The sequence below is a fragment of the Mobula birostris genome, chromosome 5, assembly GCF_030028105.1.
Source record: "Mobula birostris isolate sMobBir1 chromosome 5, sMobBir1.hap1, whole genome shotgun sequence".
Classification (NCBI taxonomy): Eukaryota; Metazoa; Chordata; class Chondrichthyes; order Myliobatiformes; family Myliobatidae; genus Mobula; species Mobula birostris.
This window is the reverse complement of record NC_092374.1, coordinates 88800254-88944432: the sequence shown is the minus strand read 5'-3', so window position 1 is coordinate 88944432 and position 144179 is coordinate 88800254. Positions and strand designations below refer to the sequence as shown.

General features: G+C 45.4%; 3 protein-coding genes and 1 long non-coding RNA gene across 9 annotated transcripts; 1 reads left to right on the top strand and 3 right to left on the bottom strand.

Annotated features, from left to right (window-relative positions):
• Positions 1 to 6077: 6077 nt before the first annotated feature.
• Positions 6078 to 30379, bottom strand: LOC140197855 (BPTF-associated chromatin complex component 1-like). Of its 3 annotated transcripts, none has more exons than XM_072258375.1 (6): positions 29760 to 30379; positions 25799 to 25893; positions 23592 to 23693; positions 8143 to 8354; positions 7253 to 7357; positions 6078 to 6418 (listed from the first exon to the last, which is right to left on the bottom strand). In XM_072258375.1, the coding sequence occupies exons 1-6, from the start codon at positions 29778 to 29780 to the stop codon at positions 6354 to 6356; spliced, it is 600 nt and encodes a 199-aa protein (XP_072114476.1). In that variant the 5' UTR covers positions 29781 to 30379; the 3' UTR covers positions 6078 to 6353. The 3 variants fall into 3 exon arrangements, with proteins under 3 accessions (XP_072114476.1, XP_072114477.1, XP_072114478.1); XM_072258376.1 differs by having other exon boundaries at positions 6078 to 6414; XM_072258377.1 differs by lacking the exon at positions 23592 to 23693.
• Positions 30380 to 39023: 8644 nt separating this feature from the next.
• On the bottom strand, positions 39024 to 48303 carry rnaseka (ribonuclease, RNase K a). The gene is made up of 3 exons (XM_072258374.1): positions 48168 to 48303; positions 41665 to 41744; positions 39024 to 40838 (listed from the first exon to the last, which is right to left on the bottom strand). Exons 1-3 carry the CDS (start codon positions 48243 to 48245, stop codon positions 40697 to 40699), a joined length of 300 nt encoding a protein of 99 aa, XP_072114475.1. The 5' UTR covers positions 48246 to 48303; the 3' UTR covers positions 39024 to 40696.
• A 17864-nt stretch (positions 48304 to 66167) lies between these two features.
• On the bottom strand, positions 66168 to 126960 carry LOC140197852 (polyunsaturated fatty acid 5-lipoxygenase-like). 2 transcript variants are annotated; one of them, XM_072258371.1, is made up of 14 exons: positions 126521 to 126960; positions 116981 to 117179; positions 114105 to 114186; positions 111552 to 111674; positions 108759 to 108865; positions 104290 to 104459; positions 102516 to 102659; positions 94312 to 94515; positions 91886 to 91972; positions 82770 to 82939; positions 77505 to 77626; positions 74941 to 75047; positions 71750 to 71920; positions 66168 to 68901 (listed from the first exon to the last, which is right to left on the bottom strand). In XM_072258371.1, the coding sequence occupies exons 1-14, from the start codon at positions 126668 to 126670 to the stop codon at positions 68722 to 68724; spliced, it is 2016 nt and encodes a 671-aa protein (XP_072114472.1). In that variant the 5' UTR covers positions 126671 to 126960; the 3' UTR covers positions 66168 to 68721. The 2 variants fall into 2 exon arrangements, with proteins under 2 accessions (XP_072114472.1, XP_072114473.1); XM_072258372.1 differs by lacking the exon at positions 126521 to 126960 and adding an exon at positions 124705 to 124779.
• Positions 125393 to 128168, top strand: LOC140197853 (uncharacterized). Of its 3 annotated transcripts, none has more exons than XR_011886037.1 (3): positions 125393 to 125673; positions 126536 to 126979; positions 127639 to 128168. It is a non-coding gene; the product is annotated as an uncharacterized lncRNA (long non-coding RNA). The 3 variants fall into 3 exon arrangements; XR_011886039.1 differs by having other exon boundaries at positions 127605 to 128168; XR_011886038.1 differs by lacking the exon at positions 127639 to 128168 and adding an exon at positions 127535 to 127618.
• The last annotated feature ends 16011 nt before the right edge of the window (positions 128169 to 144179 follow it).

Sequence of the window (144179 nt, the reverse complement as noted above, 5' to 3'; positions counted from 1 at the left end):
CCCAAGCTGACAACATTCAGTCCTAGATGGAGAGTTTTGAAACAAAGTGACAAAAGTTCCTTCTCTCCCACAGATACTGGGTGGCACTGGGCAGCACAATAACGACATGGTCAGCACAACTCTTTATCACGCCAGCTGTAAGATCAGTGTTCAGTTCCTGCCACTGACAATGAATTTGTGTGTTCTCCCCATGACCATGTGGGTTTCCTTCAGCTGCTCTAGTTCCCTCCCACATTGTAGATATGTACAGTTAGGGTTAGTAAGTTGTGGGCATAAAATGCTGACACCAAAATTTGTGGTAACATTTGCGGACTGCCTCCGGAATATCCCAAGTGTTTTGGTCACTGACGCAAACAATGCATTTCACTGTGTTTCAATGTACATGTGACAAATAAAACTAATCTTAACTTTCCTTTTAACACGCAAACAACAGGAATTCTGCAGATGCTAGAAATTCAAGCAACACACATAAAAGTTGCTGGTGAACGCAGCAGGCCAGGCAGCATCTCTAGGAAGAGGTGCAGTCGACGTTTCAGGCCAAGACCCTTCGTCAGGACTAACTGAAGGAAGAGTGAGTAAGGGATTTGAAAGTTGGAGGGGGAGGGGGAGATCCAAAATGATAGGAGAAGACAGGAGGGGGAGGGATGGAGCCAAGAGCTGGACAGGTGATTGGCAAAAGGGATACGAGAGGATCGTGGGACAGGAGGTCCAGGAAGAAAGACAAAGGGGGGGGGGTCCAGAGGATAGGCAAGGGGTATAGTCAGAGGGACAGAGGGAGAAAAAGGAGAGTGAGAGAAAGAATGTATGTATAAAAATAAGTAACAGATGGGGTACGAGGGGGAGGTGGGGCATTAGCGGAAGTTAGAGAAGTCGATGTTCATGCCATCAGGTTGGAGGCGACCCAGACGGAATATAATGTGTTGTTCCTCCAACCTGAGCGTGGCTTCATCTTTACAGTAGAGGAGGCCGTGGATGGACATGTCAGAATGGGAATGGGATGTGGAATTAAAATGTGTGGCCACTGGGAGATCCTGCTTTCTCTGGCGGACAGACCGTAGGTGTTCAGCAAAGCGGTCTCCCAGTCTGCGTCGGGTCTCGCCAATATTTAAAAGGCCACATCGGGAGCACCGGACACAGCATATCACCCCAGCCGACTCACAGGTGAAGTGTTGCCTCACCTGGAAGGACTGTTTGGGGCCCTGAATGGTGGTAAGGGAGGAAGTGTAAGGGCATGTGTAGCACTTGTTCCGCTTACACGGATAAGTGCTAGGAGGGAGATCAGTGGGGAGGGATGGGGAGGACGAATGGACAAGGGAGTCGCATAGGGAGCGATCCCTGCAGAAAGGGGGGTGGTGGGGGAGGGAAAGATGTGCTTAGTGGTGGGATCCCGTTGGAGGTGGCAGAAGTTACGGAGAATAATATGTTGGACCCGGAGGCTGGTGGGGTGGTAGGTGAGGACCAGGGGAACCCTATTCCTAGTGGGGTGGCGGGAGGATGGAGTGAGAGCAGATGTACGTGAAATGGGGGAGATGCGTTTAAGAGCAGAGTTGATAGTGGAGGAAGGGAAGCCCCTTTCTTTAAAAAAGGAAGACATCTCCCTCGTCCAGGAATGAAAAGCCTCATCCTGAGAGCAGATGCGGCGGAGACGGAGGAATTGCGAGAAGGGGATGGCGTTTTTGCAAGAGACAGGGTGAGAAGAGGAATAGTCCAGATAGCTGTGAGAGTCAGTGGGCTTATAGTAGACATCAGTGGATAAGCTGTCTCCAGAGACAGAGACAGAAAGGTCTAGAAAGGGGAGGGAGGTGTCGGAAATGGACCAGGTAAACTTGAGGGCAGGGTGAAAGTTGGAGGCAAAGTTAATAAAGTCAACGAGCTCTGCATGCGTGCAGGAAGCAGCGCCAATGCAGTCGTCGATGTAGCGAAGGAAAAGTGGGGGACAAATACCAGAATAGGCACGGAACATAGATTGTTCCACAAAGCCAACAAAAGGGCAAGCATCAGGAATTCTGCAGATGCTGGAAATTCAAGCAACACGCATCAAAAAGGCAGGCATAGCTAGGACCCATACGGGTGCCCATAGCTACACCTTTAGTTTGGAGGAAGTGGGAGGAGCCAAAGGAGAAATTATTAAGAGTAAGGACTAATTCCGCTAGACAGAGCAGAGTGGTGGTAGAGGGGAACCTTCCCCCACCAATACTCTGCAATCCCATCTCCTTCAGATCCCACTGTCAGCTCCTGGGTCCTCAGAGGCTCCATCTTCCTCTCACCCCAACCCTCCCCTCTCCATTGACACCCCCAGCCTCCCCCCTCCCCCCTCTGATCCCAGCTCTCATCTGTGCCGGGCCTTTACCATCCCCTCCGACCTTCAAGTGTCGGAGGCAGAGCGCTCTGTCCTCAGTCAGGTCCTCACCTTTGTCCCCCTTCGCCCACACCTCAGCGAGTTCCGTGTTCGCCACGATTCTGAACTCTTCTTCTGCCGTCTCCGTCTCCGAGCCTACTTCTTCGGCAAGGACTCTTCCACCCCCATCGATGACCCCTTCTCCCGTCTTCTTCATGGACACCCCGCTCTGGTCTTCTGCCTGCTCTGGATCTCTTTATCGCTTACTGCCGACGGAACATCTACCGTCTCGACTTCACCTCACCTTGTCCCCATTCCAACCTCACTTCTTCGGAACGCTCTGCTCTCCACTCCCTCCGCACTAATCCTAACCTTATTATTAAACCCGCCGATAAGGGGGTGCTGTTGTAGTCTGGCGTACTGACCTCTACCTTACCGAGGCACTGCGACAACTCGCGGATACCTCCTCTTATTTACCCCTCGATCGTGACCCCACTAAGGAGCACCAGGCCATTGTCTCCCACACCATCACCGACTTTATCCACTCAGGGGATCTCCCATCCACTGCTACCAACCTTATAGTTCCCACACCTCGCACTTCCCGTTTCTACCTCCAACCCGAGATCCACAAACCTGCCTGTCCTGGCCGACCTATTGTCTTAGCTTGCTCCTGCCCCACCGAACTCGTTTCTGCATACCTCGACGCGGTTTTCTCCCCCCCTTGTTCAATCCCTTCCTACCTATGTTCGTGACACTTCTCACGCTTAAACTTTTCGATGATTTTAAGTTCCCTGGTCCCCACCGCTTTATTTTCACCATAGATGTCCAGTCCCTATATACTTCCATCCCCCATCAGGAAGGTCTCAAAGCTCTACGCTTCTTTTTGGATTCCAGACCTAATCAGTTCTCCTCTACCACCACTCTGCTCCGTCTAGCGGAATTAGTCCTTACTCTTAATAATTTCTCCTTTGGCTCCTCCCACTTCCTCCAAACTAAAGGTGTAGCTATGGGCACCCGTATGGGTCCCAGCTATACCTGCCTTTTTGTTGGCTTTGTGGAACAATCTATGTTCCGTGCCTATTCTGGTATCTGTCCCCCACTTTTCCTTCGCTACATCGACGACTGCATTGGCGCTGCTTCCTGCACGCATGCAGAGCTCGTTGACTTTATTAACTTTGCCTCCAACTTTCACCCTGCCCTCAAGTTTACCTGGTCCATTTCCGACACCTTCCTCCCCTTTCTAGATCTTTCCGTCTCTATCTCTGGAGACAGCTTATCTGCTGATGTCTACTATAAGCCTACTGACTCTCACAGCTATCTGGACTATTCCTCTTCTCACCCTGTCTCTTGCAAAAACGCCATCCCCTTCTCGCAATTCCTCCGTCTCCGCAGCATCTGCTCTCAGGATGAGGCTTTTCATTCCAGGACGAGGGAGATGTCTTCCTTTTTTAAAGAAAGGGGCTTCCCTTCCTCCACTATCAACTCTGCTCTTAAATGCATCTCCCCCATTTCACGTGCATCTGCTCTCACTCCATCCTCCCGCCACCCCACTAGGAATAGGGTTCCCCTGGTCCTCACCTACCACCCCACCAGCCTCCGGGTCCAACATATAATTCTCCGTAACTTCCGCCACCTCCAACAGGATCCCACCACTAAGCACATCTTTCCCTCCCCTCCTCTCTCTGCATTCCGCAGGGATCGCTCCCTACACAACTCCCTTGTCCATTCGTCCCCCCCATCCCTCCCCACTGATCTCCCTCCTGGCACTTATCCGTGTAAGCGGAACAAGTGCTACACATGCCCTTACACTTCCTCCCTTTACCACCATTCAGGGCCCCAAACAGTCCTTCCAGGTGAGGCAACACTTCACCTGTGAGTCGGCTGGGGTGATATACTGCGTCCGGTGCTCCCGATGTGGCCTTTTAAATATTGGCGAGACCCGACGCAGACTGGGAGACCGCTTTGCTGAACATCTACGCTCTGTCCGCCAGAGAAAGCAGGATCTCCCAGTGGCCACACATTTTAATTCCACATCCCATTCCCATTCTGACATGTCTATCCACGGCCTCCTCTACTGTAAAGATGAAGCCACGCTCAGGTTGGAGGAACAACACCTTATATTCCGTCTGGGTAGCCTCCAACCTGATGGCATGAACATCGACTTCTCTAACTTCCGCTAATGCCCCACCTCCCCCTCGTACCCCATCTGTTACTTATTTTTATACACACATTCTTTCTCTCACTCTCCTTTTTCTCCCTCTGTCCCTCTGACTATACCCCTTGCCTATCCTCTGGACCCCCCCCCCCCCTTTGTCTTTCTTCCTGGACCTCCTGTGCCATGATCCTCTCGTATCCCTTTTGCCTATCACCAGTCCAGCTCTTGGCTCCATCCCTCCCCCTCCTGTCTTCTCCTATCATTTCGGATCTCCCCCTCCCCCTCCCACTTTCAAATCCCTTACTCACTCTTCCTTCAGTTAGTCCTGACGAAGGGTCTCAGCCTGAAACGTCGACTGCACCTCTTCCTAGAGATGCTGCCTGGCCTGCTGCGTTCACCAGCAACTTTTATGTGTGTTGCTTTCCTTTTAACACTCCTACCTCGTCAGTGCTGCTACCATGAGTATTCCAGCAGGACAAGCAGTCTCCTTTATCCTCCCCACTGATACAGCCTGACTACTGAGTATTTCCTACACGTATTGTAAACCCTAAACCAAACAGCAAAAAAAAGGCAAATTTTGTCAATGGGACGCCTTTTAAATGCTACGATTGTAACATCGGCCACTGCAGCCTCTGGTAGCTCATCCCAGACGTCAACCATTCTGGGTCAAACTTTCTCCACTGTTGTCCTCTAAAGTTCCTCCCTCTCACTTATGCTCTTTTGTTTTAGATGCCCCCCCCCCCCACCCAGATTCTACAAAAGAAATGATTAGCTATAAGCCAGAAACAGAAAGCTGTAGAGTGGAAAGCATTCTGACTGGCATCACAGCCTAGTATAAAAATTCCAATACACAGGAATGTGAGAGGCTGCAGCGTGGTGGATCTCGGCCTGCTCCATCAGAGATACAGCTCTCCCCACTATTGAGGACATCTTCAAAAAGTGATTGCTCCGGAAGGTGACATCCATCATCAGGGACTTCCACTACCCGGGCCTTCCCCCTTTTATGCTGCCATCAGGCAAGAAGTACAGGAGACTGAACCCCACACCTCAAGGTCCAACAAACAACTGTCATCAGGTTTGTGAGCTGACTTGAAAAACACCCTCAAATGATATTTCCCTCAAATTGCACTAATGTCATTTTTGTTTATTTTGTTATATTAATTCTGTACAATGTTGTGTTAAGTCATTCAAGTTTATGTGATGTCACTCAAGCTTGTTATGCACTGTGCTGCTGCAGCATAAAGCTAATTTTCATGGCATTTATAACCGATGACAATAAACAATCAGAAAAAGGGGCCGGCTGGTGGCGCAACGACATCTGTGCTGGACCCGGGAGCGGAGGTTCCCAGGTTCAAAACTAGTCGGGTCCACTCCCGAGTATGCTTTCCATCCGTGCTGGGTTAAGTGTTTAGATTGCAACTCCACCTTGTAAAACAAAAGGGAAAAATACTGCGAAAGTGTCTGTGTGGGGAGTGGCGCACCACAGTCTCTTTCTCTCGCTCTGCGCCTTGTAAAAGCCATGAAAAAGACATCATAACGGACGCACGCAGGCACACGTCAAAATAAAACAATCTGACAAAGATCGTAAGTAGTTTTTGCTTTAATTGAAAAATCCGTCCATACACCTCTGAAATAAAATCCCATTGCAATGGTGGTCAAACAGTCATCAACGGTGCTCCTTGGAATTGAGCGACATGCAGCGTCAGTCGGAGTTGGTCAGCTCGGCTATGGTCTTTGCTGGCACTGGACTGAATTCTGCTGGCTGACCTCCTGGCTGACAGGAGGAGAGGGGCTCCCTCTGCGAGTGAGGGGGCCGGTAGAGCAGAGAGGAGGAGGAGAAGGTGGTGGGGGATGGGTAATTCAGCGAGACGGGAGTGGGGTGTCTGAGGTGCTCATGATGAGACTGGAATCGAGGCTCAGACTGTCTGGAACAGAGACGGGCAAAAACAAAAGTTAGGTTAGCAAAGCGACAGGAAACGGGCTCCCTTCCCCACTGCCCAAACAGCGAAACAGAGAAACATCAGCTGCATTGTCAGTCTTATGGTCTACATTTCAGACTGGTGCCAATGCAAAGACTTGACAAGCTGTGTCTAACTCCTCTTCAAATGTATGAACAGGATGCTGGGCTTTTTCATCCCTCCCCTTTTTATTCTCAATGGGTGCATGTTCACTGGTGTCATTACCACTTCAGATTCAAGACAACGGAAGAACTAATCTCCCACCAAACCAAACCTGTGACTCAAGGATCAAGGGGTTGGTAGGTCTCAGCCCACACTGGGTGGGGGGGGGGGGGGGAATGACCTCTGGCTACCTCCCAATCATGTGTGTGGGATTTTTTTGTCTGATTGAGGGTGATGGGGTAAGGGGTGGAACAGCGCCACAGAATTGGCACTGCAGCCTCAATCCTTCAGGAAGCTGGGCTCGATCCTGACCCCTGCTTGGAGTTTGCATGTACTCCCTGTGACTGCATGGGTTTCCTCTGCTTTCCTCCCACATCCCAAAGACTCACAGGGGCAGGTTCACTGATTACAGTAAGTTGTCCCCAATGCATTGGTCCACAGCAGGAGAACCAGGGGAGAGTGTGCGGATGGGTTTGGGAAAATATTGGTGGGCATTTGAGTGGGTTAATGGGAAGCCAAAGGGGTGGAATGCACTGAGAGCTAGCATCATTACAATGGGCTTAATTACCTCCTACGTTTCAAATACGAGGACAAACCGGGCATTAGGGAGATGCCCACCTACCACAGAGCAACACATACCCTGGTCAAAATTGAGCTTCTTAGCTGGCGAGCTGTCACCCAGGCCTTCAATGTCCACCAGGTCACTGTTGACATCAGAGTCATTCAGGGCACTGAGGGTCACATCTGCAGGAACAGGCAGAAACCATCATCCTCTCTGTAACAAGCACCCATTACCTCCCCCACCTCTAACCTATGATAGGCTAATCAATATCAAACATAGTCAGACTTTTACATTGAAAATCCCTACGTAAACATTACAAACATCACAGTACCACTACAGGCTCTGCCAACAGGTGGTGGCGTGGCACAAGCTGCTAAAATCTCTTCTCAAGAAAGGAGGCAAATATACAACTCAGTGGCCACGTTATTACGTGCCTCTTGTATCGAATAAAGTGGCCACTGAGTATACGTTCATGGTCTTCTGCTGCTGTAACTAATCCACTTTAAGGCTCAACATGTTGTGGTTCAGAGATACTCTTCTACCCACCACTGTGTGGTTATTTGAGTTACTGTCACTTTCCTGTCAGTTTGAACCAGTCTAGCCATTCTCCTCCGACCTCTCTCATTAACAAGGCGTTTTCGCCCAAAGAACTGCTGCTAACTGAAGGCTTTTTGTTTTTTTTGTTTATCATACCATTCTCTGTAAACTCTAAAGACTGTTGTGTGCGAAAATCCCAGGAGATCAGTAGTTTCTGAGGAGGGTGTATTTAAGGTAGAGATTCATAGGTTCGTGATTGGTTAGAGGGTTAAGTGTTAGAGGAAGAAGGTGGGAGAATAGGAAACAAAAACAAGAATCAGCCACGAATGAATGTTGGAGCAAACTCAATGGGTCTAGAAGCCTAACTCCCTTCTATGTCTAAGGGTAGGCATTTCCATGACAACAAGAACTGGAAGTTGAACCACTGCACCTGATGGCTTCTGCTTCTTCGCTCCTGTCGAGTCTGTGGAGGCCACATTCCCGGACCCCACTGTCGCTGTGGGCGGCGTAGTGCTTGTTGGAGCGCCAGTGGTTGCCGCAGGGGTTGCCACCTTCTTATGGGCCTTCTTGGGGGACTCCGAAGGGAGCGGCACGCTACTGTCCTCATAGACCTTCCTCTTCACTGTGGTCTTGATCTGAGCTCTAGGGTAAGAGTGGGGAGCAGTAGTATTACATTATTAGCACCCACGTATAAAGAAAACAGAACTGACAGCTCCAAAACCTCTCAGAACTTTTAAGATACACACACACAAAATGCAGGAGAAGCTCAGCAAGACAGGAGAAAAAAGGATGAGGAGCAAATCTAAAAGATGGTGGGAGGGGAGGGAGAAATACAGGGTGATAGGTGAAAGAGATACATGGCTGGAGAAAGGTGAAGGGGGCCATTACCAGAATGTTCATGCCATCAGGTTGGAGGCTACCCAGACAGAATTTAAGGTGTTGTTCTTCTAACCCGAGTGTGGCCTCATCGCAACAGTAGAGGACGAGGCAATGGATTGATAAATCCGAATGGGAATGAGAAGTGGAATTAAAATGGGTGGTCACTGGGAGATCCAGCTTCTTCTGGCAGACAGAGCTTAGGTGCTCAGCAAAGCGGTCTCCCAATCTACACTGGGTCTCAGCAATATACAGGAGGCCACACAAGGAGCACTGGACACAGTATATGACCCCAACAGACTCACAGGTGAAGTGTCGCCTCACCTGGAAGGACTGTTTGGGGCCCTGAATGGTAGTGAGGGAGGTGATGTAGAAACAGGTATAGCACTTGTTCCGCTTGCAAGGATAAGTACCAGGAGGGAGATCAGTGGGGAGTGACGAATGGACAAGGGAGGTTGGTGGCAGTGGATGGGAGAGTCCCAGAGCTAATAAGGCCGGTGATGGTGCGCAAGACAATGGCCTGGTGCTCCCTAGTACAGTCCTGTTGCCACCAACCTCATAGCTCTTATACCTCCTGTTTCTAGTTCCTACCGAAGATCCACAAGCCTTGTCCACATAGACCCTTTGCTTCAGCTTGTTCCTGCCCCACTAAATGCATTCTGCATACCTGGACTCTGTTTTACCCCCCCAGTTCAGTCCCTTCCTACCTATATCCGTGACACTTCACATGCTCTAGATCTTTTACATGACTTCAAGTTCCCCGGCCCCCATCATCTTATTTTCACTATCTCCATCCCCCACCAGAAAGGTCTTACAGCTCTGTTTCTTTCTGGGCGCCAGACTCAACCAGTTCCCCTCCACCACTCTGCTCTGTCTAGTGGAATTTGTCCTCACTCAATAATTTCTACTTTGTCTTCTCCTCCTCCTTCAAACAAAAGGCATAACCATGGGCACTTGCGTAGGTCCCAGCTATGGCTGTCTGCTTGTTGGCTATGTGCAACATTCTATGTTCCAAGCCTACACTGGTGACCAGCCTGCACTTATCCTACACTACATCGACGACTGCATTGGTGCTGCTTCCTGCACCCATGCGGAGCTCATCGACTTCATCAACTTTGCCTCTGGCTTCTCCCCTGCCCTCATATTTACCTGGTCCATTTCAGACGCTTCCTTTTGCTTTCTCGATCTTTCCGTCACTGGAGACAGCTTATCTACTGATGTCTATTATAAACCTACGAACTCTCTGAGCTACCTGGACTATACCTCTACCAACCCTGTAAAAAGGCCATCCCCTTCTCTCAATTCCTACGTCTCTGCCGCATCTGCTCTCAGGATGAGGCTCTTCATTCCGGAACGAAGGAGATTTTTAAAGAAATGGCCTTCCCTTCCTCCACCGTCAAGGCTGCCCTCAATTGCGTCTCTTCCATTTCACCCGTCTGTCCTGACCCTATCCTCCCGCCACCCGACTAGGGATACAGTTCCTCGCCATCACCTACCACCCCACCAGCCTCTGCGTCCAGCACATAATTTTCCAGAACTTCCGCCACCTCCAACAGGATCCCATCACCAAACACATCTTTCCCTCTGCACCCCCCATGCCACATCTTCTGCTTTCTGCAGAGATCACTCCCTACATGACTTCCTTGTCCCTCCCTACTGATCTCCCTCCTGGCACTTACCTTTGGATACGGAACAAGTGCTACACCTCCTCCCTCACCACCAATCAGGGCCCCAAACAATCCCTCCAGGTGAGGTGACCCTTCACCTGAGAGTCTGTTGGGGTCATGTACTGTGTTTGGTGTTCCCCGTGCAGCCTCCTGTATATCGGTGAGACTCAGTGTAGATTGGGAGACCGCTTCACCAAGCACCTATGCTCCATCTGCCAAAAAGAGCAGGATCTCCCAGTAGCCTCCCATTTTAATTCCAACTCCCATTCCAATTGGTAAATCCATGGCCTCCTCTACTGTCGCAATAAGGCCACACTCAGGTTGGAAGAACAACATCTTATGTTCTGTCTGGGTAGCTTCCAACCTGATGGCATGAACATTGATTTCTTGAACTTCTGATAATGCAACCCTCCCATCTTTCCTTCACCATTCCCATCCCCTTTTCTCTCTTTCACCTTATCTCCTTGCCTGCCATTGCCTCCCTCTAGTGTTCCTCCCTTTTCTCTCTCCCATGCCCTTCTGTCCTCTGTGTTTGATTCCCCCCTTTCTAGCCCTGTATCGCTTTCACCAGTCAGCTCTTTACTTCACCCCCTCCCTCCAGGTTTCACCTATCACCTTGTGTTTCTCCTTTCACCTCCACCAGCTTTTCTTTGTAATTGGAGCTACATGCAGTACTCCAGATACAGTGTAAGGAAAGTTCAATATGAACTGCAATAGCTTAAGATGGAGGCACAGTGGTGTGGCTGGTAGAGCTGCTGCCTGACGGCTCCAGAGACCCTGTTCGATCCCACCCAATCTCCATCAGAGTGTGTGTGTGTGTGTGTGTGTGTGTGTGGAAGTTTGCACGTTATTGGTGTAGCCACATGGGTAACCCCCACCCCCACCCCGGGGTGCTCTGGTCTCCTCCCACATCCCAGAGACGTGCAGGCTAGCAGGATAACTGGCTACAGTAACTTGTTCCTGCAGTGGTGATTGGTTTATTGTTCTCACATGTACTAAAATGCAGTAAACAAAAACTTCTGTTTGTGTGCTACCCACACACACACACATCATTCTACACTTGCGTATGCGCAGCAGCCACTTTATCCTGTACCTAATAAAGTGGCCACTGAGTATACGCTCATGGTCTTCTGCTGCTGTAGCCCTTCAAGGTTCCACATGTTGTGCATTCAGAGCTGCTCTTCTGCACACCACTGTTGTAACGTGTGGTTATTTGAGCTTGGGTCACCTTCCTGACAGCTTGAACCAGTCTGGCCGTTCTCCTTTGAACTCTCTCACTAGCAGGGCATTTATGCCCACAGAACTACCACTCACTGGATGTCTATTGTTTATTACAACATTCTCTGTAAACTCTAGAGACTGTTGTGCGTGAAAATCCCAGATCAACAGTTCAGATTTGAGATACTCAAACCACCCCCATCCAGCACCAACAATCATTCCACAGTCAGTCACTCAGATCACATTTCTTCCCCAGTCTGATGTTTGGTCAGAACAACAATTGAACCTCTTGACCATGTCTCAATCCCTTTATGTATTGAGATGCTGCCACATGATTGGCTGATTAGATATTTGCATCAAGGAGAAAGTATACAGCTGTATCTAATAATAAAGTGATCTCTGTATAGACAGGCAGACAGAAAAGGGTGACGTCAAGGTCAGATACGTCCATGAGATAGAAGCAGTCCTTGAACATGGTGATATACATATTCCTAAGTTTTTGTATCTTCTGACCAATAGAAGGGGGAGAAGCAACAGACATAAAAGTTGCTGGTGAACGCAGCAGGCCAGGCAGCATCTCTTGGAAGAGGTACAGTCGACGTTTCGGGCCGAGACCCTTCTTCAGGACTAACTGAAAGAAGAGCTAGTAAGAGATTTGAAAGTGGGAGGGGGAGGGGGAGATCCAAAATGATAGGAGAAGACAGGAGGGTGAGGGATGGAGCCAAGAGCTGGACAGTTGATTGGCAAAAGGGATATGAGAGGATCATGGGACAGGAGGCCTAAGGAGAAAGGGGGAGGGGGGAAAGCCCAGAGGATGAGCAAGGGGTATAGTGAGAGGGACAGAGGAAGAAAAAGAAGAGAGAGAAAAAGAATGTGTGTATATAAATAAATAAATAATGGATGGGGTACGAGGGGGAAGTGGGGCATTAGCGGAAGTTTGAGTAGTCGATGTTCATGCCATCAGGTTGGAGGCTACCCAGACAGAATATAAGGTGTTGTTCCTCCAACCTGAGTGTGGCTTCATCTTTACAGTAGAGGAGGCCGTGGATAGACATATCAGGATGGGAATGGGATGTGGAATTAAAATGTGTGGCCACTGGGAGGGGGAGAAGAGAGAATGATCGGTGTTGCAGGGGTCCTCGATTAAATTGGTTGCTTTCCTGAACCAAATGATAAAATTAAAGGGGGCAGGGAAACTGACAGGAATATGAGAACTAAATAAGTTAGGATGGGATTACTGCAAATGGTGACCTGTTTCTGCACTGGCTCTCTCATCAATTTATGACAAGCCCACTCTCACCTTCTCTACTTTGATACTGAGCCCACTAAAATGAGACTGAATCTCTTAAGACAGATGACAAAAGCTAAAGGTGGCGCCAGAGGTTTTTGTGGACCTGGGCAACTTCTTCCAGTTCACCGGCCAAAGTTTAGTTCTCCCCTTTTTCCTCTTCAAGGTGGCTGGGGTCCGATTGGAGACATGATCTATTGCTGCTCTCAAAGTACGTTCTTCACAGGCAGTGGGTTCTTACTCTTAGAACTCGCAGGGCGGCCTAGCATTTCAATATCTCCAGATGCAGCCTGGAAGACGTGTGCTTTCGGGGTGAGACCCTGGGGACAACCCGATTCCTCACCGACAGAAACATTACCGAGAGACTGAAACATTGAGGGAGCAGGCAGGTGGTGTACACTGCTATCAAAAGAAAAAAAAGATACATCTCCTGAGGGTCTGCTGGTCTTCATGTCGGGGGAATTCAGATAAGTGACGGGGCAGATTGTAAGATCAAAACAGTGAACTGTTGGCCTCCGCTCTCGTTGTGGTAGGAAACAGGGCGGGTTTAAAGAGAGACAGTCCCTCAGGAAGAGAGGCCGAGGTAGGAAAATACAGAGCTTGGGGTCCTGACAACTGAATGGCAATGTGATATTTTAGAGACACGAGAGACCACAGATGTTGGAAATCTGGAGTGACGCACACAAAATGCTGGAGGAACCTAGCAGGTCAGGCAGCATCTGTGGAGGGAAATGAAGAGTTGGTGTTTCAGGCCGAGGGCTTTCATCAGGGCTAGAAATAGCCAGTATAAAAAAGGTGGGGAGGAAGTGGTAAGAGCTGGTAGGTGATGGGTGGATCTAAGTGAGGGGAAACGATAAGCAGGTGAGAAAGGGTGGGAAGAGTGGAATCGATGCAAGAACTGGGAAGAGGTGGTTTCTTCCACCAGGCAGTTAATCTGATCAACTTTTCTAGTTAGCCCTCCTCCACTCCGTCTACCTACCTCCTCAGTTACTGCATCATATTGTAGACACTTTAAACCACTTTTTATAATGTTTACATTGTAAATACTTGTTGATATTTATGCACATTGCTTTCCATATCCACACTTTAACCTCCAACTTTATTTTTTATTTAATTCATTTTAACTTTGAAATTTGATGTTTATTGTTTCAAATCATGCCAACCTACCACAGCAAATTCCTAATATGTGTAAATATGTATGGTGAAGAAAGCTGATCCTTGGAAGATGGAAGAAAAGGAAGAAAGACAGTGGGGTCCAGGCCTCAGAGCGTACCGAAGCCACCGAACCTGATGTTTGGACAACAATTTAGGCATCGGGCCAGATTGAAAAGGTCAGGGAGTCTGACCTGAGATGAGGGACAGTCCGGTTCAGTTCGCTGCTCCGCAACATTTACTCAGCTCTGCACTGAACTATGGGTCTCGGACTCTCTTTGTGGACTTCAGTTCAGAACGCTGTTTACTTGCGGTTATTGTTTGCATCATTTGTTTTTTTTTCACTGCACACTGGGGTGTTTGAAGCTTTTTTTAAAAATTGGGTTCTTTTGGATTTCTTTGTTTTGTAGCTATCTGTTAGGAGACGAATCTCAAAGTTGTATAATGCCTACATATCTTGCATACATACTTTGAACTTTGAATTTGTTAAGAGGGAACTATGGACCATGAAATGAAGGAAAGTAGGCAAGGAGGGGAACTGAAAGAAGGGAATGTGTAGGTGACGGACATGTAGAGGGGACATGGGAAGAGGCAGAGAGGAGGTGGCGGGGCCAGTGAGATAAGGAAAAAGAGGAGACATTGGAGAATGGATAATGAAAATTAGGGGAATCAATTAAATTTTGAAATGATCAAAAGACATGAAGTGCATTTCAGGCCACTGTTTGCATCATAAACTACAAGCAAGCTTCAGCCAGCGGTTATCCAGAACGAGCAAGAAAAGGTCCTTTGGTAAATACAGGGTGTATCATATTCCTCCAATAAACATTCAAATGCAAGGGGCAGTAAATCACATGGCACTTCTCATCCACATTCAGTAACCACAGTCGGGAGGAGAAGTTGGTGGCGCGACGCAGCTTGCAGTGGCCACACCGGTGAATTATATCTGTTATCTGTCAAGTAGGGTGCCGTACGCAATCCTGATTTGATAGAGACGGACATGAGAGCACAGAGGAACATCTGGAGAAACTTCTGAAATGCCTGCTTCGCTGCTGCTGCTACTGTGTGATCCAGAATCTCCGGAAGAGAAGGCCCTGAGTCCTCGGCTTTACTTGTTGCTCGGTGGCCGGGGTGCGGTCAAAGCACTCGGCAGTGGATGGTGCTCGGTGCCGGAGGTTCGAAGTTTTCGGATGGACTCAGGGTCAGCTGCGGTCGGGTGCTTCCAATGGTGCTGCATTGGCAAGTTTGCAGCGCTTGGAGGCTCATGGCAGGGAGAGTTTCTCCCTTCTATCGTCTATGTGAGATGATGGGGCTATCGGGACCTGAGACTTTTTTTTACCGTACCCAAGGTCTGCCCTTTATCAAATTACGGTATTGCTTTGCACTGTTGTAACTATATGTTATAATTATGTGGTTTTTGTCAGTTTTAGTCTTGGTTTGTTCTGTGTTTCTGTGATATCTTTCTGGAAGATCATTGTATCATTTTTTAATGCATGCATTTCTAAATGACAATAAACGAGGACTGAGTGTCCTCATAATCTAATCTAATCTATTAGGTAACCTGTTCATTCATCAGCCAATCATGCAGCAGCAACTCAGTGCATAAAAGCATGCAGACATGGTCAAAAGGTTCAGTTGTACCACCGGCCAAACATCAGAATGGGGAAGAAATAAGACTGTGGAACGATTGCTGGTGCCAAATGGATAGTTTTGAGCAGGGGTCCCCAACCTTTATCGCACTGCGGACCAGTTTCATATTGACAATATCCTTGCGGACCGGCCGGCCAACCGGTGGGGGGGGGGGGGGGGGGGTGGTAGGGTTGCCAACAGCCAAGAGTAGCAGTCAAATACGCTGGGTTTACCCGAGAAAGACTACTATGACCATGAAGCCTTGCGCGGGCACCAGTGCACATGCGTGTACGATTTTTTTCTACAAATCGTTTTTGGCAATTCTGTTCGGGGGGGGGGGGGGCGGGGGTGTTAATCACGACCAGAATATAGGTGATAAATGGCTAATACACTCAATTTCCTTTCTGAAAGGGTTTATCTAACGAATTTAATATTAACTACACAGCACATATTTTCCTCCCATGAATATAGTGATAAGTCAATAATCAGGGGAGGACAGGGGAGCTTGAAGTAAGTGTTGAACGAACTTCCAGTAGGACTGGTAGAGGCAGGGTCGATATTATCATTTAAAGAAAAATTGGACAGCTATATGGACAGGAAAGGAATGGAGGGTTATGGGCTGAGTGCAGGTCGGTGGGACTAGGTGAGAGTAGCGTTCGGCACAGACTAGAAGGGCAAAGATGGCCTGTTTCCGTGCTGTAATCATTATAAGTCAATACAAGTCAATAGCACCATAACATTTTAAGTAACGTTTGGATATTAAGCACGCAGCACATATTTTCCCCATATGAACATATAAAATCATTGCAACGCACCAGTATCGCTGAATCAGTGGGAGCCCTGGACTTGTTTTCCTGCAACAAGACAGTGCCATCGAAGGGCGACGGGAGACAGCGATAGTCGAAGGGGGTTCCTTATGTCCAGTCTATTCCGCAATTTAGTTTTCGTTGCATTCATTGTAGAGGTATGTTGGAAATGGAAGCAACGTTTTCAGTGCCTTCATGGCTATCTCAGGATTTTTAGCCTTGACTTTGATCCAGAATGCCGGCAGAGATGTTATGTCAAACATACTTTTAAGCCCGCCGTCATTCGCAAGCTCGAGGAGTTGATCTCCTTCCCGCGCTGAAATGGATGACGCGTGGGTAATGACCTCGCGTGCGTTCAAGCTCAACAGAGGGCGTGACAGGGAATGAGGAAAGGTGCAGCTGACTCGTATCGCCAAATCATATCGCTTCCTCGCGGCCCGATACCGGTCCACGACCCGGTGGTTGGGGACCGCTGGTTTTGAGCATTTCAGAAATGGCTGATTTATCTATTAATTATGTTATTTATTTATTTATTCCCATTTAGCATGGAATACGCCCTTCGAGTCACACTGCCCAGCAACCCAATTTAACCCTAGCCTAATTGGGGGACAATTTACAATGACCAATTAACCAACCAACTGGCACATCTCTGGATTGTGGGAAGAAACCAGAGCACCTGGAGGAAACCCATGCAGCCATGGGGAGAACATGCAAGCTCCTTACAGACAGCTGCAGAAATTCTACCCAGGTTACTGGAACTGCAAAGCGTTGTGCTAACTACTGCATTACTGTGCCATCCACGATCCCCTGGCACTTTCATGCACAACAGTCTCTAGAGTTTACAGTGAATGCTGTGAGAAACAAAAAAAAACATCCAGTGAGCCAACAAAAACACCTTGTTAATGAGAGGTCAGAGGAGAATGACCAGACTTGTTCAAACTGACAGGAAGGCAACAGTAGCCCAAAACAACCACATTACAACAGAGGTGTGCAGATGATCATCTCTGAACGCACAACACGTCGAACCTTGAAGTGGATGGGCGACAGTAGCAGAAGATCACAACCATACTCAGTGGCCACTTTATTAGGTGTAGGAGATACCTAATAAAGTGACCACTGAATGAACAAGTAAGCTTTAGCCAGCAGTTATCCAGAATAAAGAAGACTAGGCCCTTTGGTAATTACAGGCAATATCGTACTCCTCAAATAAACATTCAAAAGCAAGTGGCAGTAATTCATATGGAACTTCATTTCATCTATTTCTGGCAAGGAATTAATTAGTTAGGAAAGGGATTTGGTGGGGTATTTCCTGATTGGCTGTCCATCATCCAAGAACAAGCCCATTGTCAGCTTTTCTATATGCCTATTAAACAGAGACCAAGTCACTTGCAAAATGAGATATTAACCCCTTCCTGAAGGGTCTCGGCCCAAAACAACAATGTTTATTTCTCTTCATCAGTGCTGCCTGACTTGTTGGGGGGGGAGGGGGGGGAGGGGGGAGTTTGTCATGTCTGGGTCTGGGTCTGTGTGGCTCAAAGAATCTCTTGTGGTTAAGGATTAATCCTAAACACACACACATCAGTGCTCAAAGTCAAACTAACTGCTAAGAGGAACCATGTTCATCAAGCCTGCTCACAATATATTGTGAAATAATCAGCTTTTTATTTCAAACTGAGTTAAAACACTGTTCCTTTGTACCAATGTTCCACCGTCTTTTAAAAATTACATGGTCTGATAACATTGCCAAACTGACAAGCCCTTCTCACAGTATTCCATTAAAAGATATGAGGAGTGTTTGATGGCTGTGGGTGTAGTCACTGGAGTTTATAGGTATGAGACAGGATCTCATTGAAACCTAGCAAATATTGAAGAAACTAAATCGAGTGAATGTGAAGAGAATGTTTCCTACAGTAGGTGGGGGGTGGGGGTGGGGGAGTCTAGAACCAGAGGGCACAGCCTCAGGATAGGACATCCCTTTAGAACAGACATGAGTTTCTTTACCCAGAGGGTCGTGAATTGGTGGAATTTTTTGCCACAGGCGGCTGCGGAGGCCAAATCATTGGATATATTTAAAGCAGAGGTTGATAGATTCTTCATTAGTCATCTCCCTGATGATTCTTCAATCATCAGGGAGAAAGCAGGAGAATGTGGTTGAGAGGTATGGTGAATTGAGAGGCATGATGGAATGGCAGAGCAGACTCAAAGGACTGAATTGCCTGATTCTGCTCCTATGCCTTTTGATATCAGTGTTTTCTGTAATTAACCAAAATTTGACAGGAATGTTTGGCTTTTTATATGTTCCTATGGGTGGCAGGGTGGAGATATGTCTTTATCAAAGGACCAAAGGAGGGGTAAGGCTCTCCTTCCCTCCGCTAGCGTACAGCTCACTCTTGGGCATGGTGTAGCAACTGCTTAGCATCCCCCTTGCCCCCGACCAGGGTCATGTGAAGTCATGGGAGCAGGTGTGGATGGTCATATGAGCAGCTGGTGCTCATCACAAGCCCTGGTTATGTGACCACTGATGCCAGGCAGACAATCTCTGAAGAGTATTGAAAATGGCTAGGGTCGCTTGCCTTGTAAAGACACTACCCAGGAGGCAATGGCCAACCACTTCTGCAAAAGAAAATTTACCAAGAACTGTCACAGCCAAAGGTCATGATTGCACACATCATACGACAAGTCACATGGTGATGGCAATTACATCTATTTCTCTTTATCCTCTATTTCCCCACAAAGTAAATTGATTATCAAAGTACATTCATATATGTCTCCACATACTACCCTGAGATTCACAGTAAATACAGAGCAACACAATAGTATCCATGAAAAACCACATATAACAAAGATAGACAAACAACCAATTTGCAAAAGACAACTGCAAACACACAAAGGCAAAGGAAGACAAAATAATATATTAAGTAATACACAGAATATAAGTTGTAGAGTCCTTGAAAGTGAGCAAGAACAAGTTGCCCTCATACAACTCATGGCTAGACAAACTTGGGTTGTCTTCTCTGGAGTGGCAGAGGCTGAGGGGAGATCTGACAGAGGTTTACTAGATTATGAAAGGCATTGATAGACAGGGAGTACCTGTTTCCCAGGGCAGAAATATCTAAAACTAGAGGGCATTCATTGAAGGTGAAAGGGGTTAGGTTCAAAAGGATATGAAGGGTAAGTTTTTTCACTCATAGACTGGTGGATGATGGAATGCGTTGCCGGTAATGGTGGCAGAGGCAAACACATTAGAGGCTTTGTGGAGATGTGTGGATAGGCACATGAATGGAGATGGAGGGATATGGACATAAGGAAGGATTAATGTTTGGATGTTTTTGATTTGCTTTTTAGCTCGTTCGATACAACACTGTGGGTGGAACGGCCTACACCTATACTGTACTCTCCTGTGTTTTATATTAGAATCAGAATCAGGTTTATTATCACCAGCATATGTTGTGAAATTTGTTAAATTAGCAGCAGCAGTACAATGCAATACATGATAAAATAGAAAGCAAAAAAATAAGTAAATTTCAGTAAGCATATGTTTATTAAATAGATTAAAAACAGAAATATATATTATAAAAAGTGAGGTAGAGTTCATGGGTTCAACGTCCATTCAGAAATCAGATGGCAGAGGAGAAGAAGCTGTTCTTCAATCGTTGAGTGTGTGCCTTCAGGCTCCTGTACCTCCTCCCTGATGAGAAGAGGACATGTCCTGGGTGATGGGGGTCCTTAATAATGGACGTTGCCTATATTAGCTCTATTCAACGTGCTTTCAATGTCTATTCATTTGAAATTCAATGGGATGAAATTCTATGAAACATCACTCTAAATCTTGCAGCAACTTTGAGATTTCACTTATAGCTTTTCTATGCAGAAATTCCAGCACTGTCTGCTATCTTTTCCAATGGAATCAAAGTAGGTTAGACAAATTGACCTAAATTTCTGGTTTTTAATGAACCAGTCCCAAAGTACAATAGCCTGCAATCTTACATTTTACATTCAGTGGCCACTAATTAGGTACAGGAGTGTCCCTATTAAAGTGGCCACAGGAGTGGAACCCAGTATGATCACCTGCTGCTACCCATCCACTTTGAAGTTTGACATGTTGTGCGTTCAGAGGTGCTCTCCTGCATACCAGTGTTGTAACGTGGTTACTGTCACCTTGTTCACTACTGTTTTATTTCTATTTTGCACTACTTATTCAACTATATATAAAACTTAAAGTAAATCTGTAATTTTTTTTCTGTTGTTATGTATTGCATCATGCTGCTGCTGTAAAGGCATTTGCTGGTGATATTAAACCCAGTTCTGATTTCGTCAGGTTGAACCAGTCTAGCCATTTTTCTCTGATCTCTCTCAGTAACAAGGCACTTTCACCCACAGAACTGCCACTCACTGGATGTTTGTTTTGTTTTTTCCACACCATTCTCTTTAAACTTTAGAGACTGCTGTGCATGAAAATCCCAGGAATTCAGCAATTTCTGAGATACTCATACCACCCTGTCTGGCACCAACAGTCAATGTCACTTAGATCACATTTCTTCCCCATTCTGACGTTTGGTCAGTACAACAACTGAACCTTTTGACCATGTCTGTATGGTTTTATGCACTGAGTTGCAGCCACGTGATTGGCTGATTAGATATTTGCATTAATGAGCAAGTGTACAGGTGTACCTAATAAAATAACCACTGAGTGTAATGAAATAGCAAGCATTGTGGGGAAAGAAATTTTACAAAAATATCTGAAACTGCAAAGGATTAATAAAAACATTTCATATTTAATATACTTCTTTTAAAGGAATGTTTCAATTTTTATTTGACATCTGTTTAATGTTTAACCACAGAGATTTACCAGGGTGCTGTCTGGACTGGAGGGCACGTCTATTGAAGACAGGCTGAACAAGCTATGAATTTTCCCTACGGAACAAAGGAAGGTGAGAGGTGTACAAGATGAGGCATAGATAAAATAGACAGACAGAGAATTTTCCACAGGGGCAGAAATAGCTAAAAGGGGGCATAATTTTAAGGGGATCAGAAAAACGTATAGGGGAGATGCCAGGGGTATGTTCTGGTGGGTGCGTGGAAAACCTACAAGGGGTGATGGTGGAGGCAGATACATTAGTGGCATTTAAGAAACTCTTAGGCACAAGGATGATAGAAAAATGTAAAGTTACGTAGAAGGGAAGGGTTAGATCGGTCTTAGAGTAGGTGTGCAGTTTTGGTCACCTACCTACAGGAAAGATGTAAATAAGGTTGAAAGAATGTTGCTCAATCTGAAGGAACTAAGTTATACAGAAACACTGACGAGGCTAGGACTTTATTCCTTTAAACAGAAGATTGAGAGGAGATTTGATAGAGGCGCACAAAATTATGAGGATATAGATATGGTAAATGCAAGCAGGCTTTTTCCACGGAGGTTGGGTGGGATTACGAGAGGTCACAGATTAAGGGTGAAAGGTGAAAAGTTTAAGGGGAACACAAGGGGAAACATCTTCACTCAGAGGGTTGTGAGAGTGTGGCATGAGCTACCAGCATGATTCATGCAAGTTCTATTTCACTGTTTAAGAGAAGTTTAGATAGGTACATGGTTGACCTATTTGCCTATCGCCACAATAGGTCAATGGCAGATACAATCTCAATGGCTCTTCACATGGCCTTAGACCACCTGGGCAATGCAAACACCTAGGTCAGGATGCTATTCATTGACTATAGCTCAGCATTTAACACCTCATTCCCACAATCCTGATTGAGAAGTTACAGAACCTGGGCCTCTTTACCTTCCTCCGCAATTGGATCCTCGACTTCCTAACCAGAAGACCACAATCTGTGCGGATTGGTGACAATATCTCCTCTTCACTGATGATCAAACCTGCTTAGCCCACTGCTCTACTCTCTGTATATACATGACTGTGTGGCTAGGCATAGCTCAAATACCATCTATAAATTTGCTGACAATACAATCACTGTTGGTAGAATTTCAGGTGGTGATGAGAGGGTGTACAGGAGTGAGATATGCCAACTAGTGGAGTGGTGTCGCAGCAACAACCTGGCACTCAACGTCAGTAAGATGAAAGAGCTGATTGTGGACTTCAGGAACGGCAAGACAAAGGAACACATACCAATCCTCAGAGGAATCAGAAGTAGAGAGAGTGAGCAGTTTCAAGTTCCTGGGTGTCAAAATCTCAGAGGACCTAACCTGGTCCCAACATATCAATGCAGTTATAAAGGTGGCAAGTCAGCAACTAACATTAGGAGTTTGAAGAGATTTGGTATGTCAACAAATACACTCAAAAACTTCTATAGATGTATCGAGAGCATTCTGACAGGCTGCATCACTGTCTGGTATGGGGAGGCTACTGCACAGGACCGAAAGAAGCTGCAGAGGGTTGTAAATTTAGTCGGCTCCATCTTGGGTACTAGCCCAAAAAGTACCCAGGACATCTTCAAGGAGTGGTGTCTCAGACAGGCAGCATCCATTATTAAAGACCCCAACACCCAGGACAGGCCCTTTTCTCACTGTTACCATCAGGTAGGAGGTACAGAAGCCTGAAGGCACACACTCAGCGATTCAGGAACAGCTTCTTCCTCTCCGCCATCCGATTCCTAAATGGACATTGAACCCTTGGACACTACCTCACTTTTTTTTTAGTATGTATTATTTCTGTACTTTTGCACAAATTTTAATCTATTCAATATACGTATACCATAATTGATTTACTTATTATTTTCTTCTTCTTCTGAATTATGTATTGCATTGAACTGCTGCTGCTAACAAATTTCACGACACATGCTGGTGATAATAAACCTGATTCGGGACGGTAGGTACATGGAGGGCTACGGTACTGGTGCAGGTCGATGGGAGTGGGCAGTTTAAATGGACTAGATGGGGCGAAGAGCCTGTTTCAGTGCTATACTTTTCTATGTTCTGATTAAAAAATAGTGCTGCTAGGTTGCTGTGAGATTTCTTTACGTGACTGGCCAGCTGACTGCCAAGAACTTCCTTATAAAAACAGAGCACACAGAAGGGCCCTTTGGGACACCATGCCCGGGTTGACCACTAACAGTGACCCCACTTCATGCCTTGACAATTCGAGTGCTTATTAGCCTTTTTCTTAAAGAGAGTACCTACTTCCATCATCCACTCAGCTTAAAGCCTACTAACCTAAGAAATGGTAAAGGGGAAGACGTGGGCTTCATACTTCCTTTGCTCCCCAGGAGATCACCCTCCACCCTTGCTCCCCAGGCTTACACTGTACGGTCTTTGATGACGGTGCTGATTTTGTTTAAATCCTCTCCGAAGCGCTTAACAGCCGAGCGCAGCATCTCAATCTCTGTGTCCGTCCACTTGGCACTAGCGAGGAGAGAAAGAGAGAGAAAAAAAAATGGAAAACAAAATGTGGGAGAGCTGGGAAGGCAAAATTAAATTCCACGAGGACCGAAACTCTGCATGGAAATGACCACTCGACCCACTAAGTCCGTACTAACCATCCAGCACCCATCTGTGCGAATCCTGTTTTATTTTCCCCGCATTCCCATCAACTCCCCCCATGTTTTGCTCCTCACCTACAGACCAGTGTCAATTTATGGTGGACAATTATCCTATCGCCCTGCCCATCTCTGGGATGCGGAGGAAACCTGAGCACTGGGAGGCCACAGTCACAGGGAGAACACGCAACTTCCACACAGAGATCAGGATCTAAGGAAGGTCACTGGAGCCACGAGGCAGCCGCCACACAGGCATGCATGTTCTTAGTGCTGATGAAAGGTCAATGAAAACAGCATGACTGAGGCGAAGGTCAAGCCCACATGGTGACTGAATCAGGCACCAGGATGAAGCAGTTTCCCGACAAATCTACCACCCCGTATACATGTCATGGGTTAGGTGCAAGCAGTCAAGACAATTCCTGTACTTGCACAGCTTCGACCACTGTATCCCGAGGAGCTGCATCACTGCCAAGTATGGGAATACCATTGCCCAGGAATGGAAAAGACTACAGAAAATGGTGGTTATAGCCCAGTCCGTCAAAGACAAAGCCCTCCCCACTGTTGAGCACATTTACAAGGAGTGCTCCCACAAGAAAGCAGCAACCCCAACCAACCAGGTTAGGCTCTTTTCTTACTACTACCATTGGGCAGAAGGTACAAGAGAATAGGTCCACACCACCAAGTTCAGGAACAGTTACCACTCTACAACCATCCAGCTCCTGAACCAGCATGGATAACTTCACTCACCTCAACTCTGAACTACAAAGTAAATCTACAACCTACAAACATTTTCAAGGACTCTACAATTCATGTTCTCAATTTTCTTTAATGTTTGCACAATGTGTTTTGTTTGCACGTTGTGTTGCAGCATATTCTGGACTTAGAGCAAAACATTAACTTCAGCCACCAATCTTCAAATCTGAATATAGACCTTCGATTAAATTTAAAATGCAGCTCTGGACAATAGGTTCCCAAGAGTCACGAACCACAGTTCATTGCAAGACCAGACAATGCTGATTTAAAATTCACTTTGGTGATGGAGTATGGGTGCAAAGTAGGTGTTAAAGTTATACATAATTCAAACAGAAGTATTCTAGATACATTGTAAATATAGAATTGTCCTTTGATCTTTAGCATATAGTATCATATAATATCATATAAATTTGGGTCAAGCAGGCCTCTTCCTCTGAAAGGGTCTCAATATGATGCCTGCTGTATCTCATTTTGTTGAATAAAGAGACCGTACCTACCAGCTGTCTCTCCAGTGACTCTGTTCAAGTGATAATTGGTCATTTGTCAGTCTTTGTTTATGCATAATAGTCTTCATAAATTTTATTGTACTTCTTTATTTTCCTGTATTTTCACTGTGAAAATCTTGCTGTGACATCTCTCTGTTCCTTGTTAGTGAGAGAGAGTGGCTGTGGCATGTCAAACTGTCGAGTAAACAATAGTTTTTGTTGACTGCAGATCATGGTTTCTCTTTAGGTGCTTTGCAGTTGCTTGGTGGGTAGTGGGCACTGACGCTTTTCGCCGAAATGGGTGGGGGGAGGGAGGGGCACTGCTGCTTGTATGGGGAGGGGAGAGGGGCTTTGGAGTTCTAACATTTTTCAATCGTTCATTCATTTTGGGGTTCTTCTGTTTTTCGTGGATGTCTGGGAAGAGTAAGAATTTCTGGTTGTGTACTGTATACATTCTCTGATAATAAATTGAACCACTTGAAATGCCAGCAAGAAAATAAATCTCAATAATGTATAGTAATCAATACTTTGATGATAAATTTACGTTGACTGTCCTTCTTTAATGGGATGAGTGGCACACTTTAGTCAACAACAGCTGGACCTTACCCCAGGGTGTGGTGGCCTGTAAGGTACTAGGGGCAAAGTTTTCAGAAGTGGGAGGTCAGGAATTGGGGGACAAAAATAGTCTTGAAACGTACCGCCTCATGCCAGACTCCTGTAGATAGCCACTTACCCAGCCGGCGAGGAATCGGCCACCGGGTGAAGCTGCATGGTCAACTCTCCCAGCTTGGTGAAGGCAGCACCGGCTGCAGAGAATATCTCGCCCACCTGCAAGGTCAGAGGGAAGGTGAGAGCTCTGCCGAGGGGTGATCTGATCTCTCCCTCTCCCTATATTTTATTTATACGATATATACTATTTATATATAAATAAACAATTCTAGGGTGACACTATTGATCAACTAATTTACTAATTCTAAAGTATTATTGGCCTACAATGAGGAGACTATTGGATTATTAAAACCTGTATTACTATAGTGTGATTGGAGAACCATCATATAAATAAGGAAAATGAACACGGCGGGCAGCATGGTAACGTAGTGGTTAGCATCAGTGGCCAGTACCAGTGACCTGGGTTCAATTCCCACCGCTGTCAGTCAGGGCTCTGTACGTTCTCCCCGTGACTGCACAGGTTTCCTCTGGGTGATCTGGTTTCCTACTACAGTCCAAAGACATACCAGTCAGTAGGTTAATTGGTCATTGTAAATTGGGCCAGGGTTAAATCAGCGGGGTTGCTGGGTAGAGCGGCTCGAAGGGCCGATTCCATGCTGTATCTCAATAACAAGACTTTAAACAAACATACACAAGGTTACTAATTGGTCAGTATCGGTATCCAACTAATCAAGAACACAAAATATTCCGCAGACATTGGAAATCCAGAGCAACACGCACACAAACTGCTGGAGAAACTCGGCAGGTCAGGCAGCATCTATGGTGTGGAAAAGGATGCTCTTGGCAGCAAGAACATAAAAATACTGTAATTATTAATAAATTACAAAGATGAATAAATGAATGAATGAAGACTACAAACAAGGCAGTCATCATGGGTTCATGGACCATGGATAACAGGGGGGAAGAAGCTGATCCTAAAACTTTGAGTGCGGGTCTTCAGACCCTGGTACCTCCTCCATGATGGTAGTAATGGGAAGAGGAAATGTCCCAGGTGGTAAAGGTCCCTAATGATAGACACTTGAGATGCCACCTTTTGAAGGTGGTGGGGAAAGTTGTGCCCATGATGGCAATGGTTGAATTTACAAATCTATGCTTCTGATCCTGCGCATTGAACCTGCATCCCAAATTCTACCTCGCAGGTACATACTCAGAGCACTTTACTGTGGCCAATCAACCTACCAACCCACTTGTCTCTAGCTGGAGGAAGGGAACAACGGTCCCGGAGGAAATCCGTAAAATCTGAATGCAAACTGGAGACTGTGTGTACCAATGTGCTGGAGGAGCTCTGCAGGTCAGTCAGCATCCATGGATGGCAATAAACAGTCTATGTTTCGGGCTCAGACTCGTCATCAGGATTGGAAAGGAAGGGGGAAGAAGTCAGATTAATGTGGTGGGGGGAGGGGAGTAAGAAATACAAGCTGCAAAGAGCTGGGAAACTGATTGGTAAGGGCTGGAGAAGGTGGGGGGGAATCTGATAGGAAAGGATAGAAGACCATGGAAGAAAGGGAAGGGGGAGGAGCACCAGAGGGAGGTGATGGGCAGGTAAGGAGAGAAGGTGAGAGGGAAATGGGAATGAGGAACGGTGAAGGAGAGAAGGGGGGCAATTACCACAAGTTCGAGAAACTGATATTCATGTTACCAGTTTTGAGGCTACCCAGACGGAATACAAGGTGTTGCTCCTCCAACCTGAGTGTGGCCTCATCACGGCAGTGGAGGTGCCCGTGGACCGACATGTTGGAAGGGGAATGGGAAGTAGAACTGAAATAGGAGGTCACTGGGAAATCCCGCTTTTTGCTGCAGATGGACTGAAGGTGCTCGACAAAGCGGTCTCCCAATCTAAACTGGGTCTCACAGCAGACTGGAATTGACTTCAGGCAACTGAAGAAAAGGCACTTCCTTCTGCACCAATTAACCTACCAACCAGTACCGTACATCTTTGGACCGTGGGAGAAAACCAGAGCACTCAGAGGAAACTCATGCAGTCACAGGGAGAATGTACAAACTCCTTACAGGCAGCGGCGGGAAATGAACCCGCTTGACTAGTACCGAAAGCATTGTGCCAAGCACTACGCTACCGTGCCACCCCAATGAATCTGAAATTTGACACTGTTGTCTTTACCAAGTCTAACCCTACAAATGCCATCTTAATTCAGGGACAATTGGAGAAAAAAAACAATAAATGCCAATCCCAGAGGGGAGGCGGGAGAGGGGCGGAGGCATATGTTTCAGGTCGAGACCCTGCATCAGAACTAGTAATTTTTAAAAATAGTCTGATTGATGAAATGTTTTATGCCTCCAGAGTTAATGACCATTTGGCTCAGATTTAAATGCTTACTGAAAGCAGTGTTAGAGATTACAATAATAAACATAAATAAGTTTCTAGATGCTGGAAATCCAAAGCAACACACAGTAAACGCTGGAGAAACTCAATAGGTCAGGCACCATCCATGGAAATGAGTAAATAACCAATATTTCCGACTGAGACCCTTCCTCAGGACTGAAAATGAAGGGGGAAGAAATCTGGCATATCCCCCTTTCCTTCTCAGTCCTGAAGGGTCTCAGCCTGAAGGTTAGCTGCTTATTCATTTTCATAGATGCTGCCTGAGCTGCTGAGTCGCTCCAGCATTTTGTGTGTGTTGCTTTAGAGTTTGCAACAAGCATCTCATTCTATTCTCTCCCATTCTGAGGATGTGACTAAACAGACTGATGATGGTAGAGCAGAGGATGTAGTGTATATCAGTAAGGATTTCAGTAACGCATTTGACAAGATACCCCATGCGAAAAAAAAGGAGACATGGGATCCAAGGGGAAATTGCTTTGTGGATCTAGAACTGGCTTGCCCACAGAAGGCAAAGAGTGGTTGTAGACAGGGCATATTCTGCATGGAGGTCAGTCATCAGTGGTGTGCCTCAGGAATCTGTTCTGGGACCACTACTCTTCGTGATTTTTATAAATTACCTGGATAAAGAAGTGGAGGGACAGGTTAGTAAATTTGCTGATGACACAAAGGTTGGGGGTGTTGTGGATAGTGTGGAGGGCTGTCAGAGGTTACAGCAGGACATTGAAAGGAAGCAAAACTGGGCTGAGAAGTGGTAGATGGAGTTCAACTCAGATAAGTGTGAGGTGGTTCATTCTGGTAGGTCAAATATGACAGAATATAGTATTAATGGTAAGACTCTTGGCAGTGTGGCAGATGAGAGGGATCTTGGGGTCCGAGTCCACAGGACACTCAAAGCTGCTGCGCAGGTTGACTCTGTGGTTAAGAAAGCATACGGTGCATTAGCCTTCAACAATTGTGGGATTGAGTTTAGGACCCGAAACATAATGTTGCAGCTATATGACCCTGGTCAGACCCCACTTGGAGTACTGTGCTCAGTTCTGGTTGCCTCACCATATGAAGAATACGGAAACCATAGAAAGAGTGCAGAGGAGATTTACAAGGATGTTGCCTGGATTGGGGAGCATGCCTTACGAGAATAGGTTGAGTGAACTCGGCCTTTTCTCCTTGGAGCAATGGAGGATGAGAGGTGACCTGACAGAGCTGTATAAGATGATGAGAGGCATTGATCGTGTGGATAGTCGGAGGCTTTTCCCAGGGCTGAAATGGCTAGCACGGGAGGGCATAGTTCTAAGGTACAGAGGAAATGGAAGTAGATACAAAGGAGATATCGGGTATTTTTTTACGCAGAGAGTGGTGAGTGGGCTGCCGGCGACGGTTGTGGAAGCGGATACGATAGGGTCTTTTAAGAGACTCCTGGACAGGTACATGGAGCTCAGAAAAATAAAGCGCTATGGGTAACCCTAGGTAATTTCTCAGGTAAGGACATGTTTGGCACAGCTTTGTGGGCTGAAGGGCCTGTATTGTGCTGTAGGGGTTCTATGTTTCTCCCTGTTCTCATTATTAGTGTATATTTAAGAGCTTATTCAATATTTACAATTTGACTTTTAAAAATGACACTGCTTACCTTTGTAGATGCAGAGGTCATTCTGATGGAACAGTCTACTTTCCCTTGACCGAATCAGAACCAGCGAGCAAGCAAACGCCACAAGATAGATACGTAGATGGTGCCAAATCAAAGTCTTTGGATAGCTGCAGAATTCTGCTCGCCTGCTATTGGAAATTTTAAACTCAAAAAGGCAAAATACGTTTCAATCTACGCAAAATATTTCAAAGCAATACCCCGGAAGGCAGAGCAATGCAAGGGTCTCTGCTAAATGTTACCCAGTGCAATGCAGTGGATTCCAATGCAATACAGTACTGTCTCAGTACAGTAAGCGGAGACGCAGCCAAAAGCAGCGTACCACTCGCTATCTCCCAATGCAGCCAGTCGCCCTTTCAATTTGCAGTATGAGTTAACGCCCGGGGATCCCAGGCCTGCTTCCACCCTGCAGGCCGGGGATCGGTTCCAGGCCGCTGCCCCGCAGAAGGCCCGTCACCCGCTCTGATCCTCGGACTCAATTGGCGCTCCAAAGCCAAATGCCCAGCTCCCTAATTTCCCCAACAATTGTATCCCGCGCGATGCTAGGCCGATCTCCCCGCGTCTCCCGGAGCAACCTCTGCCTTGCTCTCATTGGATTGTGTCTTTACGATCTGCGTCTCGATTGGTCAACATACACGTCCGTTAACATTGAATTCGGCCTCTTTCCATAAAGCCAACATGCGTATTGGATGTTTTCTCAGCATTTTTATTGGCTAATATCTACAGCAATCAAAAAATAAACGGCACTGCGTCCGATCAGTCGACGATTCTTACTGACTACATGAAAAGTCAATCAACAATGAATCCGCCCCCTCCCCGTATCTCTCCATCCGGAGCTCGTTTACGTGCAATCTTTTGAACACGGCAATAAATCAAAAAGCCCAATGCAGTTCAGTTTTCCACATTGAGTGAACACTATAAAATCCCTGTTTTGATTGGGTATAAATGAAACGCCCCTTCGTCTAAAATCGTATCTATTGGATTAGCTTCCTTTTTAGGGGGTGAAGGGGAATAAGAGGGTGGATGAGTTGGCAACGAGGGCGTTAAAGAAAGAAAATGTAGAAATGCACATTAGTATCAGTAAAGCAGAGGTTAAGTGTGTAATCTGGGGAAAAAGTCAACCGAATGTGGCAAGAAAGATGGGACAGGGAGGGGAAAGGGAGGCATTTATATCAAATACAAAAGAATGTTGCAGTTACTAGGGTAGGTAATGGAAACAGAAGAGAGGAAATTGTGTGGACTAGGTTAAGGCTGGGGCATTGTGCATTAAACAAAACATTGAAAATGATAGGGAAACACCAGACAGGATTGTGTGAGGAATGTCAGGAAGAGGAGTCAGTAGAACATGTAGTTCTGAGTTGCAGGAAGTATGGGATACAGAGAGAAATGATGAGAAATAAATTAAGGGAGTTGGGGATGCAGGAATTCACATTAAAAAGGTTGCTGGGCATGGGTGAGAGCACAAGTCCGGGTATTTTTAGCATTTTTAAGGGGTACAGGGTTTTTTTATAGAATATGATGAATAAACAGGAATAGGATACTAGGATGGTCAAAGATGGGAGGGTGAAGTGTAGGTTTGTGTGTGTGTGTGTCTGTGTGTGTGCGCGCGCAATTGGGTGAAGGGATTTAGAATGTATGTCTAGTGCACATTCTGGAGCAGAGGGTGGCGGTAATGCACCATTAAGCTGGATGCCAACCGCCGTAAAACAAGATACAGACAGACAGATAGCTTCCTTTTATTCTTCGCATTCAGTAGTGTAACTTCAGTAGTATAGTTAAGAATAGTTATATATATTTATTATGAATAAAGTTTCGTAAAATATTAAAAATTCTCGCCCAGACGTCTTTCAACCATTCGCTAATCGTGTTTGACCTTGATGATTAAAGTCCTGCCTTTATCTCAATCTCAGTGGGAGTTTCCCATTGATTCGTCCGTTTTCTACCTTTTCCCCCAATGGAAAACAGATATGGGTGATTGACAAACAGGCTTTCGATGTTAATTAGCTAGCTGACGTTGCCCGTCAGAGACACTTCCCGCCTTCACTGGTGGTGCTGCAGCACCATCTGTCGCTGGGAGGTCAGCAGAAGCGCACAGAGGCTCAGAGGCCTCAGTGTCAAGTTTAACATCAACGAATCATAATCAAGATTATTATCACTGACGTGTCATGCAGTTTGTTTTCTTTTTGTGGGAGCATAGTGTAAAACATACAAATCACTATAATTTACAAAGCAACACACACAAAGGGTCTCCTGACGAAGGGTCTCGGCCTGATACGTTGACTGTACCTCTTCCTAGAGATGCTGCCTGGCCTGCTGCGTTCACCAGCAACTTTGATGTGTGTTGCTTGAATTTCCAGCATCTGCAGAATTCCTGTTGTTTGCGTTTTTAAAACACACAAAATGCTGGAGGCTCTATCATGGGTACAGTACCAGCCTCTATAATATCCAAGATATCTTCAACGGAGCTGTAGTGGAGCATGTGTCAAGCTTCAAATTCTCCCTTGGAGGGTCAGACACCCTGAGCCAATAGGCTGGTCCTGGACTTATTTCCTGGCATAATTTACATATTACTATTTAATTATTTATGGTGCAACTGTAGCGAAAACCAATTTCCCCCGGGATCAATAAAGTATGACTATGACTATGACTATGACTACTAAATTCCTTGGTGTCCACATTTCCGAGGATTTCACCTGGTCCCTGAACTCCTCCATCCTGATCAAAAAGGTGCAACAGCACCTTTATTTCCTGCAGAGCATCTGGAAAGCTCACCTCTGTCCCAGGATACTGACTGACTTTTACCATTGTACCATTGAGAGCATACTCACCAACTGCATCTCAGTGCGGTATGGCAATTGTCCCGTATCGGACCGCAAAGCACTCCAGTGTGTGGTGAAAACTGCCCAGTGGATTATCGGCACCCAATTGCCCACCATTGAGAACATCTACCATAAACGCTGCCTGGGCAGGGCGAAAAGCATTATCAAGGATGCATCTCACCCTAACTGTGGACTTTTTACTCTCCTCCCATCCAGTAGGCACTACAGGAGCCTCCGCTCCCGCACCGGCAGGCACAGGAAGAGCTTCTTCCCTGAGGCTGTGACACTGCTGAACCTCTCATCACAGCGCTAAGCAGTATTGCGTCCGTATTGTACTGTCTCAGTACTTTTATATTTGTGTGCTGTAGCACTTGTTTTATTCGCAGTTATTTTGTAAATAACACTATTCTTTGCATTTCTGGTCAGATGCTAACTGCATTTCATTGGCTTTATATCTGTGCTTGGCACAATGACAATAAAGTTGAATCTAATCTAATCTTAGAGGAGCAGTGCTTCAGAAAGGCGACGTCTATCATCAAGGACCCCCATCATCCAGGTGATCCCTTTTCTTATTGGAAAGAGGTACAGAGCCTGAAGGCACATACTCGGCAATTCAGGAAAAGCTCCTTCTCCTCTATCATCCGATTTCTGAATGGACTGAACCCATGAACACTACCTCACTACCATTTTTTTAAATTTGTGGTTTTGCACTACTTATCTTAATTCAACTAATTAATATATAATATTAATACAGGCATCCATTAGTTTCATGAGACCATGGATTTGCACATTGGAAGGTTTCCAGGGCACACGCCTGGCCAAGGTTGTATGGAAGACCAGCTGTTGCCCATACTGCAAGTCTCCCCAGTCCATTCCACCGATGTTGTCCAAGGGAAGGGCATTAGGACCCATACAGCTTGGCACTGGTGTTGTCGCAGAGCAATGTGTGGTTAAGTGCTTTGCTCAAGGGCCCACATGCTACCTCAGCCAAGGCTCGAACTAGCAACCTTTGAATCACTAGAGGAACGCCTTAACCCCTTGGCCACGCACCAACACGCTTTATATATATATATATATATATATATATATATATTTACTGTAATTCATTTTTCTTTCTATACTTATCATGCTTTTGCATTGTACTGCTGCCGCAAAATTAACAAATTTCACAACATATGCCGGTGATATTAAACCTGATTCTGATTCTGAGAAACACAGCTGATCAGGCAGCATCCACGGAAATGAACAGACAGTCAACGTTTTGGGCCAAGACCCTTTTACAGGAAGGGGAACATGCCAGAATAAAAAGGTGGGTGGGAGGGGAAGAAGAACAGCTAGAGGTGATAAGTGAAGTTAGGTGAGTGGGAACAGTCAAGGGCTGGAGAGGAAGGAATCTGATTGGAGAGAAGAGTGGATTATCGAAGAAAGGGAAGGAGGAGGAGAGAAGCCAGGGGTAGTAGTACGCAGGTGAGAAGAGGTAAAAGTCAGAGTGGGGAATGGAGGAGGGGGGGAGGAGGATCTATTTACCAGGAGAAATCGATATTCATGCCACCAGTTTGGAGGCTACCCAGATGGAATATAAGGTGGTTCTCCTCCACCCTGAGGGTGGCCTCATCTTGGCAGAAGAGGAGGCCATGGATCGACATGTCAGAAGGGGAATAGGAATCGGGATTAAAATGCTTGGCCACCGGGAAGTCCCGCTTGTGGCGATGATGCGGAGGTGCTCAATGAGGCGGTTCCCCAATTTATGACAGGTCTCACCAAGGTGGGCACAACCTAAATAGTGCAAGGTAGTGTTCGTGGACACCATTATTCAGAAATCTGATGGCACGGGGGAAGATGCCGATCTTAATCTGTTGTGTGTGTGGGTCTACAGGCTCCTGTACCTCCTCTCTGATGGTGGTAATGCAAATAGGGCACGTCCCAGATGGTGGACATCCTTAGTAGTGGATGCTGGCTTCTGGACGCACCACCTCTTCAGGATATCCTTGATGGTGGGGAGGGTTGTGCCTGTGAGGAAAATAGCCAAGTCTATAGCCCTCTGCAGCCTCTTGTGATCCTGTGCTTTGGAGACTAAGATGCAACTAGTCAGAATTCTTACCAAATATGGCCTCAGTTGCAAGGTCCGGGCCTCAAGCTGCGGGCTTGCCTGCTGCTGCAGTCCAGGTGAGGGGACACCTGAGGCAGTGTAGCATGGCATTGGAGGCTCATTTAGGGCTGGCCTCTCCCGTCAGTGCTGCCCTCCAGTGTTCAACTGGTGGAATGACAGCCTGGATTGCCATGAGCTGTAATCAATTTGCATCTTGCTCAGGGTCTTGGACTATACGTGTGTTTCCTTGAGTAACGAGGTGTGTTTATTTTTCTCCCTCTTACTATTTTGAATGGCACTTCAGCCCCAGAGGAACACTGTCTCATTTGACTATCTGGTTTGAATGATAATTAAACGTAATTTGATTTTGATTTGATTTGAAGATACATCCCAAATCTCAATCGAGTAGCGCCAGTGGCGTGCCTTCTTCCTGGTTAACGTGTTAGGCCTAGGATGTTGTTGATATTGTTGATACTCGAGACCCATGCCTTCACCAGATTATTGTGAAATTTACCTGGGTCACATGCGACCTTCAAGGCCATCTTTACCTAGTCTGGTCTGTGCATAGCTTCAAACCTTTTGCTGTCGATGACTCTCAACTATACTTTGAAAGGCTATAGCAAGCTCCACAGTTAATTGGGAACTGAAGAGAGAGGGGAATTATTTATGTAAAGCAAAATGGACTGTTGTGACTGAGAAAATGCTATCAAAAAGACAGTAAAGAACTGGATAAACACAGGATAAAGAATCAGTGCAAGGTTGTAATGACTCTACAGATATACACCAAATGGCCACTTTATTAGGTACGTTTTGTATATTAGGCAGCCACTGTGTGTCTGTCCATGGTTTTCTGCTGTTGTAGCCCATCCACTTCAAGGTTCGATGTGTTGTGGGTTCAGAGACGCTCTTCCACACACCACTGTTGTAATGTGTGGTTATTTGAGTTACTGTCACCTTCCTGTCAGCTTGAACCAATCTGGCCATTCTCCTCTGACCTCGCTCATTAACAAGGCAATTTCATCCACAAAACTGCTGCACAATAGATTTTTTTTTTGCTTGTTGCACCATTCTCTGTAAACTCTAGATACAGTTGAGCATGAAAATCCAAAAGAACAGCAGTTTCTGAGATACTCAAACCACCCTGTCTGGCACCATCAATCATTCCACAGTCAAAAATCACTTTGATCATTAAATCTGAATCTAAAATCGTGTTGTTCTTTTCTGCACCTTGTGCCACATTGGGTAGCAATCTTGCCTTTTCTTTAGCATTGTGTCTGTTTTTTTTTAAACGAGGCTGAGTTGCTAGCTTGATGCTCAACCCAACATGGATGGAAAGCATGCATGGAGCCTGCCGGATTCAACCCTGAGACCACTTGCCTTGAAGTCCAGTGCAATCTGAATCTGAAATTGAAAAAAGGCTCAAGACCTGTTTACCTTCATCAGTTAGGTGCTGACTTTAAAAGTTGGGAAGTTATATTGCCATTGTATAAAACCTCAATTAGGCCACATTTGGAGTATCATGTGCAGTTCTAGTTGCACTCATTACAGGAAAGATGTGGAGGATTTGGAGAGGGTGCAGAAGAGGCTCAACAGGATGCAGTCTACATTAGAGGGTATGAGTTCTAAGGAGAAGTTGAACAAACTTGGTTTGTTTTCTCTGGAATGTCAGAGGCTGAGGGAGACCTGATAGATAAATTATGAGGGATATGGTCAAGGTCAAAATTCAAAGTTCATTGAAATGTTCCTACATTCAAGGACTCTTCATCTCATGTTCTCAATATTTACTGCTTCTTTATTTACACCATTGTTTCGTCTTTCTGCATTTGCAGTGTGTTGCCTTCTGCATTCTGCTTGAACGCCCTAGTTGGGCAGCCTTTCATTGATGCTGTTATAGTTATCATTCTATAGATTTATTGATTATGCTCATAAGAAAATTAATCTCAGGGTTGTATGTGGTGACATATATGTACTTTGACAAATAAATTTACTTTGAACTTTGACATAAACTTATCAAAGTGTGCATAGACACCTGAAGAGCAGACTATCTGTTGGATGGAAGTGACCAACAACTCTGCTAGAGGCAGATGCCAAGTTTTTAAGCTCACCAGTGGGAGGTGGTGCTTTAGCACCGCTGGCCCACCACCTCGAGGGAGTCTTGATCACAACTGATGATCCCACTGGTGATAGCACAGGACAGTTAACATCTTAGTCCAAGTGTATTTTGTAGCTCTAACTACGTTACCATATCTTTGGGATACATTTTCTTGCAGACATCTACAGGAAAATGAATAAATAGAATTTAAGAAAAAAAACTATCCAAAAACAAAGACTGGCAAACAACCAATGTGTAAAAGAATAAAAATTGTTCAAATAAAATATAAATAACTGAGAACAGGAGTTGTAGAGTCCTTGAAAGTGAGAAAGGGTAGATAAGCTCTCCCCACCCAAAACTGGAAATGTCAAATACTAGAGGGCAAAGGTTTAAGGTGAAAGAGGGAAAAGTTCAAAGGAGATGGATGAGGCAAGTTTGTTTTTCTATATACAGAGAGAATGGGTGGCGGATGGAGATACATCTCTAGCAAAGGTGTAAAGCCTCCTTCCCTCCGCAAGCCTGCAGGTTACCCTTGGGCAAGGTGTAGCATCTGCTTAGCCCCCACACCCCCCACCCCAAAAATTCAGGGTCACGTGAAGCCATGAGAGCAGGTGGTGGATGGTCATATGAGCAGCCAGTGCACATCACAAGTCCTAGTTATGCGACCACTGACACCAGAGAGACAACCTCTGAAGAGTTTTGATAATGGCTGGGGTCACCTGCCTAGTAAAGGGACTACCCAGAAGGCAATGGCAAACCAGTTCTGCAGGAAAATTTGCCTAAGTACCACAGTGGGGATGGAAAGAAAATGATCGCCCATGTCATACGACACAGCACACAGCAGTAACGATGATACAGAGAGAGGTTAGGTGCCTGAAATGAGATTCCCATCAAGATCGTTGAGGCAAATACTGTATGATAGCAATGCGTGACAGCCACTTCGACACATGAACAGGCAGAAAATGGAGGAATATAGGCCCCATTCAGGCAGATGGGATTAGTTAGATTATTCTGGTCAGCAGAGATATAATGGGCTGAAGGTCCTTTTCCTGTGCTATACTGTTTATGCAGAGATGGTCACAGAGAGAAATCAGACAGCGCCCGTCCCCAGTGGAAATCTCTTTACGTAGGGGTCCTTCCCCTGTACACTGGGGACCTGGAGTGGAAGGTATTGGATAGGGCAGTACCATGCAACAGGTTTTTATGTCAGTTCACTGACACCCCATCCACCTGTCCATTCTGTGACCGGGAGGAGTCAGTGTACCACGTTTATATGGAGTGTGAGAAGTTGCAGCCCCTATTTGAATAGCTGAAGGGGGCTGCTCCTCAGGTTCTGGCTACACGTCAGCCCCGCGCTCTTGATATATGGGCACCCAGGACAGAAGGGGGCGGATCACTCGGATGATCTGGCTCCTGGGCCTGGCCAGCAAGGTGGCCATTGGCAGCGGACAGTCGAGAGCTCTGCTGACTGCCTTCTGGGGATACGTTCATGCCCGAGTGTCCTTGGAGGGGGAGCATGGGGTCACAATGGATACGGTGGGGGACTTCCAGGAAGGGTGGGCCCCCTAGAGAGGAGAAAGAGGGGAGATTTGATAGATGTATATAAAACTAGGAGAGCTATAGATAGGGTAAATGCAAGCAGGCGTTTTCCACTGAAATTGGGTGAGACTAGAACTAGATATCATAGGTTAAAGGGGAAAGGTTAAACATGAAGAAGAACATCTTCACTCAGAGTGGTAAGAGCGTGGAATGAGCTACCAGTGGAAGTGGTGAATATGGGCTCCATTTCAATGATTAGAAGTTTGGGTATATACAAGGATGAGAGGGGTATTGAGGGAAATGATCCAGATCCGGGTCAATGGGACTAAGTTAGGCCCAGACAAAGGGGCTAAAGGACCTGTTTGTGTGTTGTATGACTACCTCACAGTCAGAACTGGAATGTAGAGATACGGAGAAGATGGGTCCTATTTGTTGTACTACAAGTATGTATTTTCAAACATCACCCGGCACACCTGAACTACTGTGAAGAAACCATGGTCTGGCATCTGCTGTGCACACGACCGAAAGAAACTACAGATTTCCGGACATAGCTCAACCCATCACACTTTTCACTGCTTCAGCAAAGCAGCCAGCGTAATCACCCCACCCCAGATATTCCCTCTTTCACCCCTCTCCCATCTGAAGACTCAAAAGCAGGTACCACCAGGCTCAAGGGCAGCTTCCATAATCAGACTCTTAAACAGATGTCCTCAAGGTTCAAGTTACATTTATTATTAAAGTATGTGTGCGGTATACAACTCTGAGATTCGTCTTCTCCAGACAGCCACGAAAGAAAGAAAACCACGGGATCCCCTCAAAGAAAAACATCAACCCCCATGCACAAACAAACCACGCAAACGGCTACAAGAACATCAAACCTCAAAATGTCTTGTCTGATGAGATGTATTCTTGACCCCAATCTACCTCGTTATGTTCTTGCACTTTATTGTTCACCAGCAGTGCACCTTTATGTAGCATTTCGATTTTATTCTGCTTTGTTATTGTTTTACTTTTTTTCTAGCTCAATACCCTGTAAATGATCTGATCTGAATGAACAGTATGCAAGACAAGCTTTTCGTTGCATCTCAGTACATGTAACAATGATAAACCAATTAACCCACACCGTGCTGATGACAATCATTTTATTGTAACTCTTTTGTCGTTTTTTTCCCCCAAATAATGGATCATTGACGTTGGCGCAAAAATGATGCTCATCTCCCCATACACACCATCAACTTCAAAGCTGAACCAGAAACACGACATTGACACAAATAAACCAACAGGGATCTAAAGCTAAACATCTGGAGGTGTGTATGGCTGAAGAATTAGTCACAATGGAATGAGGATCAAACAGATCAAGAAGGAAAAAAAACTTAGAGGGCACCCCAGAATCAGGTTTTACAAAATGGGTGGTGTCTTGGTATTTAAAATTGTACACCAATTATTCCTAAGCCACAAGAGATTCTGCAGAGTAGCACACACAAAATGCTGGAGAAACTCAGCAGGCCAGGCAGCATCTATGGAGAGGAATAAAGGGCTGACGTTTCAAATCAAGATATTTCATCAGGACTGGAACAGAAGGGGAAGAAGCCAAAAGGAAAGGAGGGAAGGCTTCTTTCCCCCTTCCTTCCCAGTCCCGATGAAGAGTCTTCCCTGAATAAACTGTTTATCCCTCTCCATAAGATGCTGCCTGACCTGCTGAGTTCCTCCAGCATTTTTGTGAGTTGCCCTCTGTTCATTCAAATAAATTAAATTTTCATTAAAAATTCAAAAGTTAAAGACAAACACGCTCTTTATGGTCCACAGTTCCAAATTGTCTAAAGGAGTGGAATTTGGACCCGGGGGAGGGAGAGGAAGCAGGAACCCATTAAACAATCTCCATGGAAACAAGGTCAGAAAACGGCAAGGGCACAACTTTATTGTTTCACCTCGTCTTCCCCCGACCCCAGGCAATCCCAGATCAGATCAAAGTGGCCCATTCCTGGGAGGGATTAGACCCAAGAGCAAGATGGGGGGGGGGGGGGTGAATAGTAGAAAACAGCCAGCAACCCCCCTTGACAGTCAACAGCGCAAACTTCCCAAGGAGAATTCCCCTCTATCCACACTTGAGAAGAGCAGAGAGAACTCTCCTCCCCCCACCTTCCCAATAACTCCCCATTCCACAAGAAAGCGAGACAAGGTCGATCACATTTAACCCTATCACTCCCTCCTCCAACCTCCCACCCCTTCCCCAGCTAGTGAAATATCACAAACAAATTTATTTATATTAAAGCAGCAAGATTTTGAAAATACAAGATTAAATAAGCAGTAACAGCAGGTCATTTAAAGGGGAGGGCGTGGTGGGTCACCCAGTCGGGAAGGGGGTCAAGGAGGCAGGACGGTTTTAGCGAACCATGTACTCCTTGCGTTTGTTCAGGCGGATCTGGCAGAAGGAGAAGCCCCCCAGCACGATGTAAATGGCAGCGGCGATGAAGCAGTTGTAGCTGACCTGTTCGTAGAGCCGGTAGATGCGTGCCGGGGAGTTCCTGGGGGAGAAGCGAGGGAGGCATTGGTTGAAAGGCTAAGGGTCCAGTATTGATTGGCTACTCACCCTCCCACTGTATAACCCTCAACCAGTCTCCAGCCTTATTGCAGGCTCCTTTCCCAGTACTGCTCAGTGCCTCCCTCCAGCCAGCGCCCCGACTGCCTCCTTGCCGCACCCGCCCCGCAACAGCCTGGATGCCCCCTTTCCACCAACGCTCCACAGTGCCTCAACTCCCTCTCCCACCACAACGTCAACTCTGTCCTCCTTCCCACCCTCCTGGGCTCAGCTCCCCCTTCCTCGCACCCCCCCCCCAACTTTCAAGCCCCACAAGCTCCTCCAAAGCCTCGGTGAAGTCTTTCTCGCCACCTTAATCAACACCCTAATTGAACCCGCCAACAACAGAAACGGTGGCGGGCTTTACTCAACCACGTGATCCCTCCAACCCTCCACCGTGTTCTTCCGCCAGTTCACAGGCTAAACAGATCGAGATTTGGAGATACAGCACAGTAACAGGCCCTTCTAGGCCAACGAGCTCGCACTGCCCAATTACACCCACGTGACCATTTAACCTACTAACCGGTACGTCTTTGGACTGTGGGAGGAAACTGGAGCCCGTGGAGGAAACCGGAGCCCGTGGAGGAAACCCATGCAGTCACGGGGAGAACGTACAAACTCCTTACAGGCAGCCAGTCGCAGGACTGAACTCCAATTACTGGCACTGTAGAAACAGCATGCTATGATGTCTACCCCCCCCTTGCCCCCACCACCTCCCCACACGCCCCTGCCCTGTGGCACCCCAAACCCTGCACTGCCGAACGTAAACTTACTCCACAAAGTCCTCCTCGGTGAAGGGAACGTCTTCGATCAGCACCGCCGAATGGATGTTGAAGAAAACACCCAGCAAGGCCTGGAACGGGACAAAGAACCAAGTTACCCCACCAACCCTTCTTCACCAAACCCAGGCGGGCAGAGGCGACTCGGCTTGGGGATTTCTGAGAGATAACTTCATCAGGGTCAACGGCACTCTGGTTAAGTGACAGGACGTACACCCACGGCTAGTGCAGCCATGGTCCCAAAGACCCAGGTTCGATCCTGACCTCCATTATGCGTGGGGGACCATTCCCCAGTGAGATTCTGTGCTACGGAGTTTGCATGCTCTCTCTGGGACCACATGAGTTTCTCCCGGGTGCTCCGGTTCCCACAATGGTGCGGGGGAGGGGGGCTAATTGGCCACTGTAAATTGCCCCCTAATGCATGGGTGAGGGGGGAGGAACCTTGGGGTATTGATGGGAATGTAGGAAGAATAAAATACAACTAATGTGGAATTATTACAAATGGGTAGCTGATGGCCAACACATACCCAATGGGCTGAAGGGCCTATTTTTGAGTTGCATCTTCTATGAATCTGCAGAGACAACAACTCAGATCCAGTGAAGCTCGATGAAGAATTTAAATTCCTGTGTTTAACTGTGATGAACCCATCCACCTACACCGGGAGCAAGGTTTGATCCATCTAAGCACCGGGCCGATTTGAAGAGGTCAAGTACAGGCCAGAACTTGGGGCCTAGGCCCAGAGTGTATCATTGCAGCGGGGCCTGGGTCCGAGTGCAGGGGAGGACCCTTTGTTTGGACAATTTAAAAGCCGGGCCCAATGGACTGAAAAGGCAGGGTGTCAGGACCGGAGGCGATCTTTGGGCTGGTTCTGCAACACGATGTTTACTCAGTCTCCTCGTCACTGAGGCTGTGCCCTACACTGTGCGTAGTGTTTGCGATTTGGCCCACTACGTGATGAACTGAGACTGAGACCATGGGCCTACACTGGGCTTCGGGTTTTATAGACTCACTTTCGTTCTGAATGTTGTTGCTTGCTCTATTGTTAGCATGATTTGTGTTTTATTCCCTCTCTGCTCATCGGTCTGTTTTTAAATTGGGTTCTTTCAGGTTTCTGCTGCCTGTAAGCAGATGAATCTCAAGGTTGTACAATTCATACATACTTTGATAACATCATAAAATTATCAAGAAAGGCAACTGGGATAATCCTGGGTATTACAGAACGGTGAGTCTTACACAAATTGATAAAATGGTTAAGGATGCTTACGGAATGGTTGCTTTTATTAGTTCAAAAGTCAAGAGGTTACGTTGCAACTTTATAAAACTCTGGTTAGGCCAAATCTGGAGTATTGCGTACAGCTCAGTTCACCAGGTTTACCAGGATGCTGCCTGGTTTAGAGGGTGTGTGCTATCATGAGAGGCCGGATAAACTTGGATTATTCTTTGGAGCAGCAGAGGCTGAGGGGAGATCTGATAGAGGTTTACAGGATTATGAGAGGCATAGACAGAGTAGACAGAGAGTATCTGTTTCCCAGAGTAGAAATATCTTATACCAGAGGGCATGCATTGAAGGTGAGAGGGGAGAGGGTCAAAGGGGATATGAGGGAATTTTTTACTCAGAGAGTGGCGGATGCCTGGTATGGTGGTACGGGCTTCTAAGAGACGTTTAGATAAGCACATAAATGTGTGGAAGGTTGGGGATATAGACACTGTGTAGGTAGAAGATTAGTTTGGGGGGGGGGGGTTGATCTCCTTTTTAGCTGGTTTGACACAACACTCTGGGACAAAGAGCCTGTCCTATGCTGCAAAAAGTTAATTTTTTTCATGGCATGTAAGCTAATTTGGAACTCTGCTCTATAAAGGATGCATGCTTCAAGCCAGTCGCTGCACCCACTGATAACCAGGATAAAAAAAAAAGATTTCACAAAGTGGAATTTCCAAGAGACGCCCAGTCCTGAACACACTGGTTTCGACTGAGATGGCTTGTGACAGACCCAAACAGCTGGAGTGTAAACACAGAACTCTGGCACGGAGCAGTCTCATCCTGATCTCCTGGGCTTTATTCCTTATCAAATGAGAGTCATAGAGAGGGTTAATGTGCACAGTCCGTTTCCTGGGGTTGGGGAAATCAAGGACTAGAAGGAATAGGGTTCAAGGTGAGAGGGGAGAGATTTAATTATCGACCAGAGGGCAGTCCGAGCTGTCAGTGGTGGTTATTGGGGGGGCGGGGGGGGGGGGGGGAGAAGAAGGTGCATCAACATTTAAAAGGCACTTGGTCAGGTTCACTGATAGGAAAGATTTAGAGCAGGGGAACCCAACCCCACTTAATGCTATTGGCCCATGGAATAAAAAAGTTGGGAACCCCTGGTTTAGAGGGATCTGGACCAACTTCAGGAAAGTGGGGCTAGTTCTGAGTTTTTTTTTTTAAAAACAGAGTGGTGGGTGCATGGAATACCCTGCCATGGGTGGTGGTTGAGGCCGAAACATTAGGGACATTTAAGAGACTCTTAGATAGGGACATAGATGATAGAAAAAGCATCAACATGGACCAGTTGGGCCAGAGGGCCTGTTTAGGAACTGTGTGACTCTCTTCTCTTAGACCCGGGCCTTTGGCATACAGGAGCCTGAAGACGTACATTCAGTATTTTTAGGAACAGCTTCTTCCCCTCTGCCATCAGATTACAACCCCATGAACTCAATCTCACTATTATATATTCCAATTGTAATTTATAGGAATTTTTTATGCATTCCACAATGTTTTGTATTGTGACTTGTAGCTTTTGTGTATTATATTGTACTCCTGCAGCAAAACAAAGTTTATCACTTCAATTTCAACATTTCAGAGAAAGTTGGATAAGTACATAAATGGGTGGTGGGGGGAGTATGGAGGACTATAGTCCAGGTACTGGTTGATGGGACTAGGAAAATGAGGTTAGTATGGACTAGATCAGGGGTCCCCAACCTTTTTTGCGCTGCGGACCAGTTTCATATCGACAATATTCTTGCGGACCGGCCGACCCGGGGGAGGGGGTAGGGTTGCCAACGGACAAGAGTAGAGCCAAATACGTTGTTTACACCTAGAGACTACAATGACCATGAAGCCTTGCACGGGCACTAGCGCGCATGCGTGGTTTGTGCATACGTGTACGTCGCAATTTTTTCCTACAAATCGTTTTTGGCGATTCTGTGGGGGGGGGGGTTGTTAATCACGACTGGAATATAGGTGATAAGTGGCTAATACACTCAATTTCGTTTCTAAAAGGGTTTATCTAACAAATTTAATATTAAACACACAGCACATATTTTCCTCGCATGAATATAGCGATAAGTCAATTATCAGGGGAGGACAGGGGAGCTTGAAGTAAGTGTTGAACGAACTTCCAGTAGAAGTGGTAGAGACAGGTTCCATATTATTAAAAAAAAAACTGGATAGGTATATGGACAGGAAAGGAATGGAGGGGTATGGGCTGAGTGCAGGTCGGTGGGACTAGGTGGGACCAGGTGAGAGTAGATTTCGGCACGGACTAAAAGGGCCGAGATGGCCTGTTTCCATGCTGTAATTGTTATATGGTTATATAAGTAAGTCAATAGTATCATAACATTTTAAGTAACGTTTGGATATTAAACACACAGCACATATTTTTCCCATATGAACATATAAAATCATCGCAACACACCAATATCGCTGAATCAGTGGGAGCCCTGGGCTTGTTTCCCTGCAACAAGACGGTCCTATCGAGGGGTGATGGGAGACAGCGATACTCGAAGGAGGTTCCTTATGTCCAGTCTATTCCGCAATTTGGTTTTCGTTGCTCTCATTGCAGAGATATGTTGGAAATGGAAGCAACATTTTCAGTGCTTTCGTGGCTATCTCAGGATATTTAGCCTTGACTTTGATCCAGAATGCCGGCAGAGATGTTATATCAAACATACTTCTCAGCCTGCTGTCATCTGCAAGCTCAAGAAGTTGATCTTCTTCCCGCCTGACATGGACGACGCGCGGGTAATGACCTCGCGTGCGTAATGGCTCAACAGAGGGCATGACAAAGAATAAGGAAAAGTGCAGCTGACTCCTATCGCCAAATCATATTGTTTCCTCGCGGCCCGGTAGCGCATGCTTTGCAGCCCGGTGGTTGGGGACCGCTGGACTAGATGGGCTGAAAGATCAAGATTTACAGTATCTGGCACAAATATTACTGGAGAGATTATCTCCTCCAAGGGACTCAAAGCCTAAAGAGGTGGTGAGGGCATCAATTAATAGTTGCGTAAAATTGATTAAATGTCTATCAGATAATGAGTTAGGAAGTGGGGCAGTACTCAACTCTTAAATTTGCTTACATAATGCTGAGTTGGCCCTGTCTGGAAGGCTTAATAACACCATACACTTTAAGGAATTGAAAACGGGGAATTCACCCCACCAAAATGCTTTCATTTTATGATTTGGGAGGGACGGGGGATGAGTTCCTGCAGGACATATCAAGACTGAAAACTTAGAACAGGTTTTCTCCTTCTGTGTGAACTTTCAAATGCATTAAACAAAAGCAGCTCTCTTGAAGTTATTCTCTCAGGAAATGGGTTTTGGGTACTTTGAAATTTTTGATAAAAATTGCCTCCTAGCATTACCCACAGGACATGCCGATGACCCTGCTGGGCACAAATCCTGACAAGCAGTTTTAGACACAGATGCACAGAGTAATAATAAACCTGATTCATTGGCTTCTTTTTGGCACTATTTTACTCTCCATCACTCGATCATCTGGGAACCATGGTCTTACCTTTGGAGCGTTAACTAATTGTGACAGGGGAAGGAGGCATAAGGGAACACCACCCCCTCAGGTTCCCCTCAATGTGACACAGCAACCCAATGTGGAAACACATCACTGCCCCTTCACCCTCATGGGGTCTCCCGTCCCACACAGCACCCTCATCAGGACTGCAGCGGTTCAAAGAGGCAGCTCACTTCCATAGGGGCAGTTAGGGATGGGTATTGCACAATGGCCTTGACAGTAACCCAGGTCCAAAAGAAAAAATGAAATACAGAGAACAACTACAGCTTGCCACCAATATACAATATGTGCAAAAGTCTTAAAAAACATATATATATAGCTAGGACGCCCAAGACTTTTGCACAGTTCTGTAGTAATTTTGTGTATTGCACTCTACTGCTGCCACAAAAAACAAATTTCACGCCAGATGATGATAAACCAGAGTCTGATCTGGGTCTCTATTGTGGACTAAGAGTAGGAAGGGGGCAGGGAGAGGGGAATCATTGTTGGGGAGAGAGAGTGGGAAGCACCAGATGACTTTCCAATGATCTACAAGCCAATTGTTTGGACCCAAATTATCTTGTCTGGTGTCTCAGGGCTGTGTGTGTCTGGACCAATGCAGCCCCGGCTCTGGAGCATCTTCTCTGCCACCTGTCCCACACCCCTCCCGCGGCACTCCACCCTCACCATTCCCAACATCCTTTGCTCCCACCAGATTTACAAACTCGCTCTCCACTCCGAGTTGACAAACACAGGACTGTGCAAAAGTCTTGGGCAACCTAGCCATAAATATGTGGAATAAGACAAATGAAAATATTTAGAAACTAACTTCAGAGAAATAAGCCCTTCGCTCTAACTGGTTCATGCCAACCAAGATTCTCAGGTTAGCTGGTCCCATGCACACAAGAGAGTCTGCAGATGCTGGAAACCCACAGGAATGCACACAAAATGCTAGGGGAACTCAGCAGGTTAGGCAGCATCTATGGAGGGGAATAAACAGTCGAAGTTTCCAGCAGAGACCCTTCATCAGGACTGGAAAGGAAGGGGGAAGAAGCCAAAATAAGTTTGGGGGAGGGGAAAAGAGTATAAGCCGGCAGGTGACAGATGAGCCAGCTGAGGGGGAAGGTAGGTAGGTGGGTGGGGAGGAGGTATGAAGTGAGAAGCTGAGAGGTGATAGGTGGAAACTGTAAAGGACTGTCTATTCCTCTTCATATATGCTGTGTGGCCTGCTGAGTTCCTCCAGCATTTTACGTGTGTACGCCATTCCCACATCCCTTGCAACTTCCCCATTCAGTTTGGGTAGCTCCTCTTCCATCCCTCGCTTGTGAAATGCGAGGGGAAGTACTCAATCCAACATTTCCTTTCTCAGTACAAGGACAGATGCGTTAAAGAAGCAGCCGGTTTTCGTGTCAATTATTGAACTGAGCTGGGGGCTTGGAAGACACAGAGATGACCCACCTTCAATATAACAACTGTGGGAATCCCGATCAGCCTCCAGAGAGAAGAAACCTGGATTGCCCGTGGGGGGAACACTAGAAATGCTGTACACACTGAGCAGGGGTGAACAGAGGGAGAGGTCAACCCGAACGGTGTTTGAGGAATCAGTGTGTATACGGGAAAATCCTTCCTCCCGAAACGTTAATTCATTCCACAGAGCCGCTGGGTCACGGAGCAGCCTGACACCGGCGTGGGTTCCGGGGTTGCCCTTGGTACCTGAAGGCAAAGTGGCTTACCAGCATGATGACTCCCCAGATGCTGAGGACAATGCCGCAGGCCGCCAGCTTGGGTCCACAGCACAAGAGAGACGCCATCTCCCAGCGCTGCCAGACGCCTCTTCTTCTTCCTGGTGCCGAATGTAATTCACTCCCGCTGATTGCGAAATGGATCAACCCTGGGCACCATGACTGACAGTAAGGGGTGAGGCAAAGAAAGAGAGTTCCCAGCAATCGAACAGAGAGACCTCCCCCTTAGAAACAACCCTGAACCCAAGTATAAACATATATTATATATTAATACAATCTGCATAGGTCAACAGGACATCACTTGAAAACAAATAAGAGTACTTTATCCCCAGCATTCAACATTTACTCCCCTCCTACATGTGTTACAGTGGAACAGTCCCAATGTAGCATCACTTGACTATCACGTGATTCTTACAGTGTCAATGCGGCTTGGCAGAGCCGGGGGTTTAGAAAGTAATATGTGTTATTTTCGTTAATGCGTGATGTATTTGGGAATTGATCGTATTTATTTTGCTAATTAAAATAATCAAAGTTAAGATAAAAACGTATTATCTATAGACAAACCTATCAGCACTTTGGACTGAAGCTCAATGTTTAGTTGTTGAGATGTGATCTTGGTGACATTTGAATTGAATTGAATTGACTATTATTTGCATCCTTCATGTACATGAGTAAAAATCTTTACGTTACGTCTCAGTCTAACTGTGCAATTTATAGTAAATAGTATATACAACAGGATTTTCAATATAACATAAAAATACAGTTGTGTCAGCATGAGTTAATCAGACCGATGGCCTGGTGGAAGAAGCTGTGCCGGAGCCTGTTGGTCCTGGCTTTTATGCTGCGGTACCGTTGCCCGGATGGTAGCTGCTGGAACAGTTTGTGGTTGGGGTGACTGGGGTCTCCAATGATCCATTGAGCCCTTTTACACACCTGTCTTTGTAAATTGTGTTTTAAAATTTTCTTCTGACTTCCTATTTTTTTAATTCGCAAGGGGTGAGTCCGGAGATCCACATCTCAAGACTCATCAAGAGTTTCATCCCCACTGCCACATGCTTCTTGAACCGGCAGGTTCGCTATCTTTGACTATATTTTTTCTCTTTCAACTTGCACTAAAATGTTTACTGTACTAGTTGGGTTTATTTTTCCATTTAAGTTATAAATAGTTTATATTATTTGAAATTCATGTAATTTATGTTTGTATTATAGACCAATAAGACATTAAAGTGGAATTAGGCAATTTGACCCAGACAGTCTGGTCTGCCATTTGATCATGGGAGATCCATTTCCCTCTCAATCTCCTGCCTTCTCCCCATATCATAAAACATAGGAGCTGAATTAGGCCATTGGCCCATCGAGTTTGCTCTGCCATTCAATCATGGCTGATCCTTTTCTTTTATCCTTTTTTTCTCCTCCTCAACCCCAGTTCCCAGCCTTCTCCCCGTAATCTTTGACGTCATGTCCAATCAAGAACCAATCAATCTCTGCCTCAAATATACCCAATGACCTGGCCTCCACAGCTGCATGTGGCAACAAAGTCCACAAGTTCACTACCCTTTGGCTAAAGAAATTTCCCCACATCTCTATTTTGAAAGGGCGCCCCTCTATCCTGAGGCTGTGCCCCCTTGTCCTAGACTCTCCCACCATGGGAAACATCCTTTCCACATCTACTCTGTCAGGCCTTTCAACATTCGAAAGCATTCAAAGAGATTCCCCCATCATCCTTCTGAATTCCAGCAAGTACAGACCCAGGGCCATCAAACATTCCTTGTATGATAACCCTTTCATTCCTGGAATTATCCTTGTGAACTTCCTCTGGACCCTCTCAAATGCCAGCACACCTTTTCTAAGATGAGTGGCCCAAAACTGATCACAATACTCAAGGTGAGGCCTCGCCATTGTCTTATAAAGCCTCAGCATCACATCCTTGCTCTTGTATTCTAGACCTCTTGAAATGAATACTAACATGGCATTTGCCTTCCTCACCACCGACTCAACCTGCAAGTTAACCTTCAGAGCGTTCTGCATAAGGACTCCAAAGTCCCTTTGCAACTCAGATTCCCAGATTTTCTCCCCGTTTAGAAAATAGTCTGCACATTTATTTCTACTATCGAAGTGCACGAGGATGCATTTTCCAACATTGTATTTCATTTGCCACTTTCTTGTCCATGCTCCTAATCTGTCTAAGTCCTTCTGCAGCCTTCCTGTTTCCTCAACACTACCTGCCCCTCCAATAAGTTTTATATCATCTGCAAACTTGGCACCAAAGCCATCTATTCCATCATCTAAATCACTTATGTACAGCATAAAAGGAAGTTGTCCCAACACTGACCTCTGCGGAACTCCACAAGTCACCGTCAGCCAACCAAACAAGGATCCTTTTATTCCCACTTGCTGCCTCCTACCGATCAGCCAATGCTCTAACCATGTTAGCAACTTTCCCGTAATACCATGGGCTCTTAACTTGGTAAGCAGCCTCATGTGTGGCACCTTGTCAAAGGCCTTCGGAAAGTCCAGATATACGACATCCATTGCATCCCCTTTATCTCCTCAAAGAATTCCAACAGGTTCGTCAGGCAGGATTTTCTCTGAGGAAACCATGCTGTCTTTGTACTGTCTTGTCCTGTGTCACCAAGTACTCCATCACCTCATCACGCCACAGTCTCTAATGCTACCTCTTTCAGAACCCTGGGGTGCAGCTCCTCTGGTCCGGGTGACTTATGTACCCTTAGGTCTTTCAGCTTTTTGAGCACCTTCTCCCTTGTAATGGTAGCTGCAGCCACCTCTCTTCCTTCACACACTACAACATCAGGCATACTGCTAGTGTCTTCCACAGTGAAGACTGATGCAAAATACTCATTTAGTTCATCACCATCTCCTTGTCACCTGTTATTTTTTCTCCTTTCTGATTTTCTCATGGCCCTATATCCACTCTCATTTCTCTTATATTTTTAACATACTTGAAGAAACTTTTACTCTCCATTTTAATATTATTTGTAAGCTTGCTTTCATATTTCATTTTTTCCCTTCTAATGATTTTCTTTTAGTTGTTCTCTGTAGGCTTTTAAAAACTTCCCAATCCTCTGTCTTTCTGCTAATTTTTGCTTTGTTGTATGCCCTTTCTTCTGCTTTTACAATAGTTTTGACTTCCCTTGTCAGCCACAGAAGTACCATTTTATCATTTGAGTATTTCTTCATTTTTGGAATACACATGTCCTGTACCTTCCTCATTTTCCCCAGAAACGCACACCATTGCTGCTCTGCTGACATCCTTGCCAGCAGCTCCCAATTTACTTTGGCTAACTCCTCTCTCATACCACTGTAATTTCCTTTACTCCACTGAAATACTGCTACATCAGACTTTACTTTCTCCCCATCAGATTTCAAGTTGAACTCAATCATATTGTGATCACTGGTTCCTAAGAGTTCTTTTACCCTAAGCTCCCTAATTGCCTCTGGTTCATTACATGACACCCAATCCAGTATAGCTGATCCCTTAGTAGGCTCAATGACAAACTGCTCTACAAAGCTATCCCTTCATGTCCTGACTAATCAAGAATCTGTCAACAATCTGCTTTAAATATACTCAATGACTTGGCCTCCACAACCGCCTGTGGCATCGAATTCCACAGATGCACCACATTCTGGCTAAATTCCACCTCATCTCCGATCAAAATGGATGTCCCTCTATTCTGAGGCTGTGCACTCTGGTCCAAGACTCCCCTACTACAGGAAACATCCTATTGACATCCACGTTACCTAGGCCTTTCAACATTCAATAGATTTCAATGAGATCCCCCCTCATTCTTCTAAATTCCAGTGAGTACAGGCCCAGAGCCACTAAATGCTCCTCATATGATAAGTCTTTCAATCCTGTAATCATTTTCGTGAACCTCCTTTGAACCCTCTCCAATATCAGCACATCCTTTCTTAGATAATGGGCCACAAACTGCTCACAATACTCCAAGTCAGGCCACGCCAGTGCTTTATAAAGCCTCAGCTTAAATTCTTGCTTTTCCATTCTAGTCCTCTCAAAATGAATGCTAGCATTGCATTTATGTTCCTCTCCACAGACTCAACCTGCAAATGAACATTCAGGGAAACCTGCTTGAGGACTCCCATGTCCCTTTGTACCTCAGAGTTTTGAATTTTCTCCCCATTTAGAAAATAGTGTTTGGCATGTGGCCAAGTGGTTAAGGCGTTCATGTAGTGATTTGAAGGTCGCTAGTTCGAGCCTCAGCTGTGGCAGCGTGTTTGTGTCCTTGAGCAAGGCACTTAACCACACATTGCTTTGGTGTCTGTGCGAGGAGTGGCACCCCACACAGACTTCCAATCTGCGCTTTGTAAGGCATGAAAATGCCCGACGCAGGCCTCTCATGGTCTGAGTTGACGTTCCCTCCCTCCCTCCCTAGGAAATAGTCTGCATTTTTATTCCTTCTAGCAAAGTGCATGACCATGCACTTCCAGACACTGTATTCCATCTGTCATTTCTTTGCCCATTCTCCTAATTTGTCTGTCCTTCAGCAGCTCATCTGCTTCCTCAACACTACCTGCTCCTCCACCTATCTTCATATCGTCCACAGACTTGGCCACAAAGCCACCAATTCCATCATCCAAATCGTTGACATACGATATAAAAAGAGGCAGTTGCCACACTGACCCCTGCAGAACGCTACTAGTCATCGGCAGTCAATCAGAATGGGAATCAGGTTTATTATCACCAGCATGTATTGTGAGATTTGTTAACTTAGCAAAAGCAGTATAATGCAACATAGAAAGAAAAGAGATACATAAATCAATCAATTATAGTAAGTATATATGTGTATTGGATAGATTAAAAACAGTGCAATAGCAGAAATAATATATATTAAAAATGTGAGGTAGTGTTCATGGGTTCAATGTCCATCTAGGAATCATATGGCAGAGGGGAAGAAGCTGTTCCTGAATCACTGAGTGTGTGCCTTCAGGCTTCTGTACCTCCTACCTGATGGTAACAATGAGAAGAGGGCATTCCCTGGGTGATAGGGTCCTTAATAATGGACGTCGCTTTTCTGAGACATTGCTCCTTTAAGATGTCTTGGATACTGCAGAGGCTAGTACCCAGGATGGAGCTGACTAATTTTACAACTTTCCGTAGCTTCTTTTGATCCTGTGCAGTAGCCTCCCCCCATATCAGACGGTGATGGAGCCTGCCAGAATGTTCTCTGCAGTACATCCAAAGTAGTTTCGAGTGTTTTAGTTGACAAATCAAATCTCTTCAAATTCTGACTGAAATATAGCCACTGTCTTGCCTTCTCTGTCGCTGCATCGATATATTGGGGCCAGGTTAGGTCCTCAGAGATCTTGACACCCAAGCACTTGAAATTGCTCAGTCTCTCCACATCTGATCCCTCTGTGAGGGTAGGTTCATGTTCCCTCATCTTACCCAATCAGAAAGGGCTCCCTTTATTGCCACTCTTTACTTCCTGCCCATCTGATATTGCTCTGTCCATGCTGGTATCTTTCCTTTATTATCATAGGCTCTTATCTTGCGAGCAGCCACTTCATCAAAGTCATTTTGAAAATCCAAGTACGCAACATCCACTGATTCTCCTGGCCTATAATTTACTTTCTTCTGCCTCCCTCGCTTAGAAACATAGAAACACAGAAAACCTACAGCACAATACAGGCCCTTCGGTCACAAAGTTGTGCCAAACATGTCCCTACCTTAGAAATTACAGGACTTCCTCATAGCCCTCTATTTTTCTAAGCTCCATGTACCTATCCAAAAGTCTCTTTAAAAGATCCTATCCTATCCGCCTCCACCAATGTTGCCGGCAGCCCATTCCACGCACTCACGACTCTCTGAGTAAAAAACTTACCCCTGACATCACCTCTGTACCTACTCCCCAGCACCTTAAACCTGTGTCCTCTTGTGGCAACCATTTCAGCCCTGGGAAAAAGCCTCTGACTATCCACACGATCAATGCCTCTCATCATCTCATACACTTCTATCAGGTCACCTCTCATTCCCCATCGCTCCAAGCAGAAAAGGCTGAGTTCACTCAACCTGTTTTCATAAGGCATGATCCCCAATCCAGGTAACATCCTTGTAAATCTCCTCTGCACCCTTTCTATGGCTTCCACATCCTTGCCGTAGTGAGGCGACCAGAACTGAGCACAGTACTCCAAGTGGGGTCTGACCAGGGTCCTATATAGCAGCAACGTTACCTCTCGGCTTCTAAATTCAATTCCACGATTAATGAGGGCCAATACACCATATGCCTTCTTAACCACAGCGTCAACCTGCGCAGCTGCTTTAAGTGTCCTATGGACTCAGACCCCAAGATCCCTCTGATCCTCCACACTGCCAAGAGTCTTACCATTAATACTATATTCTGCCATCATATTTGACCTACCAAAATGAACCACTTCACACTTAACTGGCTTGAACTCCATCTGCCACTTCTCAGCCCAGTTTTGCATCCTATCAATGTCCCGCTGTAACCTCTGACAGCCCTCCACACTATCCATAACACCACCAACTTTTGTGTCATCAGCAAATTTACTAACCCATCCCTCCACTTCCTCATCCAGGTCATTTATAAAAATCACAAAGAATAAGGGTCCCAGAACGGATCCCTGAGGCACACCATTGGTCACCGACCTCCATGCAGGATATGACCCATCTACAACCACTCTTTGCCTTCTGTGGGCAAGCCAGTTCTAGATCCACAAAGCAATGTCCCCTTGGATCCCATGCCGCCTTACTTTCTCAATAAGCCTCTTATGGGGTACCTTGTCAAATGCCTTGCTGAAATCCATATACACTACATCTACAGCTCTACCTTCATTAAAGTGTTTAGTCACATCCTCAAAAAATTCAATCAGGCTCATAAAGCATGACCTACCCTTGACAAAGCCATGCTGACTGTTCCTAATCATATTATACCTCTCCAAATGTTCATAAATCCTGCCTCTCAGGATCTTCTCCATCAACTTACCAACCACTGAAGTAAGACTCACTGGTCTATAATTTCCTGGGCTATCTCTACTTCCTTTCTTGAATAAAAGAACAACATCTGCAACCCTCCAATCCTCCGGAACCTCTCCCGTCCCCATTGATGGTTCAAAGATCATTGCCAGAGGCTCAGCAATCTCCTCCCTCACCTCCCACAGTAGCCTGGGGTACATTTCATCTGGTCCCAACGACTTATCCAAGTTGATGCTTTCCAAAAGCTCCAGCACATCCTCTTTCTTAATATCTACATGCTCAAGCTTTTCAGTCTGCTGCAAGTCAGCACTACAATCACCAAGATCCTTTTCCATAGCGAATACTGAAGTAAAGTATTCATTAAGTACCTCTGTTATTTCCTCCGGTTCCATACACACTTCCCCACTGTCACACTTGATAGGTCTTATTCTTTCACATCTTATCTTCTTGAAGAGTTGAGTAACATTTGCAATTTTCCAGTCCTCCAGAACCATTCCAGAATCTAGTGATTCTTGAAAAATCATGACTAAAGCCACCACAATCTCTTCAGCTTCTTCTTTCAGAACCCTCAGATGTAGTCCATCTGGTCCAGGTGATTTATCTACTTTCCAAGCACCTTCTCCCAAGTAATAACAACTGCACTCACTTCTGTCCCCTGACACTCTTGACCATCCGGCATATTGCTAATGTCTTTCACAGTGAAGACTGATGCAAAATACTTTATCAGTTTGTCTGCTCTTTCCTTGTTCCCCCATTACTACCTTTCCAGCTTCTTCTTACCATAGTCCCAGTATCTACTCTTGCCTCTCTTGTATCTTTATATATCTGAAGAAACTTTTGGTATCCCCTTTTATGTTAATGGCTAGCTTACCTTCATATTTCATCTTTTTGTTCCTTATGGCTTTTTAGTGGCCTTCTGTTGGTTTTTAAAAGCTTCTCAACCCTCTAACTTCGCACTAATTTTTGCTACTTTAAATGTCCCCTCTTTTGCTTTTATGTTGGCTTTGACTTCCCTTGTCAGCCATGGTTGTGTCATCCTGCCTTTAGAATATTTCTTCTTTAAGATGTATCTATTGTATGCCTTACGAATTGCTCCCAGAAACTCCAGCAATAATCCCTTCTAGTATTCCCTTCCAATCAGCCTTGGCCAGGTCCTCGCTCATGCCGCTGTACTTCACTGTAGAAACATAGAAAATAGGTGCAGGAGTAGGCCATTTGGCCCTTCGAGCCTGCACCGCCATTCAGTATGATCATGGCTGATCATCCAACTCAGAACCCTGTACCAGCCTTCCCTCCATAGCCCCTGATCCCTGTAGCCACAAGGGCCATATCTAACTCCCTCTTAAATATAGCCAATGAACTGGCCTCAACTGTTTCCTGTGGCAGAGAATTCCACAGATTCACCACTCTCTGTGTGAAGAAGTTTTTCCTCATCTTGGTCCTAAAAGGCTTCCCCATTATCCTCAAACTGTGACCCCTCGTTCTAGACTTCCCCAACGTCGGGAACAATCTTCCTGCATCTAGCCTGTCCAATCCCTTTAGGATTTTATATGTTTCAATTAGATCCCCCCTCAATCGTCTAAATTCCAACGAGTATAAGCCTAGCCGATCCAGTCTTTCATCATATGAAAGTCCTGCCATCCCAGGAATCAATCTGGTAAACCTTCTTTGTACTCTCTCTATGGCAAGAATGTCTTTCCTCAGATTAGGGGACCAAAACTGCACACAATACTCCAGGTGTGTTCTCACCAAGGCCATGTACAACTGCAGTAGTAACTCCCTGCTCCTGTACTCGAATCCTCTTGCTATAAATGCCAGCATACCATTCGCCGTTTTCACCGCCTGCTGTACCTGCATGCCCACTTTCAATGACTGGTGTATAATGACACCCAGGTCTCGTTGCACCTCCCCTTTTCCTAATCGGCCACCATTCAGATAATAATCTGTTTTCCTGTTTTTGCCACCAAAGTGGATAACCTCATATTTATCCACATTAAATTGCATCTGCCATGAATTTGCCTACTCACCTAACCTATCCAAGTCACCCTGCATCCTCTTAGCATCCTCCTCACAGCTAACACTGCCACCCAGTTTCGTGTCATCCGCACACTTGGAGATGCTGCATTTAATTCCCTCACCTAAGTCATTAATATATATTGTAAACAACTGGGGTCCCAGCACTGAGCCTTGCGGTACCCCACTAGTCACTGCCTGCCATTCTGAAAAGGTCCCGTTTATTCCCACTCTTTGCTTCCTGTCTGCCAACCAATTCTCTATCCACATCAATCTTATCCCCAATACCGTGTGCTTTAAGTTTGCACACTGATACTGATACATCTGACTTTAGCTTATCTCTCTCAAATTGCAGGGTGAATTCTATCATATTATGATCACTCACTCCTAAGGGTTCCTTTACCTTAAGCTCCCTAGTCAAATCCGGTTCATTACACAACACCCAAAGCTGATCCCCTCGTGCACTCAACTGCAAGCTGCTCTGAAAAGTAATCTCTTAGCATTCCATAAATTCTCTCTCTTGGTATCCAAAATCAGTACCATCCTGAGTTTCCCAATCTACTTGCGTATTGAAATTCCCCATGACTGTCGTAACATTGCTCATTTGATTTGCAGTTTTTTAAATCTCCCATTGTAATTTGTAGGCCACATCATGGCTACTGTTTAGAGGTCTGTATATAACTCCCATTAGGGTTTTCTAACCCTTGCAGTTCCTTAACTCTACCCACTATGATTCTTTATATTTCAGTCCTCTGTCACCTCTTTCTAAAGATTTGATTTCACATTATACCGACAGAGTCACGCCACCCCTTCTGCCTACCTGCCTGTCCTTTTGATACTTTATGTATCCTTGGGTGTTAAACTCCCAATTATAATCTCCTTTCATCCATGATTCTGATGCCCACAACATCACCTTCCTGCTATTCCCTAACTGCACTGCAAAATACTTTATTTCATAAACTGCGTACATTTAGATATAACACCGTCAGTCCTGTATTTAGCACCCTTCTTGATTTTGTCCCCACGTTACACTGCAGCTCGTTCCACTGACTGCAGTCTTGCCTTATTATCTGCCTGTCCATCTCATTACACACTGCCTCTGCTTGTATACCAACTGCCCCGTCCTCAGCCCTGTCACTCAGTTTCCCACCACCAAATCAGTTTAAATCCTCCCCAAAGTTCTAGCAAACCTGCCACAAGGAAGTTGGTCCTCTTTGGGCTCAGGTGTAAACTGTCCTTTCCCGTACCTTTCCCAGAAGAGATCCCAATGATCCAGAAATCTAAAACCCTGCCTCCTGCACCAGTTCCTCAGCCACACATTCATCAGCCAAGTCATCCTATTCTTAACCTCACTGGTACGTGGCAGACAATATTCCAAAGATTTCTACCCTGAAGGTCCTGCTATTCAGCTTTCTACCCAGCTCTGTAAATTCGCTCTTCAGGACCTCCTCCCTTTTCCTACCTGTGTCACTAGTGCCAATATGTACCAGGATTTCTGGTGCTCACCATTCCCTTTCGAATACTGTGAACCCAATCCAAGGCATCCTTGATCTTGGTACCTGGGAGGCAACATATCATCTGGGTGTCTCTATCAGATCCACAGAATCGCCTGTCTATCTTCTAAATGTGGAATCCCCTATCACTACTACAGTCTTCTTCTCCCCCTTTTCCTTCTGTGCCATAGCGTCAGATTCGGTACCAAACACCTGACTGCTGTGGGTCCCCCTGCCAATAGTATCTAAAGAAGCATTCTTATTGAGGGGAAAAGTCACAGGGGTATTCTCTTGACAGTCACCCATGTACCACCCTCCTGCGACTCGTGGATGACCACCTACGTGTAGCTCTATCTATCACCTCCTCAGTTTCCCGTATGAGCTGAAGGTCATTGAGCTGCTGCTCTAGTTTCTGAGGAGCTGCAGCTCGGTGCACCTGGTGCAGATGTGGTTATCCAGGAGGCTTGATGTCTCCCAGAATTCCCACAATACAGGATCTGGAGCCATTCTCATTGTACTAAAGAGGAAGAATGAAGAAGAGAAACCTTGCTAGATACTTGCCTCACCCAAGCCTGATGAGCCAAAGCTTCTCCACTCTAACACTGGTCCGCTCACACAATGGCTGCTCCGCCTGTCCCTGCCCTATTTTTATTTTCCCGTGAATGAATCATGATTTCAGCGGACCGCCAGAAAACAGTGAAAGCCCCAGACACTCCTTTTTTAAATCTCATTTACAGACTTGTGAGTAGCCTCCCCTCTTGTTCCTGATTCAACTAGGCTGCCGGAAAAACTGTGCTGTGCTGCTGTTTTCAAAAACTTAATGCTCATAGCATTTATACCCTGGGCCTTTGTATCTATGACAATAAATTTGATGTTGAACTATATTTCTAATCCTGGTAGTGTAAAGCTGCCTCAGAGATCCAGAGCAACACACAACATGCTTCAGCAAGCCAGGCAGCCTCTATGGAGGGGAATGAACAGTCAATGTTTTGACCCAAGACCCTTCATCCGGGCTGGAAAGTAAGAGGCTAAGAAAGTAGGAGAGACCAGGTGAGGGGGAAGGTGGGGGAGGGATATGTTGTGAGAAGCTGGGAGGTGATCGGTGGAAGAGGTAGGAATCTGATAGCAGAGGACAGTGGACCTACCCATCACCTCTCTCTGGTTCTCCACCTCCACCCCCTTATTCCATGGTCTACCTTTGGAGCTGTCTGCGTGAAGCTTGCATGTTCTCCCTGTGACCATATTCCTCCCTGTGTATATAAACAGGGTCATCGAGCACTTCAGCAAAGAAACAGGCCATTAGGTCCACCGAGTCCACGTTGACCATCAACCACCTATTTCAACCGATCCCATCTGGGTCTCCCTGCATTCACATCAACCCCAACCCCCCAAATCCTACCTCACACCTACACACTCGCTGAGATTTGCAGTGGGCAATTAACCCGCCAGCTTCGCACATCAGATAGTTGTAATGTGGGAAGAAATCGGAGCACCCAGGTGAAACCTGTGTAGTTACAATGAGACCTTGCAAACTCCGCATAGACAGTGCCAAAGGTCAGGATTGAGCCCAGGTCTCTGGCACTGTCAAGCAGCCACTCTGATGCAGCACCACGTGTTGAATGCAGAGCACCCTAATCTGCATGTAAGACCATAAAATATAGGAGCAGAATTAGGCCATTTGGCCCATCGAATCACCATTTCATCATTGCTGATTCATTTTCCTTCTCAGCCCCGATCTCCCGCCTTCTCCCTGAATCCATTCATGCACTCTCTAATCAAGAACACTATAGTACACTAACATGGGCTTTATTATGGTTTTCAAATGTTAGCTTCAATGTAATCAAAAAAATACGGTTTCCAGTTAAAATGGTGTTGGTGAAGCTAGGCAACTGCTTATCGGTGGTGAACAAAACAAAGAACACAAATACATACTTCTTAATAACACTTTTCCTTGTAAAATTTATGGCAAATGATTGCCACAAACAACGGAGAGGCGGGTGAAGTCGAGGCAGGTTTGAGGTGAGACAAAGTCGGGGAAGCAGGAGCAAGGCAGAGTCGAGGCCCGTCAAGACTGAGGAAAAATCTGAGGTTTGATCGATCTAAGCACTGGGCCGATTTGGAAAGGTTGGGTATGGCTGAACCGTGCCAGTGGGGTCCAGGCCCAGAGTGTATCTAGGCCTGGGTGCTGGAGCAAGGAACGACCCATTGTTTGGACAGTCAGAACACCAGGACAGATTGAAAGGCAGGGTGTTAGGACCAGAGGCAAGGATTGGGCCTGTTCCGCCCACTGCTCAGCAATGTTTACTTGACTCTGCCTCTGCACTGAACTGAGGTTGTGGCCTGTTCCAGGCTTCATGACTGTGGAGTCACTTTCATTCTGAATGCCATTTGTTTACTTTTATTGTTTGCACAATTTGTTTTTTCTTCCCCTCTTTGCTCATTGGGTGTTTGATGGGTTGTTTTTTTTAATGGGTTCTGTTGGGTTTCTTCATCTTGTGGCTGCCTGTAAGGAGACAAATCTCAAGGTTGTATAATGTATACATACTTTGATAATAAATGTACTTTGAACTTTGTACAATTCTTATATTAAAATAACACCTTTATCACTGCCCCTAAAGGTTACAAATTAATAACAAAGAAAAAAATCTCTGTGGAAACCTGATTTAGAAACAGTTTCTTCCCTTCTGACATCAGATTTCTGAGCAGTCCATGAACCCATAAACACCACCTCATCATTTTACACAACTTATTTATTTATTTATTTTTATTTATTATTGTAACATGGTAATTTTTGAATGTATGGAAATATATCTGAATCGCCAAAGTTTTTATGAATTTATAACTTTTGTGAAATGTAATGTGACAAAATGGAATCTATGTGACCCCAAGGTGCTTTGCTGGTTTGCTGATATGGTTGGATGGGAAGTTTGCAAGGATATGTTATTTATAGCAGGGAGTGTTTTGACATAACATGATTGAAAGGTGAGAAAAACTGGATGCAGCTTTTGGGGGAGAAGCCTCAAAGATAAATGGGCTTACTCAAGACAGATAAGACAGGAATGCAATTAAGGGATGAAATTACCTCAAGGACATGGTCGATGATTACTGGACTCTGTTAACATATAAGGTTATCTGTTTTGAGTTGGGAGATTGAAGCTATTTACCAACGACTTAACGTACGGTGGTAGTCTTCCCTTGAAAGTAATAAACTTCCCTTGAAAGTAGTAAGGATAATTTGATCCACTCCGAGTTTGTTGTTGTTTCTTACTGTCTGTTTAGAAGACCTAGCTGAACAGTACATGAGAAATGTATCGCACTATACTGCTAGCCTCAAAGCAACAAATTCCACAACAAATACAAGGAAATCTGCAGATGCTGGAATTTCAAGCAACACACAAAAAAAATTGCTGGTGGAACGCAGCAGGCCAGGCAGCATCTAAAGGAAGAGGTACAGTCGACGTTTCGGGCCAAGACCCTTCGTCAGGACTAACTGAAAGAAGAGATAGTAAGAGCTTTTTTTAAATGTCAGTGGTAATAAACTTGATTCTAATTGTAATCTGTCTGCTGGATGAACCAGGGTATTTGTGATTTGTATTGTTTATTCATTGAGGTAACAGTGTGGAATAGGCACTTCTGTCCCACTGAGCCACACTGCCCAGCAACCCCCGATTTAACCCTAACCTAATCACGGGACAATGACCAATGACCAATTAACCTACTAACGGGTAGTTTTTTTGACCTGTGGGAGGAAACCAGAGCACCCAGAGGAAACCCATGGAGTCACAGGGAGAACGTACAAACTCCTTTACAGATAGTGGTGGGAATTGATCCTGCATCGCTAGTATTGTAAAGCGTTGTGCTAAACACTATGCTACCTTGCCACCCTGATTTTCAAGTTCCTTATTTACATGGTCAATTACCAATCAGTATGGTAATACAGGTTTTAATAACCAATTGAATCTACTCATTAAAGGCTAATAATACTTCAGAAATAGTACAGTAACTGACCAATAGTCAAGTTTATTGTCATTTAACTATATACCGTCAAACAAGACAACATTTCGCCAAACCAGAGCATGAAGCACAGTAGTATACATAAAACGCATAAGACACAATAACTTATGAAAGTAACGATGAAATCTACAGATGGATTACACATAAACGAGCCAAAGTTCGTAAATTATATATTGTAAGGTACAGAGAAGATTATCCAGTGACACTTTGAATGTGAAGCAGCAGGGAGTTCAGAAGCCTAATGGCCTGAGGGGATAAACTGTTTCCCATTCTGACCGTTCTTGTTTGTATGCAACTTCGTCTCCTGCCTGATGGTAGAAAGTCAAAGAGGACGCTGGATGGATGGGAGGGATCCTTATTAATACCAAGGGCCCTGCAGACATAACGCTCCTGATAAATGTCCCCAAATGTCCCTATGATCCTCTCAACCATACTCACAGTTCTTTGCAGGGACTTCCGGTCCGATGTTCAGCTGCTCCCATACCAGATGGAGATGCAACTTGTCAGGACACTCTCGACTGTGCTCCGAGGTGTCACTCTAGAATTCTTCGTTTGCGTTCTTGTCGTGGTATGCCAAATGGATCTGGTTCCTGCTGTGCGAAGGGAAGCCCTAAATCTGTGGCACCTAGAGCTGGCACCCAGATTCATATAAGGAGTCCAGGTACTACCTTCGAAAGGCCATTGCAAGCACAGAAATGATTTTGCACTAAACTGCAATGACAGATAGTTGTCTGAAAGCAGTGGTGAGTGTTGCATAATATAACTTCCTACAAGGTGAAATCCATGAGCAACTCAGTCCCGGAGAGGTCAATGCACTTTATACATGGTTTGAAAGGGAGGGAGAACTATTTTACACCCTCGAGTGGCCCCACATCTCCAGATGACCCTGTAATCTCTTCTCAAAAATGACATTAGAGCATCCTTCAAGAAGGTGGATTTGGTCCAGGCAGAGTACTGAAGACCTGTGCAGACCAGCTGGCTGGTGTCATTACAGACATAAACAACCTCTCACTTTTGCAGTCTGTGGCTCCCTGCTTCAAGAAGGCCTCTATTACCCTTCAACCATCAGGGTCCCAAACCTGGCTCTTGTATCAGCATGGATAACTTCACTCACATCTACACTAAACTGATTCCAGAACCTATGGACTGGAACACAGAGTCAAAAGTCAAAGTAAATCAGGTGTTCCCTACCTTCTTTATGCCATGGACCCCCACCATAAATCGAGCGGTCCTTGAACCCAGTTGGGAACACCTGAAGTAAAATTATGATCAAGGTACATATGTATAACCATATACTACCTTGAGATTCAATCTCTCGTGGATATTTACAGTAGAACAGAGAAATACAATAGAATCAGTGAAGAACCACACACAAAGACGGACAAGCAACCAATGGGCAAAGGAAGACAAAGTGTGCAAATAGAAATAAAGAAATAAATAACACTGAGAATACGAGTTGCAGAGTGAGTCTGTAGGTTAAGGATTCAGTTCAGAGTTGAGGAGAGTGAAGCTATCCTTGTTGGTTCAAGAGCCTGGGGGTCGAATGGTACTAACTGTTCCTGAACCTGCTGGTGTGGGTCTGAACACTCTTGTACCTCCTTCCTGATGGTGGCAGCAAGAAGAGAGCGCATGCTGAATAGTGGATATCATCTTGAAATATACCACCTTGAGATTCATTTTCTTGTACGAATTTACAGGAAAGTAAAGAAATACAATAGAATTTGTGAAAAACTCTGCATTAATTTAAATTAAGATTGACAATAGATAAACTGTGCAAATTAAAGAAATACATATACATAGTATACACACACACATATGTATATGTATGTATATATTTTAAAATTTATTTATTTATTGAGATACAGTGCTGAATATGTTCTTCAGGCCATTTGAGCTGTGTCACCCAACAATCCCCCTATTTATTCCTAGGCTAATCATGGGACAATTTACAATGACTAATTAACCTACCGACTGGTAGATCTTTGGACTGAGGAAGGATAATATACACATACATACAGACAGTATATCAAGGATTATATATATGAATCTTGAGAGTGAGTACCTAGGAAGTGGAATCAGGCTCACCTAGAGTCTGTGTGTTAAACCCCTGCTTTAATCTCCATATATACTGTGTGGCCAAGCACAACTCCATTACCATATATAAATTTGCCTACAGTGACACTGTTTTCAGAAGAATCACAAGTTGTCTCCTTCTTAAGTACCCAGAGATCCTGCCTTTATCTCCCTCTGGGATAGAGAACTCCAGAGGCTCACCATCCTCTGCAATAAGCGGTCCCTCTGCACCTTAGATTCAAACGCCGGTGGTAAAAGACCAGATGTGAATGAGAGTACAGTTACAATGGGCCAGATGGCTTCCTCTGACTTCCACATCTTGAAAATTGAAGTTAAGAAATCCCTTTATCCTTGGGAGAAAGCTCAGTCCTTTCCTGTTCTTTCACCATCTCCTCTCCCCTCCTTTATTAGTTTTATGTGAGGGTGAGATGTCCATTGGGGATGAGTGCATGTGGTGAAGAAAAAGGGAGAGGACGTTTGGAATCCCATGTTCCTTTAAAGTCCTTTCAATATCCCATTAAAGCTTGGTGTTGAATCCATAAGTAATCCCAGAGTAATGTGAAGGGTTAGTTTACTTGTTGGCTAAAAGCCAGCTGTCGATTGGCCATTTGAAGATACAGCAGCTCTTTCCCATTGGATGCCTTGTGTGCTATGGTACTGGTGTCCAGATTTGGGCATCGCACGGGTATAAAATAGCACATGCCAGAGACTCACTCTGTTTTCTTTGTCACCAGGGGCTCCTCTTTGCACTGAGGTTGCGACTATGCTGAAGTACCATTGAGAAAGTGCTGGAAATAAAGGAGGGCCCACATGCACACTTGGTTAAGTATCTGTTGAATGCTTAGCCTTGTAGTTGTGTAACTTGAGACTTAATGAGGTACCTGTTGAGTTTGAAGTGTCACTGAATGTTTAGTGTCATAGTTTATGTAACTTAGGGTGACTTAGATATTTGGTTGAATGTTTTACTGTTTGTCTGTATATAACTGGTTAATATGCTTATTCATAATCAGTGCCTTCTGTCTCACTCACCAAACCTGTGAACCTACTTCTAATACCAAGTTCTAATACCTACTTCAAAAACCCACCTTCTCATCACTACTTCCTCCTGTTCGAGACTTTCCCATGAGTGGAAACATAAAACCATAAGATATAGGTGCAGAATTATACCATTTGGCCCATTGAGTCTGCTCTGCCATTTCATCATGGCTGATCCATTTTTCCCTCTTATCCCCAATTTCTTGCCTTCTCCCCATATCCCATCACACCCTGACTAATCAAGAATTTATCAATCACTGCTTTATACATCTCACCATCTAGCCTCTCATAGCTTATCTGAAGATCTTATTAAGATCACCAATCATTCCTTGAAATTCCAGTAGTATCACAACTGTTTTAGATCATCTTAAGACACAGACACAGCAGCTGGAGAATTGTGTTTTATTGGCTATCAGCAGTAGTGAAAGAAATGAAATTAATTTTAAAATAATCATGGTAATATGCACTCTTCAATCAATAACAGGGATTATTGGAAAGTTACAAAGATCTATAGTAATCTTAATAAAAAGGACTTTGAGAGATCTGGTTACATTACCCAACTCATTCTGTAAGTGCAAGAGATTAATTATCTCATCACTGACAAAAAGCTTAAAGAAGGATGCGGTTTAAAGAGCTTTAAAAAATTTGGTATGACACAGTGGTGTAGCTTGTAGAGCAGCTGCCATAAAGCTTCAGGGACTGTAGTTCAATCCTGATCTTGGGTACTGTCTGTGTGTGAGATTTGTACTTTCTCTCTGTGAACATGTGGATTTCACCCTGGTGCTCTGGTTCCCACCCACATCATGGAGGTTTCATCCCACATCCCAATGATGTGTGGGTTAATGGGCCCTGCAAATTGAGTGATTGAGAGGTAGAATCTGGAGGGAGCCAACGAGGATGTGGTGAAAATAAAATTAATTAGTGTAGGTGTTTGGTCATCAGCACAGGCTTGATGGGCTGAAGGGCTTGTTTCTTTACTGCATCTCGGTATGACTCTAAGCCTAAGGGAAATCAAGGGTTATGGGCAACACATACAAAATGCTGGAAGAATTCAACAGGTCAGGCAGCATCTACGAAGAGGAATAAAGCCAATGTTTTGGGCCGAGACCCTTCATCAGGACTAGAAAGGAAGGGAGAAGAAGCCAGAAGCAAGTCTCAACTCAAAATGTTGACTGTTTATTCTTCTCCATAGACGCTGACTGACCTGCAGAGTTTCACCAGTATTGTGTGTGTTTGTTCTGGATTTCCAGCATTTGCAGAACGTGTCAAGTGTTACGGAGTCAGTGAGGGGAGGTGACACAGAGATAAAAGAAAAGCTCTGAATGGGACAGCAGGTATGATGGGCCAAATGGTCTTCTCTTACTTCTGTATCTGGGAAAGGTAAATGTCTAGAAATCCTTCAACATCTGGAGAAGGCTCGCTCTCTCCTTATTCTTACCTCATCTCACCTCCCCTTATTAGGGGGACAGTTCGGAATGAGTGGATATATTCGAGAAAGAGGGAGAAGATGTTTGGAGTCCCATATCCTGCGTTAAAGAATGGTGTTGAAACCAGAAGGTACCAACAGCATATTGTCTTCAACCAAAGGGCGTTAGTGCAAAGTCAGATCATCAGTATGAGACTGGGAAAGTTTCACTACCTCAACTCTAACCCTAATGTTCACCTCTCTTGAGAATTGGCCACTCCCAGCTCCAGCAACTCCTACCTCTAACCACAAATCCTAACCTTTAACATTGATCCTTAATCCATGATTCCAAAGCTTGAGTCACAAGCTTTTTCCTCTATTTAACTGAGGCAGAGCAGGAAATTATAGTCTTACAAACACAACAAAAAATCTGCAGATGCTGGAAATCCAAAGCAACATACACAAAATTATGGAGAAACTCAGCAGGTCAGGCAGCGTGTGTGGAAAAGAGTAAACAGTCGGCATTTCAGGCTGAGACCCTTCTTCAGGATTGGAAAGGAAGGGGAGAAGGCAGAGTAAAAGGTGGGGGGAAGGGGAGGAAGAAGTACAAGGTGGAGGGTGACAGGTGAAACTAGGGGGCTGGTAAAGTGAAGAGCTAGGAAGTTGACTGGTGGAAGAGATAAAGGGCTGGAGACAGGAGAATCTAATAGGAGACCATGGAAGAAAAAGAAGTGGAAGGAGCACCAGAGGGAGGTGATGGGCAGGTAAGAAGAAAAGGTGAGAGAGGGAACCAGGAATGGGGAGTGGTGAAGGAGAGGGAGGGCAATCACTAGAAGTTCAAAAAATTGATTTTCACACCATCAGGTTGGAATATAAGGAAAGTATAGCTTCTATCAGTGGTAGGGATATGATTAGAGAAAATCTTAAGGGGTAGATTCTACTCGTATTTGGAATGGCATCGATTTATTTGGGATAGTCAGGATGGCTTTGTGCAGGGAAGCTCATATCTTACGAGCTGGAAGGAGTCTTCTGAGGAGGTCCCTAATGTCTTTGGGACATGGAGGAAAAGGAAACTGAAGCATCTGGGGGATATCCACATGGTCATGGGCGGAAACTCCTTACAGATGGCGATGCTGTAACAATGTTACACAAATCACTATGTGCCACGCCACATATACAAGGAAAGGTTGAATAGGTTTAATCTTACAGAAGCATACTAAATTATGAGAGTATAGATATACCTGTGTTCCTCCTCTGCTGGAGTGAGATTACAACTCGATGCCATAGGCTAAGGGTGAAAGGTGACACCCCGAAACATAGGACCCAGGAAGTGAAGGGGTACTCTGGTTCCAGTGGTTGGGAAATGGGGAGGGTCCTGGAGGTGAGTAGTTGGGACATGGGGATGATCTCTGGTTTTTGGTTGACACGGGTATGGTCCCAGTGGTGAGTGATTGGGACATGGCAGGGTCTCTATTGTGAGTGATTGGGATGTGGGGAGGGTCCCACTGGTGAGTGGTTGGGACCTGGTGAGAGTTGATCTCAAATACTGATGCTGTTCTCAATGTTAGTAGGCAGCAGATATTGGTACTTGAGTTCAAGGTTCTGGTTTCGGTCCTCAATCTGTCGCTTGATCTTCTCCAGATCCCGCTGGAACTCCACTATGATTTTCTTAGCATCCGGCTCGGTGAAGTACTCCTCTTCAAAAAAGCCCAGGAGGATCTGGGGGATGGAGTAGAAATCCTATTGAGATCGAGTGATCGAACATGCTCACCAGCCACCACCCTATGGTCCCATCAGCTGGGCTGCCCCCCTTTCTGCGTAAAAAGATCATGTGCGGGAAGTGCCCATTGTCCCAGGACAGGGATTTGACAGGAGGGGAAGGGGAGGTGGTGGGAGAGAGAGAAATAGACAATAGACAATAGGTGCAGAAGTAGACCATTCGGCCCTTTGAGCCTGCACTGCCATTCTGAGATCATGGCTGATCAACTACTATCAGTACCCGGTTCCTGCCTTGTCCCCATAACCCTTGATTCCCCTATCCATAAGATACCTATCTAGCTCCTTCTTGAAAGCATCCAGAGAATTGGCCTCCACTGCCTTCTGAGGCAGCGCGTTCCACACCTCCACAACTCTCTGGGAGAAGAAGTTCCTCCTCAACTCTGTCCTAAATGACCTACCCCTCATTCTTAAACCATGCCCTCTGGTACTGGACTCTCCCAGCATCTGGAACATATTTCCTGCCTCTATCTTGTCCAATCCCTTAATAATCTTATATGTCTCAATCAGATCCCCCCTCAATCTCCTTAAATCCAGCGTGTACAAGCCTAGTCTCTCTAACCTCTCTGCGTAAGACAGTCCGGACATCTCAGGAATTAACCTAGTGAACCTACGCTGCACCACCTCCACAGCCAGAATGTCCTTCCTTAACCCTGGAGACCAAAACTGCACACAATACTCCAGGTGTGGTCTCACCAGGGCTCTGTACAAATGCAAAAGGATTCCCTTGCTCTTGTACTCAATTCCCTTTGTAATAAAGGCCAACATTCCATTAGCCTTCTTCACTGCCTGCTGCACTTGCTCATTCACCTTCAGAGACTGATGAAATGGAGGGGAGGGGGATAGGATGGGAGGGAAGTGTGAGAGATGGAGGGGAAGGTGGGGACGGAACAATGGCAAGCAGAGATGGAAAGGTGTAAAGGACAAGAGGGGAGAGGAATGGTGGGTTAGGGAAGAGGCAGTGGAGGGGATCAGGGAGGAAAGACGAGTGAGAAAGGAGAGTGGAAGGGGAGAGTGAGAAGTGGGAGGGAGAGGGAGGATAAAAGAGTGAGCGGACAGGAGAGAGGCCAGGGCACAGGGAGAGGGAGGGAGGCAAAAGGGGAGAGGTGGAAGAATAGAGAGGAAGAGGGTGAAGAGGAAGAAAGAGGAGAGAGAGTGGAAAGGGGAGAGTAAGGGGAGGAAAAGAGAAAGGGAGGGGGTGAGATGGGAGAGTGAGAGAGAGATGAGTGGGAGGAAGAAGGAGAGGGGGAAGGGAGAGGGGGAAGGGAGAGGGGAGGGAGAAGGAGGGAGAGGGAGAGAGGGGAGGGAGAAGGAGAGAGGGGAGGGAGAAGGAGAGGGGAAAGGGAGACGGGCGGAAGGGGGAAGGAGAGGGGGAGAAGGGGAGAGGGAGAGAGGGGGGAAGGGGAGAGGGAGAGAGGGGGAAGGGGAGAGAGGGGAGGGGAGGGGGGAATGAGGAGTGAGGGAGAGGGATGGAGAGATGAGAAAGTAAGGGGAGGGGAAGGGAAGAGGTAAGGATGAGTGGAGGAGGAGGGAGATGGATGGGAAGGGTAGCAATGGAGGGTGGAGCCATTTGTTGTACCATTCCCAATTTGATGGACAAGGTATCAGGCAGGGAGCGAACGATCAGGATGAGTGATTGTGGCTAACTGGCTGAGGATACCACCCCCCGTGCCCCCCCCCCCACCCAACAGTTTCTTCGCCCTCCCAATACATCCAGACAGCCCTGGAAAACAATCCATGTGTTCATACAACACGCATGTGCACAGGCATCAATGAGTGAGCGTTGTTTACATGCCCTGATGTACACACCAAGGTCGGTCGGATGCTGGGCAGCAGTGAGTGGCCACTCTGACTGGAGGGTGGGGAGGCAGGGGTGGGCTGAGGTTGTGTTTGGTCTGGGGTGTTGGACAGACAGGGTGGCCAGTTGAGGCAGTGGTGAAGAGAGAGTGGGATGGAGAGCAGGAAGCAACCTTGGGAGGGAGAGGTGTCACAGCAGCCTCTCATTCTGTGGGTGCGGAGGGTTAGTAGGAAGGGAATACACCCCCTCCCCAACACTCCTACCAACCCCTGGGGTTTGGAGGGGCTCTATATCGGATACCAATGAGGCTCCTGCTCCAGCCTCTATGGCTGTGCTACTTATGATATACATGTATTGTATAGGTAAAGGTAGATGCATAGCTTGGGAGGTATGACACTATCCATCCCTCTGCCGCTATCCTAGGATGCCGGCAACATTCCCGATCCATGAAATATTATTCCAAGCTCAGTTCTTGAGCTCCCGTCACTCATATGAAAAAAAAATACACATGTACACATACATACACACAAGTACACACTCACACCCATATACACATGTGTACACACATGCAGGCACACCCTCTAAGAAGACCACAACCTTGTCGTAGGGTTTGGAGGCTTGCATGCCTCAATGACCCGGAGGGCTATTTTGGTTGGGGTCAGGGCCATGTGCTTTGGCTCTCGGTAGGGTCACCCATGCCAAATATGTCAAAGGGTAGAGGCCAGACTAAGAGTGGCCCACCAGTCCTCCCGGTTTAGGGTTCAGCTCAGGATTAACAACCCTGACTGGTCAAAAAAATATTGTAACAGAAACACCAATGAAGAATCCTTCTATTTCTGTGTCCAATGGTATATGGCCAAGGAAAACAGAGATGGAGGACCTTAATTTCTCCCCTAAGTGCCAGAGGTGTAAAGGGCAATAACTAAGTAACTACACACACATAAAGACATGCACACACATACAGACATGCACACACATAGCTGCACTGCCAACCTTGTTGGGTAAAGGCCGACCCAGGTGCCATGTGAACGCCATCTGAACAGCAGACTGACTCATATCGGGTAGCGTGTCCATGAGCTGCTCGATTGAGAGGTCTTCCTTGGAGGAGGGTGGAGGCTTCCTCATGGTGCAAGGCGAGTTTGGCACCCAGCAGCACCAATCATACTGTCAGGGGCAAGGTCAAAATTCAAGGGTCAGAGAGTAATGGTGAAATAGCATGAAAACTACAGATGCTGGAAACCTGAGACAAAATAAAAAAACATGCTGGAAACACTCATCAGATCAGGCAGCATCTGTGGAGAGAGAAACTCAGTTGATGTATTCAGGTTCTAATCGAAGGTCATAGAACTAATTAGCATCATTCCTCCTTCTGCAGATGCTCCGGAGTGCTTCTGGTGTTTCTTGCTTTGATTAGTTTTAATTTGGAGAGAAGATGTGGGCAGGGATGGGTTAAGATTTTTAAGTTAAGATTAGCTTTACTTGTCACATGTACATCAAAACGTCGACAAATACAGCAGAAAGGCATCATTTGCTACAATGACTAACACAGTCCAAGTGTTGCCAAGCTTCCAGTACTAACATAGGATGCGCACAGTTTGCTAACCCCAGCCCAAACCCTGAACATCTTTGCAATGTGGGAAGAAGCCGGAGCACCTGGAGGAAACCCACATGGTCACAGGGAGAACGTACAGACTCCTTACAGACAGTGGCGGAATTGAACCCGAGTCGCAGGTGCTGTCATAGCATTACATTAACTGCTGTGCTACTGTGCTGGCCTATGGATGTGGGCAGGAATGGATAGAACAAAGGGGGTATATGTGATAGGACAGGTTAAGTAAGTACAAGTTGTTAATGGTGTAGTTAGAGGGTGATAAAGAAGTGGGCTCTGTTGCAGATAGTAGGTCAGGGTGTTCAACAGGACATGGAAGATAGCCGGTCCAAAGGAGGAGGAAGGGGGAGACAAGAGGCAGCAGGTGACTGGTAGACTGAGGAGGGGTGAAGGATGATGGACAGGTGGATGAGGGGGAAAGGTATGGAGTTGGGATGAGATGGAGGTAGACAAGGGGAAAATAGAGCCAAGTGAGGGGAGGGTGATGGGGCAGACACAGGCTAGTTGGTGGTGATGATAAAAGTGAACACAAGGTTCAAAGTACATTTATCAAAGTGTGTATACATTGTAGAACCTTGAGATTCATCTCCCTACGGGCAGCCACAGAACCAAAAGACCCAAAAGAACCCATTAAAGAAGACCGTCAAACACCCAGTGCGCAGAGAGAGAAGAGGAACAAATCGTGCAAACAATAAAAGTAAGCAAATAACACTCAAAATAAAAGTGAGTTCATAGACACGAAGTCCGGAGCAGACCACAGCCTCAGTTTGGTACAGAGTCGAGTAAATGTGTGTCCGACAGAGTGATCAGCAGCACTGGGGCTCCACAGGGGGCTGTCTTGTCTCCCTTTCTCTTCACCATTTACTCCTCGGACTTCAACTACTGCACAGAGTCTTGTCATCTTCAGAAGTTTTTGGATGACTCTGCCATAGTTGGATGCATCAGCAAGGGAGATGAGGCTGCGTACAGGGCTACGGTAGGAAACTTTGTCACATAGTGTGAGCAGAATTATCTGCAGCTTAATGTGAAAAAGACTAAGGAGCTGGCGGTAGACCTGAGGAGGGCTAAGGTACCGGTGACCCCTGTTTCCATCCAGGGGGTCAGTGTGGACATGGTGGAGGATTACAAATACCTGGGGATACGAATTGACAATAAACTGGACTGGTCAAAGAACACTGAGGCTGCCTACAAGAAGGGTCAGAGCCGTCTCTATTTCCTGAGGAGACTGAGGTCCTTTAATATCTGCTGCATGATGCTGAGGATGTTCTACGAGTCTGTGTGGCCAGTGCTATCATGTTTGCTGTTGTGTGCTGGGGCAGCAGGCTGAGGTGGCAGACACCAACAGAATCAACAAACTCATTCGTAAGGCCAGTGATGTTGTGGGGATGGAACTGGACTCTCTCACGGTGGTGTTTGAAAAGAGGATGCTGTCTAAGTTGCATGCCATCTTGGTCAATGTCTCCCATCCACTACATAATGTACTGGGTGGGCGCAGGAGTACATTCAGCCAGAGACTCATTCCACCGAGATGCAGCACAGAGCGTCATAGGAAGTCATTCCTGCCTGTGGCCATCAAACTTTACAACTCCTCCCTTGGAGGGTCAGACACCCTGAGCCAATAGGCTGTTCCTGGATTTATTTCATAATTTACTGACATAATTTACATATTACTATTTAACTATTTATGGTTCTATTACTATTTATTATTTATGGAGCAACTGTAACGAAAACCAATTTCCCCCGGGATTAATAAAGTATGGCTATGAACTATGACTACTATGTCGTGGAGCAGCAAGCCTACCATTTCCAAGTAAGGAGGGTGAGAGTGGGAACCATTAGGGGTAAGATGTAGGGCAGATGGAACCAGATGGTGAAGGGATCCAGTGGTGAAATGTGCGGCTGATAGGTGCAGAGGGGGGTGAAAACAGGTGATAATCTCCATATTGCAGCATCTGTAACCTCTTGGGTTTACTGATTACTTTAAGCTATGCTTAGCAGATGCTTAGTATTCATCTAAGGAAGAGAAGCTCTTCCCATTGGTGCTCCAAATGCTTCTACTGAGGCAGGGACCTCACTCACCCCAGGACACCACAGCTCTGACTGGCTTGTCTAACTGTCAGCAGTCTCCCCTGCTACGTGCCCACGGAGCAAGAATGACAATGGAGTAGTATGATAAAACGTTTTTACTGAGTAATGTGCAGTCTTAACTGAGTCATGATGGTACAGGCTGTGTAACTTTCAGTGCGGGAGCTACAAAGCAAGGCCACTGAGGTGAAAGGCCTGTGCACTTGAAAGCCTGAGTGATCTGGAGGCCCAATCAATTTACTACAGGATCAACTGACCGCATTTGAACTAGCCACCTTCTCGCAATTGATCTGATATGGTTCATTCCCCACCACTACTTTTTTCCCCCACCACACCCCCTAGATCTTTCCCCTCCCACACCAAGGTGAGACAGCCCAACCTGGAACAGGTGACCGAGGGATCCCCCGGGTGCAGAGAGGTTGAAGAAGAGATGGGGGTACATTGGGGACAGGAGGATGTAGGAGGAGTTGATAAGAGACCCAGCCCTTACCTGGCCATTGTTCACCGCAGCATGCTGGGCCGAGCAGATGAAAATCACCACAGTGAGGAACTTGAACAGCTCCTCCCTGGTCTGAAAGCTCGTCGGCATCCCTGAAACTAGTACAGACAAGATTAGATGCTGGACACCAAAAAAAACACCTCGGGGTGCTCACTGTAAATCAGCCGTTTGGCTCTGTGGTTTTATCAGACATTCAGACATAGGACATACCTCTCTTCAGCCCCATGCTCAATCCTAGCCTCAACCCTCCACACTTTCCTACTCCTTTACCCTGCCTTTCTTCCTCCCCTCTCCGGTAGCTGACCCCTCACATAACTGTGAGCGAGAGTGTGCTGGGCTTTGAATTTGGATGGGCTTGGACCAGTCACGTGGCAGATTGTAGCTGTTGGAGGGAGGGGGGAGGGGTGAGGGGTGAGGGGTTGTCTGAGATGAAGTGTTGGGATGGACAGTAGTTTCTGATGGACTCTAGATCATGGTCTCTGTGGGCTTGCTTTTGCTTGCACTGTGGGTGGGGGGTGATGCGTTTCGATGAACAAGTCAGGGGAGGGTTGATGCTTGGCTGATGCTTGTGTGTGGGAGGGAGGCTTTGAGGTTCTAACATTTTTCTGTCACCCATTCTGTTTCAAGGATGTTTGTGAAGAATAAGGATTTCATGTTGTATACTGTACACATTCTCTGTCATTGCATTGAACCATTGAACCATGCATCTGTCTTGCCCTCTCTGGGAACACATGGTTACTCCAGGAGTTCCCAGGAAGGGGGAGGGTTCTCCAAATTTGAAATTCCCGGTCTCCGAAAGGCAAAATTCTGCAGGTGACAGAAATCCGACAGAAAGTGCTGGGAACTCTCAGCAGGTCAGTCAGCGGTTGAGGAGACAGAACCAACAGTGATGTGTCAGGTTCTGGTGGAAGGCCGTCAGACTGACTCATCCACTCCCTGGAGATACTGCCGGATCTGCTGAGGATCTGGATTTGAATTACGGTAACAACCCCTTCCACCCCACTGAGTCCACACTGTCAAATTACACTCATGTAACTAATTAACCTTCTAACCTGTAGGATTGGGAATGTGGGAGGAAACTGGAGCACCTGGAGGAAAGCCACATGATCACAGAGGGAACATACAAACTCCTTGCTGACTGTGCCGGAATTGAACCTAGGTCCGTTCTTATTATTCAGCCTCCGACAGCATCCTTCACACTGAAATTCCTTCAATACCCCTCTGGTTCTGAGGACCAGTACCTCCTTATTGCAGACCCCCTTTGGCTACCTACAGTACCGTGGAAAATTCTTAGGCGCATATATATTTTATATAGCTAGGGCGCCTAAGACTTTTGCACAGTTCTGTAGTTAATTTTTGTATTGCACTGTACTGCTGCTGCTGCTGCAAAAAAGCAAATTTCATGACATATGTGAGTGATGATAAACCTGATCCTGATATGGGTCCCTATTGTGGACTGAGAGTGGGAAAGGCCTGAGTACATTACAGTATATCCCAAACTCTGGTACTCCCTCCCTAAACTGCTCTCTCCGTTCCACCTCCCCCCAACCACCTGAGGAAATGTCATCAATAAATCTATCTCTTTGGCCAAGCTGTTGGTCAGATCTCCCTGTATTGCAAATTGCCCCGTGATTAGGCTAGGATTAAATTGGGGGATTGCTGGGCCCTGTGGCTTGGAGGTCTAGAAGGGCTTATTCCGTGCTGTATCTCAATAAACAAACAAACAGCATTCAGCAACATAATTTGCTAAATTAATCCTAGTATGTAAGGGTTAGAACCTGGGGACAGCTAATGGGAATTTGGAGAGAATAAATTGGGATCAGTGTAAATGGGCGCTTGATGGTTAGTAAGGACTCAGTGGGCTGAAAGGCCTGTTTCAATGCTCCATGACGCATAGACACCAAAGGGAAATCCACTTGGTCACAAAACAGGAAAACTCCACAGATGGATATTACCCAAGGTCAGAATTGAACCCAGAGTTGCTGAGACACGGAGGCAGTAACTTTATCACCTGCACCAGGGTGCTGCCCTCAATACTGTGGCTACATTCGGGTCATCAAACAGACATCAACGAGAAAGCAGGGAAAAGTTATGAGCCAAGTGTCTGAGCGGCTGGAACGTGTATCGAGGCACACACCCACAGTCCGGTAGCTGGAAAATTTATGGCCTTTAATAAACCTACTCTAACACACTGACCCTGAAGTTACAATGAAAACCCCGGGGACAGAGACCAGCCACTCTTCCTCCTCTCCCTTCTACATGACTCCAGACCCAGAACAACAGCTGAGACTTAAACACCACTCACCACCGCACCCCCCCCCCCCCGGGGGCAATGAACAATCGGCATTGCTGACAGCATCCTTATCTCAAGAGAGGTAAAACCCTGGTGGTCACTTCATCTCTTTGATCCAGGTTCCAAACAGAGAGGATACAGTGGTTCAGGACAAGATCCATTTTTTGGAGAGGTTGACAATGGGGCATCACCTGGAGCTTCTCTTTTCTCACCTGATTGCTGTCCCTCCCAACTATACCTCAAAACTAGAACTTTCACTCACCAATTCCAGGGAGCTCTGCAAATCCCTCTTGGACCACATCCTTCAGCCAAGCCTGCAACTCCACGTCTTTAAGTACGTCGGAGTCACTCTTGTAGTAGAGTCCCATGATGTTCTTCACGTACCTGTGGGGCAGAAACATGATTAAGCAGCCCCCTCCATCTTGTCCATCTGCAAGACCCTTCTCTGAGAAACCCCTCTGTCTAACTCTATCCCTGGTCTCAGCCTGGAAATACATTGCTGTTCCTCCATCGTCCATGGGTCCAAACCCCATGACTCTCTTTCCAACATTACTGTTCACCAGAGGAGTGACATTTAAGCCAGATGTGTGCAGGAGAGCAGAGATAACTGGTAAATTTGTGAATTGATAATTGGCTTTATTATTGCCCCCGTTGGAAACCACTGTTTTTTAAAATAATGCTTTTTATAAGATTTGTACTTTTTAACAAACTTGTGTACTTTCCAGAGTATGTGATGGTTCATCTTCACTCACTGGCAGAAAGTGATGTAAGGGCTAAACAGTTTATGACCTATCTCATTTTTCATTGGCTAAGTATTAGCACATACCCACATGATGTAATTGTTTTAATTATGTAGCCTATTAACTAGTTTATGCCTATCTAAGGAATTTTCCTCAACTTATCTATAAAAATGATGCAAGTGCGAGGAGCTAAAGATAGCACCAGGTGTTTTTGAACCTGGGTGACTACTTCAAGTTCATTGGCGAAACAGTTTAAATCTTCTGCTCTCATGTCTTTTTTCCACTTTTCAAGGTGGCTGAGGTCCCGTCAGAGTCCATAATCTACATCTGCACTCAAATTATGTTCTTCACGGACGGTAGTTTCTTTCTCTTCAGAACTTGCTGAGTTTCGGGATCTCCAGGATCTTGGAAGATGAACACCTTTGGGGTGTCACCCTGAGGGCGACCCAATTCCTCACCAAAGTCGCCTGCTGAAGCGTCATGGGAGATTGAAACATCAAGACAGTGGGTGCAGCCGTTGGAAGCCCCTGCACACGAGCAACAAGAGAGTCTGCTGATTCTTAAGCCGGGGAACTCGAGTAAGCAGCACTGAAGACTGCAACATCGAAACGAGAGCTGTTGGCCTCCTCTTTTACTGTGGCAGGAGTGATATCTCTCTCTCCCCCATTAGAGAGAGAGACGGTGCCTGCTGAGATGTTGACGTGTTGGGATGGACAGTAGTTTTTATGGTCTCTGTGGGCTTGCTATTGCTCACATTGTGGGTGGTGGGGTGGGGGAGGGCTGATGCTTTTTGATGGAACAAATGGGGGAGGGGGAGGATTGATGCTTTGCTGTTATTGTGCGTGGGAGGGGAGAAAGGGGGCTTTGGGATTCTAATGTTTTTCTATCATTCATTCTTCGTTTTTTTCCCCTCTGTTTTGTGGATGTCTGTGAAGAGTAACAATTTCAGGCTGCATATTGTATACATTCTCTAACATTAAATTGAATTACTGAAGCCACTGATTTTTCTAAGGCACCATCTTTATTCCTTTTGTCTTCACATTCACTTATTCATCTCTTAGCATTGTTTCTCAGCTCTTTATTTAGTTTGCTTAGTATCTGTATGTTTGCTGTACTCTAAAGTGAACTATTGCTAGAATTAAGACTGCTCATCATTCCTGACACCCAGAAGAACCCTAGGGATCAGAAAATAAACAGAGTTCCAACACCATATATACTGATCCATCACATGCCATCCATTTCATCACATCAGTACACTGAGGTAGTGCAAGCGAAAAGCAACAACAGGATGCAGAATAGAGTGTTACACTCACAGAGGAAGTGCAGCACAGACAGACAACATGGTGCAAGGTTCATAACGAGGTAGATTGTGAGGGCAAGGGTCTATCTTATTGTACTTGGGATATGTTCAGTAATCTTCTAACATCAGGATAAGTGCTTTCAGGCTTTTGTATCTTCTGCCCAATAAAGGGAGGGGAAGATGGTGCCAGAGGTTTTTGTCGACCCAGGCAACTTCTTCCAGATCGTCCACGAAACAGCTCATTCTTTCTTTCTCATGTCTTTCTTTTCCTTTCAAGGTGACTGGGGTTCCATCGGAGCCCATGATCTGCAGTTCAAACTACGGTTCTCTGCAAGTGGTCCTGGCATTTCGATATCTCTGTAGCGGCCTTGGAGATGTGCGCCTTCGGGGGGGGCAGCCCATTGGATAACCAGATTCCTCACTGATTTCGCTGACTGAAGCATCGTGGGAGACTGAAACATCGCTTGAGCAGGCAGTGTGCGCTACTGTCGGTAGAAGGGGGGCGAGCGATACCTCCCCCTCCCCCCCTCGATAGTGAATTTACAGCCTAGCAGTCCTTGAGTCAGAGGGTGGGGAAGCTTGGAGAAGTGACACAGAAGACTGTAACATTGGAACAGCAAGTTGCTGCTCTCCTGCTCCCGTTGCTGCTGGAGTGATCACTCTCTCCCTCGCTGGTGAGAGAGAGCCTGTCTGAGATACCATAGTGCTGGGTTATGAACTGTAGTTTGATGGACTCTGGATCAAGGTCTCTTTGGGGGATTTTGCTATTGCTTGCATGGTTGGGGGGGTTGGTGCTTCTACTGGGTAAGTGGCTGGGAGGGGCGAGGAGGACGGTCGATGCTTCTGCTGCTGCTTGTGCGTTGCGGGCGAGAGGGAGCTTTGGAGTTCTGATATTATCATCATTCATTCCTTGGGGTTTCTTTGACGTGCATGTCTGTGAAGAGTAAGAACTTCAGGTTGTATACTGTGTAATTTCTCTGATATTAATTTGAACCATCTGAAAGATAGGACCTCTGGGGTGTGTGTGGCCATTGACTATGCTGGCTGCTTTAGCGAGAACTGTAGACGAGACTGATTTCTAGACCAAGCTATGTCCACAACTCTCTACAGTTTTTTTTGTTTGTAGAGTATGGAATTTTGGGTTGAAGGGAACAAGAGACTTTTGAGAAAATATGTGAGAAAGCTGCAGAGAGTCACCAAGATCCAGGTGATAGAAACAACAGGCAATTGACACTTTCTAAAGTGAAATTGGAGAGGCAAGAATAATTTGCCACACTATTGTGAAAGTACAGGCAAGTGGGCTGATGGGATTGTTCTACCAGCATAGAGTCAATGGGCGGAGTGGCCTTCTTTCCTGCTGTGACAAGTCCTCTCATTTCTGCAGGCCAGCCCATAGCAACTGTGAACCAATAACAATCTTCTGAAGCAATTCAGCAGGTCAGGCAGCATCTTTGCAGGGAAACCGACTGAGTAATGTTTCAGGCCAAGACCCTTCATCTGAAGAAGAGATCTTGCTCCCTCTCAGATTAGAGTGGCTGCCAGTGTGTTGGCTTCTTCCCAATGTGGAAACCCATATTGATGCAGCTACAAAGAAGGCACGGCAGCGGTTGTATTTCATTAGGAGTTTTAGGAGATTTGGTTTGTCACCAAAGACGCACATCTGTACAGATGACCATGGAGAACATTCTAACTGGCTGCATCACTGTCTGGTATGGGGAGGGGGGGGCTACTGCATAGAGCAAAGTAAGCTACAGAGATTTATAAACATAGTCAACTCCATCGCAGACACTGGCCTCCGTAGTACCCAGGACATCTTCAAGGAGTGATGCCTTAAAAAAACCAGCTTCTATCATTAAGGACCCCATCACCCAGGACATGCCCTCTTCTCATTGCTACCATCAGGGAGGAGGTACAGGAGCCTGAAGGCACACACTCAGTGATTCAGGAACAGCTTCTTCCCCTCTGCCACCCGATTTCTGAATGGACATTGAACCTGTGAACACCACCTCACTACTTTTTTTATTTCTATATTTTGCTCTACTTATTTCATTTAACTATTATTTATATAGTGATACACATTTTTTTCTGTATTATTGTGCTGCTGCCTCAAAGACGACAAATTTCACGACACATGACAGTGATATTAAACCTGATTCTGATTCCTGAAATGTCGACTGTCCATTTCCCTTCACAGATGCTGCCTGACTCGTTGAGTTCATCCAGTGCTTTGTCCATTGCCCTGGATACCAGTGTCTGCAGTCTCTAGTTCAATGTTGAAAGTAATTTTATTATCAAAGTACGTACAGTATTGTGCGAAAGTCAGGCACATACTATGGTAATTTTATGTATTGCACTATACTGCTGCAAAACAAAACACACACCACAAATTTTGCGACATGTGTGAGTGATAATAAACCTGATTCTGATATGGATCTCTATTTTGGACTGAGTGTGGGAAGGGAGCAGGGGAATCATGGTTGGGAAAAGGGGAGGGAAGGGGAAGCACCAGAGAGACATTCTGTAATGATCAATAAACCAGTTGTTTGGAATCAAATGACCTAGCCTTGTGTCTCAGGGCTGGGTGTGTCTGCATCTGCACCATCCCCCACTCCAGCACTCCTCTGCCACCCCCCCCCCCACGATGCTCCACCCTCACCATTCCCAACATCTTTTGCTCCTACCAGATTTACAAACCCGCTCTTTGCTCCATGTTGACAAATACAGTGCAAAAGTCTTAGGCACCCTTTCGGACTGAGACTGTTCATCAAGTTAGATATTGGCTAAACCTTGAGAGGCAACTGCTGGTGTTATACAGTATGGAAACTGGCCCTATGGCACATCCTGAATCCACAATGACCACCATTTACAGCCTCCCCTCCACAGACTATTGTCTGCACTTCTTGCTGCTTCAGTGAAGCAGCCAGTATAATCAAAGACCCCACCAACCCTGGCCATTCTCTCTTCTCCCCTCTCCCATTGGTGAGAAGATACAAAAGCCTGAAATCATGTACCACTCCTGAGGTAGACTCTTGATTGATAAAGTAGATTCTTGGCCCCTTGACCTCACAGTCACCTTGTTATGATCTTGAACTTTATTGTTTACCTCCACTGCATCTCTCCTGCCCCCTTCCCACTCTCAATCCACAATAGAGACCCATATCAGAATCAGGTTTATCATTACTCACATCTGTCATGAAATTGGTATTTTTTTGCGGCAGTAAAACATGAATACATAAAATTACCACAGTACTCTGCAAAAATCTCATGCATCCTAGCTATATATATGTGCCCAAGACATTTGCACAGAAGCATATGTGACTATATACTCTCCCAGGTTCATTTTATTGAGAGGATTCACAGTAGAACAAATAAATACAATACATTGAAATACAAAAACAAAATGAAACTCTACAAACAAAGACTGGCAAACAACATGTCTCCAATTAAAGATGTAATCCAGTTATCCCTGACTTCCAAAGGAACTTACTTGCTGATGGCAGCCCAGATTTGGAGTCCATCAGCCTGGTAGAAGTATTCCTTCAACCCCTGGACTCCACGATCCTCCAAATTATCAGGGAAACATATGGACCTGTAGGTGAACGTCTTAAAGGCTTTCTGGGCAACAGCATCCAGGCCAGGGCCACCCGAGGCCACTACCTGGGGGGAAGAAATATCAAAGCAGATTTCTTCAATCAGAATTTAATTGTTTCTTGGAGGCATAGAGGACTTAAGTGCCTCTCAAACCTGGTCCACTGCATAATAGGATTAAGACTGATCTCATCATTACCTCAATTCCCTATATCCATTTATTGCCCCCTCCCACCGTAAGCCAACACCGATCATTTTTCACCCCCCTTACTTAGCAAGAACGGTAGCATAGTGGTTAGCAATAACAGTATTACACTGCCAATGAACCAAGTTCAATTCCCATCACAGTCTGCATGGAGTTTGTACATTGTCCCTGCGGGTTTTCACTGGGTGCCCCTGTTTCCTCCCACATTCTAAAGATAGGTTAGTGGGTTAATTAGATCTATTGAGATACTGTGTGGAATACATCCTTCCAGCCCTTTGAGCCACGCCACCCAGCAAACCCCGGTTTAATCCTAGCCTAATCATAGGACAATTTACAATGCCCAATAATCTACCCACCGTCTTTAGACTGTGAGGGTGAAACAAGAGCACTCGGAGAAAACACACGTGGTCACGGGGAGAACATACAAACTCCTAACTGGAGGGGCGGGAAATGAACAGGCTCATGAGTGCAATTGGGTAGTGTGAGCTCATTGAGTTGGAAGGGCCCGTAACTGTGCTAAATAAAGAAAGAAAGAATTGAATTCCCCTTCAGCCAGTTGAGCCCCTGCTGTCCCATTTGCACTAATCCTACATTAAAAATGTCCTCGTCTGCCCATCACCTCCCTCTGATGCCCCTCCTTCTTCCCTTACTCCCATGGTCCTTTCTTCTCTCCTATCAGATTCATTCTTTTTCAGCTCTCTCCGCTCCCATTTATCTTTCTTTCCTCCCTTGTTTCTCTCCTCCCATCGCTCCTTCCCTCTGCAATAAACTAATTCTTTCTCTCCTTCTTGCATCCTTTCTGGTTTTATTTTTTCTTTTCTCTAAATTTTGCCTTGTTCTCTCTTTACATTAACTCCCTTTGTCCTCCCTTAATACAATACACAATAGGTGCAGGAGTAGGCCATTCAGCCCCTCGAGCCAACACCGCCATTCACTGTGATCATGGCTGATCATCCACAATCAGTACCCTTTTCCTGCCTTCTCCCCATATCCCTCCACTCCTCTATCCCCAAGAGATCCATCCAAATCTTTATACAATACCTTCTTGCATTCCTTCCATCTTTCCATTCTTTATTCTTTCACCCTTCTTTCCTCCCCTTTCTCCCATGGTGTACTCTTCTCTCCTATCAGTTTCCTTCTTCTTCAGCTCTAACTTTTCCACCTATCACCCCCCAGCTTCTAACCTCTTCCCCCCCCCCACTCCACACTTACTTCATTTCAACTCACCTATCCTGCCATGTACTTCTCCCCTTCCCACCCCTTAGTAATTTAGGCTTTTTTCCTCTTTCTTTCAAAGATTCAAAGTCGAAGTACATTTATTATCAAAGTACATATACAGAATACAACTCTGTCATTCTCCCTCCCATAGACAGCCACAAAACAAAGAAACATCATGGAACCTGTTCAACCAAACATCAAACAAAGTGCAAAAAAGAACAAATTGCACAAATGGCAAAAAGCAAGTAGACAACACATAAAATATCAAAAATCAAACCAGGAATCCAGTAGTATTCAGGTTAGTTCAGTTCAGTGCTGTGCCGCTAGCCCATTGCAGGCTGCAAGGCAAAGTCCACATTGATCACCCCAATCAAACTGCTTAAAAACAGCAAAAAGAAAGTAACCAGAATCGATCATGGGCTTGCAGCCTCAATGCCTCAATCAGAGAGAAGTAATGGACTTAATTATGGGCCCACGCCCTATCTCCAGGCTGCAGACTCCACTCAAGTCTTCACAGAACTCCTTCAGAGGCAGCAAAGCACCAGAATTCTCAGTCAGCCCCAAAAAAACCCCATCAAAATGTAAATCACAGGTTCCAATCGCACTCAGCTTGGCCGTAGAATCATATTTTAAAGAAGAATAAGTAAAAGAAGTAGTTTTGTGAATTGTCTGAAGGATGTCACCATTGGTCACCTTGTTTGATGGGTGCCATTTTGAAGCTTCCCAGGTTTGGCCCAAAATGTCAATTATTTTCCTCCATAGATGCAGCTTGACTTGTTGAGTTTCTCCAGCACTTGTGTGTGTTACATTAAAACCCCACAGTCTTAAGGACTCCCACCCGGATTCTACCAATTCAGCTCCACTTACAAAGGCAAATGAACCCATGAACGCTGCAATTTGGTGAGATGTGCTAGGAAACTGGAGCACAAGGGAGAAACCCACGCGGTCACGGGGAGAAGGTTCAAACTCCACAAGGAGACAGTGCCGGAGGTTGAGATCGAACCTGGATGTCTGGTGGCAGTCCTGCAAGTTGCACCACTGTGCTTTTCTCACATGTTCATAGACTCTGCAGCCACACCACCCTTTGAGGTAGAGTGTCCCAAAATCTCATCATAGTCTTAAATGGAGTCTCCTTCTTTTAGGGATCTTGGACTACAAGTTTGGAAATGTATCAATAAGATCAAAAGAGTGTAGAAAACATTCATGAGGATGTTGTCAGGACTTGAGGACCTGAGTTATAGGGAAAGGTTGAATAGGTTAGGACCGCAGGAGAATGAGGGGAGATTGGATAAAAGTATACAAAATTATGGAGGGTATTGATAGGGTAAATGCAAGCAGGTTTTTTACCACTTTGGTTGTATGAGACTAGATCTAGAGGTCATGGGTTAAGGGTGAAAGATGAAATCTTTTAGGGAAACATGAGGGGCAGCTTCTTCAATCAGAGGATGGCGACAGTGTGATGCAAGTTGCGAGTGGAAGTGGTGGATATGGTTTCAATTTCAATATTTAAGAGAAATTTGGATAGGTACATGGATTGGAGGGTTATAGAAGGCTATGGTCCAGGTGCAGGTTGATGGGACGAGGCAAATTAATATTTCGGCATGGACCAGATGGGCTGAAGGGCCTGTTTCTATGCTGTAGTGTTCTATGACTCTAGCTCCCTGAAAGTGGCAACACAAGCAGATAAAAAGCTTGCCTTCATACATCACGGTGTTGACTATAAAAGTTGGAATGCCATGTTGTAGCTGTATAAAACTTCAGACATGCCACATCTGGAGCCTTGTGTGTAGTTCTGGTTGCCCTATTACTGAAAAGATGCGGAGGTTTTGGAGAGGGTGCAGGAGAGGCTCATACAAATGCTGTCTGTACTGGAGAGTACTAGGTATAAGAAAAGGTTAGACAGACTTGGGTTGTCTTCTCTGGAGTTTCAGAGGCTGAGTGGGGGTATGAAATCTGATAGAGCTACGGTACTGTACAAAAGTCTTAGGTACATAAATAGAGTCATACAATCATTGAAAAGTACAATACGGAAACAGCCTCTTCAGTGCATCTAGTCCGGACCGAACCCTTTAAATTCCCTAGACCTGTCCACATGCACAGGGACCATCGCCCTCCATACCCTTCCCATCCACGTACCTATCCAAATTTCCTTTAAACAGTGAAATTCAGTTTACATGCACCACTTGTGCTCATTCCACATTCTCTCTGAGTGAAGTTTTCCCTTAAATATTTCACCTTTCACCCTTAACCCATGAATTCTAGTTGTAGTCCCACACAACCTCAGTGGAAAAAGCTTGCTTGCATTTATCCTATCTGTATCCCTCATAATTTTGTATACCTCTATCCCTCATGTAGCTAGGGTACCTAAGACTTTTACGCAGTACTGTATTTGTCAACGTGGAGCAGATAGCAAGTTTGTAAATCTGATGGGGCCAAAGAATGGTGGGAATGGTGAGGGTGGAGCACCATGGGAGACGTGTGGGAAAAGTGGCAGTAAAGGAGTGTATGGCTGGGGCAGGAGTAATGTGGGTGCAGACACACCCAGCCCTGAGACACCAGGCAAGGTCATTTGATTCCAAACAATTGTTTTACTGATCATTACAGAAAGTCTCTTTGCTGCTTCCTGCTCCCTCCTGTCTCCCTTCCCTTTTTTCCCCAACCATAATTCCCCTCTCCTTACCCACTTCCCACTTTCAGTCTACAATAGAGACCCATATCTGAATCGAGCGTATTGTCAATCACATCTGTCATGAAGTTTGTTTGTTTTTTTTCCAGTGCAGCAGTACAATGCAAAACATAAAATTACAGTACTGTGCAAAAGCCTTAGGCACACATATATAGTAATGGTGCCTAAGACTTTTCCACAGTACTGTATGCAAAGTTATGAGTGACTTGCTGATCAATTACCTAGGGTGAATATGTCAAATACTAGAGGGCATAGCTTTAAGGTGAGATGGGGAATTTTTTAAAAGAGGTTTCTGGGACAAGTTTTTTTGTTACACAGAGTGCATTGCCTGCGGAGGTGGAGGAAGCAGGAATTTTAAGAAGTGTTTAGACAAGCACACGGACAGGCAGGGATATAAATTATGCACTGGTTAATGTGCATTTTAAATTGGTGTCATGGTTAGCAATGACATCATGGCCAAAAGGCCTGTGCCTGTACTGTAATGTTCTATGTTTGAGATTGTCCACACAAAGAAACAAAATCTTCACATCTTCCCTGCCCCCTCTGGAACTATCCAAGGTGCTGAATTCAAGATCAGCCATTAAAGGACACCAGGTGCACTGAGATGCAGCTCCCTAGAGACTGTTAGGGAATTGGAGCTGCAACTCAATGACTTTCAGTTTGTTGGGGAAAGTGAAGCTGTGATAGACAGGAGCTACAGGGAGACAGTCACCCCAAGGCTACAGGAGACAGATAAATGGATGATTGTCTGGAGAAGGAAGACAAAACATCAGATAGTGGAGAGCACCCCTTTGGCCATCCCACTCAACAATAAGTACCACATTTTGAGTGTTGTGGGGGTCGACCTATTTGGGGAAAGCGACAGTGGCCTTGACTCTGGCACTCAATCTGGCCCTGTGGCTCAGAAGGGCAGGAAACTGAAGAGGATGGCAGTATCAATAGGGGGCTCTATACTTAGGGGGACAGATAGGTGATTCATAAAAAAGAAACATGGATGGCAGTTTGTCTCCCAGCTGCCAGGGTCCATGATGTTTCTGAACACATCCATGATATCCTGAACAGTGAGGTTGAGCAGCCAGAAGCTGTGGTACATATTGGTACCAATGACATAGGTAGAAAAAGGGAGGAGGTCCTGAAAACAGAATACAAGGAGATAGGAAGGAAGCTGAGAAGCAGGACCTCAAGGGTAGTAATCTCAGCATTGCTACCAGTGCCATGCGACAGTGAGGATAGCAATAGAATGAGGTGGCAGATAAATATGTGGCTGAAGAATTGGAGCAGAGGGCAGGGATTCAGATTTCTGGATCATTGGGACCTATTCTGGAGCAGGTGTGACCTGTACAAAACAGACAGGTTGCAGTGAATCCGAGGGGGACCAATATCCTTGCGGGCAGGTTTACTAGAGCTATTGGCAGTGATTTAAACTAATATGGCAGGGGATGGGAACCAGTATGATAGAGCTGAGGGTGAGCCAGCAGGTTTACAAGTAGATGATGTAATATGTAATATGAAGGAAGGAGAAACTAATAATTGGGTACATCTACAGACTGAGCAAAGAGTTAAGTTGTACCACAGAGGCAAAATTCATAAGGATGAAGAATGCAGGACTGAAGGTGCTGTATTTAAATGTGCATAGCATTTTGAATAAGGTGGTCAAACTCATGGCATAATTAAAGATTGGTCGGTATGACATTGTGGGCATCACTGGATCGTGGCTGAAAGAAGGTCATAGTTGGGAGTTCAACATCAAAGAATATACTTTGTATTGAAAGGACAGGAAGGCATTTGGCGATGGTGTGGCTCTATTGGTAAGAGATGGAATTACATCTTTAGAAAGATATAACATAGGATCAGAGAATGTTGAATCTTTGTGGGCGGAGTTAAGAAACTGCAAGGGTAAACCATTATGGGAATCAGATATAGGCCTCCAAATAGTAGCCAAGATGTAGGGTTGAGATTGCAAAGGAAGCTAGAAAAGGCATGTAATAAGGGTAATGTCACAATTATAATGGGAGACTTCAGTGTGCAAGGGGATTGGGAAAATCAGGATGGTGTTTGGATCGAGAGAGGAGGAATTTGCTGAGTGCCTATGAGATGGCTTTTTAGAGCAGCTTGTGCTTGAGCTTACTAAGGGAAAGGCTATCTTAGATTGGGTGTTGTGTAATAACCCAGATCTTATTAATCAGCTTAACATAAAGGAACCCTTAGGAGGCAGTGATCATAATAAGATTGAATTCATAATGCAGTTTGAGAGGGAGAAGCATAAGTCACAGGTATGAGTATCATAATGGAATAATGGGAATTACAGACACATGAGAGAGGAGCTTGCCAGGTGGATTGAAGGGGGTTACTGAGGGGAATGATAGCAGAACTGAAGTTTCTGGGACTAGTTCACAAGGCACAGGATAGATATGTCCAACAGAAGTTGTTCTCAAATGACAGGGCTAGGCAACAGTGGCTGACAAGGGAAGTTAATTAAGGACTGCATGGAAGCCAAGGAAAGGGCAAATAGGGTAGCAAAAGTGAGTGGGAAGTTGGACGATTGGCAAGTTTTTAAAATCCAACAGAAGGTAACTAAAAATGCTATAAGAAGGGAAAAGATGAAATACGAGGGCAAACTAGCTGATAATATAAAGCAGGACACCAAAAGTTTTTTCAGTTACATGAAGAATAAAAGGGAGGCGAGAGTTGATATTGGACCACTGGAAAATGACACTGGTGAGGTAGTAATGGGGGACAAAGAAATGGCAGATGAGCTTAATAAGTATTTTGCTTCAGTCTTTACTGTGGAAGACACCAGTTGTATGCTAGAGGTCTGTAAGTGTCAGGGAGCAGGAGTGAGTGCCATTGCTATTACAAAGGAAATAGTGCTAGGCAAACTGAAAGGTCTTAAGGTGGATAAGTCACCTGGATGAGAAGGACTACATCCCAGAGTCATGATAGTGGTTGCTGAAAAATAACAAATGCATTGGTCATGCTCTTTCAAGAATATCTTGATTCTGGTATGGTCCAAGAGGATCAGAAAATTGCAAGTGTCACCACTCTTTAAGGGGGGAGGAAGACAAAAGAGAGAAAACTATAGGCTACTTAGCCTACCGTTGGTGGTTGGGAAAGTGTTGGGAGTCCATTATTAAGGACAAGTTTTCAGGGTACTTAGAGACTAATGATAAAATAAGTCAAAGTCAGCATGGTTTATGTAAAAGGGAATCTGTTGGAATTCTTTGAGGAAGTAACATGGAGGGTGGACAAAGACAAGGCAGTGGATGTCATTTACTTGGATTTTCAGAAGGCATTTGATAAGGTACCTCACATGAGGCTGCTTAACAAGATAAAATCCTATGGTGTTACAGGAAATATACTACCATGGATAGAAAAATGGCTGACAGACAGAAGGCAGTGAGCGGGAATTAAGGGGGCCTTTTCTGGTTGGCTACCAGTGACTAGTGGTGTTCCTCTGGGGTCAGTATTGGGACCACTACTTTTCACATTGTCTGTCAATGATTTGGATAATGGAATTGATGGCTTTGTGGTAAAGTTTGCAGATGATACGAAGATAGGTGGAGGGGTAGGTCATGCTGAGGAAGCAATGTGGTTGCAGCAAGACAAACAAATTGGAAGAATGGATAAAAAAAGTGGCAGATGGAATACACTGATGGGAAATGTATGATAATGCATTTTGCTAAAGGAACAATATTGCAGACTATTATCTAAATGGGGACAAAACTGAGGTGCAAAGAGATTTAGGAGTCCTCATGCAATACTCTCAGAAGGTTAATTTACAGGTTGAGTCTGTGGTAAAGAAGGCAAATGCAACAGCTTCAAGGGGAATAGAATATAAAGCAAGGAGATAGTGCTGAGGCTTTATAAGACACTAGTCAGGCAACACTTGGAGTATTGTTTTGGGCCCCTTATCTTAAAAAGGATGTATTGTCATTGCAGAGAGTTCAGAGAAGGTTCATGAGGATGATTCCAGGAATGACAGGATTAACATATGAGGAGTGTTTGGCAGCTTTGGGCCTGTGCTCACTGGAATTTAGAAGAACGCCTGGGGATCTCATTGAAAATTACCGAATGTTGAAAGATGGATGCGGAGAGTATGTTTCCTATGGTGGGGGTATCCAGAACTAGAGGGGACAGTCACAAAATTAGTGGGGCAACTTTTAGATCAGAAGTAAGGAGAAAATCTTCTAACCAAGGACTGGTGAATCTGTGGAAAATTCTGCCAAAGAATGCGATGGAAGCCAAGTCTATGGGTCTATTCAAAGCAGAAATTGATAGATTCCTGATTGGTCAGGGCATCAAGGGATATGGTGAGTGGGCAGGGGTATGGGGTTGAATGGAATCCAGGATTAGCCATGATGAAATGGTGGAGCAAACTCAGAGGGCTGTATGGCCTAATTCTGCTCCTTAGACTTATGGTCTTATGGACCCCATCTGTCCAGTCAGAAGATTGGGGAAGACTGCAACGAGATTCTGCATGTGTTGAGTGTGGTTCAAACAGATTTTGAAACCCCGCATTGACAGATTTGAATGCCCTTGATTCAAGATTAAAGATAAGCTTTATTTGTCACAGGTACATGGAAACATACAGTGAAAAATGCCATCTGCATCAAATCAAACCAGGGAGATTGTTCTAGGCCACCTGCAAATGTCACCATGCATCTGGTGTCAATATAGGATGCACACAACTCACTAAACCCAACCCAATGTCCTTGGAATGTGGAAAGGAACTCAAGCACCAGGAGGAAATCAATGTGGTCATGGACAGAACGTAGAAACTCCTTACAGACCGGGGGGTGGAATTGAATGAGAGCCAGCATTGTAGTAGTGTCACAGACACCACTACACTACCCTGCAGCACAAAATTTCAGCAGTTTGTGATCAAGGCTGCAAAGAAGAAACTTACTCTGGCAATGACACCGTGCTCACCCAGGAGCTCGTTTCTGGCCCTTGTGTTTATCTCCAATGTGTATCTCATATGTGGAGACAGAAGCTGAGGAAAGAAAAGAAGGGTCACCAGGTTGTTTGACACGAGGTTGGGACTGCAACCTAACTCTAGCCTGTGCTGACAAAGGAGCTTCCACACAAAAACGTTGGAAAAGAGGGTGGAAGGTGAGGTCTATTGTTGGTGAATTGCCCTCTCTCATTATCTCACCAGTAGATGAGATAAAAAGGGCAAGGAGAGTGTGTATACCATGGTTCTAGCCACTCACACAAATAATCCCTTTTTATTTGTCATTAAGGAAGCTTCAATTGGGACCAGGAAAATGGTCTTCATTCAGTAATTTTTCATTCGAATTAGGTCTCAGTACAGCTTCACCCAACATAGCCCAAATTAAGTTTCACCCACCATAGCCATGAGTGAATCTCTGCCCATCAATATCTAGTGAAGCTCTGCCCACTATTGTCCCCGGTGAAGTCCAGCTCCCATAGACAACAGTAGTCATCCGCAAAAGTCCCCAGTGAAGCTCCTCCCACCATAGACCACAGTGAAGCCCCTCCCTTATGGTTCCCCAAACCCCTCCCACCATAGACCCCAGTGAAGCCTCTCTCACTATAGTCCCAAATCAAACCCCACCCACTATAGACCCCAATTAACTCCCTCCTACCACAGCCCCCAGTGAAGCCCCCCCACCATAGTCCCCTGTGAAGCCCCTCCCACCATAGTCCCAAATCAAGCCCCTCCTACCATAGTCCAAAATCAAGCCCCTCCCACCACAGACCCCAGAGAAGCCCCTCCCACCACAGACCGAAATCAAGCCCCTCCCACCACAGACCCAAATCAAGCCCTTCCCACCACAGACAAAAATCAAGCCCCTCACACCACAGATCCAAAACAAGCCCCCCCACCACAGACCCAAATCAAGCCCCTCCCACCACAGACCCAAATCAAGCCCTTCCCACCACAGACCCAAATCAAGCCCCTCCCACCATAGTCCCAAATCAAGCCCCTCCCACCATAGACCCAAATCAAACCCCTCCCACCATAGTCCCAAATCAAGTCCCCCCCACCATTGTCCCAAATCTAGCCTCTCCCACCACAGACCTAAATCAAGCCCTTCCCACCATAGACCCAAATCAAGCCCCTCCCACCAGACCCAAATCAAGCCCTTCCCACCATAGACCCAAATCAAGCCCCTCCCACCAGACCCAAATCAAGCCCCTCCCACCAGACCCAAATCAAGCCCCTCCCACCATAGACCCAAATCAAGCCCCTCCCACCATAGTCCCAAATCAAGCCCCTCCCACCATAGACCCAAATCAAGCCCCTCCCACCATAGACCCAAATCAAGCCCCTTCCACCAGACCCAAATCAAGCCCTTCCCACCATAGTCCCAAATCAAGCCCCTCCCACCATAGTCCCAAATCAAGCCCCTCCCACCATAGACCCAAATCAAGCCCCTCCCACCATAGACCCAAATCAAGCCCCTCCCACCATAGACCCCAGAGAAGCCCCTCCCACCATGGTCCCAAATCAAGTCCCTCCCACCACAGACCCAAAGCAAGCCCCTCCCACCATAGACCCAAATCAAGCCCCTCCCACCATAGACCCCAGAGAAGCCCCTCCCACCATAGTCCCAAATCAAGCCCCTCCCACCACAGACCCAAAGCAAGCCCCTCCCACCATAGACCCAAATCAAACCCCTCCCACCATAGTCCTAAATCAAGTCCCCCCCACCACAAATCCAAATCAAGCCCCTCCCACCATAATCCCATTTAATGTTGCCCTCCAAAGCCTCAGTGTGTCTCCACCCTCTATTGTTCCACCCACGCAGGTAGCAGTGAAAACAGGGTAATACAGGGAGGGAGGGAGAGTAGGAATATGGAGGGAAAGGGTAAGAGAGGGGACAAAGGAGGGAGGAACAGTGGGGGGGGAGAGGCAGAGGAGAAGCACAGTGGGATATCTACAGTATCAGCCGATGGGCAGGGAGATTGATATCTGTGGGGCAGTTCACAATCTGGGTGTGAGAGCTGCAGAGAGCACTCCACAGACCGACCTGATATACATAGAGACGGGAAGGGGGAGGGGGAGGGAGAGATGGAGGGGGAGGGGGAGGGAAAAAGAACAGAGTGAGAGAGAGAAAAAGAGAACAGAGAGAGAGAAAGAAAATAGAACAGAAACGGGGGAACAGAGAGGGAGATGGGGAGATATACAGTCACAGAAAGATAACAAAATGAAGGGAAAGAAATAGAGATGGAGAGGAGGAGATGGTGGTAAGTGGGAATGGAGAATGGAAGGGAGGGAAAAGGACAGAGGGATCCTGAGAGAGAGAGAAAGCAAGAGGGATGGATGAATGAAGAGGGAGGGAGAGTGGGGGGGAGTTCACTCACCTTGAAGACGGGGTGCACGGCAGGAAGCTGCCTCAATGTGGCGATGCAAAACACCTCCCCCAGGAGGTGAGTCCCACACAGGTGGACGCCGACCTGATGCAGCTGGAAATCAGAGCTCCTTACCCAGATCTTGGCCAGCAGCCAGAGGTTCTCCGGATCCGAGGGCAGAAAGATGGGATTGTTGGGCCCAGGGTTCTGGCCTAGCTGCAGGGGAGGGAGGGTGAGGGTGTGAACCAGTATGAAACGTTGGCCTGGAATAAGAGCCTCTGACCCTAAGCTCCTGAAGGCACCCAATGCTACTTACTCACCCTTTCTGGTTGTTGTACATTGCCAGAGAACACAGAAGGTCATTCTCTCCACCTAACTCCCTGTCACTTTCCCTCTCCCTCAGCTTCAAGCTCACTTTTACTTGCATTGCCCCATGGGAACCCTTCTCTTTCTCCGATCCAAAGCTCTTCTCTCTCTCTCTCTCTTTCACACACACTCACGCTCTCTCTCACGCTCTGAGGCACTCTTCTGTGGCTATTTGACTCTCCTCTCCATATATTTTATATTTATATTTGCTTGGCCTCTGTGTCCTTACTGTATCTCTGGTAGTCTGGTAGCCAGAGGTGTTAGCCAATGCTTGACAGTTTCCAGGCTTTGGCTATGGACATATCTCTGTACTTCCTTAGTACCTGGAAGAGTCTTTGATCTTCACAACTTTCTGCAGCTGAGAGACTCTGCTGACTTCACCCTTGTGGTTGTCATCTTGGCTTCCAATTGTCGTCTTCGGGGGAGGGAGTGGAGGGGGCGCAGGTTATGACAGTACTCTCCACTGTATTTCATTTGGTAGCCCAGCATTTCTAGAATTCTTGCTGCTGATGCATATATCAGGTTATTGGTCTCAGTTATGTTGGAGGCTGCAACTGTGAGTAGTGCTTCATTGGCTGCCACTAGCATGCTGTTTGATGGAATTTTATCACCAAGTCTGGGAAGCCTAGTTCATTGAGAAAGTCACCAGTTTAGCCATGATCTTCTCTTTGATTGCAGCAGCCAGTGTCGATATGCCCCGATGTGATATTTCAACTTGCATTTCCTGTGTACAAGGAAATGCTATTACCTTTTTGCCATCTGTGAGTTGTGGAGGTGGGGTTTGAATTTGTGTTTCCTGATCGGCTCAGCTCGGCTCTGCAGTGATGTTGCTGTGGTGCATCGTGATTGTACATCTTCCAATTCAAGATGTGATAGCAATCCTCTGTTGACAATATTTGATCACTGGGTAACCAATTGTTTTTCGGTGAATGCGAACGACGGTCTTCGTTGTTGCCAGAGCCCCCACATGCGCCTGATGTATCCTCTTTCATGTGAGTTGCTGTTAAAGTAGCATTCAATTAATTCCATTTGTCCAGTCTAGTCCGTTTGTGGTTTGATCTGGTAGCCAATTTCTCACTAGACGGCAAGAACCATTGGCACAGATCTTATTAATTAAGGGTGTACAGCAGAGACATTAGATGTCATTTCGACTGGAAAATTGCAGCTGGATGGCAGTGAAAAGAGGCAAACGCATCAAGACTGAAGGAGTCAAGTTACCTGAAGGCCACATTCAAGGAGTACAGGACAGTTACAAATACCTGGGGATCCTGCAGGGGCATGGAAACCACGATGAGGACACAACAAAGGCTGCAACATCCAAGTACCTTCAAAGAGTGAGACAGGTCCTAAAAAGCCAGCTGAATGGGAAGAAGATTAGAGCCATCAACACATTTGCCTTACCAGTCATCATCAGAGGGGTAGCACCTCTGGTAAGGGCGGGGGGGGGAGGCGCCTTCCATGCCCTTTTCAGGGCAGCTCGTCCACCTTTGGTCCCCACCTGGCGCTCAGCTCTCACCTGTGGCTCCAAGGAGCTGCAACACACACAGCGGCCACACCCTGGTAAACATGAGGAATTCTGCAGATGCTGGAAATTCAAGCAACACACATCAAAGTTGCCAGTGAACACAGCAGGCCAGGCAGCATCTCTAGGAAGAGGTACAGTCGACGTTTCAGGCTGAGACCCTTCGTCAGGACTAACTGAAGGAAGAGTGAGTAAGGGATTTGAAAGTGGGAGGGGGAGGGGAAGATCCAAACCATCTCGGCAGACGGGGCAAACTAGGTGAGGGTAGCCGACGGGTCTTCGACCCTTGGTGAGGTGGGGGATCTGTCTATCCCAGCGTGTGAAGTCTGGCCCTGGCAACTTGAGTGGAGGAGACCAATTAATGGTCCAACGGTTAAGGAGGCCGGCCCAGCAGGCATTGTGGAGCGCTAAGAGCACAGCAAGACACTGCCTGATTCATACTTCTGCACAACACGTCGCCGGAGGTACTGCGTCGCCACAAAGCCGACGCGGAACCCTATGTGAGAGCCTGTGTTGCTGCGACGTGCACCTCTCCTAATATGTAACCACGCGTCGCAGCAACGCACAGCTGTGACTGGTCCGCTTGGTAGCATCACATGCAGTAGCTTCCCATTGGGCGACTGAAGGGCAGGGAAGGAACTCTGGCTGCAATGCTTTCCATAAGGCTTTACAGACCTCCGAAATTATGGAGGACACATTTTGCTTTTACAAAAGAAGACGATCGCATCTTGTTTACTCCGAGAAAGACTACCATGACCATGAAGCCTTGCGCGGGCAGGTGTGTGCACATGCGTGACGTGCGTGAATTGCAGAGTGACGCAGACACAACAACGCACAAGTATAAATGCTCAAATTGCGCGTAAGTCACTTGCGTAGGTTACGGCGTACTGTTAACGCAGAAGTATAAATCAGGCTTTAGACGTCCTGGTCATCCACTGCAGCAGGAGAGGTCTCCAGCCTTAACGGTTGTCCGTGCACTGGATCAAGGTCTCTTCTGCCGAGAGAGTGGGATTGCCCCTGTGCAACGGCTGTTACACTTCAAACTCCATCATGCACAGGTTTCTGTTGTGAGATTCATCTCAGTCCAAACCCAACTCGTCAAGTCCTGTGGCGACGGGGGTGTGGCGAAGCGTCGCAAAGCAACAGGTGGAGATGACCTTTGGCAGCTGTAGTCACAAACCTGCACGCAGGCAGCCTTTGGACCAGTGGTCGTTCGTCTCTGTACCCGGGGCAGCAGAGATGTCCGGCAGCATCCGGGGCGACTGGGCAGCCCTTTTTAGGACAGCACTGCCCATCCTTGCATGAGCGAGGGGTTATAAAAGGTACCCTAAACATTGCCGGCCCCACAACATCTGGCTAGCGAACCGCGGCTGGCGGATTATCTCCTTAGCGGTCGACATGCATCAAGAAAAACAAATCAAAGAAAACTCATCTTTGGAGCCTGGAACGTCCGCACCTTGCTGCAAAGAGACAAGGTGGCAAGGCCTGAAAGACGAACAGCACTCACAGCGGCTGAACTTCGCCGTTATCGCATTGACATCACTGCACTCAGTGAGACCAAGCTTGCACACGAGGGTTCATTACAGGAAGCCGGATATATGTTCTTTTGGAAAGGGAAATCACAGACTGACGACAGGATCCACGGAGTAGGTTTTGCAATCAAAACTGCTCCGTTGAAGAACATCCCTACTCTACCCACTGGAATAAATGAACGCATCATGAAGTTCCGCTTTCCCCTCAGCAAGTCCCGATATATCACCATTGTCAGTGTCTATGCACCAACTCTGTGAGTCCAGATGAACACAAGGAAAGTTTCCACGAGGACCTGGACCAGACTGTTTGGACAACCCCCTCCAGCGACAAACTTGTCATCTTGAGCGACTTCAACGCTAGGGTGGGGACAGATAGCGACAACTGGGACGGAGTCCTTGGCAGACATGGGGTGGGAAAACTAAACAGTAACGGCCTGCTGCTTCTGAGCAAGTGTGCCGAGCACAACCTGTGCATCACTAACACGATGTTCAGACTTGCAAACAAATACAAAACAGCCTGGATGCATCCTCTTTACTCTCTCTTCATTGACCTGACAAAGACATTTGACACTGTAAACAGGGAGGCTGTCTGGATCATTCTGAGACGTTACGGGTTCCCGAGGAAATTCGTGAAGATGATTCAGCTGCTCCACGATGGAATGACAGGACAGGTCCTTCGCAGTGGTGATACATCAGCTGCATTTGCCATTTCCAATGGGGTGAAGCAGGGCTGTGTACTAGGCCCAGTCCTGTTCAATCTGTTCTTCACTTGCATGTTGCCACGTGCTGTCCAAGGTCTGAGGGAGGGAGTGTACACCAGGTACTGATTGGACGGCTCTCCCTTTGACCTTCACCGCTTGAACACATGGACAAGTGCCTCCATACAGTCATTCAAGAAACCCTTTTTGCTGATGGCTGTGCGCTCCTGGCGCACAAAGACAGTGATCTACTGTTGATGTTGAACAAATTCTCAGAAGCTGCTACGCCCTTTTGGCCTGACTATAGGCCTGAACAAGACAGAAGTACTTCACCAGCCCATGCCAAACACCAACCCCACAGAACCAAAAATCACTGTTGACAACGTCTAGCTGACAAATGTAAACAGCTTCAAATACTTGGGAAGCATCATCTCGAGTGATGGGTCTTTGGACCAAGAAATTGACTCCAGGATCAACAAGGCCAGCCAAGCTCTAGGGAGGCTGTGTACCAGAGTGCTCAATCAAAACAATGTCTGCATCTCCACAAAGCTGAAAGTCTACAGAGCTGTGGTCATCCCTTCTCTCCAATATGGATGTGAGATGCGGACTCTGTACCGACGACACATCAAACAATCGGAGAAATTTCACATGCGAACCTTCCACTCCATCCTTGGCGTTCGTTGGCAAGACCGTGTCTCCAACCTGGTCGTCTTGAATGGCGCGGAGTCTACCAGCATTGAGTCCCTGATCATCAGAGCCCAGGTGCGGTGGGTGGGACACGTCATCAGAATGGACGACCACCATGTGTTGCAATGAGCGAATGAGGCGAATCCAGGACACAGGCACGGAAATCTGGTTTGGATGCAGACGCGAACGGCAAACAGGAGGGAGAGCAGTTAGGCAGGAGATGGACAGAATTTATCTTGACTCGGAGCGTAGAGAAAGAAATGGCAGACAAAACTCTTCTTAGTACGGAGAGACGGAGTTATACTGAAGTAAAACTTTAGAAGACATATCTTGGCGCGGAGAGGCTGGGTTTCACAGGTAAGCCTCTGAACTGGAGTTGAACTTAGAAGACTGACACAAAGAGACTGAATTCACAGGTAATGCTCAATATTGGAGTAAAACTTAGAACATACAGTCCTAAGAGGCTGGGAAACATTAATTATCACACAGGCAAAACCAACGATCTGGCAACTAGTGGCTGTAACGCCAGGGTTCTTATGCTGCAGATCCTGATGGAAACCAGTTGTGCCGTCGTCAAAGAGAGTTAGGAGCAAATAGGAAATTAACGGTCGGAACCATGGCCCAATCAAAGGAAATTAGGAGAAAACAGGGAATTAACAATCGGGACCGTGACACCGTATGCCTCGCCAGCTACTCTATTGTGAACTGGAGACCAGAACGAGACCTCAAGGTCATCCACGCAAGCGCTACAAAGACGCTTTAAAGGAAACCCTACTCTACTGTGACATCCAACCAAGGGAACTAGAAGCTGCGGCTGCCGACAGAATCCACTGGTGAGCCCTGTGCTATGAAGCCTACACCAGTTTTGAAGACAGGCGCTGCCAAAAATTGATGGAAAACCGTGAGTAGTGTCACAGAACAGCAGCCACAATTATTACAACAACGGACTTCCAGTGCCCTCATTGTGCTAGACTATGTGTTTCCAGACTGGGACTGCAGAGCCACCTCCGTGTCCACAGATGAACTGCACAATGGTGTGTCTTCTTCAAATCCGAAGGACTACCACTACATCAGATATCCAGCCGCAATAGCGTGCCGGCCTGGCCAAGGAACAAACTGAAAGCCACTGACATCAAGACCCGGAAACTACTAACAATACATGGAGGATTCCATCGAAGTCCAACATCGCATGATTGTATACCACTGGAATACAGGAGGACGGGGATTTGGAAGTGTCAAGGCCACTGTCCTGGAAGAAATGTGAAATGTCCATGAGTATGTCAGGAAGATGGCCCCTAAGGACGACCTGCAAGAATACCTCAAGGGATATGGAAATGGAAGCAGAGCCAGAGGACCAGAGGTCATGGCAGGACAAGGCACTTCATCATCAGATATCAGAGGTGGCGGACATAAGAAAGTCCTATCAGTGGCTGGAAATGGCAGGGCTGAGGGATAGCACAGAGGCGCTGCTCATGGCTGCACAAGAACAGGCACTGAGCGCAAGAGCAACAGAAGCAGGGGTCTACCACACCAGACAAGAGCCAAGATGCAGTCTGTGCAAGGAATCCTCTGAAACCATCCAGCACATAGTAGCAGGGAGCAAGATGAAGGCAGGGACAGCATACACTGAATGACACAACCAAGTTCCAGGAATTGTGTACAGGAACATTTGCATTGAGTATGCATTGGACTGTCCCAAGTCCAAATGGCAAACATCCGAGAAGGTAGTGGAAAATGACAAAGCTAAGGTCCTGAGGGACTTCCAAATACAGACTGATAAGCAGGTACTGGCCAGCCAGCCGGGCATAGTAACACTGGACAAGGAACAGAAGAAAGCAATAGTAATAGATGTGGAAATCCTGAATGACAGTAACATCAGGAAGAAAGAATATGAGAAGCTAGAGAAATACCAGGGCTTGAAAAAGCAGATTAAGGATGTGGCAGGTTAAAGCTGGAGTAATCCCGGTGGTGACAGGAGCACCTGGACCTGTGACACCTGGACTGGGAGAGTGGCTCCAACAAATCCTGGGAACAACATCTGAAATCTCAGTCCAGAAGAACGCACTACAGGGAACAGCAAGGATAGTGTGTCGAACCCTCAGGCTCCCAGGCCTCTGGTAGAGGACCCGAGATTGAGAGGAAAATACATGTGTACACCTCCCAAAATGGGTGAGGAAAATAAATAAATAATATACAAGTAACGTACTGGTTAGCGTGACACTATTACAGCGCAGGACATTTGGATTTCAGAATTCAATTCCGGCGTTGTTCTGTAAGGAGTCTCTGTACATCCTTCCCGTGGAATGCGTGGGTTTTCTCTGGGTTCCCACAGTCCAAAGACGTACTGGGTAGGTTAATTGGTCATCGTAACTTGTCCCATGATTAGGTTAGGGTTAATCAGTTTGTCGGGGTGGCATTGAACGAAGGACCGAAAGGGTCTACTCCGTGCTGTGGCAGAAAATAAAACTCAGTCGTGCAAAATGATAGCCAAAAAATAGTGAAGTGGGGTACGTGGGTTCAGAAATCTGAAGGTGGAGGGGAAGAAGCTGTTCATAAAACAGTGAGTCTTCAGGTTCCTGTACCTCATTCTTGAGGGTAGCAGCAAGAAGGCATGTCCTAGGTGATAGGGGTGCTTAATAATGGATACCACCTTTTGAGGCATCGTCTTTTGAAGATGCCATTGAAGCAAGGGAGGATAGTGCCCATGATAGAGCTGGCTGACTTTGCAAATTTCTGCAGCTTTTTGTGATCCTGTACAGTGGCCCCTCTATTCCAGATGGTGATGCAACCAGTGCTATTCCTGTCTGTCTCCACATCTCCCTATCCACTCTCCTATCTTCCCTTTATCTCTTTCTCCTCTTGTCTCCTTCCCTCTCTTCTTTATCTCCCATGTCTTCCTCCTCCTCTCCACTCACTCCCTCTATTCTTCCCCTTTCCCCCAGACTCCCTTTCCCATCTCCTCCCTCTTTCCTCTGTTTCTTAGAGGTTGATAGATTCTTGATTAGTCAGGGTATAAAGGGAAACAGGGAGAAGGCAGGAAATTGGTGCTGAGAAGGAAAATGGATCAGCCTTGATGAAATGGTGGAGCAGACTCATTGGGCCAAATGGCCTAATTCTGCTCCTCTATTTTATGGTCCTCATGTTTCCTCACTCCCTTCATTTTCCCCACCACCCCTTTCCATCCCCTCGCTCTCCGCATCTCTGACACTCACAGATCTCCATCTCCCCCGTCTCTCTCCCTCCCCCTCTCTGTCTCCCTATCTCTTGTTCCCTCTCTCCATTCCTCTTCCAGCTTCCAAACTTTCTCACTCTTTCATACTCTCTCTTCCTCTCTGTCTTCAGATCATTACTGTGCAAAACTAATGGTCCTTCCATCAATCCCAGATCCCACATGCCCACTCCCCCAGCTACCTGGATGGCTAGAGGCATCAGCCTGTTCTGGGGGTCCTGGAACAACAGACAGAGGGGGGCTGCCACGTATTGCTGTTTCCCCTTAATCACGTTTCCAATAGTTCCATCCAAGATCTTGTAGTCCACGATGTAAATGTTTCCCTTCTGTGAATGGACACAAGAAACACACATAGGGTCATAGACAAGAGAGAGAAACGTCCCCACTACAAACAACACAAAATGCAATAAAATGCTGGAGGAAATTAGCAAGTCAGGCAGTATAGATGGAAAAGAGTAAACAGTCAATGTTTCAGGCTGAGACCCTTCATCAGGACTGGAAAGGAAGGGGGAAGATGCCAGAATAAAAAGGTGAGAGGGGAGGGGGAAAGAGACTAGCTGGTGAAGAATCGGAGGGCAGCAGAGATCACAGAGGGGGAAGCAGTGAGAGAAGTTTTCACTGAGCTCCCGAAGAGAAGATTTAAACTTCAGGGTAGGGGTCCCTTGAAGAGATTTCGCAGTGGAGCAGCAAATCATAAACAGGAGAAAGTCTGCAGATGCAACACAGACAAAATGTTGGAAGAACTCAGCAGATCAGGCAGCATCTATGGAAATAAGTAAACGGTAGGTGTTTCGGGCAGAGACCATTCTTCAGGACTCGAAAGGAATGGGGAAGATGTCAGAACAAAAAGCTGGGTGGAGGGGAAGGAGGATATATGGAAAATGATAGATGAAGCCAGGTGGGTGGGAAAGGTCAAGCATTGGAGAAGAAAGAATCTGATTGGAGAGTATGGACAACAGGAGAAAGGGACGGAGAAGGGGACCCAGAGGGAGGTGATAGGCAGTTGAGAAAAAGTGGAAGGTCAGAGTGGGGAACAGAGGAAGGGGAGGTGGAGAATTTGTTCACCGGAAGGAGAAATCGATTTTCATGCCATCAAGTTGGAGGCTACCCAGATGGAATATAAGATGTAGCTCCTCCTACCTGGGGGTGGCCTCATCTTGGCACAAGAGGATGCCATGGATTGACAGGTCGGAATGGTAATGGGAATCAGAATTAAAATGTTTGGCCACCCGGGGAAAAAAATAAAAATAAAAGCCAGCAGAGAGGGAATAAAAGCCCTAATTATGGCACAAAACTGCTGTACATAGCCATGACAATTCAGGAGGCTAGAATGATCTAACTTCTGCTTTCTCTGCCCTTTTTTTAAAAAAGGGGTTATTTCAAGTACTCCAAAACTACAACCAAAACTAGAACAACAAATAAACTCCAAATAAATTAAAACAGACCCATTTGCACCAGGATGCTATGCATTCCTCACAGTTCCCAATGGGTCTGGAAGACCTGCATGGTCTGCGCATTCTGTTTCCAGGGATACCTGGGAACGAACATAGATCTTGCAAGGTATTCAGTTTGAGCAGAACCCTCAGCTGTCTTCCAGACATTGGGAGTGTGTGATGGTACAGTGTAGAGGGAACTTCACTCTGTGTCTGAACTTGGGAATGGGAACTCTGTATCTAAGCTGGCCAATTAACCTGCAAACCAGCACATCTTTGGAATGTGAGAGGAATCTAAAGAAACCCACGTGATCACAGGGAGAACGTGCAAACCTCCCCCCCCCCCACATACACACACACACACGCACACGCACACACACACACACACACACACACACACCAGAGGTCAGGATTGAACCCAGGTCTCTGACATTGTGAGGTAGCAGTTCTACCCACTGCTCTATTGTGCCACCCTGGTAGTCCTTTGACCCTAATGCAGTAAGTACCAGCCACATGCACGCACCTTCATTTCCTGTGCCAGTGTAGAGCATCCGAGGAACTGGTTGACCATGGTGTCTGTCACAGGGAATTTCTTTGGGATCTCCGTGCACCTCTCGATCAAGCAGGGATTGCAACCATTTTTGAACTGGTACCCAAAGAACCAGTCTTCCTTCCAATGTTTCGCCACGTAGACTGGTAGATAACGGAAGTGGGTGAGGAGGGGGATAGAGAAAGAAGGAGAAATAAGAAGAAATTCATCACAAGAATAATGATCTCCTGTAGAAAAATTCCTTCTATTGGGTTGTTCCTTGACTTTAAAAGTACACAGAGACAGTGACCACTGGTGAGCTGTTGGTTGCTGTCTGTCTGTTTTCGTGTGCACTTTAGGATGGTAGTGAATATTGGTAGCTCGGGTTGAGGTGTTTGATGTTGCAGTGTTCACCGAGCTTGTCAATTAGCTTGCAGACGTTTCATCACCCGTCGAGTTGACATCCTCAGTGCCTAGTTGTTGGTGTTTCTCTGGGAATGCTCGCATTTATATAAGTCCTCATTCGCTTGCCTCGGTCCTGGTTAGCGACCCCTTCAGTTGACCTTTGAATTCTATTGGCTCATGTTTCTTTGACCCTTGACCTTTGAATTCTATTGGCTTGCATTTCTTTGGCTCGTATGTTTTTAAATAGAGACCACCTATGAATACCTAAGGGCCAAAGAAACACAAGCTAATAGAATTCAAAGAGTACCCAAGCGAACTGAGGGCCTATTTAAATGCGAGCACACCCAGGGGAAACACCAACAACTGTGCACTGAGGATGTCACCTCGACTGGTGATGAAATATCTACAAGTTATTTGTGTGCAAATTTTCATTGCCTCTATTGTATTTCTTTGTTCTACTGTGAATGTATGTAAGAAGTTGAATCTCAGGTTCTTATCTGGTAACCTATAGGTACTTTATGGTTTTTGAATTTTCTTGCTGCCTTCAAGTTCCAACGATAACCTCTCATTGGCCATTTTGTGTAGAATCCTCTGCAATTTATGTAAGTAACTTGGACAAAACCTCCAAGGGCAGTGTTATTGAATGTGCTGATGATGCCAAGGTGTGTAGTACTACTGGAGGGTCTGAGTGGGTCAGGCAGCATCTATGAGGGGCAATGGACAGTCACAGTCAATCTCTCAAGTTGAGACACATGCAGTCCAGATGAAGGGTCTTGGTCCAAAATGTTGAGAGTCCATTTCCCTCCACAGCTGCTACCTGAATCACTGAGTTCCACCCACAGACTGTTGCACCAGAATCCACCACCTTGTGTCTTTGCGGAAGCCAGGAAGAGGATGTCTGAGGCTACAAAGGAATACAGGCAGCTTATGTGAGTGGTCTGGCAATGGGGTTTCATATGGAAATATCAAAATTGATGGGGGAAAAATTTAAAGAGACACTTGTTACCTGAACAGTGAAAGATTGCATGCTTTGATATTACTAAATTGGCAAATTGGTCTCTAACTGCCACATGTACTGAGGTATAGTGAGATGTCAGATTTGTATTCCATCCACACAGATCGTTTCACCGCCTCAGTGTATTGAGTTAGTTTGAGGGGAAACATAGAGCAGAATGAAGAATAAAACACTATTCTTCTATTCCCCACTCTGGCCTCTTGCCGCTTCTCCTCACCTGCCTAACACCTCCCCTGGTGCCTTTCTCCTTCCCTTTCTCCGAGGGTCCACTCTCCTCTCTTATCAGATTCCTTCTTCTTCATCCCTTTACCTTTCCCACCCACCTGACTTCAAGTCTCATCTTCTAGATAATCCTTCTTCCCCTCCCCACCTTTTCTATTCTGGCATCTTCCACCTCCTCTCCAGAGACAGAGACAGAGAGAGAGAGACAGAGAGACATGAGAGAGGAAGAAACAAAGAAACTGAACTCTTTCTGTCAGAGGGTTCAAAGTTTCTTCCTGAAAGGGTGGGGGCAATAGAAATGTTTGAAAAGGTTGAAGGGAGATATTTGATAAAGCAAATGGGTGAAGGCTACTGGGTGTAAGAGTTGACTTTACAATGTGATCAGAGGTGATGTTATTAAATGGTGGGACCAAAATGGGACCTTCTCTCACTGCCCCCCCCATTCATACTGAAACCTCACTTCCTGTGACATCACACACTCATAGCCATACAGCAGGGAAACAGGCCATTTGGCCCATCTGGTCCATGTTGACCACAATTCCCATCTAAGATCCATTTGCCCACATTTGGTTCATATCCCCCTCAAGCTGACAATAAGTTGGACCCTCAAGCTAACAGTCTGTACCCTCATTATCTACCTGCACTGCACTCTCTCTGTAGCTGTTACACTTTATTCTGCACTGTTATTGTTTTACCTTGTTCTACCTCAATACACCGTGTAATGGTCTGTATGAACAGTATGCCAAGCAAGCTTTTCACTGTAAGTTAGTACGTGTGGCTCTAATATACCAATTAAAATTCCATTTCTATTACCATCAATTTCTTTTTAAATGTTATTAATGTATCTGCCTCAACTACATCCTCTGGCAACTCATTCCATATATGGATCACACGCTAGGTAAAGAAGTTGCCACTCCAGTTACCATTAAATCTTTCTTCTTTTCACCTTCAATTTATGCCTCTGGTTCTTGATTCACCAACTCTGGTGGGGAAAAACTGTGTGCATTCACCCTCTCTGCACCCCATTATTCAAAGTAAATTTATTATCAAAGTACATGTACTACCCTGAGATCCAGTTTCCTGAGGGCATAGTCAATAAATCCTTAAAAGAATAATAACCATAATAGAATTGTTAGAGCATTTTTCAGAGTTATGGTATCTAGCAAATACTAATTTCAACAGCAGCCAACCTTCAGACCTGAATGTGGATTGTATATTGAATTTAAAATGCAGCTCTTACAATGGTCTTCCTGGAGCTGGAAACTGGGGTTGATTGCAAACAAAGAAACCCTCCATTTGATCACAGGTGCCTGCATATGCTTGAATGCAGCCCAGAGTCAGTGAGAATTAATATTCATTTTGGGTGCCTGGAGTGTGGATGTGAAGATGGAGAGATTTGGAAAACTATTATTTAAATCAAAGGAAGCATTGTAGATGCATTGTTTCTGTCAAATTGTCCTGCTCTTTACTTTGATCTTTAGCATATAAACATGTCATATAATATTGGATCAGGCAGGCCACTTCTTCCAAAAGTGCCTCCTATATGATGCTTGCTGCTTGCTTTGCTGAACAAAGACTTCTACATCCATCAGTGTCAGTGTCTTTGCAGTGACTTTCTTCACAGTCACAATAAGAATCAATAAAAGACCGCACCAAACCACTCCACTGACATCACAGGATGATTTGCCGCAATATTGAACATTGTCTCCACCCATTCAGGCCCAACGCTCCCTTATCTCCTTCTCGGCTGCTCTCAGTGTAAAGGGTCAGGATGAGGGCAATGTGGGAACCGTTCCCACACATGGGGCAGAGGTGTTGGGCAGATGCTGAAGTGATGTACTCCTCAGGCACGCCCACAGTGTCTCGGTGTGTTCCTAATGCACTGTTTTGAGGTTGTCAATACCAGTTTCCTCCAAACAACTCTTCCAGGAGACCATGTGACCACACTTTATGAGCTGTGTATGAGGGAAGGGTTAGAATAATTGAGGAGCATTGTCAAAGGTCAGTGCAACATCGTGAAGTAACGGGGGTGGCTGCCAAGCTGAGTTTGCACCAGCGCTCTAATGGTGAAGCTTCACATCTTTAACCAGTGGTCGACCATGAAAGACTTAGACCAGTGGACCCAAGTCCAGAGGAGACTAGAGATGAGGATGGAATCCTCGCTTGTTGATTTGTCAGTAGGGAGCACAGGCTATGACTCGAGAAGCACTCCTCACCAGGGTAGGTAAACTGAAGGCAGAGCAAAAATGAACAAAACAGAGGGAACTTAAATAGACAAACAAAACAAGGCACGGGTGTACTGATAACTAAAACAAGACATAGGTGAAAATAATCAACTATTAATCAGGGAGAAGGGTTGTCAGAGCCAGAAGGACTCCAACGCCCCCTGGTGGTCAGATTAAGGCATGAGAAATCGATGGAGAACCAACGGACGGGAAAACCATGAGCTCCAACGTGTGCATTAGACTGTTTCATTAAAATGGGCCCTTTTCTTTTTTTGTTTTCTTTACTAACCCTATAGTCAAATTAAGAATTATAAAGCTCAGTCGTTTAATTGCATATTGTATACTGTTTGTTATTTCGTGGTACTGATTTGTAACAGGGGAACACATCACGCGGCATCCACTCAAACAAGATTTCTTGCGTTTGGCCGGGCCAGAGGCTATCTTCCCCTAGATTAACATCGCTAGCTGAATCTGGGGGTTACACTTGGACTTCCAGTATCTGCAGATTTTCTCTTGTTTGTGCTTGGAGTAAATTTGCAAGATTCCTGGACACCCGGATGTTGTGCTAATCGGTGCTCAATTTACTAAACCCTTACCTCCTATGGCACTCCTGATTCTCCAGAATATCCTCTGAAAGCTCTCCAGACTGTCCCAGGAGCTTCCAAACATATTCGCAAACTTCTTCAGAAACAGTTCCCCTAAACTGAGAAGAGATATCGAAGAGTGTAGAATACAGAACATAGAACAGTACAGCATAGGAATAGGCTCTTCGACTCATAATGTCCATCAGATATATAAGCAGAGTGAGACCATTCAGCCCATCGAGTCTACTCTGCCATTTGATCATGGTTGATTTATTTTGCCTCCCGACTCCATTCTCCTACCTTCTCCCTGTAACCTTTGACCTTTGCTAATCAAGAACGATTAAACTTCGTTTTAAATATGCACAATGATTTGGTCTCCATAGCCATCTGTAGCAATGACTCCCACAGATTCTCCACCATGGGAGAAAACAGGGGTACCCAGAGGAAATGTACACGGTCATGGGGAGAACATACAAATTCCTTACAGGCAGCGGTGGGAATTGAACCCAGGTCGCCTGTACTGTAAAGCATTGTGCTGCACATGACCCATATCCCTGCATGTTCATGAGACCAACAGCCTCTGAAATGTCACGTCCATATCTGCTTCCACCTCCACCCCGGCAGTCCGTTCCAGGCACCCATCACTCCCCGTGTAAAAATAAATCTTGTTCAGAGTCATTGAGTAACACAGCATGGAAATAGGCCATTCATCCTGACAGTCCATGCTAGCCCCTGTATCTTCCCAGTTGCCTGAGTTTGTACCGTAATCTACCAAGCCCCTCCCCTCCATGTACACATTCAAATGCCACTTAAACACTGCAATGGTACCCTGCTTGACCACTTCCTCCGGCAGCTCATTCCAGGCACTCACTGTCCTACGTGTAAAGAGGTGCCCTCTTAGATCTCTTTTCGATCTCCCCACTCTCACCTTGAATCTTGCCCCATGTATCTCCTTGACATTTTCCTCCTCTCACCTTGGGTAAAGTAATGTCAAACTTTACCCAAGTTTGACATTGGGTAAAACTTCTGACTGTCTACCCCATCTCATCATTTTATTAATTTCCATCAGCTTCTGATGTTCCAGAGTAAACCCAAGTTTGTCCAATCTCCCCTTATGGCTCATATCCTATAACCCAGGTGGCATCCTGGAAAACTTCTTCTGCACCCTCACCAAAGCCTCCACATCCTCCTTCTAACGGGGCAACCAGAACTGCACACAATACCCCAAGGGTAGCTTAACCAAAGTTTTATACAGCCGTAAAATGGCTTCCTTGTTCTTCCATTCAATGCTCCAACTAATGTAGGAAAGCATGCCGTTCACCTTCATTGCCTCTCTATGCAGGAAACTATACATACATGGAACCTAGGAGTCCTCTGTACATCAAATCCTTCTGAACATTGTTAATGTCAAAAATGTTCCCTGATTTGTGATCCGGTGGAAATTACGGAAATCCCACAATAGGCCAGTTTTCCCCAACTATTCGTACTTCCAGGGACAATAACCTCCCTCTTGGCTAATCCTGGGATCACTGTGCAACACACACAAAGGAGAAACTCAGCAGGTCAGACACTATCCATGGAGGGGAATGAATAGTTAGCATTTCAGGCTGAGAACCTTCACCAGGACTGGAGAGGAAAGAGGGTAGAAGCCAGAATAAGAAGGTGGGGGAGGTGGGAAGGAGAAGGAATACAAGTCGGCAGGTGATAAGTGAGACCAGGTGAGGGAGAAGATGGGTGGGTGGGCAGTGGATGTTGTACAATGCTAACAGGTGATAGGTGGAAGAACTAAAGTGCTGAAGAAGAAGAAATCTAATAGAAGAGGTCAATGAATGATGAAAGAATGGGAAGAAGGATGCCCCATTACAAGAAGAATATGGAGGCTTTATAGAAGGTGTAGGAGAGGTTTTCCAAGTTGCCAAATGGGTTAGACAGTATGTGCTATAAGAAGTGGTTAGACAAACTTGGGTTGTTTTTCTCTGGAGGAAAGGAGGTTGAAGGGAGACCTGACAGAAGTTTATAAAAATATGAGAAGCATAGATAACATTGACAGTCTGAATCTTTCTCCCGGGATCGAAATGTCAAACGCTGGAGGGCATGCATTTAAGATGGAGATGATGGACAGATGAGGAGAAGAGATGGGGTGAGCTAGGAACCCAAATGGAGAATGGAGAAAGATAGAATGAGCAGAGGGGAGTAATTATCTGAAATTAGAGAAATCATTGTTCATTCCATCAGGTTGGAGGTGAGCCAGATAGAAGATGAGATGTTGCTCCTCCCACATGAGATTGGCCTCATCGTGGCACTAGAGGAGGCCAAGAACTGACAGGTCAGAAAAGGAATGTTAAGCAACCAATATTCTATTCGAATCCTTATGAATAAACTTTTGTTTCTGTCTCTACATGGAGTTGGTCCTTCCTCCGCGCCTCGGTCCAGTCGTCTGTCAGTGTACAGCATGACAATGGCGTGGTAGCAGCGTAGCACTTTACGGCATCAGTGACCCGGGCTCAATTCGCACCACTGTCTGTCAGGAGTTTGCACGTTTCCCCATGACCGCATGGGTTTCCTCCGGGTGCTCCAATTCCCTCCCACATTGAGAAAGACGTATGGTTGAGTAGGTTCATTGGTCACATACGTGTAGGTGTAACTGAGCAGTGGGCGAGAAGGGCCTGTTACCGCTCTCTATCTCTAAATAGAATAAATAAATGAATAGAATCCTGGAGGAGGGACTCCCCATTCCCACACTCCCAGTCCCATACTGCTTCAACCGCACTTTAAGCAGCGACTCAGAGCGAACACTGAACTCACGCCAAGTGCAAGGAGTTCTCGAAGTCGGCACGCTTGTCGTCGTTGAACTTGACGTCCGGGTGGAGGTCGTCCTCGGTTTCAGCGGCAATGCACTTGCTGACGCCAGTCTTCCAAACCTTCCACCTGCACAACACAAAGCGGGCTGCGTCGGCACACTGTGTGTCATGAGCCCTGTGGGCCTGTGCACCTGTATTTGTTAATAGCTGTCTGATCAAGGTTCAGAATCAGGTGTAACTTCACTGGAATATATCATGAAATTTGTTGTTTTTGCAACAGCAGTGCAATGCAATGCATAATAATAGAGAAAAAAACAAAACCATAAATTACAGTAAGTACATATATATTAAATAGTTAAGCAAAATTTGAAATTTAAAAATGTAGTGAGGTAGTGTTCATGGGTTCAATTATCATTCAGAAATCAGATGGCAGAGGGGAAGAAGCTGTTCCTGAACTGCTGAATGTGTGTCTCCAGGCTTCTGTACCTCCTTCCTGATGATAGCAATGAGTCATTAAGCCCTCCTGCTTTCTGTTAAATCTTGTTCAGTTTAATTTGACTAGCACGGATTTTCTGCATGCTGTGATTATTTAAAGCGGACTCCCCAAGAGTGGGGTCCCTGTTCTGAGAATGACTCATCCTTTGGTGTTGCTCCGTCGAGCCACTGATGTTCTGTTGCAACTCCTCTGAATAAACTCATGTTTCTGTCTCTACATGTGAGTCTGGTGTTCCTCTGCACATGGGTTCAGTCGCTTGTCAGGGCTCACTGTGACATTGTGGGGGCAGTGGTTGCGGACATCCCAACACGCGCTCACTGGGAAGGATTCTTCATTCAAGTTCATAAGGTTATCTGCCCTCTGGAGACTCGAACCTGCAAACCTACAGAGAGTCAGAGACATTGTGCTAGTGCTACACTGGGACCTTTATAAGGTTGTGCCCACTATTTGCAGTATATCAATTACACCAGACAACAAATTTTTTCAAAGGTGCTGCTTCCTCAGATTTTTTTTTGAAGCTGAACACAAATATAATTTCAGACTACCTGTATCACATAGGAATTTGGAGAAACAAAAATTAACTTTTATTGAATATAATGCCTTTAATTGCATAATAGTCTGATGCTTTGCTTAGACAACGAAGCCAAAAATGTTTTGTTGCTGAATTTTGTTTGTACTCAGTGTCTGAGGCTTCCTGCTTAAGTCAGCCACAATAATCAGCCAGCATTGATGGATTCCAGTTGCCCTGACACTGTTTCTCCATGACTGCAATGTCTTGTTGAAAACTTTTACAAGGCTCGTCACTGACATCTCCAAGATCTGCTGGGAAGAAGTCTCGATGGGAGTGCAGAAAATAAATATTTAGTGACATGTTGCACTTCATGGTTTTGTATGCTGAAGGGTGTTGCCAACCAACCACACATAGTTTGTGCTCTGTAACTGCCAAGAAATTTTTCAACAACGTCCTTGAATGCCTTACATTCAATTTTCTCTGGTCCCACTTGGAGTTCTTCGACTTGCCTGTCATTGACGATCTGTTTGATTTGTGGACTAACAAAAATGTTTCTCTTGATCTCACCATCAGTTATTCTGACTTAAATTATGAATTAAAATAACAAATATAGAGGATTTAAGAAAATAGTGCGTGATAGGGAAGTTTCACGGTGATTTTCATGATCAGCAGCCCAAAATCCATAAGATAGACCCAGAAGTATTCAGGAAGCAAAATCTTTGTTGTCCAGTTTTAGCAACCATGCCAGCCGTCAAATAGGTCATTAGGATTTTTTTATAAAAGTTTCTACCCGCTATTTACTTTATCATATAGCTGGCCCTTCACCCCACCGAGTAGATACTGGCCCTGTAATACTAATAGATCAGTGGTCACATGTACTGAGATACAGTGAATTTATTTTTGTTTTGTGTACCATCCAGACGTGCATCATTCCATACCCAACACCAAGATGTCTACCTAAGCTTGTCAATTTCCCTGGTAAATAGTTTCATGCTTTTTACATCTTTGTACGGTGCTGCTGCAAAACAGAAACTTCACATCATATGTCAGTGATAATAAATCTGACTCTAAATCACTGAATTGCAGATTCTTTATAAAACTGATTTTACTATTTTAATATTAAGCAATTCTAAAAACAAAAACACTAATAAATAATTAAAAACTTTAAAATAATGAAAATCAAATGCATCTTAGATTATAAGACCATAAGATATAGCAGCAGAATTTGGCCCATCCAGGTCTGCTCCGCTATTTCATCGTGACTGATCCATTTTCCCCCTCAGCCCCAGTCTCCTGCCTTCTCCCTTTTTCCTTCTAATCTGAAAGTAAGGGATCCCTGCTTAACTGGACGGGGATTCCGAGCACATAACAGGTCAGGCTCCTGTGGGATTAGGGAAGAAAATCCTCTAATATATCCCCACAGAATCTCAACACCATGATGGAAGGGAGCTAGAAGTGTGGAGTCTGGGATTTGCCTCCCTAGGTAAGGAATCACTGGGAACAAATCTGGCCGCTTATCCTTCCACAGGTGAGCTGCCAGCCACCATTACCTGTACAGCTTCTGCCTGTCCTCGAGCTCCCTCTGACGATGCGCTTGAAAGGCAGGTAATATGTCATCAATGGGTCGCCTAGCTGTGGCGAGAAGAGATTACACGATCAAGTTCACAGGCATGCTCGGCAGATGATACTTACAAAAGCCGATGTAAATTGCACATAGTCTGACATTAACATATATATATATACTTTGCTCCTGCTGCCTGTAACCTACATAGGACTGTTGTTCCCTGTAGTATAAAGTGAGACCCCTACTCTCTCTAGTCTAAAGTATATTCATAGGTTGCATTTTATAATATGCACATGGAATTCTGTTGTATGAAATATAAACAAGGACTGTTACTTAATGTACTATGCAATGGGACTACAGTTGTCTGTAATATACACAGGAACTGGTTTTCTCTGTGATATACAGACAGACTGATATTTATAACGTTATATATGTGTCACTGCTCTCTATCACATATAGGGACTGCTATTTTCTACAGTAAAAGTGCAAGAAACTGCAACCTCGATCATATACATGGAAAGCACCACTCTCTGTAGCAGGGTTTCTCAACTGGGGTTCCCCTGAACCCTAGGGTTCCATGAGAAGTCATGATTAAAAGAAAATAAACATCACTTTTTGAACTTCACACATGCTGGGATACTAAACACAAAATAATCTGCAGATGCTGGGGTCAAAGCAACACTCACAACACGCTGGAGGAATTCAGCAGGTCGGGCAGCATCCGTGGAAAAGATCGGTCGACGTTTCGGGCCGGAACCCTTCGTCAAGACTGTAGGGGCTCCAGCAAAATTGAAAAAGACATTGAACTACAAATCACAGCCATGTGACACGTAAGAGTGCTGATTATTTTAAATGGGTATTGGAATCTCAAAAGAGAGTAAAACTTTTGTGAATAAAGTCGCAGTAAAAAGAATCAGGAAGCAAGTTATTTAGTAGCAGAAGTTATTACCTAGAAAAGGAAAAGTCACACAGTTGGTGAGAACCTAATAATACCAGCACCGTGCACAATTCTGATTTGATGGAGACAGACGTGAGAAGCACAGAGGAACATCTGGAGAAATTTCTGAAATGCCCGGTTCGCTGCCGCTGCTACTGTGCGACCGTGAATCTCTGGAGGGAAGGCCCCAAAATCCCCGACTTTGTCTGCTGCTGGCGACTGAGGCTAGGGCCGAAGCGTTTGGCAGAGATGGTGCTCAGTACTTGGTGTCGAACGGCTGATGGGAGCTCGAAGTTTTCGGATGATTCAGAGTCGGACTGTAGTCGGGTATGGCAGGGAGAGTTTTCTTCCTTCTCCCGTCTGCGTGAGATGTGGGACTTTTGAGAGACTTTGAACTTTGTACTGCGCTCATGGCCTGTTCTTCATCAAGTTATGATATTGTTGCACTGTTGTAACTACAAACGTTCCTATATGTTATAACTATGTGGTTTTTGTTCGTTTTTCAGTGTTGGTCTGTCCTGTGTTTCTGTGATATCACACCGGAGGAATATTGTATCACTCCTTAATGCATGTATTACTAAGTGACAATAAGAGAGGACTGCATGTCCTCATAATCTAAACAAATCTAATCTAATCTAATGTAAAATTATAGTGGATAAAATGCTTGTAACATAATTCAGTACGAGAAATGGAAACGGTTTCATTCTCAAACAGTACGGTAAGTTGGTGTATTGACTACACGTCACATGATGCTGAAGAAGTTTTGTGTGATAAACTGAACAGCAACAGTTTCTCTATCCAGGTTGATGAATCCACAGATTTCACCAATAAATGTCGTGTCGTAGCATTTGTAAAATTTGTAAATGATAGTGAAATTCAAGAAAACTTTTTCTACTGCAAGGAGCTGCCCGAAACAAGTAAAGGCCAAGATATGTTTAATGTTGTGTCTTCATATCTGGAAACAAAAGGTCTGTCTTGGAGGAATCGTGTTGGCATCAGTACTGATGGTGCACCATCAATGATTGGCTCCAGGAGAGGTTTCCTTTCTCTTGTAAAACAAAATTCTGATATCGTCACAACACACTGCTTCAACATTGTCAATAACATTTCATGTTGTAAGTAGCATTAATTGAAATCAATCTACAACCTTTATTTAAGTTAAATCTACCTTTAGTAAAACTAAATGCCATTTTGGCTTAAGCCAGTTATTTAACAGAAACTTATGTTTGCCTTGTGAGTTTTTAAAATTTATGAAAGGGAAAGAAAGAGATTAATTTCAAGAAGGGTAAGCTAAGCTTAACCACCTATTTTTTCCAACAACATTTAGCTAAAATTCATTTTCTACCGAAAAAAGCATTAACAATTATTTTTGGATCATTATATCTGCGACTTACAGATCATGCTAACGTACTGCGAGTTGTAGATATAATAATTTTTACGTTAGAATTCCCCGAGACCTGAAAATTATTTCAAAGGTTCCTCCAGGGCAAAAAAGTTAAGAAAGGCTGCTCTATATGGGGACTGTTACTCTCTGTAATATACACAGGGTCTGCTACCCTCCATAACATACATAAACACTGTTATTCTCTATTTTATACAACGGGAACACTACTCTCTATAGTACCCAGATTCCTGCTGTTATCTATAGTATGCATAGAGAGTGCCACAAGCACGAGTAACTTAAACATTTACTGCCATTCTCCATATTACACACCAGTACTGCATTTTATACAGCAGCAGATGCTCACTGTAATGGATACAGTGGCTGCGGTTCCCCACAACCTTCTAAGTGATCCAGGTTCCACCAGTTTCAGCCTGCAGCTCACTGCCACAAGTAAACAGCAGTGTCTGTGCCTCCAATCCCAACCTCTGGAATCCTTTCCTGATCCCTCGCCACCTCCCCAACCCTTCTCCCGCAGTCTCACCTGATCCTTCCCGGAGAGAGACACTGTCATTGTCACACAACCATCTGTAGCAGGGGAAGACGAGGCTCTCTCCCGAAGGCGTCCGTACCATCATGTAGCGGCAGAACCAATCGTCCCCCATCAGGAACTTCTCCTTGTCCAGTTGCACCCACCAGATGCGACCCAGGTCCTTCTCACTTTCCACCCCGTATTCATGCACCTGGCCAATCAAATCAGAGGTCGCGTCACAAAACAAGACAGCGCAATGCTATTAGAGCTCGGGGCATCGAATTTGGAGTTCAATTCCAGCACAACCTTCTAGAAGACTGTATGGTCTCCTTGAGAGACAGTGTGGATTTCCTCCGGGTGCTTCCTCCCAGACTCCAAAGACGTACCAGTCAGTAGTTTAATTGGTCATCATAAATTGTCCCATGATTAGGCAAAAGTTAAATGGGAGAGTTGCTGGGCAGCGTGGCTCACTTGGCTGGAAGGGCCTATTCCATGAAATGTATGAAGGTGGATGGAGAGAGAGAGATAGAGGGAGAGAGAAAGAAAAAGAAAAAGAAATGGAGAGAGAGTGAAAGAGGGAGAGAGAGAGAAAGAGGGAGAGAGAGTGAGAGAAAAGGAGAGAGAGAGAAAGAGGGAGAGAGAGAGGGAGGAGGGAGACAGAGAGAGAAAGAAGAAGTGAGCGAGAGAGAGAAAAAAGGAAGAGAGAGAGAGATAGAGAGAGGGGGAGAGAGAGAAAAAGGGAGAGAGAAAGAGGGGGAGAGAGAGAAGGAGGGAGAGAGCAAGAGGGAGAAAGAGAAAGGGGGAGAACAAGAGGGAGAGAGAAATAGGGGAGAGAGAGAAGGGGGAGAGAGTGAAAGAGGGAGAGAGAGAAAGAGGGAGAGAGAGCAAGAGGGAAGAGAGAAAGAGGAAGAGAGAGAAAAAGAGAGAGAGAGAAAGAGGGGGAGATGGAGAGAAAGGGGGAGAGAGTGAAAGAGAGACAAAGAAGGAGATAGAAATAGAGAGAGACAGATCGACAGAGGGATAGAAATAGGAAGGACTGAGTAGAATCCCCAAGGTGACAATTTGGAGCAAATTTAATCAATCTTGGTTGTCCACAGCTCTGGAGGTCTCCCCTTAAATCTTGTTTTTTTTTATGCATTCACTGGAGGTGGAAACAAATATATTGCTCATCCCTAATTGCCCCAGAGGGGCCATTTGAGATTCAAACTGCAATTGCCGGAAATCTGAAATAAAGTCAGAAAATTTCAGAAGGGCTCAGCAGGTTAGGCAGCATCTCTACAGAGAGTTAAACCAGGTTGATTTTTCACCAGAGAGAGTCTAGTGCAATATCAGAATAGAAGAGTATCCACTTAGAACAGAGATGAGGAGGAGTTTCTTTAGCCAGAGGGTGGTGAATCTATGGAATTCATGGCACATACAGCTGTGGAAGCCAAGTCATTCAGTATATTTAAAGCGAAGGCAGATAGGATCTTGATTAGTCAGGGTGTCAAAGGTTACAGGGAGAAGGCAGGAGAATGGGGTTGAGGAGGATAATAACCCAGGATGGAGAGTCAATGGGCTGAATGGCCGAATGTCCTGTGGTGTTAAAAACCACTGCAAGAATATGTTAAAATTACATGGCTGTTTAAAACTTTAAAAAACAGCATTTAAAATTTTCTTCTGTTATTTCAGCTTCAGTATTAACTTCATAATCTGATGAAGGATCTTCTCCCTTAGACATTAACTCTGTTCCTCTTTGTATTGACTCTGCCTGAAGGCACACACTCAGCAAGTCAGGAACAGCTCCTCCCCCTCTGCCATTCAATTTCTAAGTGGACATTGAACCCATGAACACTACTTCGCCACTTCTTTTAAAATTCTGTTTTTGCATGACTTATTTTAATTTAATTATTTAATATAAATATACTTGCTGTATTCCATTTTTCGATATATTTATCCTGTATTGCATTGTACTGCTGCTGCAATGTTAACAGGTTTCACGAAATACGCTGGTAATATTAAACCTGATTCTGATTCTGAGCTGATAAATGCTTTTCGTCATTTTCTGGGTTTTGACAACATCCCATTAGTTAGTTGGATACTGTTTCTAAGACCTTTCTTTTTTTTAAACTAAATTTAAGTTCTCCAGCAACATGGAGGCATGAACTCACAACTCTCAGCCAACAATACAGAACTTTGGCTGCCAGTACCAATTGGTCAGAAATCAAATAATTGGAATTCCAGAGCTGGGTAGCTGTAGGTGCTTATGGCAATGGCAGACCAGTATTGGAATCAGAATCACGTTTAATATCATCAGCATATGGTGTGAAATTTGTTATCCTTGTGGTAACAGTACAGTGCAATGCATAATATATAGGGAAAAAACTGAATTATAGTAAGCATGTATATGAATATTAAATAGTTGTTAAAATAAGTAATGCAAAAACAGAAATAAAAATGTAGTGAGGTGGTGTTCATGGGTTCAATGTCCATTCAGAAATCGGATGGCAGAGGGGAAGAAGCTGTTTCTGAATCACTGCGTGTGTGTCATCAGGCTCCTGTACCTTCTTCCTGACAGTCACAATGAGAGGGGGGTCCTTTATGATGGGCAACAGTGTAGGAGGTGTAGTTCCATGTACGAAAGAAGCCAGCCACTCTGGTACGAGAGGAAGTGAGCCAACTTCCAAGGGAGAGTCTCGACCCAATAGGTAGTCCATCCATTTTCCTTCACAGATGCTGCCCCGCCCACTGAGTTGCTCCAGCAGTTTGCCATATTTTCCAGCTTGTGCACTTTCTTGTGTCTCCAAGTTTACATCTATTTGCCAAGAATGTTACGTGGGCAGCTCAAGAACTGCACCCACTTACACAAACACTAGCAATCATTCCAAGAAAGGTAACACCGTCATAATCCACACTCATATCTGCCAACATTTCCAGCAAGGTCAGAGAATATTGAGCATTTTTTTAAAACAAGATTTGAGTTTGCTTATCAAACATACATCGACATACACAGTGAACAATCTTGCATGCAATGTAAGTAAGACCAAAGAGCTGATTGTGGACTTCAGAAGGGGTAGGATGAGGAAACAAACCATTCCTCATAGAGGGATTAGAAGTGGAGAGAGTGAGCAATTTCACTTTCCTGGGTGTCAATGTCTCTGAAGATCTAACCTGGATCCAACATATTGATGCAGCTATAAAGAAGGCAAGACAGCGGTTATATTTCATCAGGAGTTTGAGAAGATTTGGTTTGTCAACTAAAACACTCGAAAACTTCTACTGATGTACTGTGAAGAATATTCGGACAGGCTGTATCACTGAGGGGGTACTGAACAGGATCGTAGCAAGCTGTACAGAGTTGTAAACTCAGTTAGTTCCATCATGGGTACTAGCCTCCGTTGTATCCAGGATATTTTCAAGGTGCAGTGCCTCAGAAAAGCAGCTTCTATCATGAAGGAGCCTCATCACCCAGGACATGCACTCTTCTCATTGTTACCATCAAGGAGGAGGTACAGGAGCCTGAAGGCAGACACTCAATGATTCAGGGACAGCTTCTTCCCCTCTGACATCTGATTTCTGAATAGACATTGAACTCATGAACACTACCTCACTAGCTTTTTTTGGATTAGATTTATTTGCATGACATGTACATTTGAACATACAGTGAAATGCTTTGTTGGCATCAAATCAAATCAGAGAGGATTGCGCTGGGAGAGCCCGCAAGTATCGCCATGCTTCTAGCACCAACATACCCTGCCCACAGCTCATTAGCCCTAACCCAGGGGTTTCTAACCTTATCTGTGCCATGGACCCCTACCATTAACCAGGGGGTCCATGGACCGCAGGCTGGAAACTCCCTGGTGTGCATCTCTGGGAAGGAGGAGGAAGCTGGAACACTCAGAGGAAACCATACGGTCATGGGAAGAAGAACGTACAAACCGCACCTTAGAGGCAGTGGTGGGAATTGAACACCGACCTTACAATCACCAGATTGTAAAAACATTACACTAACCGCTATGACACCGTGTCATTTTGCCTTCCAACAATTTGTTCCCTGACATATATAGGCTATAAAAAGTATTCACCCCCCCCCCCCTTGGGCATGTGGCCAAGTGGTTAAGGCGTTTGTCTAGTGATCTGAAGGTCTCTAGTTCGAGCGTCAGCTGTGGCAGCGTGTTTGTGTCTTTGAGCAAGGCACTTAACCACACATTGCTCTAGTGTCTGTGCGAGGAGTGGCACCCCACACAGACTTCCAATCTGCGCCTTGTAAGGCATGAAAATGTCTGACACAGGCCTCTCGTGGTCTGAGTCGATGCTTCCCCCCCCTTGGAAGTTTTCATGTTTTATTGTTTTACAACATTGAATCACAGTGGATGTAATTTGGCTTTTTTTGACACCAATCTACAGATAAAGACACTTTCGTGTCAAAGTGAAAACAGATCTCCACAAAGTGGTCTAAATTAATGACAGATATAAACACAAACTAACTAATTTCTTTAAGTATTCACCCCCTTTAATATGACACACCAAATCATCACTGGTGCAGCCAATTGGTCTTAGAAATCACATAATTAGTTAAATGGAGATCTGTGTGCAGTCAGGGTGCATCAATTGATTATAGTAAAAATACACCTACAGTATATCTGGAAGGTCCAACTGCTGGTGAGTCAGCATCCTGACACAGGAAGACAAAAGAACACTCCAAGCAATTCTGTGAAAGGGTTATTGAAAAGCACAAGGCAGGAGATGGATACAGGAAAATTTCCAAGTCATTGAATATCCCTTGGAGTACAGGTAAATCAATCAATCAAGAAATAGAAAGAATATGGCACAGCTGTAAATATGCCTAGAAAAGGCCGTTCTCAAAAACTGAGTGACCATGTAAGAAGGGGACTAGTGAGGGAGGCCACCAAGAGAGCTATGACAACTCTGGAGGAGTTACAAGCTTTAGTGGCTGAGATGGGAGAGACTGCGCATAGTGCCTGGGTGCTTCACCAGTCGCAACTTTATGGGAGAGTGGAAAAGAGAAGGCCACTGTTGAAAAACTCTCACATGAAATCTTGGCTGGAGTTTTCCAGAAGGTATGACGGAGACTCTGAAGTCAGGTGGAAGAAGTTCTATGGTCTGATGAATCCAAAATTGAGCTTTTTGACCATCATACTAAACGCTACATTTGGCATCAGCCAAACACCACACTTCGTCAAAATAACATCATCTGTGAAGCATGGTGGTGGCTACATCATGCTGTGGGGATGCTTCACTGCAGCAGGCCCTGGAAGGCTTGTGAAGGTAGAGGCTAAAATCAATGCAGCAAAATACAGGGAAATCCTGGAAGAAAACCTGAAGCAGTCTGCAAGAGAATTGCGACTTGGGAGAAGATTTGTTTTCCTGCAAGACAGTAGCCCCAAGCATAAAGCCAAAGCTACACAGGAATGGCTTAAAAGCAACAAAGCTAATGTCCTGGAGTGACCAAGTCGGAGTCCAGACCTCAATCCAAATGAGAATTTGTGGCTATGCTTGAAAAGGTCTGTTCACTCATGACCCCCATGCAATTTGACAGAGCTTGAGCAGTTTTGTAACAAAGAATAAGGAAAAATTGCAGCCCAGGTGTGCAGAGCTGATAGAGACCAATCCACACAGAGGTGAGTAATTATGCAATTATTTTGTGTTTTATATTTGTAATTAATTTAGATCACTTTATAGAGATCCATTTTCACTTTGACATGAAATAATCTTTTTCTGTGTCAAAAAAAGCCAAATTAAATCCAAGGTGATTCAATGTGAAACAACAAAACATGAAAATATCAGGGGGGGGGGATGGTAAATACCTTTTATAGGCTCTGTATGCCTATCAAATCCTATTTGTTTGTTATGCTCCCTACCTGCACCAAGGGATAACTCAGAGCAAGAGGATCTCAATAGGAGTGAGTTTTGGGAGATGTAACTTCTTTAGGTGTAACCTGCAGGAGGAGTAACGCACGAGTGGCAACTTACAACAGAGTAACACATTAGAGCCAATTTACAGCGGGGGTAACACACCAGGGGTAACTTAGAACAGAGCAAACAGGAAGGATGTGGAGGCCTTGCAGAGGTGCAGAAGAGGTTCACCAGGATGCTGCCTCAATTAGAGAGCATGCTCTATAAAGAGAGGTTGGACAAAATCGGGTTGTTTTCTCTGAAGCAGCAAAGGTTAAAAGGAGAGAGCATTTCAGATTTAGTTTTATTTATCACACGCACATCAAAACATGCAGTGAAGTATTATTGGCCTTTAATGAGAATATTCTATTGGTTATTAAAACCTGTATTACTGTACTGATTGGTGACTGAGGAATTTGAACATGAGGCTGGTACTGTCATGTAGTAGTTAGCACAATGTTTTACAGTCCAGATGATTCAGGTTCAAATCCCACCGCTGCCTGTAAGAAACACACATAAAAGTTGCTGGTGAACGCAGCAGGCCAGGCAGCATCTCTAGGAAGAGGTGCAGTCGACGTTTCAGGCCAAGACCCTTCGTCAGGACTAACTGTAAGCTGCCTGTAAGAAGTTTGTACGTTCTCCCGGTGACCACGTGGGTTTCCTCTGGGTGCTCCAGTTTCCTCCCACCGTTCAAAGGCATATGGGTTGGTAGGTTAATTGGTCACTAGATTCACTAGAATGATTCCGGGAACGAGAGGGTTAACATATGAGGAACGTTTGTCCGCTCTTGGACTGTATTCCTTGGAGTTTAGAAGAATGAGGGGAGACCTCACAGAAACATTTCGAATGTTGAAAGGCATGGACAGAGTGGATGTGGCAAAGTTGTTTCCCATGATGGGGGAGTCTAGTACGAGAGGGCATGACTCAAGGATTGAAGGGCGCCCATTCAGAACAGAGATGCGAAGAAATTTTTTTAGCCAGAGGGTGGTGAATCTATGGAATTTGTTGCCACGGGCGGCATTGGAGGCCGAGTCATTGGGCGTATTTAAGGCAGAGATTGATAGGTATTTGAGTAGCCAGGCCATCAAAGGTTATGGTGAGAAGGCTTGGGGAGTGGGACTAAATGAGAGAATGGATCAGCTCATGATAAAATGGCGGAGCAGATGCGATGGGCTGAATAGCTGACTTCTGCTCCTTTGTCTTATGGTCTTATGGTCATTGTAAATTGTCCAATGATTAGACTAGGATTAAGTTGGGGATTGCTGGGTTGCAGGGCTCAAAGGGCTGGAAGGGCCTATTCCGTGCCGTATCTCATTAAATTAAATAAATTTGTCAATTTTGTCAAAGAAATAAATAAATGTGTCATTTGCACCACACCCAAGGATGTGCAGGGGGCAGCCGGCAAGTGTCGCCACACATCCACTCTCATAATCCGATAGACTTCACCTTTCAACCTCCTTCACTCCAAAGAGAAAAGCCCAAGCATGAAAAACGAGTGGTTGAGTGGTCCACTTTTAGGGACACAGTCATAGAGTATGACAGCATGGAAACAGGCCCTTCTGTCCATCTAGTGCTTGCTGGCCTGATTTTCTTCCTAGTCCCCATCTACCTGCTCCCAGACCATAGCCCTTGATACCTCTTATCCACGTAGCTATCCAAATTTCTCTTAAATTTTACAACCGATCCCGACTCTACCATTTCCGCTGGTGTCTCTTTCCACACATGCACCATCCTTGAGTGAAGTAATTCGCCCTCAGAATCCCCTTAAATATTTCACCTTTCACCCTTAACCTATGACTTCTAGTTCTAGTCTCACCCAATTGGAGGGGAAATAAGCATACCTGCATTCACCCTATCGATAGCTGATTATTTTGTACGGCTCTATAGGATCTCCCCCATTCTCCTGTACTCCAGGGAATAAATTTCTTCTTAACAGACAAGATATTGGAGGAACCCAGCAGGTCAGACAGCATCACTGGAGAGGAATAAACAGTCAATGTTACGGACCAAGACCCTACATCAGGACTGGAGAGGGAGGGAGAAGAAGCCAGAATAAGTAGGTGGGCGGAGTGGAATCTGGCAGGTGATAAGTGAGACCAGGTGAGGGGCAAGGTAGGTGGGTGGGGTGGGAGATGATGTGGAAAGCCGGGAAGTGATAGGTTGAAATGGTCGCAGCCTGAAGAAGTAATCTGATAGGAAAGGAGAGTAGACCATGGAAGATAGGAAATGCAGAGGAGCACCAGAGGGAGGTGATAGGCAGGTGAGGAGAAGAGAAGGGGTGAGAGAGGATAAGAGAAGAGGTAAGAGGGGAGCCAGAATGGGGAATGGAAAAGAGAAAGGGGGGGCGGAAATTACTAGAAGAGAAATGGATGTTCAAGTTGAAGGCTATCCAGCCTAAAGATGAGGTGTTGCCGCTCCAATGAATTTCTGTCTGTGTCCTTGGACATCCCGCCGTTGCTGGGGGTTGACCTGACTCACTCTCCACCCGGATGATCAGCGTCACTGGACACGTCAAGAACCAGCGCTCTCGGCCGAGCCCGCGCTCGCTTTAACAACAGACCCCAGGGCTCCGAAGCAAAGTTCAGGAAGCGGCGAGGAGAGGTGCGCACAGAGAGGGGTGGAAATCCATACTCGTTAACACCCACTGTTAGTGTTGTCAGGGCCTCCCAGGTAAACTGAAGCAACAGGGTATTCAGAAAGAGAGGGAGCCCTGCCAGCAAAACCTTTTCAAGGATGATCGCAGTCAAGGGGAAATTTTGTAGCCAGTGCTGAAGCGAGGGAGTGCCCGTGGGGGATGGTCAGCCAGAAAGGTATTATTGTTACCGGCAGATTTCACTGCCTCCGTCTTTCACACACAGCCACGTCCTTTCTTCTCTCTCTCTTTCCTTTTCTCTCCACACACTATCTCTCCCCACACACATACACACTCTTTCTCCGTCCAAACTCCCGTCATTTCCTCTGTTTTTCTCTCTCAAAGCGAATTTATTATCGAAGTACATATTCTGTATGTCACCACAAACAGCTCTGAGATTCATTTTCTTGTGGGCATACTCAATAAATCCATAATGGAATCACAGCCGTAACAAAATCATTGAAAGACCGCTTGGGCGTTCAACCAGAGTGCAAACGACAGCAAACTGTGCAAATACAAATAATAATAAATAAGCAATAAATATTGAGAACATGAGATGTTCCATACACTCTCTCTTTCCTCTCTCTATCGCCACACACTCTTTTTCCTCCTCTTTCCACACTCTCTTTCCATTTCCGCACTTTCTCCACACACATGCTCTCTCTCACCCCACGCACACTCTCCATCTCCCGCCACACACAAACTCACTCCTCACACACTCTCTCGCTTTCCATGCTCTCTCTCTTTCTACATGTGCTTTCCCGCTCTCCTCGCACACTACCCCCCCCCCCCGACACGCTCTCTCCCATGTACCCTCTTCCTCTCAAACGTTTACACTCCGTTTCTTCCTCGGGTCCTCTCTCCCCCTCCCCCTCAGACACACAATCTCTCTCCATCGCCTATATCCTCAGCCACGCTCATATATTCTCCCTTAACCTCGCACACAGAAACCCTTTCCTTTACACCCCTCTCTCCCGCCATACTCTCCTTCACACTCTCACTCTCTCCCTCTCCCTCACACTTACGCTCCCCCTCTCCAGGTCATCGTACAGCCACTCGTCGAGGAGAGTTCTCTTGCTGGACCCTCGCTCTCCCACTAGAGTGACATAGACGTAGTCGTTGCTTCCCGAGTATTCTGACGTTCCAGTGGCTACCGTGACCCTGTAGGTGACCATCTCTCCTGTCTAGGTGAGGAGACGCGGAGCCAGCACTCGGAGTCCAGTTACAGACAAACACTTTACAAGGCAGAGGCGGCGCACGTAACAACAGCATTCATGTTGAAACGAGTGCTCCGAGTATCCCGCCTGTTGGGACACTTCCAGTGACTCTGTAGTTTGTGGGCTTGGCTCGCGTTGCTTTAGTAGTTACCGCAATCAGTTCCGACTCCGTCATCTTCAGTAGGGGACTGGAAACAGACAGCTTCCCCGCCGCCAAACTGAACCGGTGACTCTCACAACTTGGAACGCAATGACAGACCAAAAAGGGTAGGTCAAGGAAAGGGTAGAAAGTGGGCACAGCAGTTGGTGCTTCTGCCTCAGAAATCCAGAGACACATGTTCGATCCCTACTTCCGGCGCTGTGTGTGTATGTGTGTTTTTATCCTTCTTTGCACGTGTGTGTTGATTGTGTATGTCTGTGCTATGCATGTTGTGTGTGGTTGTGTATGTGCGTTTGTTGTGTGTGCATGTGTGTTTTGTCTGTGTGTGGCGGTAGTGTATATGTATTTCTGTGCCTGTGTGTTTGTGTGTCTGTTCTGTATTTTAGTGTTTATGTATTGTGAGTTTTTATGTGCGTATGTCTGTGTTGTGCATTTAGTATGCCTGCGTATATGTGTGTGTGTGTGTGTGTGTGTGTGTGTGCGCGCGCATGTTGAGTGTGTCTGTGCATAGGTATGTGCGTATATGTCTGTGTGGTGTGTTTTGTGAGCGTGTGTGTGTTTGTGTAACAGTATATAGAACACAGTGTCACAGTTACAAAGAAAGTGCAGTGCAGGCAGACAATAAGGTACAAGGTCTATAACAAATCTTTTTTATTTGGGAGGGAAGAGAAGATGGCAGCACGACGCAGCGCGCGCAGCGTCTCCGGTGAATGATATTGTATTTGTAAGTAGGATGACGTGCACAATTCTGATTTGATGGAGACAGATGTGAGAAGCACGGAGGAACATCTGGAGAAACTTCTGAAATGCCCGGTTCGCTGCCGCTACTACTCTGCAATTCAGAATCTCCGGAGGGGAAGGCCCCAAATCCTCAGCTTTGCCTGTTGCTGGTGGCCGGAGCTGGGGTCGAAGTGCTCGGCAGAGATGGTACTTGGTGCTCGGTGTTGGAGGGCTGGTCGGAAGCTCAAAGTTTTTGGATGGACTCAGAGTCGGACTGTGGTCGGGTGCTTCCAATGGTGCGGCATCGGCAAGTTTGCGGCGCTGGAAGCTCATGGCTGGGAAAGTTCTCTTCCTTCTACCGTCTGCGTGAGATGTTGGGACTTTCGAGAGACTTTGAGACTTTATTTTTACCATGCCCATGGTCTGTTCTTCATCAAATACAGTATTGCTTGCACTGTTGTAACTATATGTTATAATTATGTGGTTTTTGTCAGTTTTTCAGTCTTGGTCTGTCTTGAGTTTCTGTGATATCACACTGGAGGAACATTGTATCATTTCTTAATGCATGCATTACTAAATGACAATAAAAACCATTCTTAATGCATGCCATCTTGGACAATGTCTCACATCCACTACATAATGTACTGGTTGGGCACAGGTGTACATTCAGCCAGAGACTCATTCCGCCAAGATGCAACACAGAGCGTCATAGGAAGTCATTCCTGCCTGTGGCCATCAAACTTTACAACTCCTCCCTTGGAGGGTCAGACATCCTGAGCCAATAGGCTGGTCCTGGACTTATTTCCTGGCATAATTTACATATTACTATTTAACTGTTTATGGTTTTATTACAATTTAATTATTTATGGTGCAACTGTAATGAAAACCAATTTCCCCCAGGATCAATAAAGTATGACTATGACTATAAGAGGACTGCGCATCCTCATAATCTAATCTAATCTAACCTAATTTATTAAGATACAGCACAGCAGACGACCTTTTGATCCTTCTGGTGCCACGTCACCCAGCAATTCCCCGATGTAACCCTAGCCTAATCACAGGACAATTTACACTGACCAATTCACCTACAAACTGGTACGTCTTTGGACTATGAGAAGACACTGGAGTACCCGTGGGTCACAGGGAGGACATAGAAACTCCTCACAGGCAGTGGCTGGAATTGAACCGGGGACATCTGTACTGTAAAGTGCTGCGTTAACCACTACACTACCATGCTGACCCAAAGTAGACTGTGAGGTCAACAGCCAATCTTATTGTACCTGTGAGCAGTTCAATAGACGTGTAACAGCTGGATAGATGCTGTCCTTGAGCCTGGTGGGACGCTTTCCTGAGGCAATGTGAAGTGTAGACAGAAGTAACAGTAGTTGTGTGATCATTTGAATTGAGTACGATCTTCCCCTAAGGGGTTGTCTACTGGCAGGTCCTCAGGTGTCTGTAAAGGCTGAGACAGATCTATTGCCCAACTAACTACCCTCCACCAGAAACTGTAGGTGCATAAGCCCTGTGTCTATTGTCCTTCATCTCAACCCATGAAGAGCGGATGGAGGAGCAAATGGTCACAACATCTACAACCTCTCCAACTACCCTCAGTGGGGGCTGAATGTACACACAGAACCAGAGCCTGTTGCCCCTCCTAGCTACCCCTGGTGGGGTCACATCTTGGAATCACTAGCCCAGTACGACACTCCATAACTCCATTCATTCTTGCTGGGAAGATAAAGAAAATTTTTCCATTCACCTCCTCCCTCACCTCCATTCTGGGCCCCAAACAGTCCTCCACATGCGAATCTGCTGGGGTTGACTATTGTGTCTGGTGCTTCTGATGTGGCCTCCTCTACACCAGTAAGACCAGTCGTAAATTGGGACACTGCTTCGTTGAGCACCTCTGCTCCATCTGCTAAATTGGGACTTCTCAGTGGGCAAACATTTTAATTCCCATTCTCATTCCAGGTTCTGACATTAGTCCATGGGTTCCTCTGTGCCAAGATGAGACCACCCTCAGGGTCAAGGAGCAACACCTTATATTCCATCTGTCAGCCTCCAACCTGATGACATAAATATTGATTTCTCCTTCTGGTTAAAAAAAAATTCTCTCTCTCCCTCCACTCTTCCACTATTCTCCACTCTGGCCTCTTAGCTCTCCTCACCTGGATAGATAGATAGATAGAAATTACAGTGGTACAGTAGCATTATAAGTGCATGGATATGAATATTAGAAGAGAAGTAGAAAGAATAAAAAATAAGTTATCACCAACAGTCTAACAGGAGGGAGTCATTACTTCCCTGGCTATAGTTGACTCATTATAGAGCCTAATGGCCGAGGGTAAGAATGACCTCATATAGCACCTCCCCCTGGGCCCTCTCCTCCTGCCCTTTCTCCTATGGTCCACTTTCCTCTCCAATAGGATTCCTTCCTCACTGGCCCTTTACCTTTCCCACCCACCTGGCTTCACCTATCACCCTCTATCTAGTCTCTTTCCCCTTCCCGCATATTTGTATTTTGCTGACTTCCTCCTTACTTTCCAGACCAGAACAAATGCCTCAACCCAAAATGTTGACTGTTTATTCATTTCCATAGATGCTGACTGACCAGCGGTTTTCCTCCAGCCTTTTATGTGTCTTGATCTAGGCTTCTCTTATCACTCGGTGCTGGCATCTGTTTAACAGGACATCACCTAGGGATTTCTAATGATTAACAGGACAACCCAGGATGTGCACCAGATGCCGGGGCTTTCAACAATTCCACAGAAATAAACAATAACTTTCCTCCCAACATGTGAGAGGCTTCAGCTGATCCAGGGATGGGGTGCTGCTTCACATCTGCAGGTGTTATGCAGACTCCAGGAAGAATGCTGCCTGTGCACAGCAGGATCCCACAAGCACCTCTCCAAGTGTAAGCAAAATGCTAGGCTTGCTTTGGGACTGGCCATTCAGCCAGTCCTCACTAGGAGATTGGAGGTGAAGTAGTCAGTAACATTAAATTCCTTGACGTTACCATATCAAACAGTCGGTCCTGGGACCAGCACATAAGAGTCATCACAAAGAAGGCATGACAGTGCCTCAGATTTCTTAAGGTTTGCATAGATTCAGGATGTCATCTAATACTGCTGTGAAATTCTATAGATCCCCAGTGCAGAGATTTCTGACCAGTTGCATCATGGCCTGCTATGGAGACACTGATGCCCACAAATGGAAAAGCCCCTCAGAAATTGGTTGACACAGCCCAGTCTATCACAGGGAAAGGCCTCCCCACCATTGAGCACATTTACAAGGCGTGGTGCCCCAAGGAAGCAGCATCCATCATCAAGACCATGCTCTCTTCTACACACTACCACCAGGAAAATTGTACAGAAGCCTTAGAGCCAACACCACCAGGCTCAGGAGCAATTATAACCCTTCAGGCTTGTGAACTCACCCACCACAACACTGAGCTGATTCCATGACCTAAAACTCACATTCAAGGACTCTGCAACTCATGTTCTTAGTTTTTGTTATTTATTTGCTTTTTAAAGTTCTTTGCACAATTTTCCTTCATTTGCACATTGGTTGTTTGTCAGTCTTTGATCAGAATCAGAATCCTTTATTATTGCCAAGTATGTGGACACATACAGGGAATTTGATGCCAGTTTCCCTGAGCTTTCACTGTACAGGATCAAAAAGCAAACAAAACAATAGTGCAAATAATCGTGAACTATATACAATGAGGTATACCTGCATTTATAATAGACTAAAAATCAAGTGTTCATAAGGCTGATGGCATACGGAAAGGAACTGTTCTTGTACCTATTTGTCCTGGCATACAGTGATCTAAACACCTACCAGAAGGAAGGAGTTGGAACAGGTGATGTCCAGGGTGTGATGGGTCTACAATGATGCTGCTTGCTCGCCTCCTGACTCTAGATGCATAGAAATCCTGGATCGAGGGCGGCTTCACACCAATAATCTTTTCCGTGGCCCTGACTGTTCTTTGGAGTCTATTCTTGTCTTGTTTGGTAGCTGATCCAAACCAGACAGCGATGGACGAACAGAGAACGTCTGGATTATTCCTGAATAGAATTGAATCAGCAGCTCCTGAGGCAGGTTGTACTTCCTGGGTTGATTAAATAATTAAAATCATAAATCAGTTTTTCATACATTCTGTTGTATTTATTTTCCTGTGCGAGAAAACTACTCTAAAGGTAGCATATGTTGATATAAATATACTTTGATTATACATTTAGTTAGAGCTTTGAATGTGGAGGAGAGGGGATGGTTAAGGCTTCGTACAAAGACATGAATTAGTACTGGGAGCAGGTCACTCAGTCCCTCAAGACACTGGACTTGTCATAGAGGGGGGCGCTGGGGGCGGACCGAAATGCAAGACACAGACACTGAAGCACTCGGAACAGGACTAGACATGATACGGAAGCAAGGGAAGTGGGGAAGAAAGGACGCTGGACATGACACAGGCCCTGGACGAGACAAGGATACAGGGCTGGGCTAGGACTTGACTAGGATAGCGGAACCAGGACATGGGACTTGGAACTAGGAGTTTGGACTTGGACTCTGAGCCAGAGACTGGACAAGGACTCAGGACCTGGGTCTTGTCTTGGGTTTGGACCCTGGATCTAGGCAAGGACATGACGTGGCTGTAGGACTGGACATGGCTTGGGTTCTTTCAAAGCTTGGGTTTCTTCGAGGCTTGGGTATGGACTCCGAGCAAGGGACTGGGCAAGGACCCAGAACCTGGGACTTGATTCGGGCTCGGACTCCAGAACTAAGCAAGGACAAGACGTGGCTACAGGATGAGGAGAGGCAACAGGACTAGACGTGAAACTCCCAGACAGGACAAGGGAACTCCAGCACCAGGCTGGGCAAGGTACTCCTGGGATGGGCAAGGCACATGGACAAGATGAGAACACAAAGCAATGGCTTGGATGGGACAAGGTTCTTGGATCATGGCTAGGGCTGGACGAGACCCCAAAGCCTTGACTTGGTCGAGGGAGAGACAGGAACATGGAACCTTGGTCAAGGGAGAGACAGGATCACAGAGCCTTGGTCAAGGGAGAGACAGGAACATGGAGCACAGAGCAGGGACCCCTCCTTGGAAACAGGACATAGGCCCGGGACTCATATGCAGAACACAGAGCCAGGACCCCTCCTTGGGTACAGGATGTAGGGCCGGGACTCATTACACAGAATGCAGAATATGACGAGATGGTTCCCAACACTAGGTAGTGGCAAATGGCCGATCCTACCTCCATTTTCCTCAATTTGTTGTCCCCCATTACTTCAGGTCTTTCACTTGATGCACCACTTTTTGGCTACCCTTACTTCTAGAGTATTCCACAGCCTCCTGCCCTCCCCCTTCAATCTCAACCCCGGCCCCCCCTCCCTTTTGCAGCCATACTACAAGCTAACCATTTCCAAACTACTAGGCTCCTCCACACCAAAGTCCCCACCCACTCAATCAACAGCCCCAACTGCCAGTCTCTCCCTGAAACTCTCCTCCTGCTCGTCCCAGGTCCCTCTCCAGCCAGCCCAAACAGACACTGAACCCCAGCCCAGCCAGAGGCTCTCTCTCTCTGTATCTTGTTTTACGGCGGTTGGCATCCAGCTTAATGGTGCATTACCGCCACCCTCTGTTCCAGAATGTGCACTAGACATACATTCTAAATCCCTTCACCCAATCGCGCGCGCGCGCACACACACACACACCTACACTTCACCCTTCCATCTTTGACCATCCTAGTATCCTATTCCTGTTTATTCGTTATATTCTATAAAAAAACCCTGTACCCCTTAAAAATGCTAAAAATACCCGGACTTGTGCTCTCTCACCCATGCCCAGCAACCCTTTTAATGTGAATTCCTGCATCCCCAACTCCCTTAATTTATTTCTCATCATCTCTCTCTGTATCCCATACTTCCTGCAACACAAAACTACATGTTCTACTGACTCCTCTTCCTGACATTCCTCACACAATCCTGTCTGGTGTTTCCCTATCATTTTCAATGTTTTGTTTAATGCACAATGCCCAATGCCCCAGCCTTAACCTAGTCCACACAATTTCCTCTTCTGTTTCCATTACCTACACTAGTAACTGCAACACTCTTTTGTATTTGATATAAATGCCTCCCTTTCCCCTCCCTGTCCCATCTTTCTTGCCACATTCAGTTGACTTTTTCCCAGATTACACACTTAACCTCTGCTTTACTGATACTAATGTGCATTTCCACATTTTCTTTCTTTAACGCCCTCTTTGTCAACTCATCCACCCTCTCATTCCCCTTCACCCCTACATGTGCTGGAACCCATAGAAATTTTACCTGAACCCCCTGATTTGCAATCCTTGTAACTAACTGAAGGACTTCATAAAGTACATCTTACCGACTGTTTGTGTGAAAAGACCTTAAACTTGCGAGAACGGAGGATGAATCTGAACATATCAATGCTTTGACTTGTCTGGCTTTCTGCACCCATTGCAACGCAACCAACACTGCCAGCATCTCCACTGTAAACACCCCTAACTTATTAGATGTTCTTCTGCTGATTCCAATTTCTTTTGCTGGTATGACCACCCCAAACCCTGTCACTCCTGTTGCAGGTTCCTTCGCACCATCCGTATAAATGTGAGTATAATCACTATACTTTTCCATCACATGACAGTTAAATGCATTTACCAAATCTGTTTTATATCTTTCTTTCCTTTTTACCTCTAACAAATGCCAGCCTATGTCAGGCCATACAAGCTTCCATGGAGCTACAACCGGATAAACTACTGAAGGACTTATCCTCAGATCAAATACTCCACATTCTTTCGCGATATCATTCCCTACCCGACTAAAGGTATCCCTCTGAAACCTCCCATTTTCCCAGCACTCCTGCAACACTCCTTTAGTAGGGTGAGAATCATTGTGCCCCTGCAAGTTAGCCCAGTACTTTGCCATCAGTTGCATCCTTCTTAGTTCCAAAGGCATTATTCTCATTTCTACCTGTAGGGCTGATACTGGTGACATTTTAAAAGCCCCACTGCACACTCTCAAGGCCTGAGCCTGAATCACATCCAGTTTCCTTATAAGAGACCTAGCTGCTGATCCATATACTATATTTCCATAATCCAATACAGATCTTACTAAAGCCACATACATTCTCTTCAAAGCTGAACAACTTGCTCCCCATTCCCTACCAGTCAAACAACTCATCACATTTATTACTTTTTTACATTTCTCCTCAACTTTCCTGATATGGTCTGCCCATGTTAATCGTGAATCAAATATAACTCCCAGAAATTTAAATGATGCAACCCTTTCTAATTCAACCCCATACATCCTTAACTTCTTCCCTCCCTCAACCCTTTTCCTGGTAAAAAAATACAGATTGAGTTTTGTCTACTGAAAATCTACATCCCCAATCATAACCCCACTCCACCACTTCATCAATTGCTTCTTGTAGTTTCCTGATTATATGGTCCATGTTCCTGCCTCTTTTCCACAAGGTCCCATCATCCGCAAACAGTGACCTACCTATATCCACCGGTACCTTTGTGAAGACATCATTGATCATAATGATGAAAAGTAACGGGCTAATCACACTACCTTGAGGTGTGCCATTTTCCACTATGTACTGTTTTGATAATTCTGATCCAATCCGAACTTGAATTTTTCTACCAAACAAAAAATCTTTAATCCAATTAAAAACTCTCCCACCAACCCCCATCTTGTGCAGTTTAATTAATAATCCTTCCTTCCACATCATATCATAGGCTTTTTCAATGTCAAAGAACACTGCCACTACTGACTATTTGTCTGGGCCTTCCTTATTTCAGTCTCTAACATAATCAGAGTCCATGGAATTCCTTCCCTTTCTAAAACCACTCTGATAACTTGCCAGCATTCCCCTTTTCTCAAGCTCATATGATAACCTTTCTGTTATCATCCTTTCCATTATCTTACATATACTTGATGTTAATGCAATTGGTCTGTAGCTAGTGGGTTTTGACAGATCCTTGCCAGGCTTCCTTATTGGAATTACTACTGCTTCTTTCCATGCACTTGGTAATCTTCCCCCCTCCCACACTGTTATAAAAATGCAGCAACTTCAAGAGCGCTCCTTCTCCTAGATTTTTTAGCATCACAGAGCATATCAGATCTTTCCCTGGGGTGGTTGGTCTCGATCTCTTTATTGCTCTCACCATTTCTGCTAATGTAAATGGATCATCAATTATATCATCTGTTCCTTCCCTCCTGCTTAACACACCTGGGTGTTGGCTCATTATTCTTTCCCTTCTCCCTTCTTCAGACAAATTTTCTGAACTGTGTATCAGTACGAATGACTTGGCCATGATCTCAGCCTTATCCCTACTGGAGACTGCAGTTTCCTCCTCAGATATCATTACTGGATATTCCCATTCCCTTCTATCTCCTCCCATTCTCTGAATCATTCCTCATACCTCTCCCACAGGTGTTGTTCTTCCTACCTTGTCGCAAAAACTCCTCCAACTTGCCCTTTTAGCTTGACGTATAGTTCTTCTCACCACTGCCTGTGCTTTCTTATATTGAACCAAGTGCTGCATATTATGGGTTCTTTTAACTAGCCTGAATGCTCTATTTCTGTTTTTTACGGCCTGACAACATTCCTCTGTCCACCATGGTACCAGTTTTCCATTCATCCTATTTTTACTCCTAGGTATAGATCCTTCTGCTGCCATGATAATTGCTGAAGTCACCTGACTGTTTAATTCATCTACACTTCCAGAAATATCAATCTTTGTCAACCCTTCCTCACTCAACTTCTGGAACTTACCCCAATCAGCTTTTTCAAACACCCACTTTGGGGTTCCGCCACCTGGTCTTACTTCAACTCTTTCACCCACTGAACACAAAACTGGGTAGTGATCACTGCCTACTGTTGAAGCAGTCCAAACTCCCCAGTTACTAATGCCAGCCAAGGTATTAGACACTAACGTAATATCTAACACTGACTCAGTTCCTGTTGTTATATCTATCCTTGTGCCGCTACCATCATTCATACACACCAAATCCCTTTCTTCCATCAAATCTTCAATTACCTTTCCATTTGGATCTGTAATCTGATCCCCCCATATTGTGCTATGAGTATTGAAGTCTGCACACCACACTACTTTATGTCTGTTTTGTCCTTGTATCTTTAATAGGCTGTCCAATTCCAACCTTTTACATGGATTGTAGTAGTTAATTATAACCACTCCCTCCCCTCTCTCCCACACTTCCACCACTACGTATTCCTGATCATCTCCTTTTTCCAGTACCCTATATGGTATACCTTGCTTGATTAACATAGCACAACCCCCTCCTCCCCTTAAATTTCTATTTTTCCTTATCATTGTATACCCATATACCACAAAGTCTAAAGTTGGTTTCAACCAAGTTTCCTGAATACACACTACATCCGGTTTTACAACCATTTCTTTAATAAAGTGCTTGAATTCCTGGCTATCGGCCAGTAAGCTCCTTGCATTCCATTGTAAAAGAATCACCATAATTAGTATTAACCAACACATGACACTTCCTGGCTTGACTGATTACTGAGGTTCTCCCTCACTTCCTCCCATGTCAGTCCTACTAACCCTAAATAGTTTACTGCTGCTTTTACCACCAGCTGAATTTTGTCACTTTTTGACTTTACCTCAGCCGTACTAGTAATCACTCCTGCAATGAATGTTACTAGAGCCTTTTTGTCTACATAAATCCTGTCATTTGTTCTTTGTTGCATCTCTTGTATCCCTATTGCTCCCTGTTCATTAGGAACATTATTCTGTTCTCTTGACATTCTTACAGCTTCTGCATAAGTGATCTTTCTTTTCACTCTTATTTCTTGAATTTTAGTCTCCTGTCTCACAACCTCACACCCACTATATGCAACATTATGAGCTCCTCCACAATTGCAGCATTTTGGTTGCACTCCTGTTCCGCACTTTCCATATTCATGATCACCCCCACATCTAGCACATCTCCTCTGCCTTTTACAGTTTTTAGCCACGTGTCCAAACCTTTGAAAATTATAGCATCTCAGTGGCTTTGGCACATACACCCTTACTGGGTAACTCATGAAACCCAGGAACACCTTCCTTGGCACTCTTTCTTCTTCAAATTCAATCAATACTGATTCACTTTCCTTTTTAACTCCCTCCTTTGTTGTTTTCAGTCTTTGAACATTCATTACTTTCCCTCCTTTGATATTCCTCTTTATCTCCTCCATATTTATACTCATTGGTATCCCCATGATCACTCCTTTACAACCACTGTTTTGTGCTCCCACCCTCCCAGTGTATTCCACCTTGCATTTTCCTATCTCTTTTAGATTGAGTGCTTTCTCAAGTTGTTCCTCATTCACACATCTTACCAATAAGTTGCCATCATTAAGGACTTTTGCAAATACTATTTCCCCTACCTTATTTGTCAGAGTTGTTGTTAGCACAAACAGGTTAATTTTCTTCATATGTCCCTGAGCCTTCTCATTAAACCTAATTATGACAACATCTCCTCTCTGAGCTTGTTCATCTTCCTCACTTTCAGAGCTTTCTCCACTATCATTTCTTATTCTTTTATTCCCTTTGTCTTGGTTTTTATTCATCCAACCCCTCACTACCTCTTCATTCCCTTTATTTCTCCCTTCACAATAATCCACCTCTCCCCAGCTGCCTACCTCTGGTCCCAAGTCTCTATCCCTCTCCTTCTCCACTTTCTTTCCCTCAACCCCACCTCTTATCTTGTCCGCCATTACCAGACCCACACAACCCCCTCCCAGCAATTTCTATTCCTTCCCCACTCTCTTTCCCTCAACAGGTTCCAAAACACACTCACACATCAAGCAAAACACAGCCAGCTTCCAGTCCAACCACTCTAGAACTGGCCAACTCTGGCAGCTCCTTGTTGTGATCAACCTCCATGTAGAGTTCACAGGTCTGATCCAAGAATTTACCTCCCAGCCAGAGGCTGAATCTTGAAGGTATTTATGAAGCCAGCCCAAACAAGAATCAGCTGCCTCAACAGAAACTGGGGAAAACCAGAAAAACTGGAATAAGGAACATGGACCGGACCGTGAACCGGAATGCAGATTTCACGGACCGGACCATGACAGGACTATTCAATGAGTCACAGCTAATCTATTTGTACCCTGAAAACACTTAGCATCAACTCAAGAGCATCTTCTATTCCCCTGTTATCAGACTCTTAAACAGACTTCTTGTACAGTATGATGGACCCTTGGCCTCACATTCTACCTTGTTATGGTCTTGCACTTTATTGCTTACCTCCACGCCACTTTCTCTGCAGACATTACACTTTGTTCTGCATTGTATTATTTTACCTTGTTCTACCTCATTGCACTGTGTCATGATTTGATCTGTATGAACAGGATGTTCAACAGTTTTTTCACTGTATCTTGGTACATGTGACAATTATACATCTGACTAATATCATACATCTCCTTACCCTTTATGAAATGTTCTATATCTTTTAAAAAATGATTAACTTTATTTGTCAGAGGTACTGTGACAGGGTCCAGAATTACCCCATGAATTGTGCTTGATTACCCCTATGAACTGTGCTTTTGAAAAGAGAGAGAAAGATTTATTTAACACCAACATCTTGTTTTTGAGAGAGAGAGAGAGAGAGACGAAGACTTCTCACAGTTTGTTTATACTATCTACAAGGACATTGCCTGCTTGTACGTTCTTACAGAAAGAGAAGGGAGGAACTGTTATTTGAGAGACAGTTGGTACTCAGTATGGGGAGATATATAGAAGGTCAGTTGATAGACCTCAGACACATGGTTTTTGACACTGAATGAGCTTTGTTGTGGCCACAGAAAAAGCGGGTTTTGGAGGATCGATCAGGCAGATTGAGCAGTGGCTCCCACAGTGTGAACAGGGCGTGACCGGTGGGGAGTTATCTGTGTGCCTAACCCTCAGCTGGGTTGATAGCTCCACCACAGAAGAACGGTCCCCTTTGTTGTGGTCATGGTCGGTGACTTCTAAAGGATTTCAGAGGACAATGGGAAGATCGACGGCATCAGCTCACCTGAAGAATCAAATCTCTCCCTCTCTCTCTCCATCACTACTCAACTCAATACCATGAACTGAACTGAACTTTATTCATCATCGTAAGACTGTATCTATTCACTCCTAGACTTGAAGAAGCTTGATTTTTCATATATTTCCACACTTACTTATATATAATCATTGCTAACCCGTTTTATATATCTGAATTTATATTACTGTATTGCGTAGTTACTAATAAATTCCATTAGTTAATAGCAATACTGGACTCCAAGGTGTTTTCCATTTCCACTGGTTCTTTAACCTGTCACAGACTGGGGCCTGTGTCCGTGATATGAACAAATTGTGTGGGAGCTTGTTTGAATTGATTGGGGAAAACCCCTTTCGATTTGCTTGTGTGGAATGTCAGCAGAAATGGAGTTTGAGTTTAGTAAGTTTGTGGCAGAACCAACCTCTGAGGCGTGGGATGATGCTAAAAGGGATGTGCTGTTTGCAATTGCTCAAAAGTTAAGACTAAAGGTGACCACTAAAATGAGGAAAGCTCAGATGCAGACTGTAATAGCCCAGCATTATATAACTAAGGGAGAGTTTGAAGAGGAGGTGTTAGAGTTACTCACTGGAGGTAAACTTACTGAGCCTGAGGTTCAGCTTCAGGTGGAGCAATGCAGGCTGGAGGCTGAGGAGAGGAAAAGACAGCATGAGTTGCAACTGAAACATCTCGAGGCTGCAGAGGCAGAAAAACAGGCAGAAGAGGCAGGAAAATGGAGAGAAGAGGCAGAAAAACAGAGAGAGGAGGCAGAGTGACAGAGACAGTTTGAGAGGGAGACATGGCAGCTGAGAGGTTTAGTGTTGGACCCTAATGATTTTTACAGCTCCTCGGAAGAGCTTGTTTTGTTTGATGAATTTAAAAGTTGTGTCCCCTATGATGTAAGGGCATACATACCTAGATGAAGAGGATGCCGCCACCCTGCGGGGGTCTGCTAAGAAAGCAGGCAAAGTTGTTTTAACCCACGAGGTTGAGTTTACTCCGGATGAGAATTATCCAGAGAGTAGCTGGGGGGTTTGAGGTGACCTTCAATTTGAAACTTGGACAAGTGATGAAAGCCCAGAAGAGGCAGCTGTCCTGATTGCCTGTGTTCGGGTTGTTGAAGTACCTGTGGACTCACAGGGAACTGAACCTTGTGTTGAAACTCAGTTAAGGTCTGAGGTGTCTGACTTGGTTGGAAAGAAATGCAGTTCTTTTGTGTCAGATGGTTTTGGTTCAGTGAATAAGGGGTTAACCTTGGTACCAGTGGAAATTGAGAATTCTCAGTCACTTGTATTAGATAGTGTTCTAAAAGTTAGTGATGAGATTAAAAATTGGTGAGGTAAGTGTTAACAAAAATAATGGGAAAAGTGTTGTTCCTGGACTTTTGAATAAAGTACTGGGGAAGGTTGGATTGGTTGCACAACCTTTGACCCTGCTTGCAGGACAAAGGCCTGCTGAGGAAGTATGAACCCCTTTGTTGAATTTTGCTCTGACATTTGGAGGTAAGCACCTTCAAGGTTATGATGTTATTCATGATGATGTTGTTCAAGTTTGGGGTGTGGAGAGACAAAACTTGAAGTGTTGTTGTGACCAGGAGGGACTAACGGTAGCTGTTGCTATGGAGACAAGCCGAAGTAAAGGTCGTAGAAATGGGATAAATGGATTGTTTGGCCTCTTCCACAATGTACACATGGTTCTAATAAGTCTGGTGATGGTGCTAAGTTTAGTAAACAATCTGGGGATGTTGACACCTCTCCAAGTTAAGGGTGATTTAACACTTCAACTAATGAGCAAAGCTGTTGCTAGTGAACCACACAGAAAGACTGATGTTTATCCCATATGCGCAGTTACTCAAAGCATGTTTAGGAAGTCTGCTGAGGTCCTAGATAGCAAAACCAGAGGTTTAAAGTATGATGATGTGTCACAGACTTCTCTACCTTCCATGTTACAACAGGATTTGGAGAGTAAGGTGTATGAGAAAGATTTGTCCTTATCGAGGAAGGAATTTATAGAGGAACAGAATAAGGATTCTGAAATGGTGGCTTTAAAGGAGACAACTCTCACAAAAGATGAGGTTCAGAGAGAGTCAGTGGGATATCATCTTAAAGATGGGGTGTTAATGAGGAAGTGGAGACCAGCCACTGTGCCTGCAAGTGAGGTTTGGGCTATTGTGCATCAGGTAGTGATTCCGAAGGTTTACAGGCATAGTTTACAGGCAAGGTTTACAGGGCTGAAATTTTAAACATGGCTTACAGTATGCCTTTAGGTGGACATTTTGGAGTGAGAAAGACAGTGAACAGAATTATGAAGGAATTCTACTGGCCTAATTTAAGGGAGGATGTTGTGAATTTTTGCAGGACTTGCCATATCTGCCAGGTTGAGGGGAAACTTAATCAGGTTATGCAAGTAACACCACTTAAACCGATATCTGCTTTTGGAGAACTTTTTTCTAGGGTCATAGTGGATTGTGTAGGCCCATTGCTAAAGACTGCAGCTGGTCATCAGTATCTGTTAACAATTATGTGTGCTGTGTCTTGGTTCCCTGAAGCCGTGCCTCTTGGAAACATCAAGGCCAAAACTGTGGAAAAAGCATTCAGTAAGTTTTTCACACTGAAGAAATTCAGTTTGACTAGGGTAGTAACTTTACTTCAAGAACATTCCAGGGGATAGTTGGAGAGCTGAGAGCTAAGCACATTGTGTCATCTGCATATCACACAGAGTCCAAGGGAGCCTTGGAATGGTTCAATTCCACTCTTAAGATCATGATTAAAACATATTGTGTGAAAAATGGGAAAAACTGGGATGAGGGGGTTCCCCTACTCTTATTTGCTGTTGGAGATAGGATACAAAAATCATTGGAGGATATTCTGTTTGAACCTGTGTTCGGTCACAGGCCAAAAGGACCTTTGACCCTACTCAGAGGACTGTTGTCTGATTTGGAAATATGGGTCAATGTGCGGAAAAGATTTAATAAGGTTTGTGACCTTGCAAAGGAAAGTTTACAGAATGTTCAAATTTTAAAAAAAACATTTGTTTGATAAGATGGCACCTGTGGGTACTGTTATAAAAACAAATGGAGTCGTGGAGGCTGAAAATGAGATGAAAAGTCATTTTTACCCACCAAATCTAGTATCAACAAGATTTAAGAATTCCATTGTTTTGGAAAATATTGCTGATAAGGTCCATCAGTTGGAACCTACACCGCAAAAACAATTGAAGGAATTAATTAGCAAGCATAAAATTTTATTTCCTGACATTCCAAGACGGTGCACAGGTGCAGTGCATGACGTCATTATAAATTCAGCCCAGCCCACAGAACAGCATCCTTACAGAATGAACTTTGAGAAAAGCAAAGGGGTTGAAAAAGAAATTAACTGCAACTGGTATCATTAGACAATCTACCTCAGACTGGGCGTCGTCCTGCGTCTTTGTCCCTAAGCCGGACGGTAGCGTGAGATTCTGTACTGACTACAGGAAAATCAGTGCAATAACCAAGACAGATGTTTGTCCTATCCCGAGAGTCGATGACTGTATTGGTAAAGTGGGAAAGGCTAAGTACCTCACAAAAATTGATCTGTTAAAAGGATATTGGTGTGTTCCTTTGACAGATAGGGCCAGAGAAATCTCAGCATTTATCACACTTTCGGGGCTGTATGAACTTAATGTCTTACCCTTTCGGATGAAAAATGCTCCAGAGACATTTCAAAGAATGATCAATTCTGTGATTAGAGGTTTAGAAAACACAGGGGCTTATATTGATGATTTAGTGGTCTGGAATTACACGTGGGAAGAGCATATTGCAGGGGTAGAAAAACTGTTTGGCGAACTTTCCAAGGCTAATCTTACTGTGAATCTCGCTAAAAGTGAGTTTGGCCATGCCACAGTTACATATCTGGGCTATGTAGTAGGCCAGGGCCAACTGGCTCCTGTACAGGTCAAGGTTCAAGCTATTGCTGAGCTTCCTATTCCAACCGGCAAGAAAGCCCTAAGAAGATTTTTGGGAATGGTTGGGTATTATCATAAGTTTTGTAAGAACTTTGCTGACATCACTCTCCCCCTAACAAAACTTCTAGGGAAGAGTGAAAGATTTATGTGGAGTGATTTTTGGCAGGAGACATGTGAACGTCTGAAAACCATCATGTGTTATCATTCTGTGCTCAATGCACCTGATTTTTCCAAGCCATTTTCAAAAGCAACAGACGCTAGTGACGAAGCTGCTGAGGCAGTACTGTTACAGAAGGGTGTGGATGACATTGAACACCCAGTAGCCTATTTCTCAAAGAAATTTAATGGGCACCAGAAAAATTATTCCACCGTTGAAAAGGAATTGCTAGCACTTATTCTGGCTTTACAATATTTGGAAATCTATATTTGTACTGCCCAGAGACCACTTGTGGTTTACACGGATCACAATGCGTTGGTGTTTTTAACTAAGTGGAAGGATAAGAATAGAAGGTTATTAAATTGGAGTCTGATTTTGCAAGAATATGACCTGACAATCAAACATGTGAAAGGTAC

Excerpts from the sequence above, each read along its gene's own strand:
- LOC140197855 (XM_072258375.1), bottom strand. The coding sequence starts at position 29,780 with ATGACCTCTGCATCTACAAAG. Across the intron at positions 8,355-23,591 it reads GTCATCAAAGACCGTACAGT|AGCTCAGATCAAGACCACAG; the intron begins GTAAGCCTGGGG and ends CTCTTACCCTAG. Across the intron at positions 7,358-8,142 it reads GAAGAAGCAGAAGCCATCAG|ATGTGACCCTCAGTGCCCTG; the intron begins GTGCAGTGGTTC and ends CTGTTCCTGCAG.
- rnaseka (XM_072258374.1), bottom strand. The coding sequence starts at position 48,245 with ATGGCGTCTCTCTTGTGCTGTGGACCCAAGCTGGCGGCCTGCGGCATT. Across the intron at positions 41,745-48,167 it reads TCTGGGGAGTCATCATGCTG|GCCTTGCTGGGTGTTTTCTT; the intron begins GTAAGCCACTTT and ends GTCCCGTTCCAG. Across the intron at positions 40,839-41,664 it reads ACCGAGGAGGACTTTGTGGA|GAACTCCCCGGCACGCATCT; the intron begins GTAAGTTTACGT and ends CTTCTCCCCCAG.
- LOC140197852 (XM_072258371.1), bottom strand. The coding sequence starts at position 126,670 with ATGGTCACCTACAGGGTCACGGTAGCCACTGGAACGTCAGAATACTCG. Across the intron at positions 108,866-111,551 it reads GAGAACTCCTTGCACTTGGC|TTTAGGGGAACTGTTTCTGA; the intron begins GTGAGTTCAGTG and ends ATCTCTTCTCAG. Across the intron at positions 102,660-104,289 it reads CACTGGCACAGGAAATGAAG|AAGGGAAACATTTACATCGT; the intron begins GTGCGTGCATGT and ends GTCCATTCACAG.